Source organism: Apteryx mantelli, chromosome 2 (assembly GCF_036417845.1).
Source record: "Apteryx mantelli isolate bAptMan1 chromosome 2, bAptMan1.hap1, whole genome shotgun sequence".
Lineage (NCBI taxonomy): Eukaryota > Metazoa > Chordata > Aves > Apterygiformes > Apterygidae > Apteryx > Apteryx mantelli.
Window position 1 is genome coordinate 155,328,075 of NC_089979.1, and position 136,599 is coordinate 155,464,673.

Here is a 136,599-nt window from a genome sequence, read left to right on the forward strand (position 1 = left end):
TTCACATGCCCCTTTTTCGGGTTGCGGTAGGAGGGGGCTCACGGATACACATGGTGCTCAGGTGTCCTGCCAGAGGCATTGCACGCTCTGTGGTCAGAGAGCTGGGGAGACGTAGTCTTTGTATGGCTACGCCGTATTTTATTAAACGATTAGTTTTAGCAGGTAAAGCATCTCCAGGCACAAAACTTAACCTAGTCATGGTTGGCCGTAAGTAAGTCTCATGACAGCAGTATCAACAAACACGCCGCTGTCTGGATGGACGCCCCTTGCCTCCTTAGAAATGCAGTCGTGGACCAAAGCAGGTTTGCAATGGCAAGCCTATGCCCCGCCGGCCGGCCGGCAGCCCTAAGGTTTCATCATTTTTCACCCTCGCTGTGTCACACAGAATCTTTTTCTGTCTTTTTTTTTCTAAATAAGATTTCCTGGCAATAAGTGTCCACATTGTGTTTGTCCATGTTGCAGCCTGGAGAGGACGGCGCAGAACATCCTACAAGTAGCTGAGCCACGGGTGGGAGATGGCCATGGGCTGCTCTCCCCCAGGGAAGGATGCCGCAAGAAGGGCTCGGCGCCTTGTTCCCAGCCCCAGCTTTCGCGGGCCGCAGCACAGCACCGCGGCAGCCCGGGCGTGCTGCCGTGTGTGCCCATGCCCGGGAGCTGTGCGAGGGCTTCCCCAGCAATGCCTCGAGCACAGAACTAGTCAGGCAGAAAGAACCGATACAAAATAAAAGCGACTTATGGAAAGCAGCCGCCCCCTGTTTTTTTAAGCTTCCCCAGTTTCTCATTGCGCCTGCAGGGAGGCTCGGCTTGCGCGCAGGGGAATTTTTGGTGATTGATTGACAAGGCCATGATAGCCTGTCAGGGAGGCTCTGTTTTAGTAATAAAATTACTCTGGGAAATGGCAATGAGATAGCTTCCTAGTGAAGAGCTGCTGAACTGAAAGTGCCTTTCAAGCACAGGGATGCCGGTCCCTCCGGATCCCCTTTCCTTCTATTATCGTCGGTAATTCCTCGCAGGGAAGCAGAGAGGCTTCTCGCTGCTCCTGCACTGTGCTTCTCTCCTCTCTCTCCCCTCTCTCCGTCTTTCACCCCCGAAATATCTCAGCAATGCCAGGAGGCTGGTATGCCCCGGGCGGGTAAGAATAGTCTGCAATGGCAGAGATTATGCCTGTTATTTTTTGTCTACTTGCAGTTGTCTGGAGAGAGAAGCCACAAGAGAGGTAAGAGCAGATAAATCGGAGAAGCTAGAACTTTTGCAAGATGACCTATTAAACCCTTAGGAGGATTTGCTCCCACATCCAAAGCAAACAGTCCTGTTCAGGTCATTAAAATAATTCTTCATCAATAATGTTGCAGCTCAGTATCTTATTTCTGTCCCTTACCCTTCCCTTATATTAGTTGTTTTTTCTATTTTTCCTGTCTAGGTCTAATTTACTTTGGAAATGCCAAGACTGTTAAGACATCAGGAGCTGGAAGTGTTGTGAACCCGTTCAAACATGGAGCGCTGGGACTCGCTGGGATTATTGATCATCACACTCAACTATAATGTGACTGTTGTAGGTAAGGAATTTTAAAAATATCCAATTTTTTTTGCTGCTTTGTATCCCAGGGCCACCCTATCTGATAGCTGACTTTCATTTGCTGTTATCAGTCTAACTGAGATCCTTAAATTAAGAAGTAATTAGTCAGGTATGCGATATAAGAATGGTTAATATATTTCTATTCTTATTAAATAGATTCCTACTTATTTGATGGACTTTTTCTGAACTTTATGATAAAAACTTCTGGCAAAATTTTCAAATTTGGCTCTTCTTGACTCCTGAGTTTCTTGTCAGCACTACTGGCTGGTATGGACCATGGTGAAAACACATAGTAATAATGTTTTATTTATATCTCATAAAGTGAACACTAGAATGTATGCAATAGCTTTAGGGATGAATTAAATAGTTTGGAAAAGGAGGACAACCCTTTCTTTACAGGAAGCAGTTCGTTTGTCATTAATTAGCCTTGCTTTTCATTCTTCATTTTTATAAATCAACAAAGTTCACATGCATTTAAAAAAAATGCATTTCTGTTTTTCCTCAGCTAATGGTGGCCTACTTCATTGCTCTTGGAGTTTTTTTCTTTTTTTAATAAGATACTGTTCCTCTTTCATGGGCTACTTTGAGCAAGGTGTGATCCAGAGGAAAAACTCTGAATAGCTTTGGATTAGGGCCCTTCTAGTGAAATCACGGAGAGCTGCTGCAGGCTGAGCTGCGCGCTGCAGGGAGCACCCTGCAAAGTCGCAGCGGGTTCGGGGAAGGGGCTTCCTCTCCCGCGTCTGGTTGAGACCGAGCCATTGGGGAAGGAGATGCGCAGAGGCCTTATCTCTAAAATGTATGTCAGACTAGACTGCTTCCTAAGGAGCCATTGATTTTTCTTCAGCAGCACTCCCTCTTGTACATTGTCTAATTAAAAATTGATGGTGAAATAGCACGGCTTGAGCTTAATTAACTAATGTTCTTCAAACAATTGAAGATCCTTGCAGGGAAAAAGTGCTAACAAAATATGAAACATTATTTACTAAAGATGACTGAATTTGTACAGTTGGTGTTTTCCATCAACCTAGACTATACGTCAGAAAGAGGGCAATAGCAGAGCCTGTATACCAAAATACAAGAATTTGAAAAACACAGTGAAACCACCACTAAAATCCAGGTAATTACAGATAAAATGGAAGAGCCTCAATTTATTTATGGTTAGATAATATATTATTTTGTCAGTAGCAGGAGGTTTTCATCATGGTATCTCAAGTAGTTTATATATCCTTACCTTTTTCCAATTGAATATTTACCACTCCAGAGGGCAGTTTTACTAGTCCAATCCCATAATCTATTAGCCACAATTGGTTTACACGGGGCATTTAATATGCATGTTCAATGCAATAATGGGTATCAAACAAATGTTGCACAAATAGTTGAATATTTAAGATTTACACTAACTATGGAGAAATAGCTTTATGACAAATAGAAGAGATTGTTGTCCAGAACAATACCTGTAAATATCATAGTTCTTACAGAAAAACTATTCTGGGATTTTGATTTTTTAAAAGTCTTGGAACATGTATTGGTGCTATTTCATAGATTGTCTGCCCTAAAAACTTTGCGTACATATCAGACATGCAATCACGATTAATGACTTAGGGTTTTCAGTGCATTTCTCAGCTATTAACTACTTAAAACACACTTCTTCATTTTATTGACTGAGTTTTGCTATTTGTCTCTTTGTGGTTACAACTGGTTCCTTAACCTTTCCTTAAAGTACAGAATTAATCTCATCACTATCTTCTGTTTTATTTTTTGCTTCTTGTTCCTACTTTTTTGGGGGATAGGGGTGTTTTTAAAATATATGAAACTGAAGCAGAAGTTATTAAACTAAATGAAAATTTCAATATTTTTTATTTTTTTACGATGTAACAGTATATTTTCAGGTTTTTCCATCTGCAAACCAGCAAAACTTCCTCCCTTTCTCTGCCCAGGAAAATAAATATTTTAAAATAAATACCTTTGTCAGTTATGTAGCAGTGTGTTACTTTACAAAAAAACTTTTAACAAAAACTTATCCCATTCAAAAATCCTCCAAGAAACCGCACAAAGAACAGTCTCATTCAAAAGATGTGATGCATAGGGTAGCAATGCCTGCTTTTTTTCACTGCTATTGGTTTGCTGGAATAAAGATAAGGCCTGATCCTTCCCACTGAAGTGGATGAGTCTGAGCCTTACCTAAAGCAATTATATGAAAGAATTCAGGGAAAGACAAATATAAATAAGCAATGTATTGAAAAGCCAAGTTTGTAAGGCTTCTCTTGGTGTTGGTTTTAAGGCAGAAAGGAGAAGCTGGTCTGAAAGGAGAGAGACACCAGCAGAGGCAATGTGAAGGAAGGCTGGAGATACCACGATGAGGCAAACAAACAAGCATTAAAGAGAAATGACTGGGGTACACGTGTACAGACACAAATGTACATTTGTAGAACATTTTGCATAAGTTTGCTAATTAACATCTGTTAACTAGCTCATTAGTAAATCCCAGTCTAGACAGAACAGAGATATTTTCTTGGCCATAGCTAATCTTGCGTTGATTTTATGGTTGAATAAGACCAAGAACAAATACTACATCATGGAACAACCTTTTGTATCTACAAGTTTCCTACTGTGCTAATTGATTTATATTAAAATAGGACAAGATTCAGGTGCAGAGACATGAAACAAACAGTGAAGAAGAACTGTAAGTGAAATGGGATTATTCACTCAACCCTTAACTCTTTTTACCAGATTTGGACATGTACAGAGTGTTTTAGTGAGGCTGAGGTTTCGTTTGGCATGGTTTACTGTATGTCAGACTCCTACACTGCCGCATCTAGATGAAAGCTATGGAATGTGTTAGCTAACACATTTTCACACAAACTTCAGTCCCAGTCAAAACAAAGCCAAAGAGGAGCTTTTAGAAGAGGAAAATGATTACAGATGCTGTTTCTCCAAATGTCTTGTCTACAGAGAGTGGCTCCATCACATGCCTCTTGATAGGATGAGTTCTTTCTCAGTGCTCTGACTCTTTTTCTTACCTTTTGTTCTCTTCTAGGAAAGATCTGGCTAATGTTAATAATTCTGCTGAGACTGGCAGTGGTCGTGCTAGCAGGCTATCCACTCTACCAAGATGAGCAGGAACGCTTCATCTGCAACACCCTGCAACCAGGATGCTCCAATGTTTGCTATGACTTGTTCTCTCCCATATCTCACTTTAGGTTCTGGCTCATTCAGACTGTGTCTATCCTGCTGCCTTATGCTGCTTTCAGCATTTACGTTTTGCACAAGGTAGCCATGCGCATTGTAAGAATGCATTGTTCAGTATACGGACACAAAGGCAGTAAGGGTTTACCTAGCCCCAAAGACCAGAAAAAACACTGTGCAAGTGCTGTTGTCAGTAGACTAGACTGTGATACAGACAACCTGAGTGTCCTTAATTTTTCTGAGGCATATACTGTTCATCTTTCTTTTAGGACACTAATTGAGGCTGCCTTTGGAGCTGGGCAGTATTATCTGTTTGGATTTTTTGTTCCCGAGCGCTTTTCCTGCTACCATTCACCTTGTACAAGCATGGTTGATTGCTATATCTCCCGGCCCACTGAGAAATCCATAATGATGATTTTCATCTGGGGAGTCAGTAGCCTGTCCTTCCTGCTCAGCCTTGTTGATCTTGTCTGTGCTCTTCGGAGAATGACAGCAAGGAACCAACAGAAGAAGCTGCTGGCAAACCTCCACGTAGAGGATGCACACATTTTAGATCTGCCTCCTGGACAGCATGGTAGCTCTTCCCTAGCTCAACATCAAGACCACTCAGTACCAAATGACAGCCAGAGCAGTGACGGCTCCTGCTCGCTTCTCTCTGAAGAAGAAGAAGAGTCTGTTCTTCATCCTCAAGTGGTCTCTCAGCAAACTGCCAGCACTAACCTTAACAGCAACAGCAATAAGCCCTGTGTATCGAGAGATCTTACTGCTAATCAAGACAGCATTGAAGAACCTTTGTGTGCCACTGACCAGCAAGGCACTATGTGCAGGCAAGTGAGACCTGGGCTTCAGCAAGGCTTCATTCAAGACACTGCCCTGACTTTGAGACCTCAGATCAAGTCTCACCTTGGAGTTTCCTCTTCTGTAGTTCAGAGCAAACTTTTAGGACATTATGTTTCAGCTGAGCTAAAAAATTCTGATGCACAATCAAATTATAGCAGTACTAGTTGCCTAAGGTCAAAAAAATCAGAATGGGTGTAGAGCACTGAGTCGACACTTCATTGGGATCCTGGCATGATGTGTTGTGGCATCGCTGAGGAGGTCTCGGAGTTCAGCTGGACACCTCAGCTGAGGTTATGCTGCAGAGACGTTACTTTGCTGTGTTTGTCTAACTGAAGAAAGATGAAAAGCAAAACTCTATTGAGGAGGAAACAAAACCTCTGAGAAGAGCTTGAAAAATACTACATTAAGGAAACTGTTCTCTGGAAGCTGTAATGGCTTTATGTTCTTTTGAGTGTGAGTGACTCTTTAAAGCTGTGGACTGCCACTGATTTTTTAACATTTTTTTTCAGGAGTGTGTATATACACTTGTTTGCTCTGACCTAATTTTATTCCAACATTTGAGCTTAAGAAAGGCTTGACTTTTAAACACAGCTGTACATTGTCTCTTTTCAGAAAGTTAATTAATCTCCTCATATTAAACTCTCTAAGCCTCTCCAAAAGCAAATGTTTTGTAACAAAGTGTTAATGTGTAAACAAGGCCTGGAGCTTACTGATCTTTGGGGCTTGAAGACTGTATCTATCTGTACTAGTTAGCAATACCATGGCAGCTCCTCTTCTCTGGCCCAGAGGTCAACTGTTATGGTTTGACCATGTCTGAGCTATTCAACTCTGCTGGCCTCCAAAACAGGGTGGCTGCGTCCAATCTATTTGTTGGGAATGGTCCTGTGCTAGGAGTTACTCAGGAGAGGGCTGGGAGGTAGGGCCGGAGGTGTGCTGGGGCTGCCCGAGCAACGTGACAGTGTAGGGGACCGTGCTCCAGTGCTCAGGCCCCAGCACTACTTACTACTACTTGTACTGGTGGAGATGTGCTACTGATGTGTCTAGAAAGCATCGCATGCCTCTGTCTGAAATAGGCACTCCAGGCTCTCATTTTCAGCAGGGCAGATGATTCATCTGACCTATTTCAGGCATCTCTTAAGCTAGGGTGAGTCACTCTGGATATACCTATTTCTCCCACAGTGTGATCATCTCAGGCCTGGGCTTAGGGAAGGCTGTTTCTACCCCAAGAGGATACAGTAGCAATGTCTATACAAAAACATTCACTTCTTCATTTGATAGACTTCTAATGCTAATCATTCAAAAATGTGTTTAAATGGAGCGAATCACGGCTGATTTTTATTATTGTCATGCCTCGTTCTTTCCTTCTGCTTTAATTCTGCTGCATTTACATAAGCGTGGCCTGGCACCAAGGCACAGCAATGGGTGAGCTGAATTCACTCTTAGCTTCAAGTCAGAGGGGGCTGAAGGCTGCAGATACCTGCAGATCACCAGATGTGGAGGAGCGTGTACTCTGAGGAAATGTACTGGTTATAGTGCCTTATAAAACTGATTATTCAGGGGGGTGCAAGAGCTAGTGTTTGTAGGCACTGCTTGGAGCTGAAGCAGCTCCCACTCCATTTAGACCCATGCAGAGGAGAAACAGGCATAGAGCCAGTCCTGCCCCTATTCTGCCTTATAACAAGTTCCTGTAATGACTTTATGGCTGGCTCCTCTGTGCAGAACATCAAGGGAAAACAGCTTTCACATCCTCCCTTTTCACTCCTATGGATGCACAAGTCTTGAAGATGGGCCAGTGCATAACAGCCATGTATCATTTCTCCCAAATACGAGGTAGGTAATAGCACTTAATTATCCCACATCTTCTGCATCGCCTCAAAAACTGGGAAGCTTAGTAGATGGGCAGAACTGCTATGTGGGACTGGAGGCAGAATTTCTGTCTCCATGTAACGTACTTGGAGATCTTCAGGTATGCTGCAGAGGTTTTTAATTGCTACCTTATAAGTAATATTTTCCTTCTTATTAGCTGTGCTTGTTTCTTTTATCCTGCATGCTTGTTGTATGTTTTGTCATTTCCAGGGTAGGGGCCACATTAATTATTAAACTTATCATAGACAGAGAAACATTAAATATTTAAACTCTTCAGCCTCCAAAGCCTCTTTAATGGAGTCTGTGCTGATCACACATACTGTCACAAAATATTGCAACAATGAAACCTTTTATAATTCACTGTATCTTCTCAGCTGTGAGAAAGAATGCAAGGAACAAATGTGGATTGAGTATATCCTGTGCATCCCTCAAACCGAGATATCTATATGTCTATAAATAGGATAGGATAAATAATACATGCATTGTGGCTGGACACAATTTGCTTATTTGTGTCTCTAGCTAGACAGCTTTTAATGACTCAGGAGTCTCCTTTTAAATCAAGAAGAACCTGCTTGTGTCTGGAATAGATATGGAATTAGTGAACTTCCTCCTTATTCCATTTGTGGTTTATTGTTGGGAGGTTTTGCCCTTTGCTTGTAATGCCATCCCTTTGCTGCAGACCCGGCTGCTCTCTGGGCTGTATCCTCCTCAACTCAGTGTGGGGTCAGTGTATGAGCATATAATGGATTTGTAAAAACTCCTACTAAGAACAGGCTTGTATGGACATTTTGGTAGAGAGGGAATAGAAGTTTATGGCATCAATAACCTACTCCTTAGGGAATGTCTGTGAGTCTCTTTTAACAACTATTTCCAAGTCAGGTATATTAAATTATGAAGACAGGATCTGGGGAACTGGGTGAATCTGCTAGCAAGAGAAGACCAAGGGAAGATGTACAGAAGTGTTTGCACTGTCTGAGCTCTCATGGCTGAGGCAAATGAGAAATGATGGTTGGGAGGGACATGAGCAGCGAGGAGGGGGACACAAGCAAATCTGTTTGAAAGAAGAAACCAAGATGGCAACCACATATAATTTTTCCTGCTATTCGATATCACTGAATGTTAAGATAAGGCACTATGAAGATGCATATTCTGTCCAGATGTCCTAGAAAGAGTGAGTAGAAGAAGTAATAGATTTGGTTTAGGAATGGAGCAGAGAAGTAGCAAGATTTTCTGCTGTTTAAGCAAAGCCCTAGTCTTTTAAATTTCTGAACAAGACCTTGTAATTTCTTCCAAAACATATTTCATACTCAGAAGAATGTTGCAAAAGCTACTTGTTAAGCTTGCCAGTATATCTTTAAATCTTCTCTTAATCCAGTTACTTCAGAAAAAGCATTTCTGAAGATGGGCTGAAAGCACAATACTCATAATGCTGCCCTCCGGAAGCTTAGCTCTTGTGTGCAGGCAAGGCTGCCATAGCTGAGGACGGGGGTTACTCCACCACTCGCACCCTTAGGGAACAACACGTAAGCTGTATTTATTGCTCATCAAGTTTCCTCTGCTACTGAACATGAGACTATGCAGAAATGAATTTGAGCTCCCTAGAAATAAGAGTTGGAGCTGACCAGGAAATCTATGATTCTCCCAGTAGGAAATACAATTTTCTTTGGAAAATTCTAAAATACCTCAAAAAAAATTTTTTTTTTAGTATCTTTAACTGAAACATAGCATTTGCTAAATAAGTATCTAATAGGCAACTGGAACCCAGACCTTGGAATTTCCGTGTTTCTGTGCAGTAAAATCAAGATTCTTTGGGAGCTTCGGCAGTACCAGCATGATTTCAGAAAAAAATAAGTTAAATACTTCTAATTTTTTTTACCCCTAGTTAAAAAAAGATTTTAAAACCTTTTTCTGAACAAAAGGTTTAATTTTTTTGTTTTAATTTGGAATATGTTTTTTAATACTGAAAATGAAGCCAAAGCCCAATTTCAATCTCCTATAATCACTTTCTCCTCTTTCTTCACACTCTCGGTTGGGTCTCTTTGATTTGCTCTCATCAGCATAACAGAAAGCTGTGACTCTCTATTCTCTTGTGAAATACACTGTAGACAGGTGTCTAGGGAATGCATAATTTCCTATTAGCAGCAGTTGTTCTCCATGAATCTCTCAGATCAGGAAAAGTATTAAATCTGAAGTTAGCTATGTATAGAGGTCTTTAGTGTATTTTTTCAAGTTATTAAAATTATCTATCCTTGTGTGATACATCATTATTGCAGTGATTATCTTTCTAGAAGGGATCATTAAGGAGGATATTAATTGTACACTTTTATTTTAATGTCATGATTACAATAAAGAAAAGATAAATTATTACTGCTTGTAATGTTTTAGGATAATAAAAAAAAATGCATCTCCAAAATTATGAAGGTCGAGTAGTTGAAAAGGCTCCTCTTTAACTTCTGTCTTTTGTACTATTTTTAATAGCCTGATATTCAAGCGATAGAGAAGTAATTTTATAATGTAGTGCCCTTACACTGTAATTGAGTTGCTAAAATGTTCTGCAAATTAGATGGTCTCTGTTCAAAGTCATAACATGATCTCTTGGTCTGTGATACATAGAAATGCTGATTCTGGAAAATGAGCTTAGCAATGCAGAAATCTGATCAGAAAGTATGAATTGTATCTTTACATTTAAAATAATCTAGCACCCATGTAGCTAGATTACAATCACAGTCTAGTTCACTAGCCTTTGCCTTTCCTTCGCCCACTCCCACTTCTGTTTCTTCCACTCGGGTCGCTGCAGCTATGATTTAACTATGGAAGGACATGTCTAGTGCTAACTCAAAGGACGGTTTTCTGTTCCTTTGCCATTCACGACATGGAAATATCAAAACATAGAGAGCTACCTCTAATTCAGGTTTTGCAGCTAACACTTTAATTTGGGTACTGGATTAGCTTTGAAACACGTTCACTGATGAACAATTCACTGAACCAAGACGATGGTGGACTCCAAGCTTTTCTTTAAAACCTGAAATTTATATATGGTGCACTCAAGAAAGGTGGGAGATCTGGGGTCAGCAATCAGAAGCAAGTCCTTCCATTTCTTATTTTCCTATGTGTGTATCATTTATTTTGCCTGTGGGACTTTAAGTACCTCACACTAGAGTGTGTTTGGGGATTTTTGTGTTCCTGAACATGTTGCCTTTGGAAAGATGCAGAAGACTTTGACCAATCAGAATGAATTTTTGCATCGTCTTCTGTGATTGCCTACCTTTTCTTAGTACTGGAGATGGGCAGTATTCTTCCTTTTTTAGGAAAGACCAGGGTAAGATGCTGTTAGAGCCCTACTAGGCCTGTTAAGCAATGCCTTCCTTATCCTCCCAGCCTAGACACCCACACCTGCTCATTTCTCTAAAAGTCAGTGTGACTGATTTTTACCTCTAACAGACAATATAAAGACCAATTATAGTTATTCCTGCTATCTGCTTTTTCCTAAGGCTCTGTGGTATCCATGAAGGGCTAGAAGAAATGCTCCAAGGCAGATGGGTGACAGAAATATTAGCTAAAAAATTCCAGCTTTTCTTCTGCTTCAGCAAGCCTCTTTCTAAAACATTTTATTGAAATATAAACATGGAATATCTATAACACAGCTCACTAAATTTGATGCATTGATAGACACCTATTTGCATACATTCAGTGGAGACTTTCACATATGCCTTGACAGGATCTTGACAGGGTCCTGATTTTTAAATGACTGGAGAATACCAAAGAGTTTGCATTTCAGCCACACTCCTGTCCCCCCACAGTCACTCAGAATTGATCCCAAGGAACCTAAAACTATATGAAATTCAAAAGATGACCCTAAATTAGGGAACGATCTAGGCACAGATTTTCTTGTAATGAGGATGGAGATTGTAACAATTATCCACCTCATGTTCTGGAATAATGTGAAACACACAGTTACTTCAACTTAAATCCATGTAAAATTTTTAGTTTACAGCAACAGGGACCATGCACATTTTCAGATAATTGGGAAATTATCCCCAAAATTAAGACAAATTATCTGTGTCTGACAGACATATTTCATGACAGCTGGCCAAAAACACTGACAACCTTTAGAACAACAATGTCATGCTTCCTATTTAGTTAGCACTTTGTATGTTACCAGAAGTCCTTAAAATGATAGCAGGTTGATTTAGATCCAGCAGCTGACATTTCATTACCCCTCAGGACAGTAATTCTCTCACAAAAAAGATCTGATGAAATTATTCAAGCAGTAGTTTTATTTCTCTGTGCAAGATTCCTAAAATATTCCAGTTTGGCTCAAAGCATTTTACCTTTTGAAAAGTTTGGCTAGCATGAACCAAAGATCCTAAGAATTAAAGATATAGGTCTGGATTCAGCAAAGCATTAGACTCTTCACTTCTATTCAAATGCCTGTTGCTATCAGTGGCAATACTTCTTGCAAGGGTGGACCCCAGTTCCCACTCAATGGGTATCAGTTTATATCTTGTACTGTACTGCTTTGGAGACCAAATTCTATCTAAATTTTGCCTTGCTTTTGGAGTGCACTTGCAGTCCTCATAAGAACAGGCTAGTTGGGGCACCAAAGGACAAATCTCAGGACTCCTCAGTCCCTAGAGAGCCACCCACTGCATCCCTGCAGGCAGCCCGCAGGCCCCTGCCAATACAGACTGAACACCTTAAACACAGAGTACTTCTGCTGACTAATGATAAATTAGTATATTAGTTAACACAAATCCTGAGCTACAGGAGTAGGTTGAGAAACTGTTGCAAAACTAAGGCCACCTTGCAAAACAGTGTTTTAGTAGATACATAATATAATTGCATGCACACGGCTGCATCTGCAAAGTTAATGCTAGGTGAAACTTGTCTAGACCAGAGAATCTGCAGGATCTTTCTTGAAATTGGACTATATAAAGAAAATGATGAAGGTGTGGACACCTCAGTCAGCACCTCACAGAAGACCTCACCTACCCTCATGGTGAGGACTGACCTCCCCTGGCTGAGTCTTCCCTGCAGTCTGGCACATGGCCATATAATGAGCACGTAAGTGTTTGCCAGAATCAGAGCGTACAAAGAAAATGCTAGTGAGTGTCAGTTTTTTCCAATTTTGTGTAGTAAAAGAAGTATTAACAAAGCCAGTCTCTTTCTAGTCTGCCCACTTGGATACTAGGTGGGGTCTGCTTGGAGCAGAAGGCTGAGTTTTTCCACTACACCTGGCTGCACCCCACATGGGGCTGCCCAGCTGCTGGTTCATGTTTCAAAAGGCCGCAAGGTACCGTCTGCAGCACCTAACCTCAGCTACCCCAGCTTCTTATGCAAAACCTGTTTACTCTTCACCCTGGGACAAGGTGCTCTGGCTCAGCCCAGAGCCAGAGGTCAGAAACACAAGTCAGGTGAAACTTGGGGCAAGCAATATAAGACACATGTACACCCTATCCACCTCCCAGCCTTGCCAGCCCCCTCCAGCTTCATCACTGGCCAGCCCCTGTCTACCTCATCCATGCAAAGCCTGTTTTCCAGAAGGGATCTTAGCACCTTGCTTTGCTGTGGGCTTCTCAGGACCTTATCCCAACGTCTTCTGAGAAGCTGATGGAGGCAGGAAGCTTGGCATGCTGAATGCTCTCTGTCCATCCAGGAATCACTGCTGCAAGCCAGAAATCAGGCCTGCAGGGTCCTTGCTGCTGGCACTCTGTGACACAACCCTGCCAAAATGACTACAGTAAAACAGGGTGTCCACAGTTTGCTCCAGTTTTCTTCCTCTCCTTCAAAGCGAAGTCTGTAAAGTGCATGTGTGGCCCTGATATACTTGGAGAGAGTGAAATGCTGCAGACTGCCTTGGGAATATATCCAGCTCTGCCAGACCCAGTGTGCTGGCACAGGGTGGATCACTTTGTACAGAAGATTTGTTGGCAGTTGTGAGGATGCAGGCAATTAAGAGTTAGCCAAGACCTACTGCTGCCTATGAATTCTCAGAATCACAGGGACATGTATCTGGCTGCACGAAATAATTGTTTTTTCAGGCATTTGTGCTGTTCTTGTCCTTTCCCTGCTCCTCTCCCACTGCCTCCTACTCTTCTTGCAGAAGCAGAAATGACTGTGTCTTAGCACCCCTTGTGTTTACCAAAGCTCAGGCTGTTATTTTGGAGAAAGAGGCATCTGTTTGTATGCCAGTACCTGGCAATTTGAAGTGAATGCTACCAGGAGGGGTGGTAGTGGTGATGAAATGTGGCTTTGTTCACAGAAAACCGTAAGGAAAAGTAGTTCTGCTTGGAATCATGGGAGTTCTGCCAATCTGGGGGTGAGTTAAATTAGCTTAATTGGCCAGGCTCATATCTGAAAGAAAAAGCTTTGCAAGAACTGTTTTAGACAGTTTATACAAGCTCAAGCATAGGCCAGTAAGCTTGACTGCTGGAAACCATTACTGGCAACAGGGCTGGAAGCACTAGAGATTTTTGCAAGCTCTTTTTATGGGTTTTCCCATTAGACTGTGGGTTCCTTTTGCTGTTACAGCCATGTGAGTTGTCCGAGTGCCTGGGCAGGCAGCTCTTGATTGCTCTGGAGCCTGATCTGAAAGAACAGAGGGAGTTTTGTCCTTCTTTTAAAGATGTAAGTGTTATTGAGTCCAAACACATAGCAGTGCTGTCAGGCTGAAGAAGAGTGGGAAGACTGGGAAGACTTTTCCTTACTTTGACTATCTTCCATAAAATTTTTGTCTGGCTTACTGTCCAGCGCCAAGTTTCCTTAAACCCTAGCACATGCCAGGAGACAGGGCCCCATCTGTCAAACGCCTACTGACGGCCATAAGGAATGGAGAATTTGTAGGTGATTTTCAGAAAATGTGAGTGTTTCCTCTGTTTTAACAGGAGGAAAGCTGTTTTAACCACGGAAACAATAAAGATTTTTGACCTTTTCCGTGAATAGCTGAGGTAGCAATACATGACATACACCTTATCACTTGTCTTGAAACTCTGCGAAATGGCTTTGGTTTCAGCTCAGGCACTCACCACTGGCCTGCTCAGTGTCCCTGGGTGCTTGCCACCTTTGACGATTTGGGAACAGGTCCACAGGTTCCTTCCAGGAGTGTTGGGACCACAGGTATAAATGCTCTTTATCACTTCAGTTTTGGACGTGAATGGAAAAAATCCAGTTTAGTATAGATGTTCAGAAAACTGAGTCTCCTGAGATAGATGCTGACCTCCAAAGTAAGGTGACAGGCAAGTAGGCAGAGGAAGTTTTATAGCCCACAGAGCTTCATCCAAGCCTAGTGCCCAGTCCAGGTTGCTCCCCAGGTTCCTCTGCCCCATGCCATAAGGTGTTGGTGAATAGTGGCTAGGCTCAAGCAGAGCTTTTCTGAGGGGTTGGGGACTGTATCTACACCATGTGCTAGTGCTAGGACAGTTCTCAGATAATGCTTGAAAATGCCAGACCTGGGTATTGGGCTTCCTTTCCTCATAATTCTTTGCCTTTTATCAGTATTTAGCTAGCTCAGTTAATAAACATAGTGAATGTCTCTGTGAACATTAGATTGAATCAGGTTAATATTTTATTTGAACATATTTGCTGCTCTCTAGAGGAACTAATGGAACTTGCATGATTTAAAGTTATATCATTATGCACTTTAAGCTAATCTAACGTCTGGATAAACCAGTATACAGAAAATGAAAAAAAAAGGAAGCAAACCAAAATAAATGACAGCCTCCCTAAAATGTTGCCAGGAAATGAAGCAGCAGCAAAATAAAGCTTAAAGTATAAAATAAAGAACACAGAAGTTAATATACTGCAAAAAGAGGCAGAATATAGTACATGGATATCATCACAGATGAAGGGGGTGCCAAAAGAGGTGATAATAAAATAACCTCCTTTCCGCAAATTATGATGACACCAATCAAAGGCCCTGTCAGGAGTAACTCCTCCCAAACCCTTAGCAGACAATGTGCAGAGTGTTTTTAAGAGGGCCAAACAGGCCAGCACCTGTGGCCAAGAAACTTCTCTATCAAATGATCAAAGCTAGAAATTGTACCAAGAACATGTGTAAAGCCATAATAGACCAAAAAAAAGGTGTAAAATTTGAGGAAGCTGCAACTGAAGAATACAGCACTGAGAAAATACTGAAATCTTGCAACAGTGAAGCAACTGATAGAAAGAATCACCAGACTCTCTGGGAAGGGCTAAACTCAAGATTAAGTAATCTAAATTTAGGTGCCTACCTGTGAGCTCGGTGTCCAAACTAGAGTGGGGGCAACTGTTTCAAACCCCAGCTGGCTCTTGGCTCAGTCACACTCTGCCTGGGAAACTGAATTAAGGCCCACAAGGCTCCTTCAGAGTGAGCTGACTCACCTTGCAGGACCCACTGGCTGCATTACTAAAACTCCATTGACTGCAACAGGAATTTAGCTTACCTGTACAAAACCGTATTTAAACACTTACTTGCATTTAGATGTCTTAATCTTGAGCTGAACCTCAGCCTTCACCTAAACACAGCGCTAACAGAGAAAAAAAAATAGCAAAAATGAATGTATCAAAATATCAAGAATTACTTAAGCACGGCTGGAGATGTTCTGCTGTAAAGGATGTTACCTCTCACCAAATGGGGTATTGTTTCAGCTCAATTAAAGAGACAGAGGAAGCAAAGTCAGGAGAATACTATTGCTATTGACCTGGAATATCATGTGCCAAACATTTCACAGTAGAATTATTTAGGAAAAGAGCAGTGAAAGGAAAAACAAAACCACAGTGATCATACACTTCAGAGATTTCAAAAAGGCATCTTTCAAGCCTCCACTAAAATACCCTGAAAACTTATGAAATGCCACCTCAGTCCCACTTCAATCATTACTTCAAAAGGCAAGATATTTAGAGGTGGACATACTGCATTTTATGAGACATTAAATCAAAGTTTGTTCTACCTAGTGTCTGTGACCACTACTTGGAAATTATGGACAGTAGGACTTTCTTAAAAGCAGTTTCTCTTACCTTTCTCAAAGTCAGAACGTAATATCACTTATTGTAAAATAATATATCCCTTTTCCTTCAAGAAACTGCCCTTATCTATATAATACTAAAAAAAATATTAAAAATCTTCCATAATTTAGGATGAAAGCAATATGGAGCCTATGAAAGTTGAACTACAAACATTATTTACTTTAAAATTCCACAGATTTTTTGCTGTTGGCTTTTGAATCTCACAGAAAATTCACCCCTGAATAATGCTCCCCTGAATAACTCTCTATTAAGTTCTTTTAAGACATGTAGAAATATATACTTTTTTGTTCTCATCAATCCTATTTTCCCAGGAGAAATTATGTTTGAAAGCACTGCATAAATTCACGAGTTAAACCCTAACTCAGAGAAGCACTCTTGTTCAGGAAACATTTAAGCATAGCCTTACTTTAAGCATCTTTTAAAATCTCACTGAAATCAATAGGACTTTGGCATGCACTTAAACAGTCCTTACCACCCTACATGCTTATGATCCACTCTTATTCAAGAAAGCAATCAAGCACAAGTTTCTGAATCAGGATCTAAAGGTATTCTGTGAAAACCATTTCTATTCCAAGCTCTGCTAATAAATTAGGTTTTTTTGTGATTTTGCTTTTTTTTTTTTCATTAAGAATGTATAACGTGAATGTGCCTTGCTTCATTTTAAGCTGCAAAGGCCCATTTTATATACTGCTTGTTAAATCAGATTCTAATGATTCTTTCCTTCATGCAAATCTTTCCTCTCATTCATGGATTGTATTTAAATTCTGCTCAGCTTGCATTCATGATGCCTTGTCAGTGATTTGCATTGCTCTGATGCGGCTGCCCTGGTTGCACCCCTCACTCACTTTGGCTTGAGAACATAGAAGCCATAAATAACTCTTTAGCTGCTAAAAACAACACACACAATTCGCGTACACTAATGAGCTACAGCGTGGCAGCAACGAAGCTCCTTGTGGGTCTCTGTGGTGTCCCGATCTGGCGGTTCCTAGTGCCCTGCTCTATATGCTGGAAAAGCTGGTTTTCCTGATTGTTATAGCCAAAATATCGCTCCCCCAGAGTTTTGCAAAAAAGTAATTTGGACTTACAAATCGGAGCTGTAATTGTGTTTTCCGCCCAGCAGGCTTGGGGGAAACAAAAGCAATGCGGCCACTGCGCTCCGCTGCTCTGGCGTGCTGAGACGGCAGCTCCAGATGGCAGCAGCGCCCAGAAGCACGCGCTGCGCTGAAGCTGCAAGGGCCACAGATCCACGGGAAACAGCCCCCTCCCCTCCAAAAAACTTAGGCTTAATTTTATTCCTATCCTGCCTTTGGACAGAAAGCCAGTCTGTCTTTGCTTTCATAAACCAAAGTGCTACATTCTCTGATTCAAATCAGAACAGATCATTTCAGCCACTGAAAAATGGTGAGGCTATCGATTAACAGATGTTTTGAAACAAATCAGTTCCTACAGCATAAAAATGCTTTTCTTTTTTTAATTTCAGGGGACATACTAAGTGGGTTGTTCAAGTCATTTTACATGTTACTTTTGTTGACATTTTCAAGTAGAAAAAAATAATTGAAACTAACATGTCTTTGTGAAAGATGTTAACTAGGTGTATTTTAGCAAAGAGAAATGTTTGGAGGAAAGAAAATACCAACCAATTCTAGTTACCACATTTAAAATCAGTATGAAAGCATCTAACAAGTCAAATACATCAAGGCAAAAATGAAACGGAAATGTGATGGAAAAAAACCTCTCCTTTTTTTTCTGAAACACATTAAAAAAGTCAGGCAATGTCCAAATGAAATATCCCAACTTTCTGCTCTATAGTAAATTGGGTCTGAATCACAACTTGACCATGCCTTTCTGAGTAAATTTCAATTTTTCTTGGAAAGCAACATTTTGAAAAAGGAATGAGAGCTGCTCTGCGAGCGGGCCCGTGCAACACGTGGGTGCAGCTGAGCTCTGGGGGAGGCCTCAGCGCAGCACGACACCCAGCTCCCTCCCTTTGCAGGTACCCCGGGGTGCACTGCCCTTGGGACACCCACCGACGAGGAGCGAAAGTCAGGAGGCTTTGAGCCATGGACTTTGGCATACAGCATTTCTGCTAGAAAGTAGAAATTGAGAAAGGTGGTGGCTGCAGGCCACTGGGAAAACAGCAAGTGGTGACATGGAAAATAAGGGGAAACCAGTGAGAGGGGGTGACACGAAAGGGGAATGGCCCCTCCGGAACCAGCGGGAAGCCTGGAGCCGAGGACTGTGCGAGCAGCAGCTGGAGAGCGTACGTAAGCGGCCTCCTCTTTTTTTAGACACTGGAGACATGGATTTTCAGCTGAACTTGTCTCTCTAAATGGGACACCTGTGAACTAATCACAAATGCCATCTGAACGACATGAGCCATTCCACCACTTAAATGTTTGGAAAAACTGGGGCCTGGGTAAAGGGCGGATCTGGAGGCAGACATGTTTCTGGGCTTGGGGGCCCGCGCTGAGAGGAAACAGAGCCCGGGGGCTCCGGCCAAGGGGAGTCGCATCGGCGGCACTCTGCGGGCAAGGCTGCGGCCGGACGAAAACGAGCCCCTTTCCCCTCTTCTGTCCTGTGCCAGCGTGCTCGTACCATGGGCGCCTCCCTGTGCCTGCTCTGGCCAGCGGGAGCCAAGAGCTGTTCTCGGGAAGGGCGACCAAGGCTGAAATTCCCGGTTCCCTCCAGCGGAGGGCACTGCTGGATGCTCGGTGAAAGGCGCCGAGCTCCCGCCAGCCCCAAGCCCAGCGCGCGGCCGCCCGCCCCGGCCCGAAACGGGCTGCTTCGGCACTGCGATTTCTATCGGAATTAGTTTATTTGCCACGATTTTTGGCCTGATACAACTATGAAACCGCTGTAAATAGTCTTTTCTGCAATTGTGTTAGAGAATGGGAAGAATGTGTCATTTTTCTCTACATTTTTTTTAAAGATGATGTAACACTAGCCCTTCAGTATACTCAACAGATTGAGTTTGATAAGCCTCAGATGGTGGCCACAGGCTGGTCTGCTTCTTTTCAGTTAACTCCATCAAATCTCATTGTGTTGTTAAGTTTTGCGAGCCTGGTATTATTGCGATTTTTGTCTCCCAACAAGAAATTTGACTATGAATTCACTAGTGAATGTGAAGTATTCTGAGATCATAGATAAGAGACTTGTAGGAGTGAAAAAGTATCATCTCAGCCTTCAAAAAGCTTGATTCAGCGTTTGACCTTAGAAACTACTTTCTGAAATGATTTGACTATCCTTAGCCACCTTAGATTATGGCTCCACATTTTAATACCAGACACTAGTTATTTCTGTAGTACCAAAGCATTTATGATGTGTGATCCTTTCTGCTGAACCAGTGAAATTCAGATACCTGATTACAATAATGATGGGCATTTATAAAAGCCTAAATAAATAGAGCTGTCTGAACATTTGTAATTGAGTTCTCTTGAAAATTGCCTAGAAAATCATGACCATATGCAGACAGTCTGCCCTGTTTAATATTTCTTCCTTGGACCATCTTCTGTAACTCACTTTTCTTATTTTTCTAAGGATCATCCTGTCCCTTTCAGGGTGATCTTTGTTGCCAAACCTCTTTAATTCTAGGCAGAAATTTGCTATCTTTTCAATACCACCCAGTTTTGGTGTGCAGGGCAGAAAGAGAGGGAGCGTGGTCAGGACGGGGAATGGAAAGGGACTGTTTCCCCCTTGCTCCCTGCTGGGAACAGAGGGTTTCTGGGCCAGACGTGGGGCAAGGAGATGTGTGTCCTGCGAAATGCAGGCCGTGTGGCGCCCAAGAGCTGGGGGCGGGAGCAGGGTATGCTCTGGGCACAATGTAGCAGGTGCTTCGGAAACTGGTTTTGATTCCAAAAGCTGGTTTGACTGGGCCACATTGAACTTTCCTCCAGCATGATCTTGAATGTAGGTGAGCTTTCACTACAAGATCGTCTTTCTCTTCTCTTTTTTGAACGTTTGTTCACCATTGCATTTTTTCCCCATGATAGGTGGTTTGTGTATCCCATTAAAAGTTCCGTGTCTTTATTGGTAAGAGGATTAACTTACTATGCAGGCTAGCCTTGGCTTTACAGCTCACACAGTGTTTGCAAAAAAAAGTGTGTTGAACACGGGCACTGGAGTCAGTGACATCTTGCCTGTATTGGAGTTTTGACACTTACTTCAAAGTGGGCCTGGATTTCACCCAAGAACTCTGGTATTCCCTTCTCGGCTGCAGATTCCTTTCCAAATGTGGGCATTCTGCTTTGGCTTTCAGTACTGATTTCCTCTTGTGGAAAACTGTTGTTGATTTTCCTACACGTCAGCTTCAGGTGTCTGGCTAGGCATCTGAACCTGGGCTCTCAAGCTTTGGTGAAGCACGCTGAGGAGAGTGTGAAATTGCTCTCTTGCCTCAGTGTTACTCACCTACATCTGTGGGGCCTTCTTAGGATTGGCCATACACGTTGGAAAAACTCTTTAAGAGGGGAGCACCACAATACTTTAATTTTCAAATACTGTTTAAGAAAGAAAGCAAAAGAAAAACTCCTTGTGTACCAGTCTTAGCCTTCATATGTCTTTTATTGCAGGAACTATAAAAAGTTTCCCAGAATGTCTGGCTACATTCACATTATTTCAAGGTATAAGAATTTCCCAATTCCGCCCCTTCCAAATTCCCTTCCCTCCCATGATAATCATAATTATCAAAGCTTCAGGCATTGCCCAGTGCAAGAGAAACTTGGTCGCAGGACACTTCCATGCAGCTCTAAGGCAAGCAGCACAAGGACCCAGGGGTAGGGTCACTCCTGAGCACCTTTAGCACACCTGGGCTGCTCTGCCTCATTTTAAAAAGCCCACAGGCAGCTGGGCCAGCTCCTTAGGAGGCTGCAGGATTATTCAGTCATTAAAGTGGGAGGAGAATAGTGCATGGGATTTCCTTTTGAAGCAGGAACATGTAAATCAGGAAAGGGTCCCAAAAAGGAGCATTGTAAAGGTAAGCTAGTTGAGAGAAGGAAAAGTTCCAACCTGTGTTTCTCTGCTGGCTTAGTCACTCTCCTGAATGGAGCAATCAGACCTTTCCATCAGCCTAAAGAGGCTGTTAGTTGCCTTGTGTCCAGCTTTCAAGATATTGCTATACAAGGTGCGCTATGGAGCCACGTAAGAGATGGCAGAGATTTCCCCTAGCGCTCTGCTCCGGTGAGCCAGCGTAGCAGGGCTGCCAGGGGTGTGACGCTGCCCCTGCCCATGGCAGGCCCACGCCTGCATGGGGCTGCACCGGCCGCGCTCTGCGGGTCTGTTCCCATCTGCTGTGATTGCTTGCAGTAGTTCTCTGGTAACTTTAAGTAGCATGTAATTCATCCTCAGACCTTGAAAGTTAACATATAACTGCTGCCACCTCATCACTGTGTGTGTGTGGGGGGGTGTCCTTCATAGCACATCTATCTTTAAAGTTTGATAAAGTGCATCATCATAATGTGAAAAAGTAAAGTTCAGTGAAACTATGGATTTGTATTTCTTGTCTACCTAAATGCCTTTTGTTTGTTTGTTTGTTTTTTGTCACAAGTTTAATGTTGATGCACAAAAATCTTTACTTGCAAATTAACTTCTCCAGCAGTTTCCCAAGTTTGGGGTTTCTAGTGATTTGAATTTTGTCTAATCTTTGTTTGTTTAGTTTTTGACTATTGCTCAGTCACTTCCAAGTGCTAAAGCAGGCATCTTGCTAAGATAATTAGTTCTGAGACGGCTTTTCTGATTAAGTTCACCTATGGCACCTCTTAGCTGATTCCAGGATAAGTTAAGCCACAGAACTGCTTCCTATCATTTTACTAAAAATGCTCTTAGCAATCTGTACCAGCGGTCTGCAAGAGACCTATCTAAACAGATTCTCACAGAATAGTTTTGGCTCAGGGTGTGTTTTTTTTTTTTTTTTTTTTTTTGTCTTCCTTGCTAGAATCCATGGAGGGGAAGGAACACAGATTTTATCTCGCGAGTGATTGTGCTTCCGTATGTAGTACTTCCCTAGAAGGAAGAAAACTCCTACCTTAGCGCCACAGACGGCAATGAAAATTGTCACATTGATTTAAATATTGCAATAACTGCATTGTTGGAAACATTTTTTTAACAGTGGAACTTACCTAAAGGAAAACATTAGTCCAGAATAGGCCTGATCAATTTGTACATATGTCAATATTGTAATTCTGGTCAAATGGTATATAAATAAGCACCAAGCATAACCCAGTGAAGCATACTTCACACATGACAAGTTAAAATATTTTTCCTTCCTAAGAGCTGAAGAGATCAGTGTTTTCAATTCCTCCTTTTCATGATCCTGGTAACTTTGTAAAAGTGGAATCTATTAAGTTATGGGAACTTGGAAGGGGACACCAATAATCAAGTCGGTGCTCAATGGAACAAAGTTTTTCCCACAAATAATGATTGATATCTGTGTCATTAGTAGGGTAGCTGCCCATCTCTTACTGTGACTGACAGGTTAATAAGGGACCCGGGGCTATCTTTTCACTGCTAACACACAACCTAACCAGTTGCTTTTAAATTATTGCTAATTTGACAGAGTATAAGCAGAAGGCATAAAAAAAAATCTGGAATAAAGTAATATCTAACGCAGATTTTACTTCTGGTATTCCGAGTAATTCCATTTCAGAAAACAGACTAGAATTTAGTTAATAGATTTTTTTAGGCACAGAGTTTTTAAAGAAAATCTTGTAGTTGTTCTTTGGTTCAATTAGGAGCAAAAGAGAAGGGAGTTTTGTAATGCAATTGTCCTGTAAAGGAAAATGTTTTAAATTGGGGAGATTATGTGAGCAGACCACCTGTAGGGCATTCATAGCTCTTTTCTATAATGCTTCAAGCCATGCCTTGCTGCCTGCAGTCTGGCTAACAATGCAGGGAAAAGCTGTTTAAAAGGCTGTTCTCCCTTTTCCCTCTGGTGTTCACTAACTGTTACAAGTCTTCCTCTTAAAATAAAAAAAAAAGTCCCATGTCCCTTTAATTGAAGAACTTTAAGGCTCCATGGTGGCCAATTGGTCTGCAACAAGAAGAACCAGGCAGCAGGGAAAGAAACTTCAGACTATACATCACGTTTGGTGAAGAGAAAAGATCAAAGTTTTCCCAAACTCAAAAGAAACCAAGTTCCCTACAGATTAACCCTATTCATTTAGCTCCTCTTAAAGGAATGATGTTCTGAGCCACTGGGCAGACAGGTAAAAAGTTCAACAATTGCCAAAGCATTCTTCTGTTAATTCAACAGCCTTCTGCTCAAATAAATTAGCTTAGTCCTGACAGAAGAACAATACCTTTTCTCTTGGAAAAAGGACCATATTTGATATACAAAAGTTAAGTATGAAAGGTTAAGATGTTAGTTTAATCTGTTAAGGAGAGACTGATCTAACAAATTTCAACTCATTGCTCCACTGTAAAACATAAATCTATAAATTTAAAACATTAGCCTTTTACACTTCAACAGTATGCAGCCCTGGAAAGGCAGGTGCTTAGAAAAGCAGACAACGGATAGGAGAAGTGTGTTCATGCTCCTAAACCAACATTCATTTTAAAAAGGATACCTAACAACCCATGTGAGATGACTCTTTTGTACAGGTTCAGTTTAAAGAGACTGTCATGGATTAAAATGCACAGAGCAGAGAACTATGGTAAGGCACCTCCCAGTTTTGGCAACTTTTTCGGAATGACTTGTTGAAGACTTGTTCTCCTTATGTCTACAACTCTCACTACTCTAACATAGCTGGCTATGTATTCTACCTTAGTGACTGGAGCATGAATGTAGTTCATAGTTTATATCTCAGCATTAGAAGCAACTAATGACACAGCAGCTGGAATAATCAGGGCAGGAGGAGGGGAAAACTTGAAAAAGTCAATTATCAAAAGTCATTTTATTGACAAAATAGAATACTCATATTTGCTCTTACAGGGGTAGCCTCTAAACTTTTTTACAAAAAAATTTACATACTGTATAGCTTTGGATATATACATATTTTACACATCTGTACAAAGTAACAAATAATTATATAAATACATCCTTTAATGTAGGAAACCCGTATTTATCTGGGGTGTATAATTAAGACATGTTTTGATTCAGTCTGTATTATAAGGCATTTGCCTGGTCATTAACATCCCGAAAACCTGCAGTCCCAGCACCCTCGCCTCCTGACGGGGGGAGGAAGACCCTCCCTCCCATGAGTAAAGAGCTGCTGTCAGTCCAGAGTGAATCAGAAGCTGCTTTGCCTTGCCCTCTGCAAGGCACGGGTGAGCCTCTACCCTCCTCTGCCAGCAAAATAATAAGCTGGCTCCTTGAAGTACATGCTCCTGCATACGAATGGCGGGGAGGGAGGAGGGGGCCGGAGCCTGGGGCCGCTGCCAGCTGCATTGTTCTATACAAGCTGTGGCTAATAGGGACCATTAGGGGTTCATTAATGGCACCAAACAGTGAGGGGGCATTTTAGGCAGGCCAGTGTCCCTCATTCCCTAACCTTTGGCCTCTTTCCCCCTCCTCACACTTGAGACAGGGGCATCTGCTTGGGGTAGGAGACAGAGCTGGCAGTGCCTGACCTCCACGTTAGGCCGGTGCTGACGTCGCTGTAGAGAGAGCCACCGCCTCCGGCCCCAAGTCCTCCTGCTGCAGCAATTGCAGCCTGCCCACCTGCACCTGCCCCGGTGCCCCCAGCCACAGCGGCACCTTTGCTGGCCCAGCAGCAGCGGGTGCAGAGGGCCCTCCAGGACTCAAGGGTCTTGCCGGACCAGACCCAGATGCCAGAGGTGATGCCCACCACCAGGCACATGAAGTACTTGAGCATGAAGACAGCATAGTCCGGGCGGCGGGCCTGATCAGGCTGCTGGTCACGGAGGCAGGGGCAGTTGTGTGTGGCCTCCCAGCGGGGCCGGTTGTGCTGCTCATAGAAGAGGCAAGCGACCACGCTGGCAGCTGGCACAGTGTAGAGCACCGTAAAGAGGCCCAGGCGGATCATCAGCTTCTCCAGCTTGTGGGTCTTGGTGGGGCCACCCTGCTGCTTGATGACGCTGCGGATGCGGAAGAGCGAGACGAAGCCGGCGAGCAGGAACATGGAGCCGATGGCCAAGTAGATGAGCAGTGGTGCCAGCACAAAGCCCCGCAGGTTCTCCAGGCTCTGGTTGCCCACGTAGCAGATGCCTGCCACCGGGTCCCCATCCACGGAGCTGAGCGCCAGCACGGCGATGGACTTGACGCTGGGGAGCAGCCAGGCGGCCAGGTGGAAATACTGCGCATAGCCGGCAATGGCCTCGTTGCCCCACTTCATGCCGGCAGCCAGGAACCACGTGAGGGAGAGGATGACCCACCAGATGGAGCTGGCCATGCCGAAGAAGTAGACGAGCAGGAAGACCACGGTGCACAGCGCCGGGCCGGTGCTCTCATAGCGCACGTGCTCGGCCACGGCCAGCTCGGGCTGCAGCTCGGCCGCGCCGCCCGCCGCGCCGCGTCCCCCCGCCGCCCCTGCGGCCGCTGCACTGCCACCGGCCCCTGCGGCCCCCGCGCCGGCGCCGCCGGCCCCCGCACCGCCGCTGCATGCCACCTTCTCGTGGCCGGCCACCAGGCGCACGAGGTAGCCGAGGGAGACGAAGAGGTAGCAGGCGGCCAGGAAGATGATGGGCCGCTCGGGGTACTTGAAGCGCTCCATGTCGATGAGGAAGGTGGAGACGGTGGCGAAGGTGGAGAGGAAGCAGAGCACGGACCAGAGGCCGATCCAGAAGGCGGTGAAGGCGCGCTCGTCCGGGCTGAAGTAGGGGTTGTGGCAGGGCAGGGCGCAGTTGGCGATCTGCCCCGTCTTCACGCGGTTGTAGAGCGGGTGCCGCTCGCTGGACACGGACACCATGGGCGCGCGGCACTGGCAGCCCGGCTCGCAGGGCGGCGGCGGGCGCGGCGCGGCGGCGGGCGGCGGCGGCGCGGCGGCGGCCGGGGGCGCCCTGGCGGGGCCGCCGGGCCGGGCGCCGCGCGGCGGCGGCTTGGGCGGCGCCGCCGTGGTGAGGTCGGTGCGGTTGTAGTCCATGCACAGCGTGTCCGGGCTGCCCTGCTCGGGCAGCCGCTCGCAGCGCATCCTGTCGGGCCAGGCGAAGCCGTACTGGCGCATGAGCGGCGCGCAGCCGGCCTTGGCCCGCTCGCACACGCTGCGGCACGGCGGCAGCGGCTTCTTGTAGTCCTCCAGGCAGATGGGGGTGTACATGCTGCAGAGGAAGAAGCGCAGGTCGCTGGAGCACTGGATCTCCACCAGCGGCCAGAACTGGTGCACCTCCAGCCCGGCCTCGTCCTGCGTGTCGTGGTTGAACTGGTTGGGCATGTAGGTGTAGTTGTAGCCGATGCCCTTGCAGAGGGGCACAGTGATCTCCTGGCACGACAGCTCCTTAGCCGAGGAGGAGGAGGCGGCGGCCGAGGCGGCGGCGCAGCCGGCGCGCTGCAGCAGGCACAGGGCGGCGAGCAGCGAGGTGACCTCCAACAGGTAGCTCCACTCCATGCTCGGCGAGTGGCGACGCCGGCAGCCCCGGCGCCCCGCCCGGCCGCGGCTACCCCTGCCGGGGCCGTAGGGCGGGCGGGCGCCCGCTCCGTGCCGGGCTGCCGGGCTGCGCGGGCGGGCAGCGCCTCGCCGCCGCGCCCCGCCGCGGGGTCCGCTCAGGGCAGGCTCCGCAGCCGCCGTCTCATGCTCCCGGCAGGGGCGGCTGAGCGGGGGGCGCCGGCTCCGTGCCCGTCCCCGTGCCGGCGCGGCGAGGGCGCAGCAACTTTCGCCGCGAGCCCCCGCGCGGCGCGGTCAAGATGGCTGAGGCGCGCGGCGGCGGCGCGGCGCCGGACGCCCCCCGCCCCGAGCGGGCAGCGGCGCTGCCGCCGCTGGGGCGGCCCGAGCGCAGCGCAGCGGCTCCCGCCGCCGCCCGAGCGCCCGGCTCTGTGGGCGGCCGCCGGCCGGTCCTGGCTCGCCGCCGCCCGCGGGGCCAACGGGCCGCCGCTCGCCCTAACGCGCCCCCGAGCCGCCTCGGCGCAACTTGTCGCTCCGCGGCCCCGGCAGCGCCAGTCCGGCCGCCGCGCGCTCATGAATATTTATAGAGAGCGCCGCCAGGCCCCGCCCCGGCCGCCCCGGCCGCCTATCGCGCGGGCCCGGGCGGGGAGCGCGAGCCGCCCGCCGCCTCTTTAAGGTGGAGCGGGCGGCGCGGCGGCTGCCGGTGGCGGCTCCGCGCTCCCTTGTCCGCGCCGCGCGGCGCCTCACCGTGAAGCGCCCGCTGTGGGTGTCTGGGTCGCGCCAGGCGGGCGCAGAGCCCTTCGGCTCCAGAGCGTTTCTCTTCCTCGGCGAGCGGTTTTGCTCAAACTGGGCTCATTCGAGTAGCCGCAGCAAGTTTAGCAACAGTCTGAAGTCTCTGGCGAAGTTGTCTTCTCTCACGCTTTTTACAGCGGTGGGATTTTTCTGTGCGTGCAGATCTGAGCGTTGCAAACGCGTCCTTCTCTCGGTGTTTGTTTAGTGCGTTACACCACGGTATCAGGGCTTGGACTGGGCCCTGCAGCGCGAACGGGGCGCAGCGCGGTCCCGCGGCTTGGCGCAGGTCTCGCACGCGTTGGGTTTCCACGTCGGCGCTAGAGCTGCTGCGCGGCTTTTGCGGGCAGCGCGTATCGCGACACACTGCGAGCGCGGTCACGGTATCCGTCACGGCTAGGGCTGCATGACACGGGGGAAGCGTTGGGTGTTAGCGGTGGGATTCCCGAAACTGAGGCGGCGGCAAGTGAAGGTGCACTTGCTGGCCAAGGCAATTTAATAAAAAACATATATGTGTACATATGCTCGCGCACACGTGTTCCTCTGCGTGGCATTGAGGCATCTGATAGCACCGGAGTTTCGTACGGCGCTGCGGGACCCCCCCCGCCGGCAGGTGAGCGCCGGCCCCGCGGAGCCCAGCGCCGCCCGGGGCACGGGGGCTTGCGCGGGTGCGCAGCGCCGCGGCTCGGCGGTGCCGGGTGCGGAGAGGCCGCCGCACGCCGCGGGCAGCAGCGCGGACGCTACGGGGCCGCGGCTGTCGAGGCGGGCCAGGGCCCCCGCGCTGCGCGGCCGCCAGCGCCGCCGCTAACATGGAGGACGTCTTCGTCCTCCGTTAGGCGCCGGGGACGGGGCAACCTCGCCGCCGCTGAGGGGGGCGGGCCCGGCCCGGCGGCGGGACGGCGCGGAGGCGGCGGCGGGGGCGCGGAGTTCTGGCGGCGGCGGGGGCAGCCGTTGGGCCTGAGGGGGCCTGAGGCGCCCCCCCCCGCCGCGGTGCCGGACCACCTTAAGGGGAGCGGCGGCGGGCGGCGGGCTCGGGCGCGCTCGTTAGGCCGTCCCGGGGGGTTGCCTTCCTCTCAGGACGGGGTGTTTGTGTTTTAATTGATGTGCTGTTTCATTTAGCGCTTGTATGGAGTTCACGCTGGGGCTGTAATTACTGTAATCTCGGGAACAAGCCGTTCGGTTCGCCGGGAGGGTGGCAGTGCGGGGGGGGGGGGGCGGTATTTTTAGTGGCGTTAAATTTTGTGATTTGTCAGGTTTCCAGCCGGGAGAGGCGAACCGGGCCCGGACCGCAGCGCGGGTGCGAGGGAGCCGGGGTGTGTGTGTGTGTAAAACCTCCCCCGGGGGAGCCGTGTGGGAGCTGTTAAGTCGGCGTCGGTAGAAAATTAAGCGCATGAGACAAAACACAAAAGCAGCCCCAAGTTTGTTGCCTCTGCTGGCAGGATCCTCTACGCTCCTTCCTCTCTCTTTATTTAAATGAATACATCGATTATCCAGTTAGGAGGAAATGGGTAATAACGAAGCAATAAACACGTTTCCTACGTAATCATTGCAGTCGTTTGCACAACCCTCTTCCCTCGCCCCCACCGCGCACCTGAGAGAAGCTTTTGCCTTGCGAGGTGACCGGTAACGACGCAGAGGGCGCGGCCTGGCCATTGCTTTTTTTTTTTTTGGTCAAAATCGGAACTTTCCGTAAAGCGGCAGATGGTTATTTTAGTGCTAATTTAGGACAGTTAATACTGCAGGGAGGGGTGTTGGGAGTGCGAACAGCGGGCGGCTGCCCGGTGAAGAAGCTGGACCGAACAGTTTGTCGTCTGGTCGAGGTCTCCGTGGCCGACAGGGGTTTAGAAAGTCTCTTTCTAGACCTGGATGTGATGATCCGTTTTAAGAAGTGACTGTTACGCTGTTGGCTGCTTGAAAAGTACCTTATTCAAAAATCTCTGCAAAATGTAAAAATGAGTGAGGCTAGTCAGGAGAGCTGGGTGAGTCTGTAAATTACCACTCTGTCAGGATTCCTGCTGCTTATTACAAAGTACCTTTTTACGCTGAACTTAAGCTCTACGCTACAGAGACAGCAGATGTGAAGTGATGGCTTCCAAAAGCAACACAGATGCTGTAAAATTTCCATTGCAATATTTCAGCGAGGAAGCTCAGGAGACACGCTGAACACTACAGTTTAGAATTACGCTATAAGTCTCCTAGAAAGAAGAGAATACCAAGTTTCTCGGTTGTACGCTTGGCTTTGTTTTTACTGCCATTCATGAGTTCTTGTTTTTTTTGCAGTGTCAAAGAGATGCTGCACAAAGATACTGTATATCATGAAGCTTTTCAGTAATAACAAAATTGGTAATGTGGACATTTATAGCAATATAGTAATGATTACATATCTGAATTCCATAGCAAGACCTCGATAATTTTCGAAATTGTCTTCCAGATATATAAAAAGGACAGCTATAGGGAGGTGCTTTACATTATTTAACTGAAAAGCAGCCTGGATAGCTTAAGGCTGTGGAATCACAGCCCATTCTGTGTTCCTCATACACTGAGACTTCCCTGAAGTCAGTAGAAGTATTGAGATGAAGGAATCAAGGGTCAAGTCTTAAAAATGGTTTGTGTGTTTTTCCAGAAAATACAGCAGCTGCATTTTCTAAAAAGCTGAGCTTTGATATGATAGTATAGATTGCTTTAGAGCGTTTTTGTAGGGGTTTCAAAACAGCTGTCCAGTTATCAAGTCATGTGGAAATATAAAGCCAGGAGATGAACGCAAAAACGTTACAGGTATCACGACCTTTTGCAAACCTGTAGATTTGACACCAAGTAGATAAAACTTTTGCAAGTGTCGGCTGCCACAGATTTTCTGAAATCTTATCAAAAACTTTTGTTTCTAAACTTGTGTTCAAGAATTTAGGGCACTGCTTGAGATACAGTCAATGTTCCCTCTAAAATAAGCGCTTTTTTTTTTTGTGGGCGTGTAAGACTTTGCCCTTGGTATCATATGGATCACACCGAAACAGTTAATGATAACTACAGGGCCTTATAGTACAGGGGGATTAGTAAATTGGCTCTTGATTTCATCTTTGAAAGAAAAATATGCATAAGGACCGCATAAGGTCCAGGATTTTTAAAAAAAAGTCGGATGTTTAGTTTATAAGAGTAAAATAGAATTGCTTTTTGATTCCCACCTACAGTTCACCAGTAAATTTTGGTATGGCATTGCCTGCATTGGATAGGTCAATGAATGGCGTTTTTATAAAAATGTTTGAAAAGAAAAACTCAGTCTGTGGAAATTGTTCAAATAATCTTGTTAGAATGATGCCTTGACTGAAGCCAGTAATTTCATGGATTAAATCCAGAAGGGGCTGTTATAGCTGTCTGGGCTGATCTCCTTCCTATCGCAGGCCACGAAGTTTTATCCAGGGACTGTCTCCACAAATTCTGGCTAGCTACAAGACATAAGAGGTTTTGCATGGGCAAAACACTGAACAACAGCATGAAACTAGAAACTGGGGGACTTTTTGAGGGCAAGGTAAATGGGAACTGGAGGAAAGAATATCTTTGCTGCAAGGTTAGTAGACAGTGTAAGGTGGAGTTGTGGCATCCTACTCTGTTCAGTTTTTCCCCCCAAAGTACCAATTAAAGGTGAACTAAACTCTGTTTTTTCCAGTCCAACCTTTTCTTTCTCATGCCACATGAGGTCCAGAATTGAGCAACGTGATGGGCAGTCCAAATACGGAAAGGAATGCATTGATACACTCTGCAAGTATGCAAAGTGGGAATTATCAGCAAAAATCCAGCACTGAGAATCCTGCAGAAACAGGGATGGGAAAGTACGAACGCTCATACATATCTTATATTTTGATGGATTTTTATTGCCTCAGAGAAAAAATAAATAGCATTGACACATCTTCTGAGGCAGCCTGTTTTTTATTGTGATCCAGGCAAACTTTTTGTAGACAAGAAAAATCATGTTCTGTTTACTAACTTTTCAGGGAGATCACACCTGACTGTGGATGGGCATAGTATCATGATGCTACCGTTGGTCAGTGAGAGGTGAGAAAGCCTGCAGGCAGAAAGAAAATAGGCTGAATCTAGTGCAATTCTAGTGCTACTTCTGGAGTACAGTGAGCAGGTGACAGAGAAGAAGAACCTGCTGAAAGTGTACTTTGCTGTCCCCGTACCATAAAGGAAGATGACAAAAGTGGTTGCTCGGTGCTGTGTTCTGAGGAGTGCTCCAGTAGCGAAGCTGCAGGCTGTGGCCCTGAATGTCGTTAGAGGACTTTCTGCAGAACGTGGGAGCGCATCGTGATCAGACTTCTTCCTGAGGCTGCTTTGGATGTGTAGGCTTAGCTAGAGAAGCAGCAGGAACAGCAGAATCAGCACAGGATGTTGGTGGGAACAGTTGTTTAGCATACATAAAATCAATCTATGTCAAAAGGCTTACCTTTATTCACCCACACTATGCGATCAATGACTGGGCTGTAATGTATTGTCACTTAGTGCAATCGTGTGATGTTTTGTTTGGCTTTAGCAAAGCACAACGGAGGAGGAAGGGATGCAGGAAGATGCGGATTATAAGGATTATGAAAGAAAGTAAGTATTCTTGAGGACAACATTTTTCATTTTAATCTAATATTAATTTTTATTTTGCCAGCTATTTGGCAGACTCTATTTATAATACACCTGTGCTACGGATTGCAATACCTCTGGTCTTTGATGCCAGATTTACTTGAAGAATTAAGGGGGCTCTATAACTTGACCTTAATGGTATATACATTTGGGTTATGTGACAGGAGACAGGATAATAGCACAAGCAGCTCCTACCAATTCTGAGGTTTGATGCTGACAGTGTATATGGAAGAACCGTAAGAGAGAAGCTGGGGAGTACAGGATATGTACTTTCTCATATACTGTAAATCAGATGTGGAGTGGCTCAGTTACTACATTGCAAGGAGCTGATACGAAAGGCTTTGAGCTAAGGGTGCCCCATCCGTTGTAGGCTAGTCTGGGCTATCTGAGTCTATGCAGGGACAGATTAGGCAGCGTAGTCCACTTTGATTTACCAACATTTGCATAAATTATATGGAGACATTAGCTTATGTGTATGCCCTCTCACGTGCTGTAAATGAAATGAAAATTAATGAGGCCATGCACTTAGGAAGAAGTATTTCATGAACACGAACTGAAGGGAAAAAATGACACTGTGTTGAAAGGCATGGATAAGGATAAAACCCAGATAAAATCGGGAAGCAAAACTGTGCGCTACCGATTTGAAGAGGAACTTGTGTTGTTAATCCTTGAACAATACAAAGTTGTTCTTAAATTCTCAAACTACTTTTTGCACCTCAAAAGTCAATAATAGCATAATTCAAAGGAATAGTGTTTTGCATATGTTTGAAGTCCACAGTCTTTAAGTATCACTGTTTCCAATCCCTGCTTTAGATGGAGGATACACAGTAGTAATTTTTAAAATATCAAATGATAAAAATCACACTTAGAAATTCTTACTGAAATTACTCATTGCCCTGAAGTTAAAATTGAAGTAACAAATATATCTTTCATCACTTATTCTGAGTATTTATTCTTTGTGTTTCACTTACTCTAAACAAACTTTTTATCTCTGGGGTTAGATCCTGACTAATCCTTCACTTGCTAATTTTGCTGGGACAACACATAAGTGGCTGGTGATTTCAAATATGAATAGGGACAGCAGGCTTGGGCTTGTATTAATTTTGATGAATACATTGGCCTTGAGAATGACAAGTTGTGTTAGCACTTTTCACTTTATAGCATTAGTCAAAGATGTTAACTCCATGCAGGGAATTAGAGTTAAGCAGTGTTTGGAATTGCTTATATGGAGCGTTTAGGGTGCCTAGTCTCAGCTGTAACTCACCCTTAAAAACCTTCCTCTATTTTTATTTTAGTAAAAAATGGTGTAACTGAAAAACAAAGTATTGAGAGGAACTTTCACTGTAGCAGTAAAATGTCCATCCTTTCCCTTTAGCCCCTCGGTTTTTAATAAGGATATTTATTTGCCAGTTCCTTTGAATTTTCTTAGATCTTGGTTGGTGCTAATGATGCAAGGAACTGTCCTCTGTATGTGTGGTGGGGAGAAAAATGAAAATAGTGGCCCATTGGTTTAAGATTTTTTTTTTTTAGTTCTCTTTTGTTTGTGGACTCACAACAATGTTACAAAAGATGCAGTCTTGATTGATTTTTTTTTTCTTCTTTTATTTATTCATTTATTTTGCATTCACGGTTGCGGGGAGGGAGAGTTGTGGTAGGAAACAGCCCCAGGGGAGGAGGTGGATAATAGAAATGTGGGCCTAATGATCAAGCAGAAGCTTTCGTCCCTGGTAGCATTAGTTGGGTGCTTCACTGCTTTGGTCGGGGCAGGGCCTGTTTCTGGATGAGAGACTTTCAATTGTTCCAGGGGATTTTGGGTTCCCAAGGAAAAGGGTGATGACGGCCATAATGGAATAGCTGTTACTCCTACTATTTATTGCTTTAGCTTTGTCAAATTGATTCTTGCTGGTTAATTCACTGAATTAACCATTCTGAAAGGGGCTAATAGCAAGAAAATGGAGATATTCCACCTACTTTCCCAATTTGGATTTACAGATTTCTGTATTATGTATTTCTTAACTATTAAAAGTAGACATTGTCTGAATTAACGTAGTCTTTCTATCTTTATTGTTCGCTGACCTGGGCTTGTGTATGTGTTACGCTGATTGATCTTTTATTACTTAGGGCTCACTACACTAAGTTATCCCACCTAACAAACACCGATTGTTTTTGTTGGGTTTTAGCTCCTTAGCTTTAGAGCAGTCCAGCTAACAGGGCTATTGTGGAAAACTTGAAAGGTCTTACTGCTGTTACAGTAGTTCTGGTTTGTGTATGTATGGATTCAGATGCTGGATTGGAATTTACAGATTAATGGATAAGACTTTGCTTGACCGCTATGATTTCCTGAAAGAATATTTGATGAAAAATATAAAGTTTTTTTCACTTTTGTCTTACTTTTCCAGGACAGACTTATTTGTTTTGGCAGAACTCAGAGGACTAGAAAACTTTTCAGAAACCTAAAACTTTTTGATTTGAAAAATGTTACTGTAGTCCTCCTCTGACATTATCATTTGGATGCCTGCTGGTCCTGTTCTGCAAAGTTCAGGCTGCCTGCCATCTTTGATACTCTGCCATGATCTTCCCTCTTTGCAGGGAGTACCGGAAGTAGGGAATCCTTCAAAGTGATCAACCGTTGAGGCTGTCCTTTAAATGGTGAGTCTAGTTGATAGAGGAGATCTGCCACGTGAAGCAGGTAAGCCACAAATTTAATGATATGCTACACTAGCACTTCTTAATCAAAATTTTTGTTGACAATCAAAATATTTTGGTTTGTAAGTTTGCCTTTTTGGTGAGAAAAATATATTTGCAGAAGCACAAAGCACATACTTCAGACAAGCCAAAAAAATCTGACCAAAAAGTGTTTAGCTGAAAACCTGATTTCCCATCAAAAAATAGATGCAGTGGAAAATTTTCAAGCAGCCCTTTATTTAACCTCCTTGAATCAAAATTCAGTTTTTGGACTGAGGGAGGCTCTCAGAGGTTTTTTGCTGCCTTTGTTAGGGTGACTTTTTTCACTCATGATATCTGCCTGCTTTTCTAGCTATATTCCACCTTGTTATAATTCTTGCTATTGCAGCATTTTACAATGTTCAGAATGCTAGTTCCCACTGGACTGAACTTTTGCTGGCAATATGTGCAAACTCAGTTTCTTTCAAGGGATGCATCAATCTTGCTTTCTTATTTTATCTGACTTTAGTAAGCAAATGTGAGTAGCTGTGTCCACTGAACAGTGAATATACACAAAGATAACATCACTACAGATGTAATTCTCAGGTCTGTGCCCAAGGTAGCCTTACTCCAGGATGCTGTGGATGCAAAAAGTTTGTGTGGATTTAAGGGGGAATGGAGTAAGTACTTGAGAGACACCCGGTGGGGGAAACTAAGTAGATAAATCACATCAGTCTCAGGAACTCCCCTGAGTCGAATATGGTGGAAGGCTGGAAGGGTATTCAAGGAAAACATTGTATATGATTTCCCTGCTCTTCCGCTCTTCTCTTGGCTCTGTCTTATGGCTGCTTTTGGAAGCAGGATACTGAGCTAAAGAGATTTTTGATTTGAACTGGCATAGCCATTCTTGAGTCAGGAAAAGTAAGTGCAGGCTTTGGTAACTTGAAATTCAGCAATATTTATCAGAAATAAAACTTCATTTTCTAAGAAAGGCATAAGCCAGTCACAAATGATACCAGCACTGAAATGTAGAATTTCATTTAAATAAGTTGTGATTCTAGAGTCTCAAACTTTGTGTTCAATTTTTTGCTTTTGCATTTTTCTTTCATTCTCTTCTGTAGTGATAAGAATTTGCTACAACCACACCTTAAATATAATTATGAGCCTTTTGGGGTGTTCTTCCAAAGCCAGCGAATAGTGGATGAGTGTAGGATGCCTGCAGAGTTCACTCAAATTTGTATTAAGGCAAGAAGAGAAAACACAGCTAATATTGAAATTCAAGGAGGGAAGCTGTTAATATGGCTTGTATTAGTTTTAGGATGTGTTACGTTCTGTCATTAGTTCAGTATTTGAATGTAGACTAGCCAGAATCTATCAGGAACTGGCAACGTGGTGTTTCTTAAGCAAAAGTTAATTGTTATTTTTTATTGTGTGTTTTGCATCTTAGTCTCTTACAGAAATATCTTTACAGATATTTTTAACTTTGTTTTCATGGCAACATAATTTAGATCTCTTCATCACTGCTGAGCATTACTCTGCTTTTTTGCTCTTCATAGCCATTAATGATGAAATCTGCAAATGAGCATATGCTTAGTTTTGTAATCCTTCAGCTAAATATTTCTATATTTTAAATAAACTCTTTTGAAGTGTTATGATTAGCTGAAAGTAGATATATCTAGTTATATCCATGTATACTTAATATTACCTGGCAGTTATACTGACCACAATAGACAGGAGCTCTTTTGTTTCTTTACCTGATAGGGTACACATATTGTCTTTGGATTTACTGCCAACAGAATTTGATTGTCAGTGTATGACCAGTAATTTCCCTTTTCCCTATTACTGTTTTAGAATTATTTTAAATAAATATTTTGCAAGAAAAAATAACAGCTGGACAAAATGTCAAAGGAAGAAATAGCTTGAATATTATTGAAAAAGAAATCCATGATTCTTCTCCTAAAATTGTGGTGGGAAAGAGGGCAGAGAATGGAGAGCACAATACTAAAGTATAAGAGTGAGCTCTCATGGTATCTTTTTACAACTGTTAATCAATAGTGTGGAATACACATATTTTTGGAAGCATAGTGCTATGTAGTGGATTATCTTTACCTAAAGTAATCATTTTATAAGGAGAAATTTGAGTACATTCAAATTTGAGTTGGGAAGAAACAAAATTATTTTCAGGCTTTCCTAAAGATGCAATGAGAAGATATACCTTCCTTTAAAAGTGACTTAAAAATTTGTGAAGTGAAAGAAATAATGTAATCCCATCTCTAGATGACAAAGTATGGCAAGAATAGTACAGCCTCTCTCACATCATTTATATGCCTTAATCTGAATCTTAATGATAGTGTCAAGAAGTGAGAGGCAAGTGGAGTTGCCAAATCTGTCCACTCTTTTGAAACTGGAAGAATTGTGGGAAATAATTAGGTGCAAAATAAACACCTGTTCACAAGTAATTGGACTGAGACTATTAAATTTCTTTCATTTAAGTAGCAGGTAGTAACTACTAAAACTTCAAGGAAAAGAGAAGATTACATCCTGCAAAACTTTCTCATGCAAATAGTCTTTACTAACATAAAGACCAGTGGTCCTGGTTACTTTAAAGTGTCTGCTTGCTTGAGAAAGTTTGTAAAATCGTGCCTTTAAATGAGAAAGGGGACTAGGAAACAACAAACAAAACAATCCAACTTGCAGTGGGAGTTAAATTGCGTGTGGTGCAGGGAGTGGGGATGGACATTACCATTCTTTCAATATTTAATACTATCAAAACTGTTTTTTGACAGGTAGCCCTTTATTGGCAGGAAAGTTGTGAAAGAGTCAATGAAGGAAAATGCCATGTTAAAATAGATATAAAGAATCTCATGCCAAAACCCAAAGAGTTAAGCTATATTTTTCTACAGATTTAGGAAATGATGAAAGTAGATGGAAAAATAAATATTTCTCTGAATATAAAATCCTAATTCCTATTGTAGATTTCAGTCTCTTGTCTGTTGAGTACAGCTTTTGCATTGATCTCCCTGGTGTTTTTGAAACAGTTTCAGTATTTTTCTATGAACTAGAGCTACTAGTTTGTTTTGAGATATAAGGGATAGTTGTTCATTTTATGGGTAGTAAATCTGAATATCGTAATTTCTGCTTTTCAGTCAGCTGATTCTGTACATCCTGTCCTGTCATATAACAGTAACTTTAATATGCTTGGTTTTGTGATTAATAAATGTAGAGTTGATCAAAAATATCTTCTCTAGTATGAAGCACAGACATTGGGTTAAGGGTGTGTTACAAAATAATGTGATAGTAATCTATTTCCTTAAGAGAGTACAAAAGCAGCACCTAAGTTTTAACTAACGTTTATTGACACACCGCATCATTTGGAAGCTCCATCACACTTCCTAGTCTTTTCTGTTTACCACCTCCTGCTTTTATTTACAGTCAGCGTATCTGTTAATTAGCCTCAGGTAGAGCCAGTTCTTCTGAGAAGATCTGTCGCCTTCCTGGTGATGGCCCCTTGAGGTGACCATGTACACACACTCTGTGAGCAAGTTCATCTTTAACTCATTAATTTTATTGAACAGTGCCTGGCTGAGAAATGTTTAACTGCTGGCTTGGTTTCCTGCTCAGCAATTTGTATCTGGAGAATTGTGGGCCTTGACTCCCATTGACTTCAATATCATAAACACATCCCGATGAGCTCTCAGCATCTTATGATTTCCAGTAAGCATCGTAACCACATTTTCTTGTATTTTTTTGCTTTTATGACTGCACCAGAATGCACATAGCTTGTTGGTGGTTTCCAATTAAATGTTCTGTATTACTGAGATTAGTTACCTAGTTTTCATTGCAGTTTTGCAGAAGAAAATTATTCCTCCCCTTCCTCAAATTTCTCTGTAGCATAATGTCTGTATGCAACACTTGGCAAAAAAAAATGTAATGGTCTAAAGCCTGGATCTCACAAGTGGGTTCTCTGTAGGGAGACATACTGTTCTACAGAGTGTCACCATCCTCAGTTAAACTCTGTGATGATGCAAGGCTGTTTAGATCCACGCCTGAATTTGAGTGCTCAAGGTGGTAGTCATAGTGTACTTCTTTCACAGTAGAACTTGCTTATTAAAAAAAAAAAAAGTTGCAGTTGTGTTATACACAGGAGAAATTCAGGAGCATGATTCAGAGCCTCCTGCCCAAGTCTACAGGGTATGCTAGCAGTGTTCTAGGAGGTATGAGCTCGTCTGTGCCTCTCACTGGGGTGTTAGAAATCTTGTTGTTTCAGCATCAATGGTTGTGTTTGTTTCATCTGAAACCTAAGAAAAGAAAGAGCGGGCCACTTACCTGCACATTTAGTTGTAAGTAATGTCTTAATGTCATGACCAAGTTCCTCACTTTTTCAAGGATGATATTTATTCCTTCCAGCTGAGGAACAGCCAAACCCTAAAGACCTTAGCATAGGTTACAGGTGCCTGGAATCCTGCCCAGGGCAAGTGCAGTTATGGGAGCCATAAAGTACACACTGTGATAGCAGAACATTTTCATAATTTGATAAGAGAGATTGTTGTCAGCATTATTGATAAAAATTCACTGTTTTGGTTTAAAAAAACAATACTGGTATAATCCCTGGTGTACATTCAACTTTCATATTGGAAAAATACCTCAAAGTAGTATGAGTTCCTCTCTTCAGTACGGAAATATTTGTGCTGCTCTAAAACATTTTATACTGAAACAGCTGTATCCCTGTGTCAAATTTTTGTGGATAGGCAGACCTTGGTGAAGTAACTTAGCTTTAAAGGAAATAGAGGAAAGACCCTAAGTTCCAGGTGTCCAGGATGCTGTGAAAAGAGACGCAAAAAAAAAAAAAAAAAAAAAGAGAGGGTGAATTTGTGTTACTGATGGCTGTTCGCAACATAACTTTGAGGGATTAGTGATGAAGCAGTATTGTGAAAACGTGAAAAATCACTTTCACTGTGAAATCCATGAAAGATCCAGTTTCTGCCATCTTAAAATATAGGAAACTGATGCTGACTGATCTGTTAATATTTTGTGGGGAATTCAACGCTTTGGGGAAAAGGAATTTTTTTTTTTTCAAAACATGCTTTTTTTATGTATTTTTGGTTTGAGGATGGAGAGAGAGAGAAACTACCTTCCAGAATGCAGTGGCCCTTCATCAGTGTTTTATAATTAATATTTAAGCCATCTTTGTGAAAGAGAAACTTCATTTCCATGTGAAAGGTTAGTATGCTCCCATCTTTAAAATCTCGCCAAGGCAGCAGCAGGAATTTTTGCACAGATTTCCTTGTACAACCTCAATAAATAAATTAAATCTCTTTTTTTTTTTCTGACAAAGGAATACAGTGTCCAAATTCGTTGAATTGTGACTTTATTTTTTCTTAATGTTGAAAGACAGTTATGCAAATTTTAGTAAAAATAGGCATAGTTAAATTTAGCTGTAAATTCCAGTCAGGGATCTCTGCTTTGTTTATTGTCCAAGTCAATATGTCTGTGGAGAAAACCACCCTCCGTGCAAGAATACACAGTCAGCTACTTGAAAAAGTAGAAAGTTTAATTATGAAAGTTTATTCTGGAAAAAAAGGTAAAGTAAGGCAGAGCACTAATTTTTTCGTTACAATTTCAGCTAACAGAAATACTATGTATATGGTTTGTTTTAACACTAACTGTTATAAGACAAAACTCCTAATTTTTCTTCAACCTGACCATCTGTGTAACCACGGTGGTCTGAAAGAAAGTAGAGAGTGTGAATAAATGGTAGATTTCTTTAACTTGCAAGGTAGATTTTTGCACTGTCACTTCTTTAATGAGGTAAATGAAATAAAAGCCCTGGCTGAAGAAAAAAAAGTATGAACACTTGTATTGCTAAGAATATCTTCATTAAATCGTAGTTTACTCTATAAACATATTAGTAGCAAGTTGTCCCAAAGATGGTTATTTCCTATGTTGCTTTCTCATAAGCTATTGTATTTTTGTGGGTGGTGAAAGTAAAGTATCGTCACACTAGGCTTCTGAGTGGAAAGGTTAATTACTACTGGTGAACATATGTTATAAACTATATATGAATGTATTCTGTTTAGAACAGAAAACTGCAGGATTTTAATTACCAGAACAGTGTTCTCATTTCTTCTGTTTTTATAAGTCACTTACATGGAATACATTTTATCTATCTATATAAAAAAATGCTCTCTGAAAAGAAGGCATTTCTCCTGCCTGTCTAGAGTACCCGTAATGCCATAAGCATCTGTGCTCCTCATTGTTCTTCAATACATACATCTCCTTCCTAAGCCTGTTCTACTGTAAAATGAAGAATGTTCTTGAATGGTACTTCTACAATGGATGATAGTAATTTGATTTACTTTAAGGCAAAAAAAAGTAAAAATTGCATTATGGCTCATATTTGAGTGTCATGACTTTCATCTGATGCGTAGACGTACTTTTTTTTTTCTTTGCGTATATGTAGGACTGATCCATGAACTGAGCTTGTAGGTCATACAGTAATACAAATAATACATGATAATTGTGTGTGAAAAAAGGCTGGCAGCTTTACGGAGGAAATAAGAAAGGCCTCTTATTTCTGAACCTGTAGGTAGGTTCAGGAGAAGCAATTGCTTGCAACTTCCCTTTCCCCATACTCTGCATTCTTACAGTATGACTGCTATTCTAGTCCTTTTACTTAGTCTCATTAAATGGTCCTATGTGTAGGACATTAAATGTCTTTATGGTAGGGAGGGAGTTTTGTTCTAAGTCACTGGTGCATCAAGGGTTTCTTGGTAGTATGCTCTGGTTGCCTAATACAGCAAGACAGGCACCACAGAGGCCTGTATACTGATGCCTACAGTGGTGATCTTTGAGCCCGGATCCTAAGAGATGTTTAGGTGACTAATTTCCTGCAGATCTGAATGGGAGTTTAAGTTCCTAAGTAGGATTTAGGATCCTAAATACCTTTCCCACTCTTGGACCTCTCCATGAATAAAGCTTACTTCTCCAATATAGCCCCTTAATTCCCCATACATCCCTGCATTCTTCCATGTGTGTTCCTCTTTGGCTCTTTACTGTTAATTGGCAATTTGAATGCTTAATTATGCCTCTGTTATGGGATATGTTTCTTTCTAATCTTATCCTGTATTTCTTTGGACTGTCTGTTCCTTTTCAGCTCTTTCTACTCTTACACTTTGTGTATCGAATAAAGGCACTAGCACACATAATTCCCAATGCCTAGTAGCTTGTCTCTCACACTGGCATGTATGAGGTATCATACCTTTGGTAGTAATAGAGCTACATACCCTGTAAAGATGCTATAAAAGAAATCATTAAGGCTCAAAATTGATGGGGTTATGACTATTTTTTCCACTCAGTCCAGTTTCTGACCAATGTATGCCCAGTTTCCATGTCAGCTGAATTCTACTTCATTTGACTGACAAAAAGGGTAGTGCTAGGGGTACTTGCCACAAGTAATTAAATACTGCAGAAGTTTTTGTCCTTCTAAAGCTTCTGCCACTGAAATGACTCTGCTGGTTCATCTTCTGAAATTATCAGTAGTAAATTAGGGCATAAAAGAACCTTTCCTATGATCAGACTTTTCTTTTCTTTAGTTTGCTACGCAGATTATCTGTTACTGAGGTGTATTAATCCTTTGTTCCCACACTAAACTTTTAACTTGCATAGTACAATTTTCCTTAAAGTGTAGCAGAAGTGGAAAGGAATAAAAACAGATGTAAACAAGGACTCAAGTGTTAAAAAAAATGCTGTAAAACCTACCATCCTTCAATTACAGTGTTGTTTTTTTCATGTGATCATGAACCAAATTTTGCCCCTCCTCCCCTGGCACTCTGCCTGCCCATCCTTGTGCAAATAATTGCACTGCATTGATTATGCACCAGACCATAGTAGTCGCTGGAAGGAAGGATCCGCTGCCCAGTGTTCTGGTAGATGAAAGTGACCAAAAGAAGGCAAATGGTCTACACGCATTGGCTTCTGCTGCTGCCCAAATGATGAGCTGGACAAGTGTTAGTAGCTGCTCTAGCGGGGATGATGAGGAAAAGAAAAAGCTTCTAGGCTTAGGAGGAGTAGGGAAAGGATGAACAAGAGGAGTGAGAAGGTCCTTTTTTTCCCATGCATCTCAGAGGATCAGGGAGTGGCAGAATGGGAGACCATGAGAAAGCAAATGTGGTAAATTAGGTTAGGAACGGCTGCAGGGTTGGTGATCCCTGAGTGACATTGTTCCTGTGGTGACAGGGCTTCTTCCATTCCTTTGTTCAGCTCTGGGGTTGTTGCTTGGTGCCATATGCTGCTTCTACGAATGCAGTTATGAACCTTGTATTTAAAAGATATCTAGCTCCTCTCAAACCAATATTATTAACTTTCTGCCATATCAGATGCACCTGAGAATTCAATCTATAGAATCTCTTCTTAGAACCATCTGAATCTTTCTGAATGTCAAATATAACCACGTGAAATGTCCAAATATTTAATAAATTTCAAATTATTTTTAGTCTAATCTAAAATTTATTGTACATTTTTACATGGAAATGCTGATGTTTCCCATGTACTGGATTTTTTTGTTGCTTTAATGCAGTGTAAATAAGCATTTTTAGAGATGGAAATGCAAAATAGGAATGGCTTGTTGATGGATATGCTATTTTCACCTGCTCTGTGTCTGTTACTATAGTACCATATTAATGTCAGTGCTTCTGAGAGATTATGCTGGTGGAAAACATGATCACTGGATTTGACCTCCTTGGAAGAAAAGGTTTTTCCAGGTCATGAAAGGCTGCATATTTAGCTCATGACTAGCATAGAACTCTTCTCCTGTTATAACTGAAACACTGACACCTGGTTTACACTTAAAAGTGTTATTGAATAGGACTATCAGTGAGGGATATGAATTTTTTGCTGACATAGCCCTGCCAGCAAAAGCCCTAGTGCAGATGCTGTGTAAGAAGTCCTTTTTTGCCTGTACATTTTACTTTTCTTGAGTGACGGGTTTAAGTTGCATGGGAAGAGGACTTTTGTTAATATAATTTCCATACTAACCTTTCTAGTGCAAATCATCTATAGGTCTCGTCCTGCAGGGACTCATATGCAAGCTTATCACTACATGCACAGATAATATCATAGGCTTTGCTTACATTACTCTGAAGAGTGACCTCTACAGCAGTTCTAAGAACAGTGTACGGTCTCTGTCTCCTATTCATCCTCTGCATGGTTGTCTTACAGTTGCAAATTGCATGAATAACACCTGGCATGAATTTTCAAGTTTATCACTTGTCCTGTTGGTGATTCTAGTCCTCAAAATAGTTTTGGGACACCCTTAGGACACAATACAGGAGTAACCATTGGTTAATTGAAATACCTGTGGAAGGAAAGGAGGCTGGATGCAGATATGACAATGAATGGTAAGGCAGGAAACTCTGCAGAAGGGAAGCTTCTTCCCTGTCTTGTGACATACAGCAAATAAACTACAGTGCGAGAAGTACAAAAGTGAAAGCTTCCTTGGGTGACTCCATCCGAGGAAGAATAAGTGCTCCTAAGCACATGAAGGATCAGGATTGTCCTTTGCTGAACCTACATGCAGCACCATAAACCACAGGTAGTTCTGAAATTGGTAGTGGAACAGCAGAGACCAGATTATAAATAGTGTAAGTGTATAAGGATTCGGTCTTGAAGGCTTTTTCTGGTTTCTTAAGATGCAATACCTGCAGGTCTCTCTAATTATTTTTCTTCTAGATGTTCTCCCTCAGTTGGAAGTGATGATCTAAGGAGTGGGCTCTTAGTGGCTGTCTGCAGGAAGGACTTCCTCTTCTGTTACACGGAGAGATAGATCCTAACTGAAAACTGCCGTTCTCCTCTAGCCTATCTATTTTGGTATTTGTTAAAGTTATTTTATAGTGTATGAAAGTAACATCAGAAATTAAGGTGGGACCAGGTACCAGAATAAATTATTTGCACTAGCAGAATTAATTTCACGTCACTTAAAAAAATTCTGTGCTGCAGGAATTTGGGCTTGTTCTTCTATTTTTGGGACTGAAATACAAATGACTTGAATGAACTAGGTGATGTTTTGTTTGAAACAAAGCTTTTCTTTTTCCTCAAAGGTTTTTTCAAGGGATGCTGAAAGCTTATTTCAAATAATGCTGCCAGAACCAAAGCTGTACATGTAAGCTCTGTGGTCCTGCACAGAGGTTGATGAACCAGCTAAGGTTAATAGAGAAATTGGTATTTTCATTTGAAGTCCTAGAGACTTACCTTGGAAATGCATGAATTTGTAGGCTCGCAGTCTCCTCGGTAGATGAATCCAGTTGAGGACGGCAAGTAGAGAAATAACTATGGGATTGGATGCAATCATAATCATAAAAGGGAGATATTTTGAGATACAGAAATTGCAATTCACTCCCTGCAGTTACTGGTCCATTCACAGGGGCCATTTAACAAAAGACCTCCGAGTTAATGATTGCTGTTCTATGACAGGAATACTGTACTTATTATACACTGAACACAAAGGTCTCTGATCCATATTCGTGCCTTGTTTCCTACTTGGGATTCAGCACTACATGGTGGTAACTGTCTGCTTCATGCAGGAAAGCGTTCTGCTGTGATATCAGCGAGTGATAGTATTAGAAGAACATCCATTTGCCATGCATTTAAACTATTGCTGTGGGTAGGTGCAATTATTGAGCATCCCTGTAGAGTCATACAAAAATGTTGTCTCTGTGCGATGATGTTGGCTCTGGAATGTGGCAGTGCCTGTCTATGACATTCTGAGTTTGGGGTCTACGTGCTGCTAGAAATTGTAGCTGGGAAAATGGTTACTGAGGCACTAAAACATTGTGCTACATTTCAAGCTCTGCTTTAAGTACCAGTGGCTTTGCCAAACTATACATATAATTTAAATTAAATTAATATGAAAAAAATGTGTTGAAGATGAACCAATGGAAGAAGAGAATTTTGTAACAAAGAATATTGACTTTGCATATTAACTTCATTAACTTAATGTTGTTTCTTAGTATTGAAAAATTGTTCATGTGAAAATAATAGCTTTTGAACTACTTACAGGCTAATAGGTAGTGACTGTACTCACTAAGACTTTGAATAGCTGTGACTGTTGATTACACAGATTAAAAGTGAGTGCAGCTTTCAATATGGCTGACTTTCCAAAAGCTGACAATGTTTAGGAGAATGAGCCAGTGTTTTCTGTCCTTCCATTTGACTTTCATGGCCACAGACACTGGGTTCTAATGCATATTCAGTTGTAGGAGTGGAAAATGAAATCCCTCACCTTCCATCCCATAACAAAGACATGTGTGTGATGGCATACAATATGCTTATTTTAAATTGTTTAAAATTGCAGCTATCGTAGCCAAATGTGGGATTGTGTTAGTGGTTATTCCCATACAGTGGGACATGCTCTGTTTAAACAGCTGATTGATTATAGATGTTTGTATTATTAATAGCACTAATTTTTCATGCACTCCATTCCTTATGTTTTTTCTCCTCATATTTGAACTGTCTGGCGTCTCCTTGCATCCACTGTGATTTTTCAGTGAATGCTGGTTCCCAAGTTCCTTGTCTATTCTCTCTTTTTTTTTTTTCTCCAGGGCCTAATTATGAAACAGCTTCAAATAAATACAATTTTTTAACAAAAAACATTCTGCTTCCTGTGAACAATGGGCTGAATTTTTCTCTTTATTCTTGGGGAGTTCTTATTCAGTTGGAGTGCTTTGCAGTTGGCTAGGCCTGAGATTTCTGGGAGCTGTAATTGTGTCTCATTAATTCTTACAGTAATGTAGGGTAACTATAAGGAGCATGCAATTAGTGGTCTGGTCAATGAATAGAGCAGTTAATCAGCAGACAAAGGATGGGGCTCAGGACCTATTAGGCTGAAAGGAAGTGTTACTATTGTCACAGGCAGTAGGAATGCATGCAGACATGCCTTAAAGTTGAACTGTTTAAGGGAACTCTGTATGTCCTTTTGCTAAACCAGTTTTCCTGCCTATTCCGCTACTTCAGAAAGATTCGTTTAAGGTTAACTATTAAAAGTCGGAGACCATATCTGAGCTCTTGATAGGCTGAGCAGGTTGCTTAGTATATTCTGTCACCTTAACAGAGGCAGCCACAGGGTTTATCAAAAAAATAAAAAGGGCCAAAGAGATGTAAGACATCTTTAGCTGTTCCTCTGTCATCAGAAAATGGTCAGTGAATGGAGGAGACCCATAAAGTTTAAATCAGCCATTGTGCCGATTGTCAGTCAGTCATACTCTGCATGTTTGTCTTCATAATGAACCTTGTTTGTTCTGAATGGCTGTGCTTTCAGTGGATGTAAATGTATGCAGATAGTCATAATAGTTTAAAAATGGTAGCTCTTACGTTAACAGCCTTTCCCACTTTTATGAAGCCCCTATCTTTTACTGTATCTCCTAGGGTTTAAAATGCAAAAATTACGCCAACTCTAGACAGTGTTTTGGGGGTTTTTGTTAGCTCCAGATCAGAACTTCCAATTGTTTCTTCTTTCAAAAAACCATGAGCCTCATGAATCCTGTGAAATGTTATGACATATGATGTTTATAAAGAAAAATACTTTATCAATAAAACACTGCCCTTGAGTAACTCTTATTTCTAGTCAGCATTGCTTCAAATAGAAAGTAATTTCTTCTCTTAAGTAAAACAGACACTTGACATAAAAAAACCCAGTAATTAAAATAACTTTTTTTGGGGAAAAAAGGGAATTGAACTTTAACTTGTATCCTGAGCCTAATGTTTTTCTCAAAACTAAAAGTAATTTTTTACTGTCTTCTTTGTATTAACAGGTCTGTAGCTTTATCTCTTCTCATGGTATTCACATCAGCAGCAAGTAACGTTAGAAGAATAAAGCCTCTCAGGCTTTATATTAAGGATTCAATTATTCTATATAATTAGCCCTGATTTGTTAAATATTTGAAACATTTTCTACTCCTAGGTATGGAACAGCATACTGGGGTGATCAGAACCACAAATGACTTGTACCTTTACTCAGAAAATGCTTCTTATCAAATAATAAGGAAGATTAAGCCTAAGTCTGTCTCTCTCTTTTTCTGTTTGGATTTTATTCACATAAGAAATATCAGTTTTGTCTGCGATATCTCATGTATTTCTGTTCCCTTGAAATACAAAGAAGCAATGGATTATGGTATAAATTAGGTAGATTTAATGAAATATATAACTTGTGCCTTGAATATAAAATACTTGAGTGAGGTGTAAGGTATTTTGCTGATGCCGTCATTGTCATCCGTTGGTTTTTCATACTTCTGTACATGGTTTTTAAACATTTAGGGACTGGGGAATCTTGGAAATAACAGTTTTCATATGTCATACATAGGAAGTCTTTCCAAGGTCACATTTCCCTTTACTGTGCCTTCTTTCAAGAAAACAGGACTGACCTACCCTGCAAACTGAGAAAATAGTACTATTTCCACACTCAGAATGTGACTCTTACCTCTCATATACATTCCTTTCCCATTTAATCAGAAAGTGATTTCTTACCTGGTGTCTGACAGTGTCAAAAAAGTTGCCACTCAGTATCACTGATAAACATTACAGGTTTAACAGATACTACCCTTTTTTCCCAGTATTGTTTTTCCTGTTGAAACATAAGTTTGGCCATGTGAGGCTCTTGACCTGGAAAGGGTCTTGAATAATTCCAAAGTCACTGAAATATTAGTTGGGGAGGTGACAGATTAATTGTGGTCTTCCATAAGAACAGGATGTTATGACTGGAATGTGTATTATGATAAAAATGTGTAAGTGCTCCTTAAGATGTAAAGATAGATTAAAGGTCTTTAACCTTCTCTTAAATTAACAGAATATTCATCTTGGTGTCTCTCTGTGCATAGACACACACACACATATATTTTTACTAAGCAATAAGAACTAGTGTAATTCTGATGGTTAGTGTAGGGCGAGGTAGGTTAGACTGCAATTTAAAAACTGTGTTGCTGATTCGAGAATTTCTCTTTTTCTCTTTCCGAATATAGTGTGAATCTTATCTAGTGTACCTGCCATGTTGCACAATTCTTGACTCTGTATGAATCACAAAATGGAAAAAGTTTACAGATGCTGACTAAAAACATAATGTCACCATATGTTAAGTTGCATTAGCTTTAAAGAAAGCCTGCTGCAGATATCCTGTTTCTTCTGGTACAACATGTAATTGACTGTCATAAGAAATATATGGAAGTTACTGTCTAATTTAAGCTAGTTGTCTATGCTTTGTCTATTGTCAGAGCAGAGAGAGTATCACTGGCTATTCATACCATCTGTTTTAAACTTTGTTCGTGAGTATTTCTTTAAGTGGCAGTGCTGACCTTGTTGATGCTGTTGCTGCTTAAGCTGGTACTGTCACGAAATCCCCCTCCCATTATAAAAGAAACCTAGATGACTAGCTAAGAAAATATCTGATTTTAAAAGATGGCTGAAATGCGGTGAGATGAATCCCTTCATAGAGAAATTCATTCCATTAGAACTGTTTCATGTATCATTTGTATAGCATTTCCATCCTGAAGACTCATTTTAGGGTACACAACTGTATGTGCAGAACTAATAAGTCATTTTCTCAGTCAGTGGAGGAATGAATTTGTGGGATGTACAGTAATACTGATAAAAATGGATCATTGAAGTCCTCCTTTTTTTTTTTTTTTTTTTGAATATAAACCTAAATTGGGACTTATTTAAGTCCAAAATGGTGACTATAAGAGTGCCTCCTTAACTGCAGTCCAGCCCTGGAGACACCTAAACTCCATAAGGGACTTTAAAGTTCCATGGTGCCTGGAGTGCCATTACAACACCGGCCCAAACGGCCCCAGTTTTGTCAGAGCTGAGCAGAGCTTGTTGCCCTGCTCCTCCTTAGGCTTGGCTGGGATCCAGAAATCACGGTGTTCTGGGATGAGAGTTACCTGGGAGAGCTGATCTGGTAAATGTTCTCAGAGCACACCCAGTATCTGTGGACAGGTTTATCTCCTCATAAAATGCAGTGATAGCTGCTACCGCTGGGACAAGGATGGTGCAGCTCCCTTTTATATAACCTTCTAGTGGTTAGCCAGTCATCCAAGAAATGTCTGAGTGGGTTTGGATCCATGTTCCCAGTTGCCTGGTGTACTCTAACTCCTAGAGTAGAAGCTAGTCTGAGCTAGCAAAAGAAAATGGTTCTAGCCTTTTAATGGCTTTGCATGTAAAAAAGCTTGTCTGAAATTTGAACCAGAATCAGTTCAGTCACCCAGAAGAGAATACTGAGTATTGGTGTGTGGCATACTGATTGCGGTTTGTCATAGTAAATAAACTGCTGTATACATTATGTGCTGTAACTGTTATATAGCATTTTCTATATACTTCTTCTTTGAAAAGTCAGCCTGACTGTAACAAGAGCATAAGTCAAAATCGCCAGAAGCAAGAAAAGGTAGCCCTTTTGGAGGGCAGTACTGAAAGGACATGTCGTGTGACTTTCGCTCCTCACTTCACTGTAGTCTGTATTAAAGGAGGAGATAAAATGCTTTCTGACCTATCGTTCTGGCAGTTTTTATCTGTAATGATTTTGGGCATCTATATACAACTTAAAGATTGTGGTTGACATCATGATGTTGTTACTATATTGCAAAAATACTTCTGCATATCTGCTTTTGCTACCCAAACCCCTGTTGGAGTGGTAACGGACACTGTACCTAGTGAATATATTTTGAATTGTAGTAAGAATGACTAGCAGAAGTGGGAAGATTTGTTTACTTGCAAATACCTGGGAAAACGAAGAGTGGAAAACATCCACATTGGCAATAGCATGATGACATATATTAACTCACAGAAAGAGAGGAAAAACTTTTTTTTTTTTTTTTAGAGTGTGAAATACTTAACTGAAGGACCAGAGGAAGGTAGAGGAAGTGGATTGACTATAATGGTGCCCCATGCCCTAAAGACAAGTCATGAAATGTATGAAAAGGATTTTGGACAGCGTGAACTTCTCCCAGGAGTAAAGTCCATAGTGACAAGAATTTGCCAAGAGTTGATGCACCTCAGTTTACATCTCTTCACTGTTTGCTATTTCTGCATCAACTTCAAGTTTCTTGTGATCCCCCTGAGTTTCACATAACTTTCTTCCTATCCACATTTATGTCTTACTATCACAATGTAAGAACAGTCATACAGGATCAGACTAAACATCTATCTAGCTGGGTATCCTGTTTCTGACAGCAGCCTGGGGGAGAGTATGAGAAAATGTCAAGCATGTAATGATCCTTTCTTGGTATACTCTCCTACCTTCTACTGAATCATGGCTTTGGGACTTCCTGAGCCAGAGATAATACTAGCATTTTTCTTCCCTCCTCTCAATTCCATTAGTGGTGCAAGCATTTGAGACTTATTTTCCCTTTTCTTCACAACTATTTTCTTACTTTCTTACATGCAGTATCCTATGTAAGTGCTCATTCCTGAGCTGAACTTTAAAGCTACTACATCTTTATCCCTGTTTAAATTCCTCTTGGAGACTCAGTTTTTCCTTGACATCTACCTGGATAAGTCATTTGCTAATTTAGTTCATTTATTTACTCTGTCAGTTAACCACTCATTTATGTGAGAGGAAGGGTGTGGGGGTCTCTAGGGAGGCTGCTGGCTGCGCAAGCTCCAGCAGGATGGCTCCCTTTTAGCTGCTCTGCTAGAGAACAGGGAGGAGTTAAGGCACTCAGTCCAAGACAAAATAGTTGAAAACTAGTAGTTCCAGGAGCCTTTCAACTGCAGAAACCTAGTGTTTCTGCATAAGACAAACTTGTGCAATCAAAGTCACAGTATGACGGGAAATAAGCCACTTGCACTGTTTTTAAATGAAGTGGATAATCAAATGATAAAATCATTTATTTGGCTCCTGGTACCCAACAAGTTGTGGCTGGTTCCTTTCTAAATCAAACCTGGTTTGAAAAGGATAAATGGTGTGACACTGCATGCTACCTCCCTCCCTCTTCTTTGCAGCAGGAAGTAAATGCCTCTGTGGAAGAACTATGGTGTGAGCAAACACAATATTGAGCCAGGAAATATGTGTACAGGAGCATGTGAATACCTGAAGGAAAGTGTACATCTTAAAAAACAAAACAAAACAACCCCTCCAAAACAAACACGCACACGCAGAGCTAACCAGCCAACCAACCCATCGCACACCCTCCCCCATAAACATGTAATGTAAAGGAGTCTAAAATTACTTGGTGTTTTAGCGTACATTGATAAAGTGATATTTAATTACTCTGCCTATGTACAAGACAGTATTGATGTTCATAGAACAAATTCTAGTAATATTATGCTGCTGAGTTGGGGCAGTTCTTTCTAACTTTGGTATTGTCACTTGAACATCTTTATAGGCCAATGTTGGTATCAGCCAGAATAACCTTTGCGGCTGTAAATGTGTAGGTGTCTACACTTCTATATGTGGAAATTTGCCCTTACTGTTAAACAGTTATAATTCTAATAATTCTGACTACTGAAATTCTTATCTTGATATTAGGAAAGAATAAGAAGGGAGAAGGTAATCACTAAGAAGTTCATGTATGGGAGAGAAACAGAAATATTACTGAGTCATTGTGTCATGTAGTTGATGTCTCCAGCTATGACAAAGAGATTGTATTTTTTTTTCCTGTTGTTGCTTTTACGTGCTCATAGGTTAAACTGAAGTGATTAAGCCTCTGGAACACAAGATGCAGTGTATGTGTCAGCTAATTGACTGCTGACCCCTACTTTATAGTCTCTGTGGGAAGGTTCTCTTCTGTTTCAGCATCTTGTCAGCTAATTTGAACGCTCTTAATCCTATTCATATTTTGTGCTGTAGACTAGGCCAAAAATATGTCTTCATAATTCAGTCCAGGCAAATTAGAAGATATTAAAGCCCATGCTGAAAGGGTTTGCCTTCTAGGCAAACTCATGATTGCATCACTCAGATGTTTCACTGTGAAAGCCATGTCTTTCTTCCCCCCTCTCAGTGTCACAGCAAAAATAGTCTGAGATCAGCTGCTCTTCCATCTTTCCATTCCCTTCCAGCTCTCAATACTTTTTGATGGCCTGCAGCTCTCTATGCATCTCCATTTTCAAATCAACCCTCTCCTTTATCACTTCTCAAATTTTAAATCCTGCTATTCTTGTTGCTGTATGGTCTCCCGGTTGCTAGCTATCTCCCAAGTCACTCAAATGTTGCTGTACTTGTTATTGACAAACAGATAAAAGAATCTGCTGAGCAACTTGGCTATAATACATGGGAAAAGGTCTTTATATTACAAGTTATTCCCTGCTTTTGCATTCTGCTAATAAATTCTTGCTTGTTGAGATCAATTTTCAAGGGATTGACCATGGGTTAATTCTACATTTTCTGGATCTGAACAACTTTTGGATGGAATAGGTTTGAGGCCTGTTGTTAGAAACCTAGCAGCAATAGTAATTATTCTCATCTGTTTTCAGGCTTTAATTTTACAGGTTGATATACTTGTGAAAAAAGACTCAGTTATTCTAATTTCTGGGATGGGATTTCTTTCTTATGCCAAGGAAATATTTCCATGCTTCGGAATAGAAAAACTGATAATTGACTGGACAAGATTTAGAGGTAAGAATTTTTCAAATGTAAGAAGTATGTTTTATCCTGCTGGAATGGATTAATATCACATCAATAAAGTAGCTGCTACACTAGTGGCAGGATCTGAGCATGGGAGGACACAAAGTGTCTTTAGGTGTTATTTTATGACAGTTTCTATTTTGGGGGGAAATAAAGCCATACACCTTCTAACTTTTGAATGCCTCTGATTTAAAAATAAAAAAGCTACTACACTCAGATGCAGTACAGTACTCATCTTCTTCTTCCTCTTGTTTTCATTTTGATGTATTTGAATGGAAGTGGGTTTTGAGCTAGAACAGACAAACATAAACAATGCATATATATCAGAACTTCAGGTAGGATTATAGGCTAAAATTAAAATAAAAATTCTAACAACATGCGGCTGTTGTAAGCTGACAGTTGGCATGTTTTTTTTCTGCTGGTCTGCCATTAACATTTTAAAATATTTTTCATAATAATGAGAAAAGTAGTATTGGCCTCCAAATGTTGAATTTTTCCCTCCATTTCTGGTTAGGAAAACTTTCACTGTGTTTCCCCCTGCTATTATTGTTGTTATTATTTGTAGTATAGTAGTGTTTAAAGCCATGGACTGTGACCCCCAGTGCTAAACACTCTACAAAAATACACGAAGGAGATAGTTCTTGCTTTGGAGAACTTACTCTCTGACAGAAGAGACAAAACGAGATAAAGATGGAAATTGCAGTGAAACTCTGTATTCAGCATCATAGTAGATGGAAGCTGAGCATATCATTGGCATTATTGTTGCTGAGGTTTTTGAAGGCCTCAGGGTAAAGGAGAGAGGGTGAAGGTAGGTTTGAAGAAGGATAATGAAGTTGCTTTGTAGTTGTTTTGGGGGTTTCTTGCCTCTGAGGGAGATCGTTGCAGAAAGCACCAACACGGTTACTTAAAAATAGAAACAAGTAGGCATGGGAGGTATCATGGGTGAATTAGGGGCTTTGGATTGTCTCTTGATATGCAAAATAAATATGAGGGTCTGAGGAATGAGCTGCAAATGCAAATAAAGATGAAGACAATTATCTAATGTTTTATGTGGTAGAGAGGGCTGTATGGCAAGTGATAGCCTGACTGAAGTGCTGGAAGGGTATTGGCACAGTGAGTCATGGATGAACTAGTCTCTGAGGCTAAGTTCAGTGCTCTTTGGCAGTGCCTTTCTGTGCTGATGGTCTGGGGAGGTGGGACCGTACCTTGTAGACATCCATATTCTGAATCCACTCCTCCTTCATATTCTTAAGGTGGGGCAGCTTTTGAAATATGACTTTATGTGGCTGCTAATCATCTGATTAACTACAAAACTGTATTTCTGGCATTTCAGTAGCCCAATCTGAGCTGCTCTACCCTGTCCCTGCCATTTTGTCAAGACTGCACAATCTGTATCCATTTGTGGATTAGCTGCTGCTGCTTTGTACAATGTAGAGTTCATGGTGTTGTTAAAGTTGTGGTTTTAGTTGATGTCCTGGAATTGTGCTATGATATTCACGTGCCCATTAATAGATGCTGCTGATGCTCTGAATTATTAAGGGTTTGGTGTTCTGCTGTGCCAAACAAACAAATCGAGTGGGAGAACTATAAAGCAGGACAGACAGTGGATGCTATACTCCAGGTCACATTTTTATGGAAGTTAAGGGAGGCATTTGGCAAGGTGGCATACAGGAACTACTGAAGCTGACCTTAGCTAATGGATTTCTAAGCAAGATTTAAGAGGTTTAAAAACAGTTTTTCTGAAATAGCCAGTGATAAATTGGCCATAAATTGCCTGTCTGCTAAGAATTCATTGCAGCTTCGACATGCATCCCCTTGCCAGATTCCTTGTGCTATAACTCCTTCACTCACCACATATCCTAGTTTTCCAAACCAAGATTTCAGTCCTACACTCCTTGTCTTCCTCACCTTTCTGCATGGATCTTCCCCTCCCTAAGACATACAAGGACTTTGGAGCAAGTGTCTTACAAGTTGAATTAGAATGGTGATAAGGAAAGATTGGGTAATCCAGCTGCTTTGCTCTCCTTTTTACTTCAATTATTATGAATTTTAAATTATACTTAGGCACTGAAATTATGCCTGCATTTTATTGACTATGCAGTTTACCATTGGGCTTATTTGCTATGTTTTTCTAAACTTAATGCCATTGTTATATAGATGTATGAAGGGCTCTGAAAGCAGTTACATAATGCAATTTAGCAGTGCCTGATATATTTTATTAGGATTAAGAGCTTGTAAAATAATATAGTCGTTCTGAGAGCTTCAGGAAATACCTGGCTGAAAAAATAGCAATCGTAACTTGATATGATATTTGTATGTTTGCTTTGAGTTTGCAGAATGTCTTTAAGAGACAAGCTTCCTGCTAGCCAATTTATTTTTTTGACAACAGGGACTGTCTAGAAGTACATTCAGAAGGCAAACACAGTAATTAATTTGTCACTGAAACCTGAGGGGTCCTTTTCCTCATATAGGTGATAATGAAGGTTTTGCATGTAATTAGCAGGAATAATTAGCACATTTCTGGTAACAAATAGACTGAGTGGTTTTCTGCAAATAAATTAATTGTTGTGCTAACACAGGCAATTGTCTCTTTATTGTCTGACAATGCCCCTTGTTTGCACGAAAGCTTATTTCAGACCTTAGCAGCTTTACATAAATAGGAAAGAGAATCTATAAAATTGTACCTCGTCCATCTGCTTTTGAGAAACTTCAAGACCACCAAGGGACTTGTTTGTCAAGACTTGTTAAACAATTTGTAATCTTGAACATGTGTTTCACTATATTAACAAATGAATTGTTCAAATCAACTCAGTGGGTAAGCCAGAAAAACCACACTGATCAATCAAGTGCTGACTCTGGGCATCTAGGAAAATAGATGTCTCTATGAAAAAAATACAGCAATAAAGTCATAGCAAAACTATGTAGAAGCTGAACAATTCCCCGAATTCCACATATAATCACACAGCCAAGTGGAACTGTTTTAATGCTCCTCATAATGCAAAATTACACTGTGATGCCTTTTTTTTCACTACTGTGAAAAGCTGGGCTTCATATATCTGCTACCATATCCTCTGAGCAGCCTTATTTTAGAAAAGGCCTAGTCAACCCATATTCTGTCTTCAGTTGCTCTTTTTGGAAAATCTAATAAACTAGTATTGAGCTAGTCTTTCTAATTCAAGGGTTTCATTTCATCCCTTTCCTCTCCTTTTCCTGGGCTTTTCCTCTTTTCAGAAGCAGCTATCATCCCAACAATAATCTTATATTAGCTGCTGGGTTTTCATAAGTAAGGAAGTTGTTGGTTATGTGAAGTCAGTCTGCAGATAAGTTTAGTACTTTCCATTTGTTTGTGAAGAGGGAGGAAGGTAAGGGAGAAAATACAGTCTGAGGGTGGAATACCACAGGTGTAGGGTTGGTTAAAATTGTAAATTTTTTTTGTGGAAAATACTGGCTCTTCCATTTTTTGTTCTTTCTGGAAGAAGAGGAAAAATTTTTCAATTTCCTCTGGAATGGAAACAATGAGAATGTAGTTGAGGAGTGTGGAATTATATATTTTTGAGAATAACAGAATAACAATTTGTAATTTCATTTCCAAATGAAATATATTCCCACATATTGATGTTTTGTTTTTTATTTTCTGATTATTTCTTAACTTGTCTGTAGTAGCAGTGGCAGTGTGCAGTGCCTTTATGAATCAATGTGAGAATAATAACAGCAGTATAAAAGTTAAAATAAGTCTCAAAACATAATGGCAGCCATTTTTGGAATCTGTTTCTAAAACTGAACATCAGCAGAAGAATTAGTCCTGCATTTTTAAATGAGAAATATTGTTAAATAAATATGATTTCCTGAAAAAAAAATCAGTTTTCTAAATTGACATTTTCTGGTATAAAATATTTCAAAGAAAATTAACCATTCGGACCTACACATCTCCTTTTCCTTCCTTATTGGAGAAATGCTACTCATTCTACCATTTTCATGTTCTTGTTGTGGTTGACAATAAGGTGTCCAGGAACATTTGAAAAAAACAAACAATGTTTTTGCAAGTGTCTCTACCATTGCTAAGCTTAAGGCTTGTCCATACTTGTAGCTGGTTGACTTCAATCCCTTTTTACTAGTGTGGTGTGTGTCAGCCAGCTGACTTTTTTTTGTGAATCCTGTCAAGTGGTATACAGTTTTGTAAGTGTGGAGATGTGTGCTGAGTTAAACAGTCTAGGTATAAAGGTATTCTTCCTTAAAGCACTGTTTGTGCATCTGTCCAGCCTTCCCAGGGATATCCTGCAAAAATCTGTTGGACTTCCTTTACTGTTCACTTGTGTGTCCATCTAATGTTCCCAAGGCCTCATGACCAGATAACCTCTGAGTGTAAATGATGGTGTGGAGGGTGATGTAAGCCCCAGTTACTATGCTGTCAAGCCTTTTATTTTTGCATGAAGTCTCGTTAACAATGTTAATATTAATTAACAGTTAATACGGAACTGGAGAGACAAACAGTTAAGAAAAGTGGGCATAGCCAGTGTGAAGGAGTGGAGAGGGATGCTGAATGGGCTGCCTGAAGACTCAGGCCAGCTTTAGGACCTCTGGAATTGGTTGTAAGGTGTGTGGCTCCTGTGAGGTGTGAAGGCTTCTGTCATTCAAATCTGTATGCCCTTTCTGCCTGCTGGATTTTGAGGCTCCTGCTGCTTTGCTCACCTACTCTGTTATAAATTTTCTGCCCCTTTTTTTCTTCCCTCGAAGTATGCAAGAACGCTTACACTGGTTGTGTGGTGTCCCTCTGCCCATGTGTTCATGGCTCTCTCTCTTTACATACTTTCAAAAAAACCAGCTGACTGAGATGGCGGCACTGCTTGAATTAAATAATAGATGGCTTGAAGGAAAACCAGTTTTATTGTAGCAGCAGAGGAGAAAAGGAAAAGCATTAGATTTATTTTTCTGTCTTACAGTTTCACTAGTGTCCTCAGCTTTGAGCCAACATGAGGTATTATGAGGTAATTTGGCTGAGTCACACTACACAAGACATTTCAAAGAAGAAAGATATTTTATGGTACTTTAAAAATTGTGTTTCTTTTTGGTTACTGCAAAATTTGTGTACTTTGCTGATCATTGACTGCTGGAAAAGAGAACTTAAGCCAAAGGATTATTTATATCATGTAGAGGTAGCAATAATAGTCCCAGTATAGGCCAGCAGAATATTTAGCACAGACTATGATTCACTCCTTGGGCGCCTCTGCAGTTCAGGGTGCCAATGTATAATTTGTTCTGGCTGTCTGAAGCCCCCTTCTTGCAGCAGTCCTTACTGTTAGTGCAGGGTATGTGCAGTAAACCCCAAGACGGGGCCTGTAAGCCCAGCTGTGTAAGTGGAATATATTCAGTTGTGTGATGAGATATGTATTTCTCCAGGGGTCTCGCCATGGGGTGCCCATACGTTGTCATACATTGGCGGTGTGCATGGTGCCAGGGTGAGGCAAAGGCTATAGTGGGTGGCCTTGATGTGTTTGGAGACAACGTGGCCTGTCCCAGCCAGAGGGCTGAGCATCGCGAGACAATGGATTAAGGGACTGTATGATTTGCTCTAGTGACAAATGTTGACAGAAGAAAGATGAAATCTAGCATTAATATTGTTCTCTTTAAACTATTTCTTTTGGTGCCAGCCCTGCCTGCTGAGGTATGCTGTTCATATTTGAATTGCTGACGTCGGTGTTCTGTACACAGAATTTAGTAGAATGAACCAAGTTCAATTTCTCACCTGTAAAAGAAAGCAATCAAGATTTTTGACTTCTGTTGTTTTGGAGAGTCTTGTATGTTACCACAACACAGTGGTGGTGAGATAGGTGTCTTGTCCCTCTACCTGTGTTCTGTAGGTAACAACAATTTAGTTCATTTAGTTCAATTTAGTTCACATTTCTTCCATTTTGCTTTATGAAACCAGGTGCAAAACTGTTATCCAGCACAAATTAAAGTTATCAGTTTCTGGTCCAAGAGTTTCTGGTCCAACATAATCTCCCTGCTTTATCTCCGTTGTTTCCAGGTGGATAACCCACAAAACTGAGCGAATCCTTGGTGTGATAGACAAATGGTAGCAAATTTCTGCGGTGACTTTTCAGTAAGTTATTTGTGCCAGAACCTATTGAAATCACACGCAGGTCTGCTGTGCATGGTAATGAATAACATGGACACAAGAATTTATAATGTTTGCCCCCAGTTGTATTCTAGAAAGTTCTCTAATATGGCTCCAAAATCCCATGTAGAGAGGGCCAACTTTAGTGAACAGATAGTTTAACTTCTCATGCTGGTTTTCTCTGAAGGCTCAGTAGCACAGATAACTTTCAAAGGCTTTCTGGAATTTGCTTTTATCCATTGCTGGTAGCCTGCCTTGCATGGGAGGATTAACTGAGGACACTTACGAGGGCTGGAAGGTTTTCTTTGGCTGTTGTTTAGATTTTTTCCTCTTGATTTAGTTTTAATCTAATCTCTTCTGGGCACCAAGCAGAGCTGAAAAGTGAGTGACTTTTTATCTAAATTGAAGTGATAGCAATTGATCAGGTTTTCATCATCTGTCTTTGCTGTCATTGGAGCTTCCTCTGTGATCTGCAGTTGACTGAGAGAAATGAAAACTTAATTGAATTCTTTAGCTAGCTAGATGTTTATTTATAGATAGGTATGTTGAAGCATGGTGATGTAGGGCCCAATTCTATTCCTTGCCATGAATAGCAAAACTTCTGTTGATTTCATTGAGAGCAGGAACATCTTTGACTTACTTGAAAAAGCAGAATGAAACTTATCTTTGCACTGTGATTTGGAACCAGTCATGTTTACTGACAGTAGAGCAGAGAACTGGGTCATCCTGGTAAGGTTTCAGGTAATGCTCATCACATTTTGTTTTTACTTTTGCTTTTGTTTTCTTCCTGTGTACTTAACATTAATATGGACATCTTATTATATAGGTCTCACACCATTAGAACAACATGACTATGCTTTAAGTGGACAAGCAGCTGAGAGCAGTTCATGGTCTTATCAAATGAAAATTTCTTAAACGACTGTGAGTAATAAAAAGCATGCAACAAATGAACAGCATTTACTAGCAACGCTTCAGTTTTGGTCAGCTGCCAGGAGTATTATTTAGTTTAAACTGGATAACCAGAGACTTTAATTGCAATATGCTGCACGGGCAGTGCAACAAAGTTCTCTGAGGCCTTATTCTAAGTAGATCTATTGTAAGTACCAACCTCTTTTAGTCACTGTGCATTGATTCCACCAACACACAGGGAATACTTTACTCTACCAGTCCAAGTTAAATATTAACATAGTTTGCCTGCTTGCAAGCTCTGTGCTGCTTTTTAATGTAGAAAGTAAGCTCCTTGACCAAGGATTTGATCAAGTGAGGGAGAAAAAACCCCAAATCGCTGAAACAATGCCTTGAACTTTAACTTGTTAGTTTGATTTTCCTTATAATGGAGTAGGGCATCATTTCAAAAAACATTTGTTTTGATTGAATGACTACATTTGCAAGTGTTTTGATATATGAACATTGAAACAGATTTAAGAATGTGTATATAATACTTATTGTGATAAATGCCCTTGAATTCTTCTTGCTAATTCACCATATATTTCCAGAGCTGATCTAAGCATTGAAGTGAACATTGACAGCTTATTTTATTAGAAAACATAGGAGAAAGTTCTAAGAATCAGCAAAGACTAGCGTCTGTCATTCCCCCCATGTTGTGTAGGTGGCTCTTCCTCTGTATTTAAGGGCAGAAAAAATGTTGGCTCAGAGCAACAGCTTTTGATTTTTTTTGGGGGGGGGGGAATGTCTTTACCCATTGCTCCTTGTTTACAATGCTGACTGAAGTTCGCCAATAAAATAATCTGAAACATTTATTCTCTGTCATAGTCTATAAATTAGAAAAAGCAGCTGAGCCTTCATGGGGGCTTTTGAATATTCCAAAGGGGTAAAAAAATATTTTTGTCAACCTTGGAATTTAAATATTCCTAATACTAATGCCCGGTTTCCAGCAATCAAAGTAAACAACTCTAAGTTTTGAGTTAAACTGCAATACATTTCATAGTAGAAAGATAGTTTCTAGGGAGCAGTAGCTTCTTCTGCCCCCTGAGAGTGTTATTAGTTCCAGCTACTCATAAGCTGTACACTGTCATTTAATCTGAATGAGTGTATAGAGTATGAAGTTTGCTGTTGGTGGCACTGTCCTTTTCTAATCTGAGGAGTGCTTACTGCTTTGATGGTAGAAAAGGAAGTCATATGCACTGGGCTAATAAAATGTTATAGATACTTTCACTGTATGTTGAAATCTAAAGATAATGAAAAAGACTTGATTATATCTGTGAACATTCAAAGGGATATATGTGGATTACTCTAATCAATTATCCATACTGTTCAATAAGAAAACAACAAGAATGAATGGCCTTCAACTTCAGCAGGAGGGAGAAAACCTTTAATTTAAGAATAGATCAGAAAGCCTTGCACTCTAGGGGTAAGAAATACAGATAGACAAATTTGTCCTTTCTAATTTTGAATTCATTGTCAGGCTGAGGGTTCAATCACTGAATCTGCTTTTTGTTTGGAGAGGCTATAAAGGGAGGATTGGAGCTGAAAAGAGTAAAGAATGGCCTGCTTTCAGAAATAAAGATATTAGGGGAAGGGCGAGGAGACTCCACAGCAAAAATCTTCCATATGTTCAAAATATTAGGTACCAGCTTAAGGTAGTCTAGCTTTTTCATGGCTGGTAAGAATAGGCTTCCGTTATATTTAAAATGGATCTCAAATTCAAATTAATATTTGACTCCTTGAAAAAGAGGTTGAGATATTTGCCAAATTTCAAAATCTACAAAGTCAACTCAGCCCTCATAGGAGCAATTGTGCAATATCAAAGGCTGCCAAGGGTGTTTTGTAACCAGTATCACTGGGATATGCAAGACTCAGCAAGATACTTATGTGTTAGAGGTAGTGTAGGATTAGTGAAATTATGCTGCAGGAAGCTTGGACTCATAGAGCCTTTGAAATCCTGCAGACTCTGAGATTTTTCCTAACCTAGATGATTCTAGGAACACATTGTAAGAGCTGTTACATAATGGCATCAGCATTAAAAAGAAATTATATTTTTTCAAAACATTTTTACTGATTTAGTTAGCTTTTTATTCTTTCTTGCAAAATAGAGGTTGATTTTTGCCAGCATGAACACATTTTACATAAAATGTCTGGTATCAAAAGTGAAAAAGAGCAGAAAAATTACACACAAATGAATAGATTTTAATTATGTTTAATGCTTAATAATGATCATTGGCTGTTTTCAGGTAGTAGCAACTGTTCATAGCCATTTTTCCCTGAGAAGAATAGATGATCTGGAATTGATTACTGGAGGCCTTTCTTCACCAAAACAGAATCATGCAGTATCACATATGGGATTATCCAGCATTTACTGAGAAACAAACAAATCATCATTTACAAATGCTCCTGTCCCTGAGGTTGCGCCCTTTAGGTAGGAAGCTTCCTCCTGTGAGGAACTCCATGTGTATCAGTGGCTTTTTCTTTCCACAGCCATGACTAGCATCCTTATGAGTCTGGTTGTAGCTCTTGAGCAATGGATGTATAAGGGCAGTTGTCCTTTCCTGAAAACATTGGCTTCAGTAGAGCAGTGTATTATACTAAGCCAATCTAGAATATAGTTGTTCAAGGAGCTTTTAATTTCTGGGAAGGTTAGACAAGTTTCTGAACCTGATCAACTTGTAAAATTGTGAATGTTAAAAACATTTTAGAATCTTAGAATAATTTAGATTAGAAGGGACTTTTGCTGATCATCTAGTCTAAATCCCTGCTCAAAGCAGGGTGAATGTTACAGGTCTTGTGGTGAAAAATGAAAGAACAACTCCCTGTAACACCAAAAAAGTCCATAGCCAGTGTTGGAGAGGAAATATCTGACCAAGCCAACATTCCCGGTGAGTCCCTGAAAGGTGAATTGGCTTTTGTTGATGCAAAATTGAAGAATACTCATCAAACTTACTGAACACCACGTTATCCACTTTGTGCTTACATATGCTAATAACACTTGATTTTGCCACTTATCCCTGGAAAATCGTTATTCTTCTGTTCACTATCTTATCCCTTATTCTTCCAATTTCTTTTAAACCATTTCCCTATGCTTTTCCCTGTTTGTAATCTTTGAGTAGACCACCTGTGAGAATACTCCCAATTTTGTCCTTTTTTCAGAGGTCCCTATATGTTTTGGAAATATCAAGGAAACCTCCTCCCATGCCTGTATGATTTTTTTCTCTTTGAAGTGAGCCTGCTCAGTGACCTGCACATACTTTTGGGTGGGATGGCAGGGATAGGTTGAGTTATATGTGGAGCAACTGCAGTTTCTGCTGAAGTGAGACTTTTGCTTCCCAAATCTATGTGAAGGATAAATGTAATTTTGAGATAATCTCAAGTAATTAAAAACATGAACTCATAAATTTTTTTCTTCCCAATTGCTCGAGACTCTTTTGAGGCTGATATGACCAACAATTTATTTCATGTAACTTGTATATTTTGCAGAAGAACACATGACCGGAGGGTATGTAACTCCTAATGTTAGATGAGCACCTCCAGAGGGCAATTCAACTGACCAAGGCTGATAGTCTGCAACATGGGATTTCATCTTGTTTTATGACCCATTGGCCTAGCAAATCATTTTGATGGGGGGCTTGACTACATATTGAGCTAGTCATGAATAGCCGTTCCAGAATTATTTCTGAATAATTGCATGTGCCAATATATTTATTCCAACTACATCTCCCCACACACTCTGGTTATTCAGGAATAGCTATTACCTTTAAAATTCACATGCCCTCTTAATCCCAGTTGAAGCATAAACAGATTGTCAGAGAGTCAATAATGTTAACATTAATCTTTTCCTGATGTCAGAGTGCTTGCTAATAGTTGTTTTAGGCAAAACACTGTGACCTGGATTTATCACACCTAATTCCAGCACTAGACTGAGATATCATTGCTAAGGATATTGTATTTTGAGCTCTCTTTGCAGTCAGACACATGTGAATAACGCTTCCCCAGAAAGCCAGTCAGCACCTCTAATGTAGAAGTTGTTTTCTGGAGGTGTCAGTGTCTCTTCCTTGAAAACAGAAAGCTCCAGAGATGGTAGGGTGCTTGTTTAAGCACCTCAGGTAAATGACAGTGTTCTGTGGGAGGAATCAGGACTAGGATCAGTAAGTCCTTCATCTGTAGGAGAGGGTGTTCAGATTGATGTATTTATGTAGCCTATAGGACACAATGAAATTGTCCAGGTCTCCTAATGTAGTTTTATTTTCTACAGCTCTTCTTATCATAATTTTCAAGAAATAATTCAGTATGTGGACTGAGTATTGCTGAAGCAGTTATTTCTGTCTTGCTTTTAGTTTCATTTTAGTGTGGACTCCAAAATCCCATGATTTTTCAGTTCCAGTTAAACCTGTAATTAGTAGCATGTTATCTAGAATGGGGAAAGTGAGTGTGTGTAAGGAGAAGGAGTGTACATGTGAAAGAAAGTTGTTATAGATAAAGAAATGCAGAAGAAAGAACCTAAGGCAAAGGCAGGAAAGAGGAAACCCAGAAAATTGATTCATTGGAATAGAAAAGCAAAAGGCAAAGATAGTGTCCTGAAGTTGATGTCAGTTTATATAAATACAGTGGACCATGATTTGTGGTGGCTAAGGAATGACCTCATTAAACTTCTGTTCCTGGTAGGTGGGATGGAAGTTGAGGCGGCAATTTCTTTTGATTACACACCTAAATCTGATAGCATTTGCAAGCTGGAAACCTGATTCAAACAAAATGCTCTAACTTGGCATGGAGAGTGAGTAGTAGTCATCTGTTCTGGGACTGTATTGCTATTTCTACTCTCTCTCTGGAACACTGTAATGGAACGTATCAGTGAACTGTATCTTCTGAGAAAATCTGTTGTCTTTCTGAACCAAATCTTTCTTTGTCTGTGAGGATATACCTCAAGGTAATATCCTGCAAAGACAAAAATAAATAAGGGTATGGCTTCCATCAGCAGCTCCACTCAATTAAAGAACCCAGTCATACATATAATTTAATAACCTTCTGTGTATTTCCATCTTTGAGACTCGGGGAGAGAGGACTTTTGAAAGAGTAGTGTGCATCTTTATTACAGAAACTGTGAGACTGATCTAAATTAGTTATTGACTGGAAACAATCCAGATGATGATGGCCATTTGTTTCTACGCATGAAAACATCTGAGGTGGGTGTGAGCCAGAAGTATGTTGTTAGGAAAGTGAACTTTCCTAGAATGCAAAGTATATTTACATGAACTATTTGTTAAGTAGTTTCAGACAGGCATATTTGCATCTGATGTATCTGACTGGATAATTCACAGAAAGAACGTCCTTAAATTAGCAGACTAAATTCATCAGTGTAAATTTACCCACTGCAATCGAAACTTGTTACACATATTCCCATTCTGTCTCATGTGGAAAAGCTTCCCTGTTGCATTTAACCTCACCGCTGGCCCTCCTTTATTCAGATAGATCTGGTAATACTAGGCACTTTTGGTGAAACTCTGGCCCAGTAGGGAAACTGCTGTGGATTTCCATGAGGATTTCTTTATTCTACAAAAGAAACCTTCTGATAAAAGCAAAATATAAGGTTTGGATTTATGCTAGATAATCTGTGTAAAAACTGTGACCATACCTAATTAAATCACATTCTCCATTACACTGTTTTCCTGTTATTTAACTTGTACTTAACTAAGAAATTATCACTTCTGGGTGCATCATTCTACATATGGAATTTAAAATTCCTATATCACCTTGAGCTTATATTTTAATCAATAAAAATGTAAATATTTCTTTGTATTTGAACCAGTTCCAGACCTCTGATGCTGATGTCAGTAGGTGGAGCTTGTCTTTTAAATTTTTTCTGTAAATTGTTTTTCAAAATATTGAAGAATAGCTATTGATATAAAAACAATTCTTGCTATGTTATGGTGAATAAACACTTTAAATTCTCATCTTCAGCTTTCCAGTTTCATAATTTTCCTGAGGGCAGCTTATATTTAATACTATATGCACTAATCCATCAAGTGAAAAATTGTCAAAGGCTTTCTGAGAGTCCAGATATCTGTGCTGCTATAGTTCATGTCAATGGTTATTTCCCCTAGAACCTTGAAGTCAATAAGACTAGTTTGATGTAATTCAGTTCATAAATCTGTTATGATCTGGTTTTATACATCTTTATGCAATTAATAGATCTTTTATATCTTTAACTTTTCTTCTACTGATTTTTTTAGCCATTTCAAGTGGAGCTGAGGCTGAATTAAAACCGCTGAAGTTGAAGAAATCACCTAGTGATCTCAGTGAGTTCTGGAGAACATTATTTTTTCCACTATTTAGTTTTAAAAGTATTAGCACAGGAATATTAGCAGAATCCATACAGCAATATACTTCGTAACCTTGGTCTAAGCTAACATGTTATATTAAACACAATTTTTTTTGGTAAGATATTTATGTATTTTTTTTATTCTTAGGCTGATATATTCTTGCGGAGTCTAATAGGGTATATTTTTACATATATTAGAAAAACCTGTATGAGCTACAGCAAGACAAATGAGAAAAAAGGTCACTAACAAGCAATGTCATAATTGTTTAAAACTGGAAAGCAATCAGAATCAGAACCAAGAGAGTATACTGAGACAATAGCTGGTACAAAGACACTTCGTAAGGGCCATAGCAGCTGGGGAAGGGCATTCTATAGTAAATACAGATGCCAAATTATAAATTTAGCCAAGCAGAAGGGTACTGGGTTATTGTTGTGTTTGTATAGATGCTTTTTCTTTCCTAAAAATGTTAGATGCGTGAGTGTTTTTTTAAAGTTTTCCATAATCCAGCCATTCGGCAGCTTCAAGAGTCAAGACATCTGCTTTGGAGTTGTACTCATGTTTTGACGAGCCTTAAAGCATCACGGTTTTTGACATAACTGAAATGAAATCTTTGATGCTTGACAGCTGCTGGCTGCATGGAATGCATTTTTTTTTTTAAGTTCCAGTGTGATGTTTACTACACATAATATGAATACACATTGTTTTAAAGAACAGTTTTAATTTCCTTTACCCAGAGCTTTCTGTAGAAATGCTAAATTTATAGGAGTTAGCATCCTTTCAGTGAAGAATGCTGGCAATTTTAACAGCTCTGAGTGTGTCTGTATGGATGTGTGCAAGAGTATGGAGAGGGCATGAAAAGGCAATGGGAAGTTTTGCACATGGTGGCAGAGAGATGCCATCAGATGTAAGGCTGGAGCTGACATTATCGTCTTGGCATCCCTGACCCAGTGCTCACTGCACATCAGAGAGGAGCTGCAGTTGGGAGGCTGTCAGGCTTAATAAAATAAAAGTGAACGTACCACAGAGGCGGTTGCAAATGCTGTTATAGTACTGCTAATGTAAGCTGTAAAGCCAGATGGTGAACTTCTGACTCATATGAGTGAGCAACACAGGAGTCATCCCATTGTCATTGAATCACTGTGGCCAGGGAGACTTAAAAAAATAAAAAAAAAATCATGCAGCATAGGAGCAGACAACTCCTGCTAGCAGTAATGGCTGCTGTGTAGCTCCCCTCTCATCTGCAGACTGATCGCAGACCTGCTTACAACTGCTAGTGTACGTTGGTGTTTTGGTAGCCCTTAGGGCAATTTCTGTGCAACACTTTATTTAGTGGTTATTAAAGATGGCATTTGCCCAGCTGCTGTTCACCAGTGATAATCACTTTTCACTCAGGCTAAAGGGGGAGACCAATGACCTCTGCCTTTGTGTGGTGGAGGTAGTGACACGAGGCCAGTGTCCAAGACAGGGGAAGAACCAAACAGGAGCTAAACCCTATGGCACGAAGAGCTTCCCAGGGCGTGCTTGCCAGTTCAGCTGAGCTGCAGCTGTCTGTGCAGGGGGGACACCAGTGGGCAGAAAGTTAAGTGAATAGAGAAAAGCAGAGGTGGTACTGTGGAATGGAGGGGTGTTTGCAGAGCTTATAGCTACCGTATTTGCTGGGAAGGCACACTTAGATTTTGAAATAACTCTATTCACCTTTGGTATTATTTTTGTTTTTTTCTTTTGTTTATAGTAATTAGGACTTCATGTACATTCTTTGTAAATAAGCAGGGCAAGGCAATAACAAGAAATACCTGATTTATATGATCAGTTCCTCCTCCTAATAGAAGCAAGGGAGCAAGGCCCCAGTTACTGGCAAACTGGCAGCCGAAGGGGAAACAAACTTTCCTTAATTTAATCAAGCCTCGGTACCTATGGCAGATTTTCAAATGTGCCTAGCTCTCATCACTGCTTTTGGGGCCACTGCTGTGAGGTGTTGAAAATTCTGGCCCCGAGCCAGCAGCAGGATGGATTGTGTGAGTGATTTTAAATGTGGAAATAGCCCTGTGACTTCAGTGGGATTATTTATGTGCTTAAATTAAACATGTGCTTAAGTGCTTCACTGGTGCAGAGCCAGAATGCCTGGTACCTTATAGGACTGAGTCCTTGGAAATCTAATTAATACATTTCAGTGCCAAAATGGGGACAAAGTTCTTTTGAAAACCTGTGCACTAGGTTAGGTGTCTATATGTTGAATACTGAGTTTTTCTGAAAATCTAGCCTTTAAATATCAACCCCGGTAATTTGCACTGATAAGCATTTTAGCAGAAACATTCGGTCTGTATTTTTATTCCAATTCTAAATAACTTTTGCACATCCTAAGATGGGTGATTTAATATAAACTAAATAACACATGGGCTACTGTAGATTTTTTTTTTTTGTAGTTTTAGATGCACAAATTAGGGCCATTCCAAACAGTGTAAGGTTTAGCATTTAATTAAATTAAAACCCCACACATTTATGAAAATGAAGTTGCTTTTGATTTTTCCAGAATGTCTCAAAATCAATTTGCAGTAGTAGTCATTGCAATACAGATTACCTCAGCCTTGTTTTCATGCATAGGGCCTTGAATCTGGTACTAAACCGATACTAGCCTTTGCTCTACTTGCGTTTAGGAGACACTGTACTGCTAACTGTGCTATTTTATGGATGTGGCTAAGACTGTATTTATCTATGCAAGGTTTGCTGGTGGTGTTATGCTTACAAATTTCCGTAATTAAGACATACTTTACAGCTGCAAAAAATAACCATTTTGCTAGAGTTAATTTTGACTGTTGAATTCATGAAAAAGGGATTTTTTGGTGGTACAGCTTTGGTTGCACTAGGTTTTTTTTACTGGTCTACCATAATTTTTTCATACTTTTAACAAAGCTATGTCAGTGAAACTTTAGATGTAGGAGAGGTCTGAAATCACGATTATAACTGTAGGTTTTTTGAGGCTTCTGTTTTCTTGCTCACTTCTAAAATAACCAGAATGTTGAGGACAATCTTGGAAGCTGAATATGGGGCTATGTTTAACTTTATTATCCTTACATAGTTATTCAAAATGCAAGCACCATGGAATAACTTTTATGGCAGGTTTATATTAAAAATGGGGAAATCTTAGTATTATGTAGCAAAATCACAATTGCCAGCAAGCAGTTTAAACAGCTCTGGTTCCTTCTATATAAAAATTTATTTTCCAGTAATATGGAAGATGTTTGTGAACATTATTCATCTGTAACCTAGAGTTCCTGGTTTGTGACAATTCAGACTTGTAGAGGAAGTCTCAATGGCTTAGGAATTGCTTTAATGCATCAGAAGCAGTTTAGGCTTGCAATTTTGCCACTAAGTAGTACCATCTTCAATATTCTCTAGAAAGTTTTCCTCCCATAGTGATGAGTCAAATATCCAAAAAGGGAGACGTGATGTTTGAATAAATCTGGAACACTGCACATAGTGTAGCCGAAGATGTTACTACTTGTCAGTCTGAAAAAATTAGAACAAATTCAAAGTTAGCATCCTGGTGGTGGGGGGGTCACTGTAGTAATATTTAACTTCAAAAAGGGAAAACACATAAAAATGAGATAGCTTATTGAAAAGAAATTTAAAAGAGCAGCCAACAGGGTAAAATGATTAAAGACCATACATTAGAGGCTCAGAGTAAAAGTGTACCACCTATCAAAAGCAAATTTAAAAAAAATAATCTTTCCCTAAAACTAGCTTGGCCAGCTGCACAGCAACAAGATATTGCTCGCTGGTGCAATTAAAAATCAGCAGGACAAGATGAATTCTATTCCAGGATTCATAGTTCAATTGCAGGAGTTCTAGAAGAACTCAAATAAGGATTTATTTAAATTATTAACTACAGTGTGGAGTTTATGTTCAAATCAGCCTCTTTATTAAAGAAATGAATAGGGTTAAAATGTATTGCCACTTTTTGAAAAAGCTGCAGATGGCATATAAGGAGCTTCAGACAGTTAGTCTGGCTTTTGTATTGGGTGAAATGTAAGAAATATAATGAAGGATGATAATTCGTAAACACCAGTGATAAAATTGGTTAGAGTCGCATGGATGAGGGCAGACTATGAAGAACTGCAAAAAGACCTTATGAGACTGACTGACTAGATAATAAAATAGTAAATGAAATGCAGCATAAATAAATGGTAAGTGTTGCACCTGGGGAAAAACAATCCTAGCTTCATGTATGAAATAGTAGACTTTGAGTGACCATTACCTTTCAGCAGTGAGAGTTTGGTGTTATGGTAAAAGTCCCATGAAAACATCAGTTTAGTGCTCAGTACAGTTTAGAGAGCAAATATAATATTAGGAATTATTAGGAAAGGAATAGAGAACAAATCAGAAAGCATGGTTATGGCAATATTTGTATTCAGCATTTACCCATGCCTTGAATAGTGCCTGCAGTTCTACTCCTCTTGTTTCATCAGTGATATATTAGAAATTAAAAACATTCAGAGAAGGGCAGTGAGGATAATCAAAGATATGGAACAACTTCTATACTGAGTAAGACATGATGCTTTAGGCTGAGAAGAAATAACTTGGGTGTCTACAAAATCATGGCTGGTATGAAAAGGGTAGATAAAGATCAATTGTTCATTGTTTCTTCCAATACAAGAATAAGGGACCATCAAATGAAACTGGTGGGTTCTTGATTCAGAACAGTTGAAATGAGGTGTTTATTTATGGAAATGGTGAAACTTGTGTGGACTTGTTGAATTTCTTGTCAAAGGGTGTTGTGGATACAAGGTGTTTTCATGAGTTCACAAGGGAATGGGACAATGTGAAAGAGAGATCCTCTGGAGGTTACTAGATAGACAAAACACATCAAGCTCAGGAACACCCTTAAGCTGAAAACAGCTGGAAGCTTGGAGAATATTTAGATGGAAGTATCATATATGGTTACCCTCTTAGTCTTAATGTGGTTATGGTCACTGCTGGGAACAGGATATTGGACTGGGTGGATCTGTAATTTGAACTGCTGTGAGCATTCTCATGTTCTTCTGTATGTGCTTACATGTGTAATAAATACGATGTACTGGGATTTTCTAAAAGCTTTTGAAAAGCTTCCTACTGTTTTAAGATGGAAAGCCTTCTCATGAACTAATAGCTACTCAGAGGTAAAAAACAAGGGATAAGAATAAATTACCAGTTTTCGTAGAGGGATTGTCAGTGTGTCCTCCCATAGAATCTACAGGAGGACCTGCATTGTTCCACATATTTATAAATGATCTAGGAAAAGTCTGTGAGGGACTGCTAAACACAAAGGAGTGGATATAGCTTTTGGGTCAAGAGACACCTGAGCTGCAAGTTGCCAAAAGCTGAAGGGTAGAAGAAACATCACCCCATGCTTGTTTGTTTTTATAGTCTTTCCTTAAGTATCTGTTACTGGCTGGCCACCTTCAGACACTAGGTAGACTTTCAGTCTGACCTTGTTCAGCCAGTCTTATACTCTTATGAGTCAAGTATGCTCTTGCCCATTTTGTTGACTTGTCAGACTGCAGAAATGAAGAAGAAAAAAAAAAAGTCCATTAGTTGCTGCAATTGTTTCAGTCTGGAGTCAGATTATGTAGGAGGTTTAGTACTTTTGTGAATTAGTTTACAGGTTGTTTTTTTCTGGCAGTGATTGCTGAACCCTATCAATTCACTGTTCTGTTATTTCCTCTGTCACTCACAGCTCACAGACTTTGCTATTATTCAGTTTGGTGTCTCTAAATTATACTTCTTTGGAAGGTATTTTCATAGAGTAGTTTTGGGCGTGATTTTCTCTTTTCTTACTTTGATTTCACACATCTCGTATTTCCAAGAATTGATCCTGATTTCTTCCTGAGGAGAGACAAATGGGGATACCTTGAACACATTCATACTTAATTTCTGTCAATATGAATGCCTGAAGAATTCTTTGAAAATATCTCATTCACACATCTTTAAATATTTCCTATCTTGTTATGTTAAAATGGCAATTGAAGGCTTGCCTGATGTTCAGTTCAGCAAACTGTATGTATTTCAAACAGTACAAATATATGCACTACTGATTTTCTATTTAAAAACTCGCCATGAAAATTAAATTTAAAGGCTCTGAGGCCGTGGAGTGGTGCTGAATAAACATCTAACAGTAATAATATGTTCAATACATGAGTGCCACTGTTAACTTAATTCCACTTCAGGATATCAAGAATCACAGACACCTCCTTCCCACTTAATTGCTGTGTTTAATTTGTTTGTTCATGTAACACAATACTTTGGATTATAATAGAGACCAAAAGGTCTCAAACAGTTCATTCCCCAAAACAAACCAAGAAATGCAGAAGAGGCCCAAACATGTTGAATATCCATCATGAAGAGCAGCTAGCTTTTTTACTTTAATAACAATTTGCTGATTTTTAAATTGACTATTATGTGAGGCTTTTTAAATCTTTCTGTAGCGTGAATTCTTTAGTTTGCATGAGGAAAATATCTAATACTGGCAGACTGCTTACTTTGGACAACTTAAAATGACCTGCTTTAAGCATCTTAAATGATATGTTGGCTGAATAATCATGAGATTAATTACTATTCTGAATCATATGCTACTGTGTCTTCCATTTGGTAGCCAGCAGCCAGAGCAGACATGATGTTCATTGGTGACTGGTCTTGTGGTGCACGCATGTGAATCCTTTGAATATTATGAAAGTAAACACTCAAGGCAGGAACTCATCATCTTGAGGCAGTAATTTTAGCAGGTAAGCTATGATAAGCTTGTCTTCTCTGAATACTATTGCAAAACGTCAGGGTACTGAACTGTTGAAATTGAACTTGTCAATATTAAAGACCTCTAGCCTAAAGTTAATGGGGCTAGGCTTTTGCCTTTCTGGTTCCACCTATCCAGGTCAAAACTTCCCATGTATATGAACAGTCTTTTCTTTTTTTTCCCCCTAAACAGAAAAAAGGCTAACTTCATAAAAATAAAATAATAGAACTTAAAATTTCATTGCCTCTGAGGTATCCTTTGCATCTGCAATATCAGTTAGCTAATCCTTAGTCAAAAGATACTTCCTAAAAGGAAACTTTAAATTTAGGCAAAACATAGTTGCCCAGATGGCCAGCATCTTGAAACTGCAAGTTCTGCAGCTTATTTTTCTCCGCTAACTGTATTTCTTTTCTATTCTTTGGTTTGGACTTTCAAGGTTTCTGGTATAACTGGAGAAGACAGTAGATATGATGTATAAGATACTCTTCATCAGCTTCAGAGAGAGGTGTGTGGTTTTAAATCTGAATTCTACTCCACTGCTGCTCTTAAGTGGCAAATGCTCTGTTCCTTAATGGCACAATAATCCTCTTGGTAAGCAGTGATTTCTTGAGAGAATAGTTTTTGTGATGTGTGTCTGTATGTGTGTATTTAACCAACAAGACAGAGCATTTACAATTTAATGAGGGTATATGGATTGTGCTTACAAGTGCTGAGAGTTTTTGCTTTCTATTCTTTGGGAATAATTCACTAAAATTTCCCTTTCCCCCAAGTTTGATACATTGAACACATTCATACCTATTTTTGGTCAATATGAATGCCCGAAGAATTCTTTGAAAATGTCTCATTCACTTTGGCTCTAATGCTTTCTCTGGAATTCATCAAATGCACAGATCATCTGCATTGCCCAGTCACTTGTAAAAATTGAGCTCACTCTCATCTCTTCAATTCAGCAACCTAGAATGATGCAGCATAACTTTGGGAAACAGCAGCATTAAATTAGAGATGCAAGCTACAGACTCTAATATTAAAAATGCGTTCTCCTACTGTGGCCTAATTTGCCTTTTTCTTTTTATGCTGATAATATATCTGAACCCACACTGTGAGCAGTGTGTAATAAGTTTCTAGGCTTTTGGCATCTGTTATGGACAAACTGTGGATTCTTTGTGGCTTCAAAAAGCAAATGAAATGAGAAGATTGATGGAATTCTTGTCTAGATGTGTGACATGAAAATGTGCCTAAACAAATGTAATTTTGCAGCAGGAGCACTCAAATTGTGTTGAAGCTAAAAAACATATCTTGCTTATCACATGAATTAATTAACTGCAGAACATTTCTTTCTTCCGTTGTTACACGAGGTAAAGGGCTGGGAATTTGAATCCTGTAATTCAGCATATGAAACTATTGTCAGAACCTCCAGCTCAGGAAGCCTTTAAACCACAGAAGGCTGGAAGTGTAGCCGGGGAAGGATCACTGTATGCTTGCCTTGCTCTGATGCTTTTCCGTAGGCATCTGCTACTGGCCACTGTCAGGGGCAGGATATCCAACTAGATAGACCTTTGGTCTGACCCAGTATGGCCACTCTTATGTAAGAATACATGTGATCACTGGTGGTTTTGATCTTCAGCCCCTTCCAGGGCTGGATCATGACTAAGGATGAATGAAACTATGACTGGAGTTAATTTTAAAACACTGTTATTCAGGTTTGGATTAATTTCAAGGAATGTTGTACTGTCCAAAAATATGAAAATCTGCTGTATATAAAGTCCTTCTCAGAAGTAAATTATATATGTTCAAATATTCAAAATGGATTTGGAGTTGTAGAGAGGAATTGTGACCTTGTGATTGAGCAACATGAGATACATTGATGGGTGCAATGCTCAACTCTACACCCTTCCAGTGTAGCCTGATATTTCTGTGCCTTAGTTTTACATCGGTAGTCTCTAAATGAACATGTCTTTCTCATTCTCTTTGTCTGTTCATTTAGACAGTATGTTCTTTGTAGCAATATCCCTTAACATGGCTAACATACCTAATACAAGGATTACTAAGTTTGGGGCCTTTAGATACTGCTACACTGCACACAAGAACAGTGTTTTAAGCTGAGATGCTAGGAGCCAGTTTTTCAGAGAGGTTTATGTAATCCACTTGAGATGCACCTTCCCTTTCCAGATCACAGACATATATATTAGGCTGTATTTACATGATGTGTACTTGTAAAAGTGGAAGTTAGATTCAGATCTGCTCTAGCAATGGAAGAAATAATTATTATTTTTTTTTAAATAATATACCCTCTTTCATCAATCACTACCAATAGGAAAGTAGGCTTGGCCCTGGATTATTGTCTTTGTGACTATGTTAGACGAGAGACCTGAATTTGACACTGTTTGTCAGGTCACAGTCAGGGAAAGCTCTGCCACGGGAGAAGGCAAGTGAATTCAGATTTGATTCCAAGAGAACAGAGTCAAGTGCTACCTTAACTGCAGCTACCCACATTGTAGTAAGCAAAAAGTGGAAAAAAGGCGGTGAATACCATTGTGGTTTTTGAGCCAACAGGTAAGCTGTTTTCACTTTCTGGTTCTAAGCTGGGTAGTGTTTGAACAGAAGGAAGATGTGTTCAACAGCTAATGTCAAACAAAGGAACTTTAAACTGTGAGCACACATTTTTATTGGTATTGACCTTTTGGTCGTTTAAAACAATGTTACAACAGTATAATTTCATCTTATGTGGATGACCCAATTGTCCTTTGATTATTGCCTGGAAATACCAGCTATAATTAAAAATATAAAGAATAGCATGTCACAGTTTATTTGCTGTGGGAAGAGCTTCTTATCCCATGCAGTTTGGTACTTCTGGGCTGAGCTAATTGGGTGCAGTTGTCCTTCAAATGCCCTTTGGATAGCATGATCTGAAGTGGAAAATGAACAGGGAGCTAAATCTATTCTACAGTGCATAGACCAAAAAAGGAGAGAATGCTGCAAAGGAAGCAGGAAGCCTGAAAAAATCTTGATTTAATTTCCTTAAATGTTTGTTCTAAAGATACAGCAAGTACCAATATGAAAAAGCTATTAAAATAATCCTGTTTCTCCTCTTTTTCTGGAATTTTGCTGATTACAACTCCTTCCATAGCAGTTTTTTCCTTTGAGTGCTATTGTTCTGTACAGTTGTATGAGCATGTATTTAAAACTAATGCAAAGGGGAAAAGAAAATCCTGCAATCTCAGGAGCACGTATCTGGAGGACAACAGTTTCTGTTGAAATAAAGTTGCTAATGGAATTAGAATCACAGTGACACACTGTGAAAGATTTCTTTTTATTACACCCTTAAGATTTATCAAGGAAATGGTCCAGACTCCTACAATTTTTTTTGTGAATAGTGAGGATTATATATTTTAGTGTGCAAGACTAAAGCAAGTGAGCTTTTAGTGTAGATTTCAGCTATGATGACCTTGTGGAGAAATTCACTGTCCTTTGGGCATATTTTAAAAAATGTTTTATTAATCAAATGCTTGGGGAGCAAGAAATAAACTGAACTAATTCAGATACTTTTAACAAACTTTAAGAGGATAGATTTTGTCTACAACAATGAGCGAATTGAGTTTGCTGAATTGTCTGAACTGCTCCCTTTTGTTGTTCATTTCAGATGCTTATACTTTAAGCTAGTATGATTTAGAAAAGTTATTAAACTTTTTTTTTTTTTTAAGTGAATTTAGTTTTCGGGCAAAATATGAGGCTGAAAACCGAGTCAGCTACTACTGTCATTAATGGCCATCCAGGTGTTACTGCTGTAATGATTTGCCTGGACTCTAGGTAGAAGGGACCTTCTCTAAGGAATACCTTGTTTGGGTAAACTGACTGACCAAAGTATAGAAAAATAAGCTATTTTATTGGGACAGCATAGCTTCCTATATGAGGATTCTGTTATAGAATAAAATTAGTTAGTTTATGAGCAAAATTGTTATTTTACAATATAGACTTTTGTTGTTCCTGGATATTGTGTCTGCACAGGAAGCTATTCAGGAATAGCAATAACAAAACAGGCTGGTCTTATTTTTCATGTGGACAAGATGTTAAGGTCAAAGGGGGTAGTTCATCCCCACTCTGCCTTTATAGTGAGATTTCCTATACGAGTGCCAAGACTGACAGGGTGTCTGTGACAGAGGCAAAAGTCCATTAGGATTTGGAAGAGAATGATTTTCAAACTTCCTCACTGCCTGCAGTTGGGACTGTATTGTTGTTGTTGGGGTGGGGGGGGCTGTTTCTTTTTTTTGTAATAAGAGAGAAGGAAAGTAAGGAAGCCAAGAGTTTAAAAGTTCAGTCATGAGCATTGGTCGTTACTTTGTGTTTCTGAGTTTTTCTAAAAATGAAGCCCATATCTACCTTAAGCATTTTCACTATGATTTAAGGCCATTAAAATTAGATTTCTGTATTAGGTATTGTATAGCTGATTGAGAAATGACGTTGTTGTGTTGTTCAATGCATCTTGGTGTGTTGAAGCCTTCTCTTCTTTTTCTAACTTTCAACAAAAGCTGAAGTTTTGCATGAGATATGAATTCTGAGAAATTTTATTTTTGAAATTTTGAATCATTGTAATCTGAGAATCAAGTGATTTGCTTTGTTAGTATTGAAACATGGTACCTATCAAGTTTTTAATGCAAAGGTATAAAATAAATGATTTGAAGTGAGGAAGTAGAAATAAAATGTTTTTACTACATGCAAATTAAACAAATACAACAGAAATTGTTCACTAGAAACTAGAGCATCTAAAATTTCTTTAAAATGGTTGAAAACTTTAGATTTTGTTAATATTGCTTTTTCCAGAGAAAAGTACTTGATCAAATTTTCTTTGATCTAAAGCATTCTTAAATCAGTATGGTAGATATCTCAAACATGAAGTGAACAGATTAAGTTATCTGCTGTTAGATGCCCCATTTTGAAAACTGGCCAGCCTTTAATATCATTGAGGTTTAAAGACAAAGCAGTAAATAGTCATCATTGGACATTATCTCATGATCCAGCTACCCTGAAAATCAAGCAAAAGAAGTCACTTCTTAAGATTAAAGTACATCAACTGCAGACTATACCAATTCTGAGTGTAACAGGTCTGATTTAAAATTTGAAGTCCAAATTGCTTATACAGGTATGCAGATGTGCAGCTGAATTTTTGTATAGAATATATACAATAGAAATCTAGGGCATTTCTTTGCAGTGTGGTTGTGGGATGGAGGGAGTGAGTTCTAGTCCCTTCAGTCCTGAGGATCCTGAGGAAAGAAGATCTCAGTCTAGCAGATACATGATTTGAATCTTACTGTTGCAATACATAACCACTTCTGTTTTCCTGAGACCTGATATGTGAAACAGCCATCTGACCAATATTTGTGGTTAGCAGGGAAAAAAAAGGTGGAATTTACACATGATATTTTAAAAATAGTGAGAAGAATTGGTACGAGTAATAGTAAACTGTGATGAGGCTGTGGATGGAGAGACTGAGGCTGTGGAAGAAAGAGGAAGAAAGGAAGCTTTCAGAGATTAGATAAGCAGCCATAATTTTCAGGACATACTTGATCCAAACCTCAGAAAACATTATGGTTCATCTATCATTGGATTTTGACCTGTGCTGGAAATTCTTTTAGAAGCAGAAATACTATAATGAATTGGCTAAAACCATACACATTTTCTTTGAAACCTTTTGTCTTTATGCCAATGTAAGCAAGAAAAATGCTTTTACCATAAGCGTTTAGCTTTCCTATAACCCGTGATCTTTGCTTCATTCTTAACACACTTAAGTAGTGGGTTATGTTTTTTTATTGCATTGCTTTATTTTTTACATTTTTATGCAGTTTTTTGTGGGGTTTTCTTGTAATGTGTGTGAGAATATCCCACTGGTCAAATCATTTTCTGCACATCTTTAAGTCTCTCACTTTCAACACTCATAGCATGTAGATGGGCAGCACTGGACATTAAAATGCATGAGGTTGAATTAGACTCTTCAGCCCCCAAATGGGCCCATAGGCAGAAGCATTCCTGAAAGTACTATCATTGAAAATGCTACTAATAAATAATATGTATTTTAGGCTGAAAGCATTTCACATCTAAAGGCACTAGATGTTTGAATTGTAATCATAAATGAACAAGTATCAAAAACAGTAGTGGAATGAAGCCAATAATTTATCAGTTTTTCAAAACACCATTTACAAGAGGCATTTTTGATTTTTCTTTGGTTACACATCCATAGATATTATGCAGGCTGCATACTGAATCATGGCAGAAGGATCTTTGGTGTATGAGGTGGTGGGTTTTGTTTCTTCAAGCTTTTCCTTTGCTGCTGTTTAATCTGGAATTGGTCCTTCTTCCCATTCATTTTAATTGTCTGCTATGAATTTAGAGGTTTTATGTTGGTATACTTGGCATAATTCCATTTTATCCTTCCTTAGCATGCTGGAAATGGGCTCCAGATCAGACATTGTGGAGGACATGCGTTTAGAATCATTCTTTTGAAAATGGGCCTGTCCCCAGAAGCACACATCTGTGTCTTGATATTATTTCACAACTCAGAAGGGTTGTCATAGATGCAATCTTTCAATGTCTAATAACAATGGGTGAACTGGTACAGTGAGAATCTCTCTCTCTAGCTTCACTTTGATAGATGTTTTCCAGCTATATGTGAAGTCCAAAGGTTGAAAACTTTGATTCTGAAGTTTACAGAATCTTTGCCTGATTGCCTTTAACCAGTGTCAAAAGCATTTGGATATTGCAGAAGAAAGAGGGTCCCCCTCTCTCATGAGTTTTTATTTGTGACCTTTGTGGTCAGTTGAAGTGTGTGGCTTCTCTGTTTCTTGGTGACTAGCATCATTTTTCTTCACAAATCAAATACAATGTATCTGAAGACACCTTCTGCCAGACATGCTGGCTTGTGCTTTTCTTGCATTGGATTGATGTTGAAGTACTTTATTTTAGAAGACAATTCTTTAGTCACAGTTTCTCAGTTTTGGTTGTTCCCACTAGCACAGAGAAAACAATGTGTTGTGACACGGAGCTGTATGGCTGTTTTAGCATGATATATTGCAGCCTGTGCATTTTGTTACTGTGGAACAGTTCTATGACATTACCTTTTCCATTTTTGGTTTTAACATCCTAACAGCAATTATATTTTCTCTAGCGTGGTTTAATGTTTTAAATAGAAGGTTTAGGGGCAGGTAAGTTTTCTTGCTTTTCCATATACCTAAGTTGACTCCATAGACTCCTAAGTTGCTCAAGCCTTTTAATCTTACTCTCCCTAATTTTACCCCAAGGCAAATGGGGTTCAACTACACTAAATATACTTCACAGAAATTCTGTGATGCTGAATGATTAGTTTACAGAAGTTTTTGTATTAGCGATACTGTATAATGCAAAGAATTTTCATGAAGAAGACTGATCTTCAGACTCCATGCCATATTCTAGAAACAGAAAATACTCTAAAAGAGGGGAGGAGGATTCAGGTGTGTATGGAATGTATGATCTATCATGTGCCAGCCTCTCAAATTTTAATAAATAATCAACATCTTTGAGAAACAAGTCAATAAACTGTTTTCCTACCATTTCAGGTATGCTTCAGAAGCATGACCTAATTCTACTAATGTACATCCTCCTAAGGCAAGAATCCCACTGCACTTTTCTGCCTGCGAAGTGGGCCTCAAAGGGACAGAAAATGCATCCATGAAGTCTCTTTATTCCTGCTGTGTGACCACATAAAAGTGAAGCAGAATTTGGCTTGTAGTGAGAATTTTCCTTGTAATACTAGAGAACACATCTAAAGAAAACCAAAATTTTCTGCTCAAGTAAATTTTGTTTTGCTGATGAAATCTGCGGTGCTTAAAGTGGAAACCCTCTTTGGTAACTGAACAAAGCCACCAGTATGTTATCTGACTGACAGTCTGGTGTTTGATTAATCAAACTGTTAATTTGATTTTAAATGACTGATGCTCTTTTAGTATTTCTGAACTTAAGTGCCGGTTTATAATTACGGTACTGAATCAAAGGCTATTCCCAACCATTACACAGATTAGTTTGGAAAGATGTGTTTTGATTTTAGTAGTCATAAAAAAACTGGCATTGGTGTTTACTTTAAAGCACAAGTATGTTCAAAGAAACACATAGTTAAAGTGATAAAGCAGTGCCCTCACACTTTTTATCTGAAACAGGAATGCAAGGGTGCAATTTTTAATAAGTTATATAAACAGCACACTTTATCTTCTAAAGAGATAACTAGTTTGGGGGCATTCATAGCAGTTGGGTTGGTAGGCACTTAGCTTTGTGTAATGAACATATATCATGCAAAACTTTTGTGAAACTGCTTGAGGTAGAGGATTAATCCTGCATGGAGCTGTTTGTGTCTTGTAATTTGCTGAGGATTTGCAAATTCCCAGTGAACTTGGAAACTAAGTAATGGCATTCTGTAACATATACGAACTGCATGTGCTGTGGCGTATTTTCAAGTGCTTATATATATAAACCCTTAAAAAAAATACAAATCAGATCTATCAGTTTCCACAGGCACGTATATGCTTTCAAAGCATATATCTATAACTGCAGGAGAGCATCTGTATTTGGAAAAAACACTAATTTCTGCAAAAAACACTCTTGTGAAATAGTATAAATTATGGATAGTCACTAATGTGGTAAATTCAATGTAGTAAGTCTACAAAATATTTTAAAAGTATCAGTCTTTGTATGGAAAGGAAAAAGGTCTGGAGGCATTGTTTTTGCCTATTTTTAAAACCCACATGTGTCAGATAAATTATTTTCCCTAGTTTTTCTCATGAGCTGCTTGAATATCTCTGGGGTATATATTGCTACACTGCAGCTATATCGCAGATAATCTGATTCCTTAACAGTGACATTATTTTTTCCAAGCGTGTTTTTGGGCATTGTAGGTAAGTAGGTGTTTAACAAAATATTCAAAATTTAAAGAAAGTTTTCCATGCCTCTATTTTTGGTTTCCCAGCTGTATACAGTTTTAAGAGGCTTGATTTTTGGAGGAAGGATACTCAGCATTTTCTGGAAATGAATTCCCACAAAGGTGATTCGGGCATCATAAAAGCCAAAATCATTAGTCATTCTTGAAAATCTTGGCTGAAGAACATTAGACAACATAGTCTCTGTTTCTGTAGAGTTTTCTGTTTCTTTTTTCTCACATCATAATTTCATAAATGTATCAGTCACTGCAGTTCTTCCAGAGTACACAGACCTGAATTTTGACTTTAAAACCAAGCTAAACCAGCCTTTTGACATTTCCCTTTTGTTTTTCATATATCATATAGAGCAGGATTAAAAAGGATGAAAATATCTTTGTTTCTTCCTTTGCAAGTAATCTTTTGGGGAAGAAATATTCTTTCAAGGAAAGAACCATGAGGAAAATCTGAAAATTCTAAATCAGCATTCCTAAATGATCTTCACTTTATTGACATATCACTGCTAGCCCATGTAGTTTTTACCTGTTTTATGAAAGAATACTGGACTTGGCCAAGTTCATGAAGCTCCGAATGGGGTTCTGGAAGGTTGCCATTGTGTTGGTATTCTTCATTTGTGGGAAAGTGTATTCTGAGTAGTTATACAAATATTTGCATCTGATATTTTTTGTGTTTCATTGCTCTGTGTCAAAATCACAATCAGATTATTGAAGGTGTGGAGTATGCATTTATCTGAGTTGTGTGTCATGGATGTCCTCAGGACTCGTGTGCCTGTAATGAATACACAGGTGTGGACTGATTCCTGGCTTATGGATGTAGAGGTGGGCTCTATTTTGCTTTTCCACCTGTGTTCAAAACACTGCAGGTTTGAAGTGCCGTGTCACTGTGGTCTGTTCATTTTCTTCCACCGTAGCCTGTTGAAGCTCCTTGCTGTGGATGGCAATGACTTAAAAAAGGGGTGAATTTGAAATTCAGAGAAGCTAGCTGGCTTCTTGTCTGGCTTCTTCCCTTGAAATCCCCACGGGAGCTTGCCAAGAAAACTGAACACAGTCTAAGGCTGTGGAAATGGTTATGGCTCTGTGAAGCCACAGCACCAGGAAGGCGATATTTTTTGTTGGTTGCCAGAAGCCTGCAGGGTCAAGTGGAAGACAGGAGCTTCTGTCTTATGTGTTCCCTGGGTTCATGAGTAGAAATGTTTTCTGAGGATGAAGAAGGAGAAGGAAAATTCTTCTTTTATTGGAAGAACCCTGTAGTCTGGGGCCAGAATTAATTTCAATTAATTGTAATACCCAGCTAAGATTAGGAGCCCTGTTCTATAGTCCATAAGAAGAGGCAGTTTTAGAGAGTGACTCAAGGCACGTAAGATATGAATTGTCCTTTGGAGCTGCCTGTCTCTCACCATTGAGTTGTATGGGGAGCCTTTGTTGATGGGGCTCCTAATTAGGCATCCCAGAGAAATTCCTGAAGTTAATGAGATGAATTTGGATCTCAGAGAAACAAACTTTCTCGATTTACTCTCTGTACATAGTAAAAAAATGATCTAGGAGAATACAGTAGCATTTAAGCTTAACAGAAAGTTGTATTTTTAATTTGGGGAGTTGGTCACTAAAACTTATTTTGGTAAGTGCCTTACCTTTTCGGGGTAAGTAGATCAGTCAAAAGACAGAGCTTATTTTTTCCAGTTGATTTTCATTTGTAACGCCTTTATTAATTTTGAGCACATTTTTACAGTCTGAAGTTAGAATTTTCCATTTATATATCATAGTTGATGAATAAATCATAGTGACTTATTTGATTTAGATGATTCTGTTAAAGAGAAATAGAAGTAATACTGCTATTTACCTTCATTGGCTACTGTAGAGAGCTGAAAACCTGTGGATAAACATTCTTATAACAAGAAGAGCTGATATTTTCTAATTTTCAGCAGCCCAAAATTTGACATTAGGTTTTGGATATACTTCACTCACTCTCTATCTTGTTCTATCTAAAATTAAAATTTAGATTGCAAAGAACTCAATTACTCTTTTTTCTTTTCATTTGCATGTTTTACATGGATCCCTTGATAGGCCTGCACAAGGGCAAGCACAAGATTATTTTCAAACGAGATTATAAAATGTTACAACGTGGCGCAGAGGTCCTGTATAGAAGATTTAATATTCTTAAAAAATGTAACTACCATTATTTTAAAAATTAATCTGGATAACTTGCAGGAAATTCTTGGAGCCTGGAATTCGCATTTGCTTGCAGACAGAACTGTCCACTCTTTTCTCCAGCAGCAACCTCCCAAAGAAATTCCTTCACGAAGAAGACATTTCTGTGGGGAAAAGGAGGAATGTGAACTGGTATATCCAGATAGGTTACTGCTACTAAATTATTAACTGTATATCTAAGCCTCTGGGCTGGCAGTTCCAGCTCTTGTTCTCCTTCAGAGCAGCTTTGGCTTTAAGTATAATAATTGTTAACCATGGCAAGAAAACTGAAAGTGAAGGAAGCTGGAGTTTATATTTAACAAAAACTGTTGCTGCAAACCTCTCTTGTTCTGCTCTCTTGATTTCATTATAAATAAATGTCTGTGAGTTGGTTGCATTATTATGGCTTAATCTTTTTTTTTTCCTGAGAAACTGATTTTATATATTTGTAATTAGGAAATTGATCCTGTATTGTCTATGGATTGAAGTCAGTAGTTATTCACTTCAAGTATTCACGGTTTTAGTATACTGAGGCAGAGTATTTATGAGAAAAAAAGAATGTCTGTATGGATTTACTGCTGTTTACAGGGAGGACTTACTGGTGCTGGATTGCACTGTCTGAATTTCTTTGGATGTCTATACACAACGTTTAATTGTGAAGTTTAGGGAGTTTCAGCTGCTGGATGGGTTCCTAAGCACAGTTTTACCTGTACACCAGTTTTGGCCAGGAGCTTATATTGGTTTTAGTACTATGCATTATTGGCTTAGATTTGCCACATCCTGAGCTTGCCAAAATGGTGATGTTCAGCTCTGGAGTGGTCAGTGCAAAGAAGCTTGGCTGAGCTGAAAGAAATATCCACGTGGCAAGAAGAGGCAAGAAGCAAGTTCCTGACCCACGCTGAGCAGCTTATGGGAGGTCATGGCACAGTATACGTGGTACGGGCAGCGAGCCTGGGTAGCTGGCATGATCAGGGTCTTTGCAGGGATTATTTTTAATGTTTGTTTTTACATCTTTGGTCAATCTGCTAAAGGTCTTCACTTAGAGAAAACTGATACAGAGGCAACACTGGCCAATCGGTCTCTGAAAGTTTCTATGAAAAACTTCCTTTCCTAATCACACCTAGTCATCTGCCCTATGCTTTATGGCTCCTTCGGAGCGGGATAGTCTTTTTGGCCGGCAGTACTTGTTCCCATCTGCTTAGCCTTCACTTTGCTCCCTGTGCAGACTAGATGATTTTTGCTAATGTTTCTCTGACAGTAACATGTTAACTCTGCTTGAGAAATCGTCTCTCCGTTATGTAGTGGCTGTGGACAGAGCGCTTGCTGCCAGGTAGGGTCCCCACCTCTTTATGCTGCTCTTAATTTCCACAGGACAGAGCCATTTTGAGCCAGCTGGTTTCAGCACCCACCATAAAAAGCATGTATTAGATTTAGCACAAAAACATCACACTCATTTGTGTGCCAAAATGTGAATCTATTACTATGTAATATTTATAATCTGATTGTGAGTTGTTCAGGATCACACTGTAACAAAAAATTACCTGAAAGGTCAGTTGTCAGGTCTTCAGGTCTAGGCTGAATACTGTCTGTGCAAAGGGTTCAGGGCTCTCATGTATTCAGTTTATCTCGCACTTCATTCTGCTCACCTACTGTCTTCCAGCAGGTCCTGATTTTTTGAACAATTACCTGAATTGCACGAAGGCTATTTTACAACCATATTTTAATCTGTGGCTCATTCGCAAGTTATTTTGTCTGGTTACTTGCTGTTAATTACTCGAGAACAAACACTATTATTTCTTCTCCCTCACAAAATACCTGAATCCTCTGTCAAGTGGAGGAGGTAAATCAAAGACAGTTCAAAATGTCTGGGCAGGAATACTCAGCATGTGTGGATGTATTTTTCTGAAAAGCATTCACAGAACTTGCAGTCATGTCAACTTGCTTGCAAACAAAAGTGCAAGAATGATTATAAAAGAATTGCAGTCCAGCTAGTATGCATACATTTTTGTCAGGGAACAGCGGTGGCATTGCTGTGGTAGTCTGACTTACATGCCAGTGGGAGGACATGGTGTTGAATGTGCTGATATCTTGCAAAGTCGATTTTATCACTCTGTGACTTCATTGCACTGTGATTTCTTCATATCTCTGAGATCCGTTTGGCTCACTGTAGTAAGTGTTGAGAGAAATCTGAGCAGACTATGTTGCTAATTGTAGTTAGAAAGAAGAAATTAAGCATTTATTAAGTGGAGAGTAGCTGGTCGCTCTACAGTTCAGACCAAGAGTCTTTAATGTTATAGGAGTATTTTCATTGTCTACCATAGAGGCTGCATTTGGATCCTCAGTGAAGGTATGATACTCTTACCACTGCTATCTACAGCCTAATATTTTAAAGCTTTTTTAAAATCTGTCAAGGCAGGAGGGAGAATACTCCACTGAACACAGTTATCCTGAATATATTTTATTAGTAGATTTATAGATTCATGTAAAGGACTATTTTAATTGTCTGTCCTGACCTTATTGAGATGACAAAATTTCACTCAGTAGATTTTTAAGAAAGCCTATTTCTTCTTCTTGGGCAGTGATTTACTGTACAGGACGCATCATAAAATGATATATACATGTATACAAGCAGCTTAAACTTACTTTAGGATGAAAATTTTGTCTTGGTCAAATTGAAGATGTGAATTCCCAGAGGGATTACAGTTACTAAAGGGTACTCCTTACTACAAAAGATTGCTGTAAATAAAAACATATTATTGCAGAAAATTGCTAATATTTCTATTACATACTCTAGAAACAGAATTAGCATGTCTTAATCTATTTTATTTAAAACCCCTCCTTTTTGCTTTGACCCTCATGTTGTGCTTACAGCTCTGATTTGATGAGGAATTAAACATTCATGTTTGCTTCCTGAGTCTTTTCTTAAGCTTGTACAGGACAAAACGAAAGAAAAACAAAGATTGTCTGGAAAACCCAAGGTGATTTAGTTTTATAAATCCTTTCAGGAGATCCTGTGTTTACTAAGTGAACTACATGGGGTTAATTTACTAAAGTGTTCTGAGGGAATTAGCCAAATGAGAAAAGAAACATTACCTAGAGTTGCTGTTCTTTGCCAAGAACAAAAGTAAAACAAATCAGGGGCAGGATGAGTGGATCCGGTTAAATAATAATGGCCCTCCAGCAGGAAGTCTGTCTATCAACTGAAAGGTGAGACAGCAGCAGAATGACAATGCCCCGTGGATCAGCTCTGAGGGTGAAAACAAAAACAACCCCCCCTCCCAAACCCACCCAAACCCCAGACCCTCCAACCCCCCCCCCCCCACCTCTAAGAGAAAATATAAGATGACTGAATTCAAATTCGCATCTTTTAGCTCGAGTATCTGGAAACAAATTTCTTCTCTAAGTTATTCACATGCAGATTTGTTGTTGGTGGTGAAATGCCTCAGGGTGACAGAGCAGAATTTGGCCCTTTCTGATTGCTCAGTGAGGCTAACTGCTACTTTCTCAGTGAAATACCTGCCTTAGAGCTGTACAGCTGCGATGTGCAAGAGTAGCTTTGTCATTTCCTTTTTTCCAGTACAGGAGGTGAGTCCTGCAAAAGCTGGAGACTTTTGCATGAAAATGAAGTATGCAAAGGTAAGTGTCATGCCCTGGTGTGGCCTGAGAACCTGCGGCATTTGCTAGCAGTGACAGCAGTGGTAGAAGTAAGGCTTGACAGAATATATAACAAAATATTAAAATATCCACAAAGTCTTTTCAGTCTTTGATGCTCTATTATTATATTTCAGCTTCTAAATAAGTGGAATGCTCTTAAAGCATGTCCAAATTCCACAGAAATCTGGAAGAGTTGTAAATGCTTATTGTTTCTGAGAGGTCTAGTTATTTAATGTACTTACATATGGATTTAACAGCTGACAGAAGTCTGAAAACTGTGGTCTTCATTTTTTAGGACTTTCAGCATATCATTTTTCAAAATCACTGTACTCTTTTTTTTGTATATGAAGTCCTTTCACACTGCTATTAGGCAATCCCAAATTGCCATTTTTGTGCTTAAAACTTCTTCAGGAAACAAATGTATTCGTTGTTTTGAAGTGATCAGTTCAGTTCTCACTTCCATTTGGTAATTGCTGTGAAGGATTTACTTGCTGTAACATAGTTTATTTTGTCTGGAAACGCCTTTGGTTCTGGACATGGCTGCTAGGCAACAGGCCAGATATGTACTGTCAAACAAATAAAGCAAAAGCCTCATCTGCCGTTTGGAAGCCCAACTTCATTGTTATTGAACAGCTCAACTGCATCATCATATTTGAGAATCAACTTGTTATGTTATGGTTCTAAACTTCGTTTTCTAGCACACAATAATTTAACCATAGGAATCCATTCAATCCTCATATTATCTAGCAAGATTATAACTATATGGGAGTATTTTAATGTTTCAAGTATTATTTATTTTAAATGATTTTTTCCCATCAAAGGGACAAAAGGAAAACTTACCTCATGAGACAGTCTAATTTTCAAAAGTAGTTGCCTTCTCAGTTGCACTGGAACTATGCAGGATTTTTTAATGAGTTCCTGCTAATATTAGAGACGAGACCTTCCCTTTTGTTACCTCTCTTGTTCTGCCCAAAACAGTAATCAGAATATATTTCTTGGAACCAATCTGGAAAAAAAGAAAAAGAAAAAAACAACAAAGAAAGAAAACCCAAATCCCAGAAGGAGCAGTCAGACAGAAATGCTACTGTCAAAGGGAAATTACCATAGAGGCAAGTAGATAATCAATAGTAATCAAGCTGGTGGCTCTAAAATGCAGCAGTTTCCCTCAAGACCTGTATTGTGTTCACCTACAGTGGGTCAGAGGCCAAGGCAGACTGATTGCTGCTGAGGTAAGCTTTTCAGAAAAGTTCAAGGTAACATGACATATTTCCCGTGTATTAATAGCTGGGACCTGTCATCTTCTCCAAGACTGTGGTTGCTAACTGCAGTCTGTATCGTAATGAATATGAGCAAGAAGGTTGCTCCTCCCCATTTCAGTGCATCTGTGTTACTACTCTGGTTAGTTCAGGATCCATGGATGACATCTGTCAGTTATCTATCCACATACAAGTCATATGGAGGCTAAATATGGGGGAGGCCATGAATCATTCTGAAAAGAACTGAGAAGTTCACTGCAGAATGATTTCAATAATGTTTCCAAAACCTGTTGCCAAAAGTAGGCACCTAATACCCATATTTCCCATGCACTGTATATGTCACTGTATGATAAAGATATACGAATATTACACATAAGCTGAAATGAGTGAATTTGGTCTTTTAACCAGGTATGCTGAGTGCTCCTGGCATTGTGGAGGAAATATTTAAGGAATTTGTGGCACCAAAATACAGAGATATTCCAGAACTGTTTTTTGGAGTTGCAGGTTTCAGCATTTGAGGGAGGAATAATAAGCGGGGCCTGAAGAGTAAAATTCGCCAAACTGACTTCACAGATTTTGAAGTAGTCAGTAGCCATATATAGTCCTGCAGTGTATGGGTTGGAATATTAATTTTACAGGCTAATCCATCTGGCCATCTGCTCATCTGAAATTCAAATAGGGCTGTGTATTGCAGGTTAATAACCTATAACAACCAATAGCTATAAATGATCAGCCGAATATGTCATTCTGTATTGCTCTTCCATCACTGAATGAATGCGACATGTCATTTAATACTTCAGGTACTGATTATTCCTGATGGGAGGGGAGGGTGATAAAGCAAGTGATTGAGCCAGTAGTGATGTTTGGCATGCATCTTGTGGATCCACTTTTTTTTTTTTTTTTTTGCTGCGCTCTCCTATGGTCCAATTATTATGAGTTGTGCCAAAGGCTAGAGGAAAGATTGTGTTTAGATCTTCAGATTGGAAGTAACGTGACAAATAATTTCCTCTGAGAATTACTTTCCGGTGGAAAGAATTGGTCTTGACTGGGTAGTCAAGACCAATATTTCAAGCTCTTGACTAGTCTGTGGAAACCATGAATATATGCAGTTTTTTCAAATCTAGTAAAAATTTGATTTGACATGGTTCCAATAACCAAACTGAGGCTTTCTGTGCAGAATTAGGAAATATATATCAAGCTTTTTTATTTGCTCCTTACTTTAGTAGAGTATAAACATTCAGTAAATAGTTAATACTCCCTGAATCAACATCTTTAAATCACTAATTTTTGCCTAATATTTTTAAAATTATGGTTTAGGTATGCCAGATGCAGTGTCTGATCTTTTCATTTAACTTTGAACCTAAAGTCTAATTATCCTGTATAACAAAGGATGCCTTTGCAAAGCATGTAATTTGAGTAGCTGCTGAGGTCTTTGTTATGTCAGTGGTACACTTGAAATGTCCAAAATTTTTGGATTTTACGATTAGACTAGTTTAATCATCTTCTTGATATGGTTATGACATTAGCTATGTGATAAACATAAAATCTTTCACTCTAAGCAATACTTAGATATTATTTCTTTATGTTTTTAGTGTGCAGTAACACAGCAAAGGAGAATTTACAGAAAGAAAATGCGAACTAGAATCTAGTTCTTACACTTTCTGTAGTGATGATGTAGCTGATCATCTTTTGTGCCTTTGGAAATCTTGTGTCAGATACTTAGAGTCAAAGCTTTTTCTTAAAAGAACCCCCCCCCCCCCGACTTTCTACCATTTTGTTGAGTGAAGTTGTTTAAAGTCTGTGTTTCCATTTCCAATTCTGCAAAATACATACAGTGAAAACTATTTCACTGAATTGTTGGAAGAAATACTGAATCAGAACCTGATTTTTCCCTGAACCTAAATATAATTTGCTTTGGGAGTAGTTCTAGTTTTTTCCTATTCTGTTTGAGAAGTCGTGGCAAGATCTGAATCATAATGTTTGGAAGGAAGTTTAAAGTCTTTAGAAAACTGTGTAATTAATTGCTCAAACTCATAGTCTTCCTAATGGGCTTTCTTTGTTGTTGCAGTAAAAAGAGAAGTTATATTGCTTTAGGAAATACATTTTTGTAAATTTTGAAACCACAGCAATTTAGATAACCATAATCTAGGCTAAAATATGTTATGAATTGCTGCATTACAAGGATTCCACGTAAAACCACTTCATACTGTAAGAGGTAATGCCTTTCTGTAGACAAGTAATAATCATGGGAAATCGAATGGAGATGTAGAAGAAATCATATATATGTAAAAGAGGAAGCTGACTATATCATCAAGTTAGGGAGATGATATTTTTATTTTTATTGCTATTAATTAATACTGTCAGAAAAAAAAATTGTTTGTTTCGTTATTGGGTATCAGGGAGGAGTCAGAGAAAAATGTCCATTTCCCTAAGAGCTCTGAATTAATAACTGAGTTTTGTTTGGCACCATCAGATGCCATAGACCAGGGTAACAAAGAAAGCTTTCAGTTTGCCTTACTGTTGAGGCTCACTGAAACCCCGGAGAGTGGGCCTGAAGGAAGAGTTTAGGCAGAGCCTTGGGGGGCAATTAAATAATTTATGTTTCTGCTTGTTTTTCACTGGAAGATGACACAAAGTTTGGAAAAGACACAGTCAAGAATACTTCCTGAAATATTTCCTAAGCAAATATGTCTTCACTATTTCCTACTTCGTTATTACCTGAAAGGAAGATGCAAATGCTGATACATTTAAAACCAATACCAAAATGCGAAGTGCAAACAGAGATTTAATTCTGATGAAGCAAGAATAATAACTGGAGGAAATCATATTTATAATATAATAATGTGGAGTTTTAAAACATCCTCGATAACTTTAATCTTTTCTGAAACTGCGCATGGGAGACTTAAAAATGTTTCACAGTAGATATTGGTAAGAAACTTACTAATCTGATAAACTGAATTTACTGAATGCAGACTATTTTCTTTTTAAATCATACCTGATTTGGCTTCACTTTCCATGATTTTGTTTTTGTTCCAGCTTCTCTACTTTTTAATATGATGAGGATTCATTTCCAATTATATATTAGTTACTTTCCAGGTTTATTGAAGTCTTGGCTTAAGTTTGGACCAAATGAACAATTAATATGTTATTTGGAATGAATCGATAGTGGGTATATCATTGTGTCTGTGTCACAAGGAAAAATAAAAGAACTCTGTTTGCTACTGACTTATTTTCCATTTTTCTGTTGTTGCTCTGTTTATTGCCTATTCTGACAACTCAAAATATTGAACAAACAAAGTAAATAAGCACTATGGAAACCATAGATCATAAAATATTCATATGCTTAGAAAAAAATACATATTTAAGTTTCTTTTGGTCTCTTCAGGATGATTGTTGTTTTACTGTTTTGGTTTCAATAAAAAGAGATAGCATGCACTAAAAAGATAAAATATCCATTTATGTTGGAGGATATCGAGCCAAGTTTTACTATCAGCTATACTACTGTAAATGTGTTGTAACTTCATTGGAGTTATTCTGGGATTATCTTGATAGAAGTAGACAGTGATTAACGAGGAAAACAGTATATACTCTACAAAATTGTGACTAGTGGTATGATCTAACCATGGGTCAAATTTCTCCCTTCATCCTCATATAGGGACTTAAAACCTGACTTACGTAGGTTTTAGGTGCATTTGGTAGAAGTACATGTATTGCACTATGATACAGTGCGATGCCATGGTAGGTCTCTTAAAGAAAGCTTTAATTTAGTGGTTAGGGCACTTTCCTTGAAAACGAGAGATGAACACTTTTTGTCTGAGGAGAACATATTAGTCAAGTCTCCCAGGTTCTGGTTATATGCTTTAGTTGCTTCACTGTTATTTAAGACAAAGGCACTGGCAATTCTTCCATCAGTGTTAAAAAAGAAGCATAAAATATGCTTCTTGCATGAGAGCAATAGATAGTCTATCTCACTGCCCTTGTGGTGGAGAGTCCCAACATTCATGAGCAGCATCCATCTGGGATTTCACAGCAATAGCGTTGGGGAGAGGTGAAATATTTATACTAGTCCCTCAACTCTCCCTCACAAAATAAAGCAGTGAAGTAGAAATTTCATGATCAAAATCTTTATGTCCGTTCTTTGGGTTCCGGGAATAACGCTAGCAGAATGCAGTGGCAGCAATCCTCTTTGTGGGATACTTATTACACACATAGGGCAGAACTCACGATTAGTGAATTTGGCTGCCAAAGACTGTATTTGTATCACAATCATTTACCCAGTAATTCTGTATTTGCTGGGTATGTGTATGAAGGTAATATAGGCAGTAGGGAAACAAAAGATGGAAAAATGCAGTGGTTTTCCAAGGTGCAACAGTGTGGTCATTCGCAATAGTGAGAAAGAGGAGAGAGGGCAAAGGCAGTACAGAAAGCAAGATACTTTGGTAGTAGACCTGGCTGTATTCCAGCTCTAGAGTATCGAAGATTTGTATCTGCAGTGCAGTCAAATATTGGCACAGGAAGATTTACATCAGAGGTACTTGTTTTATTGAACCATCATCACATGTTCTACAAAAGTGTTTCCAGTGTAAAATGCAGATGATCCTAGAACTTCATGTTTTGGGATAGCTAATCAAAATCAGCTGATAAAATGTCAAAAAAGACTAAAAAGAACCACTAAGCTAAACTAAATCAGGGAAGAAGTGGGGAGGTTGGGAAAGAAGTCGGTAAAATGGCAGCTTCGGTACAGACAGGAGAGCTGCATTTGTGGTGATGAGTTGGTGTGAATGTGACAAGAGAATTCAGTTCAGTTGATGTCTTCTCTCCTTCTCCACTGCCCTACTCTACCTTAGGAAAGAAACAGAGTATTTTTAAATATGCAATTGATACCTTTAGCTGCACAGAACTATCCTTCAGCACACACACACACACACGCACAAAAATTAAAATATAATAAATTTCATTAGACTTTGTTGTGTCCAAAGTTGCAATTCCTACGGTAGTCTTAAGTGTTTTTACTGGATGGTTGAACGTGTTCTTCAAGTGTTATATCTGTTTACAAAGTTTAAGAAATCTAATCAGGGAACAGAATGTGTACTGTTTGACTTGTAGAACCAGTCACATAGCCAGAAAAGTGAATTCCAAGAATTAAGTCCATGAGTGCATAGTTATAATTAACAGTTCATGTACATCCAATTGTATTTGCTTTGCTTAGAAGGAGGGAATGCTAAATAACTATGAATGACTCAGGAAGATGATATCTTGCTTGTAAACAGCCTAAATGTGCAAATTGATCCAGTTCCTTGTGATTGGAATTTAACCAGATCTAAGTGTAAGAAACAGATGTTCTCTATTTCTCTATATATTCAAATGCATTATTTTTTTCACAAAAACAGATTTTGTTATTGTTCAGATGTGGCCAGGAAATCCTGAGAAAAGACTGATAACTGATTCTCTCCACTATCTTGTATCTTATATAGAGGCCTTCACTTGTAAATGATAACGTGAGAGCACCACATGCAAAAGTTGTAAACATTTGTAGTTGCTGGGCTTGCCTCACCATGCTTGAGAGATGTCTCTGCTGATCTATACTTTGGGTGTGCATGTGAAAATGAATTCGCAGGGAGTGAGTAAGCCTCTGGGCTCATTTTTTCCCAACACTTTTGTGTAATCGCTAGAGCGTGCCACCTCCTTTAGCTAATATTTGCAGTAACTTTATATGTTAAAACAGGGCTATGCAGTAGCTGTTGGTAGCTTAACCATGTGGCTGCAAAATTAACCTTTGACCTTTCTCAGCCTAATCGGGAAATTGACTGTAGGGGTTATTCCTTAACCCAGGATACGTGGTTAAAGTTAAACATCACTAATAGGAAGTCTAGTAACAGGAAACGTGCAAATGCTAATCCATACAAACATAAACAAACCTTTGGCTTACATACAGTCTTACTGGAATTTTTCTCTTGACTCTGTTTCCTTCAGTAAGTCAGTAAAAAGCACAAGCAGCTTGTTAAAGTCTTTGAAAAACTTCAGACTTCTTGTGGCTACTTCTATTGTGGGTTTATTAGATTTCTACTTAAAGAAGCTTTAAAACTGGGGATAAGATTTTGTGAAGAACCATCTCTGGGCAGATGCACGCAATTCACCTTCACTGTAGTTCTGATTAATGATTGAGGCCACCTTTAAGATTATTCACCAGAAGCCTCCACTTCCTAAAGTTCAAACACAGATTTTTTCATGCAAAGAATTAACTAAGAGCATTTCTTTTTGCATGACTTAAAATTGTATGATTTGGAGAAAAAATAAAGTTTGCAAAAATACCTATTTTCAAAAGATTATTTTGGAGCGTTTTTAGAAATAAAATAAGAAAATCACCCAAATTAATACAATTCCAGTACAGAAAATTATCTGTGAGAATTTGAAACACTTTCATTGTTCTCACTAGTTTTCTGTTACATTTCAATAGGAAAGTAGGCTAGAATAACTTGAAACTACACAGTAACCAGTTAATCACTTTAGATATAAGTGTAGACTTTAGCTTGGAAAACCTTTCTTTGAATTTTACTTTGGTCTTCATACAAAATCCACAAAACCTTCACATTTATATTGAGCTCCGCTGAGTTCAATGGGATATTGTGTATGTCCATTGACACAGATCAGCTTCCAAGATTAGGGCCAAAGTCATTTTTCTGGGAGGAGTTTCCTTGAAGTTAGGAAAAAGATCTCAGGGGAGCAAAACAAAAGTCTAGTGTGAAAAGATTCTCAAAACAGAAAAGGACAAGACACATAACTGTAAAACAGTAGCCTACCATGTCTGTATTTGCTCTCTTAATCTCTCCAAAATGAGTAAATCAATGATATTCACAAAAGTAAGCAAATTTTTTACCATGCATATTAAAACAGGAGGTACGTATGGCATCAGAATAATTTCTTAATGATGTATGTTCACTTTGTGGGTACTTACCAAATTGGCTGACTCAGGAAAATGTATGCGCACAACTCATGGCATTACTTTGCAGATAATCTTGTTCCCAGGAGAACATTTCAAACAAAGTTCTTAAAATGTGCAATTATTAGCTTCAATAAAAATGCTATTGCATGTAAAATGAATATCAGATGATTATCTAAAACATATTTAGTGATTAATAACTGTACAGTAAACTGTAGATTTATCACATTAGTTCAATCTTGTTAAATAAAGTTTTGACAAATTTCAGTTTACCTTGATATGATGTCTCCTCTAGAGCTTCTAAAGGCTCCTCTTTGGGGCACTGTAAAGTTCAACTCCCCTTTCAATGTTCAATCTTCTTTCTATTTTCAGAGCCCTATTTGCGGACTGATACATTGTAGTCATTAACACCACTGTAGTCCAAAAGCTCCTTGCTTACAATACTTGGGCTAACATGAAAAAATGATTTTTATCACAGCCTCATTAAACACATGCTTTACAAAGTGGCAGTGATGAGTGAGGACTATGTAGCCTACAGGAGCCCACTAAAATGTAGTCATCCTTAAAAAAATGTTACTATGTAAGGGTGTGATAGTATTTATGCAAGCAACTTTTAGGGCCTGAATATCTCATTACTGTGGTGCTGTTGGAATCATTCCTGAAGTCAATAAATGTAAAAGTACCTCGGGATTTGATCTTAAGTTCATGGAATTTAATGAAAACCCATAAAAAAAAGAGGTGGAATGAGCCTCTGAGTAGTGTTAAGCCACAATTTTTTCATTTTACTAGCAGAAATAAAGACTTGTATTTTTTATGTTATTCTTTGGCAAGGATCTCATCAGTTCCCTTGAATAACAACTTTTTATAGTGAATTTCAGGCAGACAGTGAATTTAATATTTTTAACTAACTGAACCTTGTGACACTAATCTTTTCCAAAGGAAAAAAATCCTCACTTTTCCTGTGAATCTACTTTTTTTTCCTGTTCAAATATATATTTTTTGCTTTCTGATAAAAACTACTGGAACATTTGAGAAAGAAGTCTGCCTTTATAAGACGTGTTTTGTTAAAACAGAAATTACTATCAACCAGATAGTGCTAGGTGCAATCCTCTTTCACTTCAGTGCCTTAAAGATGGCATTCTAATGAGGAATATAATTTGCCTGAATAAGAGGTTATCTGTAAAATGAAGTGACCCTTGTTCTGTTGGAGTGAACACAGAACCAAGTGACTGTACCTACTGCAGCTGGGTATTGCATGTTTCCCCCAAGGAGGAGAGGTCTGGTACTTCATCCTGAAGACCAACCCTGAGACTGGTAGATGTAGATCTTAGAAAAATGGTGAGGAAGCTGTCCCATGTGTTACACTTGAGACACACTTATCTTCTGAACGGGTGCTGTATTTATTCTCCAGGCTTTGGTAGGCAGTGGATCCAGTACCTGTACAAAGGTAGGCCAGATCAGTAAAGAATGTCACTTGAGCAGCCATTTCTTGACAGGTGTGAAATAAAAGAGTGGCCCAAGCCTTGAGTGGAGATGAAAACCTCAAGCAGAAGAATATGGGACTCGTAGCTGCTGGATTGCTATTCTAGTTTGGCTTACACCAAACTAGACAATGTTAGTGATTATGGATGTTAGTGGTTCATGTTGTGCAGCAGAATTAGTTTGTGGGCTCACATCACCCCTAGCGGGCAGATATCCCCACATCATAAATTTAAATCTCATTTGACTCCAAATGACACCCTTTCTGGTGTTCTTGGACTTAGATCTAGCATTAGATTTTTAGCTGCCCTCCATATTTAAAGACCATTGGTAGAAGCACACCAGTTGCTTATGCAGTATTTTGTATATGGGATATCATTCTCCAGAGTCATCAGTTCACAGCCATCTTTTCATGTAGAAAAGCAATCCATAATCTTGTTTAATTATTAGAGTCTCTGAAAAATTCATATACATCATAAATAATGAAACTGAAGCCCTGGCTTCTACAAAGCTAAAATGCTGTTTTTCCAGTAATTTTTTTGTTGTTACGCTGTATATCTAAATAAGCGATGGGTCCTAAGTGGCCTTGTTCAGCTCAGGAATGTCCCATTGCCAGAATCTGTGACTCACTCCTCTTTCTGTCCCATATGCACACCTGCTTCCTCAACTGTAATAGCTCTTTCACATTCCTAACACTCACAGTAACATCCATGCAGAATTAATGGCAGTTAAGGTCCATTAATTTCAAACTGCAGTTATGATCTGCAGGCTACACAATACATTTTTAAAAGCAGTTTGCGTAGTTGCTTATACAAAGGATGTGATGGATTATTACAGATTTACACATGCTGGATGAACAGCAGCAGCTAGTTTTGTTAACTTTTATAAAGCTAACAAGCTTTATAAATGGATATTTATATCATAGCATTGTGGTAATAGTCAGCAGTAAATCTGTGTGAAATCCCTTTTAGCAAAACCAATGCAACCCAAAGAACCATCTCTTAGTTGTGGTAGCCTAATGAATTCAGAACTGCTTAGACTTACTTTGCATCTCAATAAAAAGACGGCTGGAGAAAAACATCCCTCCCCTCCTTTCCTCCCCCCCCCCCAAAGAAAAAACAAAACAAAACAAACAAACCCAGTCTGCAAAGTCTATCCTAGAAAAGAAATGCTACGGCAAGTTCTGGTCAACACGGTTCTGGCAGCGTAAATCCATTTGAAGCTCCTTGACTATTTTGTCCTGGTGAGAGAGACCTATTAAAAACAGGACTGTCTCAGGAGCTCTAAAACAGATGATGGCTGTGCTCTAATGAACCTTGCCCATTATCAAGCACTCCCTCGTAGCTAAGGGTTTACAGCGCAGGTCTTTGACAGCAGTTTAAGCTATCCCAAAACCCCAAAGTTTGAACCGTGAAATATTTGTAAGTGAAATATTTTAAAGCCAGCGGTTGGGAGTGAAAGCTAAAATTCCCTGCTGGCTTTCATTCTGCCTTACTCTCTGGGATTTTTTTTTTTTTTTTATTAAGAACTGCCAGTAGCTTTAATTTTGGGGCATGGTATTTAATCAACCCAGAATGTTTTGCCACAGCTCACTCCATTTCCGGCCCTTGTGGCTGAAGGCAAAATCTTTGTCTTTAGCTTGTAAGTTTTTGCACTATAATACGTTTCCTTCTCTTCCTGATTATAGTTAAGGCATCTCTAGACTCAGCTGTCACATCCTAAAGAGGCCGACAGCATATGAAGGCAGAAAGTATCCTTTGATGAGAAAATGCAAATCCCAAACAAAACATTTGCAGAACCTCTAATCACCATTTCCATACAATTGAAGAATGATATGGTGTTTGTTACAGAATGACTCTAAGGTAAGGCTGACTCCTTATAAGAAATCCAACAAATATAATATTGTATACACACACTATTTATTTCTGCACCAGAGGCTAAATTTTACCTCACTGAAATTAGCGTCAGAACTTCCCCTGCATTCCATGGAATCAAGTTTTGATCTTTTTGGTCTAAATACTGTTTTGTTAATAGTGTGAGAGATTGTGTATTATAACAGGAACCTACCAGAGGGAAAACATGCCTTTATTGTTAAGACAAAGAATGGAATCAAGTTTGGGTGATTTGTTTTTCTCGGATTTTATTAGTTGGTTCCTTTGCAAGATTAGTGTATGGCTTTTATCAAATTATTTAGGCAAATATTGTCAAAATGAGTTTCTAAATTTGGAAAAAGCTATGTAGTTCCATATCTGATGTTTAGAGATGCTGGTTAACCCCATCTGTCAGTAGTTCTGATGGTAATGAATTTGAAATGCACTTTGAAATGAGGGAACTGGTCTTTCACACCTGGCTAGGCAAAAGTAGATGTAGCCAAAATCACTGACCGTTTTTGAAACTATTGTTCTTATTTTTATTTCTAATTCTTTGAGTTTACTGTAATAATTTTATCTACTTCATTAATTAATATTTGCAGTGCCATTGGATTAAAAAATGTGTATATATATGTGTGTATACACATATATACACACATATGTATACCTATCAGCTTGTTTGTTTGTTTGGTATTTTTATATGCTTCCCTTATTTAATTCAACTTCTACCATGCCACCTACAGGGAAAAATAATTTAATTTAACAGAAGCTGTTTTCACTCTGAGCAAACCTTGATTTAAAGCTGTGGGGGTTGTAATTACATTTAATTACAATGAGTTTGGGTTTTGAAAAAATCTTGTCAGTCAGGTTTGTATTTTGAAAACCCATATCAGTTTATGGTGGGCCTGAAGACTGGTATACCATTGCATTAGTCCCCATTTTATTTCTGCCAGCAGAGTGGGGATAGAAAAATGAATCCAGTACAAGATTCAGCATATAACATTTCTCTATGTTTAATAAAATCTGAGACTTGCAGATACTCAGCAATGAATGACTTTCAGATATACTTCCTTCTCTGATTTGGATTCCCCAGAAGTAAGGAAAATAACAAAGCAAAAAATGCTTTCTTTCCTCTACATTACAGAAATCATACTAGGAGCTAAAACAGAAAAAGCCAAAGGTCTGGTTGGCCGATGGAAGCCAAAGTAAGGTAGCGGATTTATGCCTTCCTTGCAGGATATTTTTGCAGTGCTAGGTGAAGAAGAATTTAGGCATATTGAGAAAAATAACCTATGTGGGTCCTATCTGCATGGCCAGCAGAGGGGTGTGTTGTGTATTCAAAACATGGGATTTATCTGAGTATGCGCAGGTATGTCTGAGCTAATCACTATGCTTTGTTTATCAAGTCAGATGGGTTGAATCACTATAGTCAAAAAAATTGAAGGTGTGATCAGTCTCATCCTAATGTAGATCAACCAAAATAGGTTGTATGAATCATCTTAAAATGCTTATTTTTAGTTCCTTAACTATAAAGCAAGCCTAGGTTAACTAGCTCAGATATAGATATCTGCGCTCAAGGTGATCAAAATTAGATGAGATGAAGTCCACCCAAAATTCACAGCTTAGAAATAGCAGCTGATCCTGGGTTGATAAAGTAGGCTGTAGTACATCTGGTCTGATTCTGCTCAATCTCAGCCTTTCCAGGCCACATGGTTGAGAGATTGGTCAGTACTGAAAAGCCGATTGCCATCTTTGAGATAAAGGCTTAAGATTTTGGGATAAATTTATGTCTAAGTGAATGCCTGCAGGTAAGCAGTGTGCTTATACTTGGACTTAAATATTGGCATAGACCTACCCAAAGGAAGAAAAGGGAAAAGAAACATTATTTCCCTCCAGAGTCTGCCTCCCTTCTGCTCACTCTTGGCCATTGGGCCAAATTTCTCAAAGGCTTTGCAGCCAGTAAAAGGAGACAGTGCTTATTAGAAATTAAGTCTAAGAAAGGAAAGTATATGGGACATAGAGCTGTCCTGAAGAAAAACATCCCAAGAGAAGGATGTTTGATCTGGAAAGCTTTGGTTTTAGGGTTCCAGTGTGGGAAAGTAATTTGGAAAGGGTTAGAGTCATTTTGGATAGGGGGCAGAAAGGGTACCTGCTAAAAGTCACCTCTGTCAAAGAAATGTTGCATCTGTTACCAAGCCAATTATATAAGAAGCTTGTTCTTTAGGTAAAGTGGTTCCACATTACTAACTCCAGAGGGCATGTACTTAGCAAAAGCCAAATACTGAGAACGTTAACAAAGGTTAGGTGTACGTTTTTTATTAGGAACAGAAAAGGTCAGCAGAATCTGTGTGTGTGTGTGGAAAGGATTATTCTGACTTGTATTCTCATAGGCTTTCTGTTGTGCTAGTTCATTCCTTCTGACTTCAGAATTATCTTTTTTTTCTTTCCTTGAATTCCAGACTAACCCTTTAAATTAATCTTCAATCTTGTGCTGTCTCAGAATTGAAACTGGTCCTGCCTTTTTCAAGCTTCTTCCTCTTTCTAGCTTTATTTTCAGAATTTAACTCGGGATTCTCCAATAATTGACTATGAATTCATTTCTTTGACCAAGGTGTATAGCCACACTTTCTGTGGTGTTTTAAACTTGTTATTGCTGCCTTGACTATGCATTATGTAAGGAATTAGATCTCTGGAAAAGAAGCCTGTTCTTGATTTTATCAATATTAAGTCTCAATTACATTGGACTTACTAAACTCAGAGCATAGCTAGTATTTATCTTTTGACAAGAGATTTCCATCTGTCACCATATACATTTACCTCAAGGATGTATAGTCAGTGTTTTCAGTGAGCTGGTCCCTCCAAGGAGCAGGCATGGAAAGTTGCTTCTTAGCTTTGCTGTAGTCAAGCTATAGCAATTTCTTCAGTCTCCTGTATCTTTTCTACAAAAAATGTATAGTCTGTTCCCTCTTTGGTTCTCTTCCAGTGTCTACTGCACTGTTAAGATCAGAAGTTGGTGGGTCTCTAGTCACCTCTGATGTAGATGACTTTCTTGTGATTTGTTTTTCACAAAGTATCACTGCTGGCTCCTTTGAAGACTCTGTTAAAGCTGTGCAGAGTTCCCCATCCACACTTTTGTGATAGGATATTTCATAAGGTGAATAGAACATTCACCAGGCATTTGGGGATTTCCCAGTGCAACTCCCTCAGGTACTTTTCTGATCATCTGTTCTCTGAATCCTTTGCCAAAGGTGCTCTTCTGTGTTTCTTCATGACTCCACACCGCTGATCCGTTTTGACTTCCTGCTATCAAGCATTGTGCTGTTCCAGTAGTGCCTCATTCAGTTCTCTGATTCTCCCCATTAATCTTCCTTTCCCTGGTCTATAGGTAGGGGAGAGGAATTACAAAATTATTTATATTGGTATTTATAAATCTTATCCTCTCCTCCTCTAATTTGGGGTCTAACTGAAGCAGGCAACTTCTGATTTAAATGGGGATTAAGTTAAAATTAGGGTTCTACAACCTAACTGGGTTTTTCATAGTTTGAAGTTGACTAGAAGGAATTAGATTTTAATTCCTTCAGTGGTGGAGGGGTTCATTGGATGATAAATGCTAATATACTTAAGGTTACAGGGAACAGGTTAAAGTCAAGCCAGTGCTTGTGCTAAAATTGAAAGTTACCATATCAGTACTTTCTATTTTCAGAGTAAAACTTGACAAGTCTCCTGAAATACCTAGTTCAAATAGGTAGCTTGCTACTGACTGGTAAGCAATTGTTTCCAAAGCTGGTGGAAGCAGTTTTCATTCTTCCTGCCCTCCTAGTGATTGAATTTGTTTCTTTCTGTTTTTCTTTCAGAGAACTTAACTGCACTGTTTTTTCAAAAATAAGCACATCAAATGTCACTATATTAGCATAATCATAAAAATGTCAAGCATTCAGTGCATTTGCAATATGTCACAGTTCACTACAGAACATATTTTTTCATATGATTAACATTAGTCTCTGAAGCATGCCTTTGAATGGGCAACTCCTGAAAAGGTGACAAGTGGTTGCTGCAAATTATTCCCATTAGAATAGTTTGTCCCTAAAGCAGGATAGTGTTGGCCCTTAAAAGCAGTAGATCCTAAAGGGATACACAGATATAAAAGGTTATTTTAAAAGAGGATACGTTCTTGATTCTGCAGCTGGTATATTCTGTGCAACTCCATGTTGTGTCTGGCTGACCCCATTGATTTCCACGTACAAGAACTTGGAAGCTTGGACCACAAATTTTGGTGCCTGTCATAATCCTGATTCTCCCATTTTTGTCATGAGTAGTAGCACTTTTTTATATAGGTGGTCATGGACTAATGCTGTATACTTAAGGTGACTAGACAAGTTAAAAAGCATTGGGTGTGTATTAAAAAATGACTGGTTTTTGTTCTTTGTATCTGTAGATAATTTCTGTCCAAAGGACCTTTATTTCTCCTGGCTGTTACAGAGCCACTTAATTCAATACAATGAAATACTTCCAAATTTGGAGGTGGAATCTTAGCTTCTCATCAGTACAGCAGTTTGCTTCCCAACATCCTGTTTTGGATCCTGTCCAGAGCTCTTCCGCTTGATTCATGAAAGCTGATCTTCATTAAGCTCATGAGTGTAGCGATAAGAGAGACTGTTACCTTAACAGATTTCTTGACTTTGTTTTTTCTGTGCGTGAAAGGACAATCAGTGCATCAGAGCATAGACACAGTCTGCGGTGTTCTGCTCTGGCCAAGGGGGAGGTAAGCAAGCCTAGGTGGCTGATCCTTGTGGCCTCTGAGCCTCTGACTGTAAGTTCTGCCAAGGAGTATCCTGGAGTATCACAGGAGAGCTCTGTCTCGCTTCATTTAGATGTGCCTTTTGCACATTTGCACTTGTGGAAATACAGTGGAATATAAACAGGGCACACAGCTGGGAAATGTGCTGGGAAGCAGGTAGCTTTCTCCCTGTAAATGCTGTGTTTATAGAAAGTGATAGACTTGTAAGCCCCTCCATTTATGCTAAAGACAGAGGCTTTGCAAATAGCCTTTCCTTTCTGTCCTTCTAATGCATCCTTAGTCCTTTCCATTTCAGAAATAGAAATTAAATCTCCCTGCCTGTTGGTTCATTGTCCTGTCTTACTGGACAGCTGAAACAGTGACAGCTGATGCCAGTGTCATGGTAATGTGGCATTGATGGATGCTCACTGGTTATGGACTGCAACAGTTTACTTCACTTAAGCTGTCAAAGTGCCTTCAGGTAGTAATGATCACTGATTGTCACTGGATAAGAACTGACAACTGATAGCTGAGTCTGCATCCTGTGACTAGTCTTCTGACCCATTCAGTCCCTGGAGGTTATTTCTGACTTGCCTTTTCCTTCTCCTGTTTTCTGCAACTAACTATTTGAGCCCTACAGCATGTTTGGCTTTCATTGAGAGAGGTCACATGCAGCTGCATGCACCTTTCCAAGGGCAGAAGGGGGAAGATAATGAAGGCTGAACTCCGAGAACTGACAGCAAATACTGGAGAGAAATGCACAAATACACAGCAGTGCAGCGAAGAGGACGGTGTTTGGCTTGTTCATACTCCTTCAACTCTCCTTATATTCTTCTCTGCCCTATGACAAGTTTGATTTCCTCCCCTGTTATTTCTGAACACCTCCACCCTTTTCTAGTCTGCTGGGTATCACTTCGTATTCCCTGAAGTGATGATGGAATTATGTCAGAGATATCAAAGGAAATGACTTTGGCAGCAGTGAGCAGCGATAATAAAACAGTTGCAAGTCAGATTTTGTAATCCATCTGCTGTACATCCAGGCCTGAAGGATGGATTCAAATATATATGTGAATATTTCAGAAAGCATTCCACATAACTGTGCCATAGAAACAACCTCCTTCAAAATCCCAAGCACTGAACTGTTTGTAACTGCCTGTGTAATATGTACTTTTCTGATCATTAAATTCTGCTCTGTGCTCTGAAACAACAGAGTCATTTTCAACAAGTAAGAACAGGTCCTGCCCTTACCTCAGGGGCATGAAGAGCTAGCAGCAGAGAAGCAGGTTTCCCTTGTAGCAATAAGGCCAATGGAAATAAGCAGAATTCAGGTATTGAAAAGCATACACAAAAAATCATTTCTTGCATGTTAAAAAAACAGGCAGCTTTCTAAAATATTTGCAGGTGTCTTTATTTTATTCTGTCTCTAAAGATAAAAATGATGGCAGATTTTTCTGAAGTCTCCCTTTAAAATGGATTTTGAAGACGGTTTCCAGGTAATGTGCGTTTTCTATTCAGCAAGTCATCTTATACCATGTAAGCTTCCTACCCTGCTCCCACTGAAGGCAATGTAAGATTTGACATTGGCACTGTGAAGAGAGGAGCAAAATATTTCATTCATAGTATGCACTCAGACCTGACGGTGGGGCCTGCGCTGCCAGCACTGTGCTCTGGCCTCGTGCGGCCATGCCCCTGTGGGAAGTGGTCCCCAGGCTGCCTCTGCAGGCAGGAAAGGAGGAAAAAAGGGGGCTCAGAATGTACGGGCATTTACTTGAGGGACAGCAGCTGCTCCTCTGTTCTGCTCTGTTCTCTGATGAGGCAGCGTAGCTCATGAGTTGCTCTTCCTTATTCCTGCTCCTGTGCCCTGGAATCACAAAGGATGCGTGTGTTGCATTGCCAGCTAGATAGTCAGATGTTTTGGCTGGATTTGTAGCCTTACCCATTACAACCTAGATATGCCCAACCCACACCCTGATCTATTAGCTAAAATGGAGGTTATCGCACCTGTATCTGCAGATGATTCATACTGCTGCCTTCTTTCTTCCCTGTGGGAGACTATTGGATTTTATTCTTTACTTCATGCACACTGTGTACCCTCAGAAGGTGCGAATATCTTTGCATTATGGCCTCATATGAAGTCAGATGCTTTTGCATGTCAAGAATAAAGAGGAAATGTATAAACAGAATGGGAAGCATGGTAAGATGTCAAGGAAAGGAAAACAAAAGTGTGTGATCTGGAACGTTACATCTCTTTGGGGATGACTTCACTGAGATACAGATTGAAGGGAGAGGCTTTTTTGCTATTACTTCTCAGAACCAAAAGATAAAAAATTGCTTTGCTGGAGGCTGGTTCTTCCTGTCGCCCATTCGTATACAGATGATTTGTCCCAGTGCACAGAGGCATACCCCTCAACGTTGAAGTCAATAGGCATTTTCCTTGTGTCTCTGATAATTGGTGTCACTTTGGAGTGGTTTTACTCCTCCACTTATGAAAATCTCATCTTGTATTTTTTTCTTGATGGGTAATACCTCCATGGAGAGTGACATTTCACTAGGCCTGCTACCCAGGATGTGTCCCCTTCTGAACTCAGGGAGAAAACTACATATGGGAAAGGCATATGAAACCAGTACCTAGGGGGAAATAAGTAATGAAGACAGTTGAGTAGAGAAGGACACATCAGAAATAACAATTTAACAAAGCAGGTGTCTGGGAACAAGAAATAGGATCTGGGGAGGAGGGTGAACTCCTGACTAAGAACAATCATCATTATACTGGATCCTCGACTTGTTGCACTCTGGGCTGCTCCTTCCTCCCTGGCATCTTTCCAGGGCAGATGGTGCAGCTCAGGCTGCGTGGCCTGAGGCAGAGTATTGCAGTAGCATGCTGCTAGCTGGCTTTGCAAAAATTACTGCTCTTTTTTTTCTTTTTTTTCTTTTTTTTTTTTTTTTTCATAGTGTAAGATAGGGTCTAACTCTGGACTTATGTTTTCCCTTGGCTGATTCTGGTGAACATTTGGGCTGGAATAATGGCAATGGACTGTATCTTTCCTTGTCTTTGGATGTTGGTCTGACAGTGGGTCAGTGTTATCAATGATTCTCAGAGCAGTAAGGATTACCTGCCTGTCATATCCTCCTTTTCCCCTTTATGCCCCTCCCAGAAAATGAACCAACCAGACAGATCGTCCAAACAGAGAATTACAAGAAAAATGTTATTCTGTTTCTCTCTCTCTCTCTCTCTTCTTTTTTTTTTAACCCAGTTAGGCTTTCTTTTGTTAGTTAACTTGCTGGAGCCTGTGCAAATCTGGATTCTGCTTGATCCAGTGGAATACTATGGAGGACAGGCAGAACAGCAGTTTTCTAGTGGTGTTAGCATTTTCTTCTGTCTCAAGCAGGCTTAATCGGTATTTCAGTGAGTCTGGTACTCCCACAAGTAATGTTTTGAAGCACCATCAGTTAATGGAGCATCCTGGAGACCACTGGTAGTAGCTCTAATTCAATAGGTGATGGTTGCACATTTCTAAAGTAGGGAAGAGGGTTCTGGGACCCTTTTCCTAATGCTGTTTTTTTCCCATATTTAAATTTTTCATAGTTCTGTTATATTTACATGTCAGTCCGAGGCCTCCACATCTTTTCTAAAGTTGTTTTTACTTAGGTCTTAAGTAGAGGGTCTAATTTTAGATGTAATTATGCTGTTTTCTCCTACAAAACTACTAAACAGACAAAAAAGACATTTCTTCAGGATATTATTCTAATTGGATTCCGCCTCTTTTCTCCAGAATAATTTTAGGAGTATTAAAATGATGTCACTGAATTTGAACAGTAGCAAAGCTGAGCCCCCAACAGAGAAATATGCAGTCTTTCTCAAGACGTGTTGAGACATCCCCTTGCAGCTGTGATGGGCTATCAGCACAACACCTCCACCCTTTCACCAGAGGCAACCTCTTAGAGGAAACTTTGTCTTTAGACTTTAGTTGTCTATCATCTATGCTCAACTAGTGTCAAAAGACCCAGGAGCTTTCTGCCTATCTGCTAGGAACATTGATCCACTCACCACAACTAAGTACAAGATGTGAAATCTTTCCTTCTCTTGTGCTCGCTCTCTCTCTCTCTCTCTCTCTCTTAAAGAAATAGCTGTCAGTATTTCAGAAACTATGAACAGCAGATCTTTGTGTACTTTAATCTGTAAATAAACATTTCTTCTTTTGAACTTTATTAAAATTGGATGTGTTTTCACTGTAAAACACTCCAGCAGCCCTACCATTTAGACATATATGGTGATGAATATTGCAATTGATTTTTGTCTGTAGGAATACTAGTGGTCTAGAAATACTGAATTTATGCCAAAAAAGTAAATAAGAGTCAAACAACAAGATATATTGCTTATAACAGCAATTTTAGAGCAAGATATTAAGATCTGTTCCTGTTGCTTAAACAGGCTGGGCCAAATGCACCTTTGTTGTTATGACCTGGCTTGCAGGGAAGTTGTAGAGAGGTGTGTTTGGTTTGCCTTTTGCAAGATTATATCCGACTTTCTTTGGTAATACCTGTTGATGTATCACATTCAAATCTCCAGCTTTTCCTTTTATGACTTTGACCTGAAGAAAGGAATTCCTGCTTTTAAATGCTCATCAGTCAGTGGTGCATAGTTAAGTTGATAAAAAAGCTGAGGCTAAGCCAGTGTTAGTGTAGCCAACTGTAACACTACTGACAATACTCGTCAGCAGATGATTTTAATTAGAGCAGCATAATGAGATCAGTAGATTAAGATTAAGCAAATGACTAAACTAAAGAGTGATCCTGATGACAAACATCCTGATGAGAGTAAGGATGAAGTTTTGCCACTGATGTTTGAATAGCATGTGGGAAAGGAGAGACGATTGTAATCACATGAGAAATCACTTAATGTTGGTGCTCAGGAATGCTGTGTTGATCCACCTGATGCCAGGAAGGCTTGCAAGTGCTGTGTAAACTCCCTGCATAGCCCTGCATGTCAGTAATGCCACTCCCTCGGCACTGGCGAAGATTGTTTTTGTACTTGCCTTATGTGCCATTCAAGAAACTAGTACTGGGGAGGGTGGTGAAAGGTTAAATTGAAGAGGCAGCAAGTACTTGTTTAGGGAAAGGGATAGAAGAAGGGCAGGTGGACTGGGATCTGTTTAAGTTTGTGGCTATAATTAAGAACCTGTAGAGGGAAAAACGGGTGGAGAAAGAGGCAGAGAAACTTGCAGTATTTTTTTAAAAAAGAAATAAGAATGGAGAGGCAAAAGGAAAAGATTAATCTGTTTTAAGCTGACAGCTGTGTTTGAGAATGGAAATGCCTGGATTAAATAACCCACCACTGCATTTTTTCTTCTCTTTCTCTCTCTACATAGCTTCTTTGTCCTGATTTTTGATGAAGTATTCTGGCCCCTGTTTTATTTCCCCCTGCCTCCACGTGGTCTTCCTGAGACCTGCTGGCAGAGAGAGGGTTTCACAGCCTGCAGTGTTAATTCTGAGAAGTGTGAAGGAAGCTGAACTGTGCTGGATGATGTGACTCACCTTGGAGAAGTTGGTGTTTTCCAGCTGAGTGAATGTGGAAAGTTTCAGCCTTGCTGGTCCAGATGTTTTAATGGACATCGCTGCAGAGGGGAACCCTTGTTTGCACGTCCTGCTCAGCAATGAATAGGAGACTAACAAGTTACATAGTAGCATAAATGTTTAATGATTTGTGATAAAAAAAAAATTAGATGGTGAGCAAAATACTAAGTTAATTGACTATGGAGTCCTAAATTCCCCCCAAAGTAGTATTCCAGCCAAATATGGCTGAAATATCAGCTGTCATCTGATGAATATTTTAAAGAAGATTCTATTATATACCTAGGAGTTCATTCGCTTCAGTAATGAGGACAGTTACCTCTAGGGAAAGGAAGCTATATTATGCTTGCCACTTAACCAGGGGCTGGTTTGACAGGCATCAGCTCAGAATATGTGTGTATATATAGGGAATCACAGCTGCTTGTCTCTATCTCACCAAGCAGGCAATGTTGTGCTGTACAATACTTTGGATTTCTATCTATGGATCTGTGCATGGCACTGAGTAGGATTCAGACTTTTTATTCCTGAGCCTGATTGTTGAGGTGGAATCCATCACCTACTAAATATTAAATCAGCAGTTTTTTTAAAGAGCAACACAGTCTCTGCTGACTTGAACATCCTTATGTGGCCCAGAGGAAAAGAGAAACAAAGACAAGATGAGAAAACTATCATCCTTTGCATTCTTCTTAATGATTTCTCTAAAGTTTTCAAACTGCTGAAGACAAAAAGTGAGACAGAACTTTCACATGCGTAAGAAATGACCCAGGTGAAAAAAAGCGTAAATTCTAAAAACAGCAGTGAAACTGCTAGAGTAGAATTCTTTGTTGGAAAGAATGGAGAAAATGCATCAGCTGTTTCTTTAAAACTATTTTGTTTAATTGTTTTCTACCAAACATGGTTAGAAATTACTACGAATGTGTCTATTCAAAATTATTTGAAGAGTTCTGTGCAAACATGTTTTATGATAGATTTTGCACTGAGTATTGTTACTGGTACATGGTGTCTGCAAATACTGAAGTTTTGAGATATCTGCCCAACTTATATGGTATTGTCCATCTTTTCAGACTGAATGGAATTGGATATAGTTACTTCTTGTTTTTTTAAAAATTAATGACTGTACCCCATAGGCAACAACACCCAAAGGCAGCAATCTGGGGAGTTTCTGAATGAGCATTTCTAATATCCCGGTAGGTTCCTACAGGAGTACTCCTCATGCACCACTGCACAAATAAAAACTCATATCTCTGTCACCCCCAAAGACTCTGCACAAAAATCACTTTTATGAAGAAGGCCAGTCAGCCTCACCTCAGTCCTTGGGAATATGATGGCGCCACTAATCCTGGGTACTATTTCCAGACATGTGAAGGACAGGAAGGTGACTGGGAGTAGTCATCATGGATTTATGAAGGGCAAACCATGCTTAACCAACCTGATAGCCTTCTGTGATGAGATGAGTGGTTTGGTGGATGAGGAGAGAGCAGTGAATTTAGTAAGGCTTTTGACACTGTCTTCCATAACACTCTTGTAGACAAGCTGATGAAATACAGGCTAGATAAGTAGTCAGTGAGGTGGACTGAAAGCAGGCTGAACTGCCATGCTCAGGTTTGTGATCAGCAGCACGAAGTCTAGCTGGAGACCAGTCACTAGTGGAGTACTCCAGGGTTGATACTGGGGCCAGTACTGTTTAATATCTTCATTAATGTCCTGGATAATAGGACCGAGTGCACCCTCAGCAGGTTTGCAGACCATACAAAACTGAGGTGTGCTGCTATTCAGAGGGATCTTGACAGCCTGGAGGAATGGGCAGTGAGGAACCTCACCAAGTTCAACGATGGGAAGTGCAAAGTCCTGCACCTGGGGAGGAGTAACCCTATGCACCAGTACAGGCTGGGGACTGACCAGCTGGAGAGCAGCTTTGCAGAGGAAGGACCTGGAGGTCCTCTTGGACACAAGTTGAACATGAGCCAGCAAAGCATCCCTGTGGCAAAGCAGGCCAACAGTATCCTGAGCTGCATTAGGTAGACCGTTGCCAGCAGGTCGAGTGAGGTGATCCTTCCCCTCTACTCAGCACTGGTGAGGCCACATCAGGAGTGCTGTGACAAATCCTGGGCTCCCCAGTACAAGGAAGACATGGACATACTGTAGTGAGTCCAGCAAAGAGCCACAAAGATGATTAATGACTGGAGTATCAACAGATACAGAGACAGGTTGAGATAGCTGGGACTCTTCAGCCTGGAGAAGAGAAAAGGCTCAGGGGGGTCTTATTGATGCCAGATTCATCTCAGTGGTGCCCAGTGACAAGGCACATCCCATTTCATCCTGTGGTAGAAGAATTCCAGTGCTTTGGTTAATTTTGGATAATTCTCTGAGTTTAGCCAGAGAAATTATCTAGCTTTCAGAATACCAGTGATTTGTTCTGATGCCCTTTATTAGGTAAACTGACCACTCAAAGGCAAGAAGGAGACAAAATTAAGTTCATGCTTAATTTAAGGGGACTTGTTAAGTTGACACCTTTGCATAATTCACATATATTTTTTTAAGAGCATTACATACGTGTCAGTTTGTATGAGTCACAGAGTTGCCAGCATGAATGCTGTGTAAAAAATGTGAAAATCTCGACTACTTTGGAGGGGGGTTGTGCAGGGATGTTAAGAAAAAGAAAAAAAAAATCTAATATGAGAACGAGGATGGAGTAAGTGAGACTAGGTTTTAAAAGGGTGTCTGGGCTTTAGTGCTCCCAGTCTATACACCAGAATCTTTAGGAGCTGTAGGGTTTTGTCCCCTATATAACTCCTCATATGCACTGGGTGTTTTAATCACTGGCTGTTTGCAGTTATTCATTTGCAGTTTGAGATAAGGGTTAAATAATCTTAAACTGACCAGAGAATTCATGGAAGGGATAAAACAGTGTAATCTTTGCTGCTCTGGCAGAGATCATGCAAAGCAGAGTGTGATTGATATGGCTAGGGGGTCAAAGGATTCAGAAGCATGTGGTGGCAAAAGCAATATACAGATGATGTAGAGGAAGGCAAAAGCACTTTGGTGCTGAGAGCAGAGTTGCACTTCCTGTCTTAAAGTGCTGGGTAGCCCAGCTGTACGGCTGTCATATTTAGCCTCAGGTGTGAACATATTCCAGTGCAAGGTAATGAAGAGAGTAGGTATTATGTAGAGTTCTTTGTGATCCCACCTGTTCATTCATTGCCTGCATCATTGTATATTTTGTGGATAAAAAAGAGAATATTTAAATAAAATAGTGCTTTTGTTTCAATGAAATTTTGTCTTTCTGGATTTTTTTTTTTAATTTTTTGTCTTGCCTGATGTGATATCCTGATATGTTAGGAATGTAAGACCTTAACAGAAGGATAAATCAAGCCTTGGGAAGTTTGGGAAAGTTGAATGCGGTTATTTCCTTTCACTTTAAAGAGAGCATTGGCTTATCTCTTCAGATTGGGATCAAAAATAGATGAACATTTCCAGCATGGATTAGTGAACAGCATTCAGCACAGAAACTATTAATTCCTTCCATAACATTCCTTAATTCCTATTCCATGATAAGTAACATTCCTTATATTTGTGCTCTGCAATCACTTGAATAGACAGGGCTAGGGAGTACTAACATCTTATGGGCTATTGTTTCATGGGTATTGTCTGCGTAGCCACATTCTTGGGAAGTCATTTATTTGAGAAGTAGACACAGCATCATGTAACTCAGAAGTCTGTTAGCACTGTGGTAGTGGTGAATTAGGAGAATGGAAATTTGGACTGGTAAACAAATATTTGAACAAAACAAATAATGTAATCCCACAAATCAGTAAAAATTACAGTGCATGTTAATTGGTTAATTTTAAAAAAAGGCTAAATGCACTGAGATTGAAAATTGGTGGTAACATTGCAAATGCCAGCCCAAAGAACTCCCCTTTCAGCTTTTCAAAAAATTATTCCATCCTGTCCTCTTCCACCAGATTCCTTAGTACTTTGGCACATCTTAGATTTGGTTCACTACAAAGAAGTAAGGGAATAATTTCTACTTGGGAAAAAGCAGCCAGAAACAGGATCCAGGCCTGAAAGTAATCACTTATCTTTAGGTAAGGTTCAGCAACATGACAGCTGCTTCCAGTGGCCAAAATGGAAATGTGGAACTTCTCCAAAGAATCCCGGCCTCGAGCTGCTGTTGGTGACACCATTTGAGGAGCTCGCATATGCATGCTTTATGTGGGCATACCTAGGCATGCTGCCTCACACTAACAATTAGTTTGAGTCTATTTACTTATGCTGCAATGGGCAAGAATGAGTGACCGTAAATAATTGTATCTAATCTCTAAAAGATCCTGTGGAAGGAAACAAGCAAATGGTAGGAACATGCTGCTACCAGTCATAATGAAGATTTCTTGAAACAATGGGAGATCTGGGGAAGTGAGTCATTGGCATGGCAGTCTGCACATGAGAACGTTGAAAGAAGGATGGTTGAGCATTAACTTGTAAGCTTTTCTCCCACAAAGGGCTCAGCATGAACCCTGCACTGCCAGGGTCTTGCTTAGGAACCATATGACTGACATACTGTCTGCCTGAGGTTTGTAGAAAGCTTATTTAATTGCCATGTGTACCTATCCCACTTTTTGTTCTTAACTGCCTGCTCATTTTTCTTTCCAACTCACTGTCATAACCACAGATTTTAACCAAGAGCAGCTAGAATGACAGAATCCTATAAAAGGGGTTCATGGTTGGAAGTAGAACACTACATGCTGAGCGTTGCCTGCCAGCGTTTTACTTGGATTTTAAGTGTGTGGGGGAAAGTAAGAGTCCTCATCTTTGTTTTTAATTAATGCAGACACCATTTTCATTCTGAAGTGTCACATACTGAAAATCAAAGGAGCCTTGTATAAATAATAAGAAAAAATCTCTCGATTAGTAATGGAAAACATTTTCAAACAAGATCTACAGCATTACGGTAGGGCTGGCACTTCCTCAAGGTGAAATTCGCTCAAAATCATAACATAAATTATTGATTTGTCCAAGTCTGTTCTCCACAGGAGATTTACAATCTCATTTTCATAGTTGTCTTAAGGAGGGCGGGGCAAGAGATTCTTGTCTAGGTCAGAATGAAAGCATCTTATTTTTACAAAATAATAATAATGAAGATCTGTTTTAGCTAAAGTGAGCTGCCATGCTATGAAATCATAGGGCTGACTACTCTGACATTTGTATACTGGCAGGAATAACTGCATTTAAGCAAGCAGATTTACAGCTGTGCAAATGTAATCAGAGTCATGTTAATATCACAGCTTAGACAGATACAAAAGAAAGATAATTGTGAACAATAAGCTGGCAGTAAGATGTCTGGCCTTCTCTGAATATTCTCTGAATATTCACTGAATATTTTTGCTGATAAAAATTTGCTTCAACAAAACAAAACCCCACAAAGAAAGAAGAAGGGAAAGTATGAGGCTTGTGGTAAATTAGAAGGCAGTAAGATTAAAAACTGTCCCTTTTGTGTTACCAACTTGGTTGTAACACAGCAGTATATGGGTCTAGTAGATAAAAAACCAGGGAAATTGAATGAAAGGATAAGTAAGGTAGCGTGGTGTATTGGTGACAGCTAAGAGCTCTTGGAGAGCTTGCTATGAGTGGCGACACTTCCCTGGATCCGTTAAGGGGCCTGGCTGCTAAGGGACCACCAAGAGTGAAAACCAGAATGAGAGGAGTCAGCTATGAACCACCTGAGGCAGGAGAAGGGGGTAACTGCGTGCACAGCAGGAGAAGGAGGCAGAAGGCGATGAGCAGAGTTGTACTAACCAAGGTGGCAGTGGTGGTCGTGCAGTGCTGTCCCACTTTCTAGGGTGAGGAGAAGCAACAGACTGCAGATGTTTCCCATCTCTGTAAAAACACATTTGCATAATGGAGAGGGTTAAAATTTATTTTTAAGAGCAATTTAGGAAGGATCAGTTAAGGAAAAAACAAAACAAAACAAGGATTAGTGCTGTATGTCAAAGAAAAAGAAGGTATACATGTCTCCAAAGGACTCACAAATTGAAGCTAGTATTTGTTGATCAGAGTCCTAAAAGACAAAATCACAGCAAAGCATTTGGTTGGCATCTACTGTGATAGTAACAAAAGACCAGGTGTTCTGTACCTCAAAAGTACCTTTCTGGATGGAAAATGCATTGTGTTATCATGGCAGACTTTAGTCTGAGCAATGTGCTGGAAATATTGTACTGTAAGAATAAAATGTCTTTGGATTTTCAAAAAACTTTAATCATGATTTCTCAACCTAAAAGATGTTGAAGCCAAACAGGATGAATCTTCTATTAGACCTAACCCTAAGAGATAAAGAGGGATGGTGATTGGTTAAGTTCATGTGATTGTGACAGCTGCGTTATTGTATAAAGAAAGAATGAAGTTTTAATACTGTATTAGATATGTATTAAATGAGTAGAAGTATATACACTGTGGCACACAATTGTGCATATCCTTCATGTGTAAAAAGTGCCACTAATCAGCTAATATAGAAAATAACTGTAAGAGATATAAGAAAACCTATTAGATGCCCCAAAAGCCATTTTTACAGTTCAGTAAGAAGACTATGTCTCTTAAATAAAAAACAAAAGCATGGTGTGGAGGGGCATGAAAGCAAGTATACAGCTTTAAATACAGCATAATATATACTAAAGGAGAAGTTGATAGCAATGAATACAAATTAGATGTTTGAAGTTACAGAAAATTGAGAACGGAAGCAGAAATCAGAAAAGGAAAAAAATCATTGACTGGTAGACTTAAGGAATGCAAGAAAGTGTTTTCATTTAATAATAAAAAGAATCCTAAAAACAAATTTGGTCTGTTATTAGGTGAGATGGTATCAATGACAGAAAAGTGGCAGAAGAGAGAAAAAAAAGTATTTGTTCCATACTGGTGAAAACAGAGGCTAATGAATTTGTATCATGTGGCAATAAAAAAATACTTTCCATTTCCTTAGCAATTTAGGAGATGGTAAGGCAGGGTAGTTACTAAGTTTAGCTTTTATAAACTCATGACTCCACATACTTACATCTGAGGTTTTGGAAAGACCTAGCTAAGGAACTTTTTTAATCACTAAAAATGTTTACAAATATGTCTTTCTCTGCTGGGAAAGTTTCAAAGGACTGCAAGATTTAAAATATTTTAAAATGATATTTAAGTACCATTTCTCAGTATTTGAAAATCTAGGTTACTTAATGCCTGGCTTCAATCCCAGGTGACTTGTTAGAGTGCATCAATTAACAAATAAACAGAGATAATAATATAATTGATGCAATCAGCATGGATTGGAAGCAAGGAAATCCTCTCAAACTGAGTAGACTTTCATTTTTAACAAGATTACAATTTTGATCGATAATGTTCTAAAATGAATGTTACTTAGTACCCTCTGACATTTTGATTAAGAAAACAGAAAGGTACACCATTATTGCAGTTGAATAGTAGGTTTCAAATTACAACTGTAAGTGAAGAATCATTCCGTCCTGCAGGGATTAATTCCTGCCTTCCTGCCCCATCCTACTTACCTTTTTTAATGCATACTGAAAGAAAAAATTAAATGATCACTAATAAAGTTTGCAGATAGCTCAAAGACTGGGAAAATGGCAAGTAAGGAAGAAAAACAATACAAATGGATCTCAAAAAGTTGGAGACAAACAATTATATCTCAGAACAAAGAATAGGAGCCAAAGGCACTAGATGAGAGCCTGTCCCAGCAACAATCACTGTGAAGACAAATAAGGGGGCTTCTGGCTCATTATAAGCCGCATATTAACTCCTAGGATAATTTTTTGGCAAGCAGGACTAACAGGATCTTTATGTAAGCAGGGGAGTAGACCCTATAACTGGCATTTGCATGATCACTCTAGGAATATTATGTCCAGTCGTGTTCACAGTTCAGTGAGGCTATTGTCAAAGTGGAGAGGTTTTAGAAAAAAGATACAAATAAGAAAAAGCAAAAAATGCTTAAAGAATTGAAAACCTCACTTTCTAACCCAAGAAGAGTAATCTAGAGTTCCTGTCTCCATACGCTGCTCAGTGCTAGGGCCGCTTGTGTGCCAATTATTCCATCTCTGGTTTAGGGTAATTAGGGGAGTATTCAATGCAGCAAAGCACCTAAAATCATTGCATTTGAAAATCCAAAACATGGGGAGACAAAGGAAAAAGGATTTTGTTTTAACTTCAGTTAGAGAAAATAAAATCACATGGCAAGTTCAGAATCCTACTTTGGCTTTAGTATGATCACTAAGTCTCTCCTCATGGCACTCCCTTACCATTAAAGAATTCCTTGCTGACTTGTTACTTTGCTGGCAGAATAATCTAAGTCAGTATTGCAGGTGCAATAAGTATAATTAGCAAATACTACTTTTCTCTGTCACATACAGATATTGAGGGAACAAATATATTGCAGAGGGCAATATTGTATCCTCTTCAGGATACAGTGTTTGTCAGGCACCTGAAATACAGCCTTAATTTTTTGGCACTCTTTGGACAAGTATGATGCCCTTGTAATAAGGGTACTTGAACAGATCCTTGCAGATCTGGCTTTAGTTCTTGGCTTTGCCCCAGACTTCTGGTGTGCTTTTTGGACAAGTCATTTTGGATATGTCTGCAGCATGCAATACAGGGTAGGGCAGGCACCCCAGAACCAGGTTCTGGAGTGAGAAGAAGAATAGCTATGCAGGAACACTATCTATCTCCCTAGGCCCTGTTGTAATTTGAGGCAGGTAATTACTACAGGTGATAAGAATTAGCTGAATACTCACTTGTGAATTACAGCTTAAATGCTAAGAGGGAGCCATGTCAAACAATAGTACCCTCAGCAAATACCTGCATTGGGCCTGCGAGCCTCAGTGCAAAGGCACCCTACCCTGTTTGGGCTAACTGTTCTGCCCAGCACGCAGGCAGCTCCTGGCCTGAGGGGCACTGAATGTGCCTTGATGTTATTCCAGAAGTGATGTTGCAGGCATACCTGTCTATTTCTGAATGACTTCTGCGTGCCGATCAAATTTTTGCTCTTAAGAGCTGCACATGCACCTTTTAAGCCCAGTTGCGTTCTTTATGTGAAGTAGCTCTCTGGGTCCATCACAACTCACATGTTGTGACAGACCCAAATTACAAATGAAATTTCACCAAGAATGTGGCTGGGGGTGTAAGAAAAGATTCACCTTGTCCTTCAGATTAGGCTCAAAAGAACAATCAGCTTATAGCTCACTAATAAAAAAGCCTCCCTTTCTTGTAAAATAAGTTTAAAAAAAAAAAGTCAGTAAAATAAGCAGATCTGTTTCAGGTGTACAGGAAATGAATATGATGAGGAAGGAGGAGCTGTTTATACCAGGTCATTTTTCTGACTGTGACTACCCAATAAACCCTCCCCAAATACTGTCTATATATCCTCTGTGGAAGAGAAAGGCTCTTATTCACGACTGTGAGTGATTCCTACCTACCAGGCTGCAGTTTTGCCAGAGGACTGGTAATTGTCGTACAGCAAGTAGTTCAAACCAGGAATCCCCTTGGGCTGGTGGGTGTGTCTAGTGTGGAGGTCTTTCCTTTTCTTCCCATCCCAAGCAAGCCCCTTGGGTTCTGGCACAGCTTTTGTTCTAGTCTTGTTTATGTTAGTGTAAATCAGGAGTAACTCAGCTCCCAGCCATGCAGCTCATGTAATCGAGATCAGGCTCCAGCATGTGGTGTTCAACCACTCTAATTGTTTTAAAGGAGCTACAAATGGGTATTCATCCAGCTAAGATTTGCATTGATCCTCTGGTTTTGTAGTTTTCCTATACACTGTTTCATCAGATGTTCTTCCATTTTCTACTCTTAATAATAAATACATCTTACTTAAAATAAGACAGCTTTCATTGAAGGTTCTGAGATGCTTTTTATAAACTTCAGTTAACTAAGCTTTGTAACATTCCTGTAACAGTGAGCTTCAGCTAATCAGTATTATTGTAGAATTGCTGCTTCCCATCAAATATAGTTCCTGGACCAGAAGAAAAAAACCTAAATCAAAAAAACATGTTAATACAAGAATAAGTATGTAGTAATTAATTTCAAATGCCTTTAGAATATAGAGTAAGATGCCTTATCATGGTTACGAGAAACTTTTTTGGGAAAAGAAAAACAAACAAGCAAATATATTTCCTTGATATGGAACATACAGAAAAAAATTCAGATAAGAAGCAGGCTTTCTGAGCAGATTGCAGTGGGATTCAAAACTCAAGACTGTGTAGTTACAGTCCAGTTGTAGAGTTACTGCATTTTAAAATTCTCCCTGAGGGAATTTTCTAAGCTATTTAGGAACCTACCAGAAAATCATGGGCTTAGTTTCCTAATGAGCATTGTGAATCTGTGTCTAAAGCATACAACAACTCAGCCGCAAAGTTTACAGCACTTCTGAATTTCCTGCCTTCTTATCAGGCACCTTTTCTACTGACAGCAGTGCCTCTTCGCATGCCATATACTCTTGTGCTCAGTCTGTAGGGTGCTGTGAAGGGTTCATTTTTCACAGAAATAGCTGTGTCTTCCAGAGACAATTCCCAGTTTTGAGCAGAGACTCTTGCTTGCAGCGTGAGAGTCCCTAGGCATGAAGTATGGTGCAGGTGAATCTGTCTAGGGATCCTGGCCCAGTGAAACAAATGAGATCATGAGATGAGCCCAAAACAGTGTCCAAGTACATTGAAATGAAAATAACTCAATTTTCATATACAAAAATTGATCTTTCAGACATGTAGTTTTTGATAAAAACTTTTTTTTTTCTGATGGGAAGCAGATACAGTTCAATATATTCTTTTCAATATGTTATTTTTTGCTGTGAACTAAGTTTTATGATGTAAAAGTTTAGAGAGAAACATTTTTGGGAATTTCTAATTGCTAGTCAACATGTACCACTAACATGATCTCTGCTGTAGCAACAAGGAGACCCTGGGACCAAGCTCTTAATTATTGATTCCTGCCAGCTCAGCTGCGGGTCCTTGGACCTTATTAAATGCTCTGCAGCTTGTGTTCATACTCTTATTCCCTTGAGCTAGAGCTCAACTGTGTAACTTCTTTCACTGCATGTGGTTTCTTAATAAAATTTGCTGAACTTTAAGGTTCAAGGTTGGCTCATCTCTGAGATTACGTCTTCTCAGCTTTCAGCACAGTCTTTCGTGTTGTACTTAGCTTGATTTGCTCTGCTTAGGTCTTTCTGAACAATTGGTTTGCATGTTGCTGTTGCTAACCCCGGTGGTAGCCTTGTGACGACCTTTCTCCAGCCCTGATTATTTATGTGTATCCTGCAGTTCACTGGGGAAGTGTGTGCTGGCTTCCAAACAAAGATTACTGTCTATTATATATGACCTAAAAATACTACTCTGAACATGTGTAGGAGGTAAGAGCATGATTTTTTTTCCTGGAGTTTATTAACATCCTGTTGTATTTGTTTCAAAATCTACAAAATGGGTGTTTTTAGCAGTTTATTGTTCAAAAGTGGTTGTAATTATAACAACTGACAAACTGGTGCAAACCATGATTGATTACATTCATGGGTAATATAAAGCAGTTTAAATTATAACCTTTATATATTGCCATCTTCACTGGAAACCTAGAGTCAAAATGGGAAACGTCTGAGCTTTGGTGGTGACCTACATAGGCTGTAGAATGGTAGAGAGAGAAAAAAAAAAAAGAGGTACAGGTGTTGAAAATGTCCGGTTGTCCAAAAGCAAATAGAATAAAGTGTTCCAAACCCATTTGTTCATTTAAAGAAAAATGACTGACAGATTACTAAATATACCTCTTTGCACCATCTCTTTGCTTTCATTTTTAGCCAGATTTCCTAAGAAGATAAGGCTTATATAATCTTCCTCTGTGTGTACATGTGTGCTTCTATCTTGGTGTACTCCTGCAATACTGTCTGAACTGGTAGCCAATTTCAGCTGAGTTTAGTAATGAAATAGAAATGTCAAAACCAAATAATTTTCTACAAGTTTTGTGAAAGTAGGCAGGAAGAGGTAGAGGAAAGGGACAGACTGTGGTACTGTCTTAGCACACTAATCTCATTTTTCATGGAACATGAGAAAAATCAAAGACAGAAAATTTGTGAATGTTTCCATCATGCAGAAAACCAGCTGATGCTAATGCCTCCTCCAACATACAGCATCAGTCACAGCTGACTGTGATGCCCAGATCCACCAGGCTGCATTAGTTTGGGGGATCACAGAACTACTTCTTTTATCTTTTGGCCAATAAAGAACCAGTTCCACAAATACACAGTTTGGTGTTGAGTAATCAGTCATCTATATGTTCTTTCTCTTTTCTTTAAAAATGAAAGCAAAATCCTGAGATCAACAACAATGACATTTGATTGTGTGTTACTGGAGCATATGATATGGGAAGGATGAAAAAACCTTGTGTGTCAGTGCCTGTCCTCCTGCAGCTTGCAGAAGGCAGAGTTTTCCTCGTTCCTCTGCAAGCTGATGTGCATCACTGATGTTTGGTGCTGACAGGCAGCAGCCGAGGGGTGGTGGGAGGCTATACTCAGAGAAAGGATGACATGTTTGGAAATACAAATACATCTCACTGCTCTTGCTCCTTCATGGATTGTCATCTGCTCCTGTTAATTCTTGCAGAGTTTTCAAACTCACCTAATCCTGCCCCCCCCCCCCCCAGATATTCAGAGTGCTGTTATGAAGTTCCTGTTACCATATGCTACAAATTTTTATGCACCGCACCCATTCTCATGAGTATCTGAGCACCTGGTCTGATACAATATCCAAAAATACAAAGCAAAACAATGCAGAAAGGGGTAGCAGGAATGAAAGGAATGAAAGAGGACATGTGAAATCCCTAAAAATGGCAAGTGAGTGTTCTCCCAGACTGGCTGTGCTGAAAGGGAGTGGATGAAATAGTAGCAGGGTGGAAAAGTGAACTGAGATGAGAGTCTAAAGCTGGTTGCACAGGAAGGATGGAGAGAGGTGAGGGAGAGTTAGAGGTCAGTCAGGCAATGTGAGGGAAAGAACAACTTCCAGCTGCAGAGAATTGCAGGGAGGAGACCAAAGGGAAGCAATTCTCACAGACAGTAAACACTTATGCTATTATAGTAACTCAAATGAATAAATATTTATATTATAAAGCTGTCCAAAGGACTTGGGCCTAACTGGGCTGCACTCGGAGTAAATAGGAGGACAGTCTCATTCTAGCTTGCCAGTGAAATTCAGTGAATTCATTGAACAACGCTTGTGATTGCAGAGCAAGTTCCAAGAACACAGGTTGCTTCTGGGCAAACTGCTTCACTGTCCTGTCTCTCCTCTTCTCCCTGGAGGATGATAGACTTTTCTGGGCTCTACACAAACTCAGATTAGCAATGTTCAGTGCTGTTCAGACACTGCAGCAGAGAGGTGTGGAAGCGCACTAGATCAGCTGACTCTCCAGAAAGTGTTGCTGCATGCTGCTGCTGCTCCTGGTCTTGTGAGGATTGACATGACACAGGGAGCACACTCCATTTCTATCGTTTTGAGATGGCTGTGGCCTTAAGCGTGAGGCTGGGTTAAAACATGTAGCAAATTGTAGAATCATAGAATAATTTAAGTTGGAAGAGACCTCTGGAGGTCATCTAGTCCGATTCAAAGCAAACATAACTTCAGATTTAAATCAGGTTGGTCAGGACTTTGTCTAGTCAAGTTTTGATAATCTCCCAAGATGGAGATTCCATAACCTCCCTGGGCAACCTTTACCAGTGCTTTATCATGCTGTCTGAATTTTTCTCCTATTATGTCCAGTTACAGCTTGTCTTGCTGTAACTTGTGACTGTTGCCTCTTGCTGAGCACCTCTGAGAAGAGTTTGGCTCTACTTTTGCTATAACCTCTCTTTATGTAGCTTCAGACTGCAATTAGGTTCCTCCTTGCCCTTTCTCCAGGCTGAACAAACACGTTCCCTTGGCCTCTCCTCATATGTTATTTGCTTCAGCCCATAGCTGGAAGGCCTTTCTCTGGACTCTATGTTGAAAATATAACATATCTCTTCTACTGCTAAGCCCCAAACTGTACCCAGTACTCCAGAGGCAGCCTCACAAGTGCTGAGCAGGAGCAACCATTTCCCTTGTCTTGCTGGCTGCACTCCTGCTAGTGCCACCCTGTATGCCATTACCCTGCACCCCAGCATGGCCACGCGCATGTCCGGCTTGTCCTCCAGGATCCCCAGCCTCTCCTGCAGGGCTGCAGTCAGTCCCCAGCCTGTGCTGCTTCATGGGGCTGTTGCATCCCCATTTGCCCAGACTTGGCACTTGTCTTGGCTGAACTACATGAATTTCCTACTGGCCCATCCCTCCAGCTCGCTGAAGCCTCTCTGCATGGCAAGGCTGCTCCCGGGCATACCAGCTCTTCCTCTCAGGTTGGTGGTGTTTGTAAGGCTGCTGAGGTTGCTCTCCATTCCTTCGTGCCAGCTTACTGATGAAGATAATAAACAGTATCAGCCCCTGTACTGACTCCTCAGGAGAACCACTCATCACTAGCTCCCCTTAGGCTTTGAACCGTTGTCCACTACCCTTGAGCTGGACAATCTAGCCAATTTTTCATCTACAGTGTTGTAGGTTACCCACTTGCTAGAGTGTGTCGTGTTAATCTTTTGGGAAAGCCCTACAGCCATCTGAGAAAGAGAGAGGCCTGGAATGTCAAATATTTTAGCTAAAGTTTTCCTCCATCATAATGGAAAATTCCTGTAGAGGTGACTTAGGGATCAGATTAATAAAATCTCACCAAAATTACTTTAATAGCTTAAGATAAAAAAATAGTGTCCTTAAGAAAAGTCTCGTAAGAAAAGACTGGTAATCTTAGTTTTTTCATGAGTATGTTTCTGTCTTTTAATCTGAAGAATGCTTCAAAATAACCCGAGGGACAGTTTACATTTAACAAGAAATTTCCTGGTTTTTATTATATGCAGTAACTTACTTATGCATATTTATTTTTTAAATGGAGGGAAATTAACAAAGCACAAAGTTTATTTTCATTCCTTTTGTCCCTTTGCCCCTTGAAATATCAAACTACCAAAAGCTGTTGCCTTTCTGCAGCCCCTGGGGTGCAGAGGCCATCAAACTGTTCATACTCTGAAAGACTACCAAATTCACTTCATTTAAAATTCAGCACACTGTTTTCCCTCTCAGACAAAGGGAGCAGTTGGATGGAGTGGTCAACGTGTAATTTAGTTTCTGTCTATCTGTGCAAAATTAATGTTTCATAGCCACAGAAGAGGCTGAGGGCTTGGAGGGCCCTTGTCCAAGTGCAGCACAGGAGAGGGAAGTGCATCCTGGTTCTGTCTGCTGTGAAATATACCTTGGCCTTCCTTTTCCAGCATTTGTCTCTCTTATACATGCAAAAATAAATGAGATAAGAATGATACTTATTTATGGAGTTGTAATGCGCTCCATTTCTTTAGCTGCAGGAATGCACAGTTTATCAGAAATGAAGGGTGTATTAGAGTCTCTTCAAATTTTCCCTCAGAAATTTTCCATTGGCAATAACTAAGTTTTTGGCTAATTTTTTTTTTAATGAGATAAACAGGTGAATTTCAGCAGCCATATAACAGAGAAATTTCTAACAGAAAAGTTCTGCAAAGGCTCAAGGCAAATCAACTTACCTAGCCAGGTAATGGCTTGAGGAGTGGGCTGTTGGCATGCTGCACAGAAATGGTTAGCAGTGACAGCCTGGGTTATCAACTGATGTCTGGCATCTTGCAAATCCTCTCACATGAATAGTTTTGCTAATCTCAAGATTTCCACTAACTTCAGGAAAAAGTAGGAGAATGACGCCAACATGCATTAGGATTTGCAGTTAGCAGTGCAAACCCATGGTAAATTTTGTGTTGAACCAAGTTCTGTTTTCAAATGTACTTTGCAGGCTGATTAAGCCAATAACATTCTCATCTCGTTATTGTTAATTAGCCCACGGATGTGAAATCATTATGCATATCTGGTCTCCCCCTCACCAGACATCCCCCTGTTCTTGTGTAAAGTTCAGTGCAAGTTCATCCATCACTGAGCAATCAGAAGACTGTCAGGAGCTACTGGCTGCAAAATCTGGGAGTTCTTAGAATTTCATCTGAAACACAAAAAGCTATATTTGAAAAACTGCTGGAAAGGGAAATGGAAAGAGATGTATTCCACAGAATAATTAGTCCTTGTTTTGCACTAGATTTTTATTAACTTTTCCTTAATGATATGGACTGTTTCTCTTCTGTTCACTTGTCCAGCTTTCAGTGAAGGTTATGAATGAGGACAATTGCTGTAAATGAAATCTGGAAAACATATACAAATACACACAGGAAGAAAAAATAGTCTTGATATTGTTAATCTCAGAAAAATTAATCTAACAGAAGTGTATTTTAAATTATAGTGCTTTTGAATGTAGAGGATTTATTTAAATTAGTTTCCAAGGCCAATTTTGATAGTTTTAAAAAATAAGCATTTTGTTTATGTGAAAGCTCAAGAAAGCCTTCTGTCCATTTGAATGTACGTTAAAAATTCCTGTACATGGGACCTCACTGAACTCTTTATTCTGTGGCTTTTCTGTTGTTGACTTTGCCTTTTTTCTGGTAACGTCAGGCTTACTTGTCCAATTTTAGCTGTCTGAGTGAGGCACTCATCATTATCCATTGATTGAATGAGGTCTCGTTGTGTGCGCTGACTGATTGATTGTTTACTCTCAATAAACAAAGACTTGGACTCAAGGTCTTTGAAACATTTCTTGCTCTGCTAGTCCACTTGTATTCATAGAAGGCCAACTGTCCCTCTTTTATATTCATTTATTTAAATAAATAATTTTATTCACAGACAGAATCACTACCTTAGCACAGAGAACAAAGAGAGAGCAGCCAGAGGAAGTTTTATGTTTTTATACACCTTTCTTTTCAAGCTATAATAGTTTTCTGGGTACTTCTTTAATCTGATGTCACAGCATAAGATATTGCATTAATGAACTCCATTTATTCTGGAATAGGAAAAAGTGAAATCCTGGTAATGCTAGAAGAGGAGTAGCACTGAAAACCATTGTAGCTCCACGCAAGGGCGGGGGGAGCCCATACTTGTGTTGTTGATATCAGCAAGGGGTGACCCTCAGCTCACAGCTTTGGTTGGGATTAATATCGAATGTGAATATATACCCTTTGCAGGTGATTTAGTTAATAGTCCTTTGCATATTCTTCCTCCTTCATTGACATAACTAATTAACATAAGCAGTTTTTAAAATATACTAATATTACAGTGTCAGAACGACAGTTCAGTCTGATTTGCTGTTACTAAGAAAGTCCTATTGCTTTAAAATTTTTCTAGTTAATCTTACCATTTAATATCTTGAATATGCTATAGGTAACAGCTGAGTAAACTTTCAGTGTTTAATTCAATGGAAATATATAATCTGGTAGTGCAAATCTGCTATCATTTTGCTACGAGGGGGAAAGAGCATCTCTTGAAGGTTGCTGACATTTTGCAAAGTTTTGGTGACCTCATGGTGCTGTAGAGACAAAATACAACACAACCGTCTCTGCCTTCTCCTATATGCACTGTTCACTTCTACAATGCTCCAATGTGAGGAGGAAAATTCCTTAGAAAGGCAGAAGTCAGCAAAACTACTCCAAATAAAATTCGCGATGTCACTTTAAAGGGGAACTTTGTATCTCTTGTACATGTGCAGCTGACAAATTTTATGGCAATTCTATAGTAAAAGCCAACCATATAAAAAAAGTGTGTATCCTGATCTATTTGAATAAGGGCCTCCACCCATTCCCGTTTACTACCTTTATTGGAATTGGATTGGGGTGGAGAGGGAGAAATGGTGTTTTATTAGCACTGTTTTTTTCCCCTGTGTGGGCATAAGAATAGTTTTATTGTTTACCAAACTATCAAGGTCAGTTCATGCCTGTAATGCTATGTACACAAAAATACACATGAAAGTTCCCTAGTACTCCTTAATTCTTTTACCGCATAAAGGTGAATAGCCAAAGTTTATTCTTTTATTTACATTAGTTAAATCATTTATTCTTTTGAAATACTGCATTAGAAACATCACTTTGTCATTTTTCAGGTTCTGCATGTCATTAGTATTTGGAGGAAAATCTGTATCTTGAATAGTTTATTGAATACAGTAGGTTGGAGTCTTCTCCCACTTATATAAAGGTAGATCACACACAGTGAGACCCTGAACTTAACATCTATCCAGAATGGGTGTAAATTTGAGAGAAGAGTCAAGTTCCATCTCCCCTGTATGAAAGTAAGGACTGATACAGAAGATGCTAATTTAGCAGGAACGTTTAATCATGGCTTCCTGTAACTGGGCCACTATCTGAAACACATAATTACAGATGAGCAATTGCAGATAACAGTGCACTGGAGAACTGGGGACATTCTGATAGGAACGAACCCCCTAACTCTTTAATTTTAAGAAATGAACAGTAATCCTTACGTAATCCTATTTCATTTTAAAGTCCTTCCCCATCGCTGTTAAATCATATTTTGATCAGTATAAAAAGGTTCTGACTGATCGATGACACTCCACTCCTACTGCCCATAAATCTGGAGACGGCATTTATTGTTCCATTCCTGTCAGAAGTTTCCTGAGTTTTCTACATGGGTCTGTTTGCCTTTCTGCATTCTTATGCCCTGTCCATACCCAGCAGATTTGACCTTCAGTAATTCTCAGCATCTGGCAAATAGGTAATTCAAGTTTATGTGAGTGGTATATTAGGCTCTATCCCCTTCCATGCTTCTTATTTATTAATATTTAAACAATGCATACTATCTGCCTATGACCCTCATTCCATCTTTTTTTTTCTTTGTCAGAGACTCTGCTCCTTTTGAATAATCATTCTCACTGAATAATCACTTTGCCTCTAGAGACAGGCCCTACTAATCTCATTTCCATTTAGTCTTTGCATCCTATGTGTTCTTATACCACACAGCATCCTGCCTTCCAGATCCACATTAACCAATATAACTAGCATCTGCTGCATCTGGATTCATTTTCTCCCAAGTGGGATAAGTAAGTGCAATAAAGAGTTTCGGAATTCTTTTTTTGGGAGTGTATGAGCATTGCACACATATACACATATGTTGCTAACTATTTGCATGAGAAGACAAGGTAGACAAAGGTGGTCAGGCTTGCGAGAGTTTTATCTTGCAGTCTTGCATTAGCCCTCAAACTTTGTCCTTATGTTAGAAGTCCCAATGTGCCAGGTGAGTGACTGTTTTGACCATAATCTTCATCCAGAAGTTTTAATCGACCTTCTAGATATTAGCCATCAGTTGCCTTGAACATAAGATTTTCTATTTTTATCTTAATTCAGTATTCCCTGGAATGCTATCCGAGAATGTGGGAAAATCTGATGTATGTGTGGCATTTCTTGTTACACAGTGCAAAGTGTAGTGCGAGGTTTTTAGCTTCTGTGAAAATTCCTAATGCCAAAGGATAATATTGGCACATAAACTTGAGGACAGTTCGTAATTGGTCAGGATTAAATGGTCTCCTTATCTTGAAGTTGTTAAATTAGAGCTTAATGACACTGAGGAATTCAGGGCATAGCCATTCAGCAGTGGAACAGGTCTTATTACAGTTTAAGGAGAGTGCACTAGGGCTAAAATCTCTTCAGGGTGCCTTGTTTCTTTTTACCACCACAGTCTTCTTCAGGTTCACCTTCATCCAGCTGTTCTTCATGTATGATTTACTGATAGAGGGAGAATTCAGATAAGTGGGAACTGGACATTAACTGGGAAGGAAATGGGCCATCTATATCAGTCTTTAATGAATTGAAATAAAACCAGTTTAGAACCCAGACATTCGTATGAATAGTTCCTAGGTTTATGATTTCAGTTACAAGCAGTGAAGTTAATTAACAGGTGTATCATTCTTCATGAGACACTGTGAAAATGCTACCAGACTTTAAGGGTTAATGAGTCTGAATAGGTGTGAGAGATTAGATGTAGCTGAGAAAAGCATGTGGGTAGAAGAAAATACTCACTTTTATTATATTCAGTCTTTCCTTGAGAGATAAGAGAAGAAATCACCTTCCCCAGGAGAGGGGTTTAAAAATATGTTTTTTTGCAGTATAATTTATTCTTCTCATAATTAGTAGTCCTTGGATGATTACATGAGAAGGAGGCCAGTTGCACCAGCTGATTAACTGAGTACCTATATATCAGACAACTGATTTAGGCATCCTCCACTCTTTACAGTGTCATGGAAGGTTAAAGACCAGCCTTTCTGGCCTAGGGTAAATGCTAACTGGCATCATGTTCTTCCTGGAAGGTCTTGGCCCCAGTCACAACAGAAGGCTGTGTTTTTGTAATCTGCAGTTGTGGCTGTCTTTACTTGGTAAGTCATAGCATTCTCCAGGCAACCTTCTTTCTGTCCTGTAAGGCTTTGTTTACTTGGGAGATATTAAAACAGACTTTAGTATTCTGCCAGTAGCTATAAAAGGTGTATTTTCTCAGCCTAGGGAAAAAAAATATACACGGTAAGCTTGAGCACTTAGAAACAATTCCAACCTAATTTGGAATCATTACGGTGCCCAGAACTGGGGTAGTGGCATCATCAAGCACAAAAAGAGATATGAATTAAAGGAAATAAATATTTAACATGAGGAAAACAAAATAATAGGGGAGAAAAAAAGAGGGGGGGAGGAAACAAAAAGGAAGTCTGCTTTTTAAAGTGTGGAAAAGAACAGCTCAAATGTAATCAAGAGTTTTTTGTGCTATGTCTCTAGATTTGCTGGGAAAAGAGAAATGTGATATAAAAAAAACTTTTCAAATTGATAAGAATTTTGCTTACACTGACAAGGTCTGCAAGACTCAGTTGAACGGTCTCTCTTTGACCTCACAAAGCCCTTGATATGATCATACACAAGTAAGTTTGGCAACTGGTGCCAGACTGACCAGACCCAGCCCAGGTGTAAGTGAGCACATAGTTTTGCAATTAAGCACATAGAATTACAATCATATCTCTGAACCTTAACTGCCGGATAGAAAATAAACACTTCTAGTTATGCGATCTCCCCCACTGCCAGGAGAATACAAATCAAGAAGATCCATGATAAGGCCCTGCTTTTAATGAGAAAAGATTGTATTTCTCCTCAAATCCCTCTGATTCTTTGGCTTGATTTGAGGGAGAAGGGCAAGTTAAGTAAACCGAGCTTCAGAAGTATGAAAATTAAAAGGTCTCAAAGCTTTTTCAAACCCTGATCCTAACAGAGGTCCTAGGACAATAAGATGCGAAACTCCTCATTTGGCTTGCCAGGGTGGGCTGGGACTGCTCAGTCCTTTTCATGCTCTGTGAAGTGGTGAGGACCTGCTAACACTGGGAATTTCAGGAAGAGTTACTAAGGTTCAGTCTCTTGCAGAATTTCCCTCGGAGAGGCCAGACTTGGACATCAAGTCAGGACTGTGCACTTCTGTCCTGTTAATGAGACATGAGGCTATATATTTTTCAAAATGCTGTATACATTTCAAAATTAATTTCTCCAGTACTCCTCTGAGGAAGTACTTATTATTATCCCAGACAGCTAAAGCACAGGAAAGATCACATTAATGAAGTAGTGTAAAGAAGAAAGCCATAATCTGTACGTAAGTATTCTTGTGAAAGATCCTCTCCTTCAACTCGACTGAAGTGCCAGCACTTAATAAGTTTTTATCCACTTTGGTTGCCATTTTCAAACCTCCAATACTGGTAGACCTTTTTTTTTTTTTTTTTAACCTTTGTGAAAGACAATGAGATTGTCTTAAAAAGCTAAAGGCTTAAAATAAATATATTGCTTCTGAGGGTGACCTTTTGCTTTTAGGAGGTAGTGAGGGGAAAGTCACCTATTCCTAATTTGTATGTAATTATTTTCTGCTGGAAATTCAGCTCTAACCAACCATGCAATGTGCATGCCACAAGACTTCATTTACCCAGTCCAGCGCCCTGAGAGACCCGACTCATTCCTCATTCACCCACATGCCATATAATCCTTCTGCCTGGGCCTCCCTGGGCTCTTCTGCTTGGAGCTGCCTGTTAGGACGGCAGAACGTCCTGCCAGGAGTCCCGGTGCTCTGGCCATTGCTAGTCAGTGTGATAACAATAGTTTTTTAGCTCCCCTTTGGCCTGCCGGGGAGTGGTTGAAGAGCGCATGCTGCCTGCCCAAATGGTAAGGGAACGGCAGAGGCATCTGCCCTACGTTAGCAGAGCTGGGAGCAGTAGTGGAGGAAGGAGATGTGAGGGGCAGGTAGCTGCTCAGCAAGGATTTGTCCTGGCTCAGCACACAGAAGTGAAGTATGATGAAAGATTAATAACAAAAGGAACAAAATAGCGTATGCTTTTTTGCCTACATATGTCCTTATGGAGGCTGTTAATACTATAGTTGCTGAGAGTTTTTATCAGATCCCTGGTAAGCAGGATATAATAGAAATATCTTTCTAAATACACATTTATCAATAGGTAATGTTATGGGCTTGTTATAGCTGTGGCCTTTGAGAAAACTTCTGCCTGCTAATAATGTGGCTGCAATTCAAATAAGGGCATTAATGTCAAATTCTTAAATGATAACTATAATACTGCACAGAGGGCCTGAGTTTCAAATGTAGAAGAATGTAGTTGTTGTGCTTACAAAAATGAATACTGAAATGTGCTCTCTTGCAGGCAGTACCTTGCTTTAAGCATTACTTTCAAGGAATAATTTCTAGTTTTAATCATAGATTAATTCGCCTCTTTGCAGTCCTTGCATGCACATATCTATATATAGGAATAACTCAAGCCTACCTCTTAAAGCTTGACATGCATTTTTTTTTCAATAAAATCTGAAGTCCACTGTATTTAGAATATGGCAAAAAAATGGTAAAAACCTTGTCTGCTGAAGATGCAACAGCCAGCTCTTCCATATAAATCATATATGCACATAATTTTACAAGGCAGACACCTGTTTGGGTATGTGCTTCCTGGTGAATTCTCTGTGCCTTTTTGTTTGCTTGCTGGAGATTCTGTGAACCTTCTTATGGACCAGCAGTGCTTTCCCTGCAGGTGCCTCTGAGATGTACAATATTCCCAGCTACTCCCTTTCAGTGGCTGTCAGCAGGCAGCTGACCAGAGAACCTTTATTTAGCAAATGTGAACAACCGGGCAACTTTTGTTTGCTTCAATTTACTGACAGCAATAACAGTGTTTCTCTCCCACTGAATAGATGTAGCCTGAAGCTCCCTGACATTAATAAATGACTAGATCAACCTCTCTCAACCCCATATTTTTTTTAGCTGCAAGTGTGAAGTTTAGAAAGTGAGGCATGAGTATACTTGCTGCAATTTGCTTTAAAAGTTGGAGAATAGCAGGGGAGAAGAGAAACCCTTCCTCTGTAAACTTGTGTAAAAGTTAAGAGTTAAAATGCTGTGAAAGACTGACTCATTAGCCAAATATTAATGTATTACACTTTCTCTTTTGGAAGGAAAGCATTAGCAATCCAGCTGTTCATTTGTATTTAAGATGTTTGTGAGATTAAACTGTAATGAAATATTTAAACTGAAAACAACGATAAGCAGTAAAACTTCTTTCAGTGAGAGAATGGAAATTGGGAGCAAAAGTCACTGAAAGGAGCTGTGATGGAAAAAAGACCTTTTTTTTCAAAACGGGTGGAGGCAATTTTATTTCAGAGAATGAACTAACAAATTGTGATGCTCTGGGAGCAGGAATAGGATTCTGGCTGGTGCTGTGCTGAGCCTAACTCAGACTGCTGGCTCTTTTTGGAAGGCTCTGCCTTGATGAGTTTAGGAAATTTATCTTTCCCCCTTTTTTAGCCTCTATGGGCTAAAGCGGTTAAATATCGAGGCTGGGAAAAGAGCAAATTCATATTTGTAGAATTTATTTATAATGACTTTAGCATTTTGTTATTCATTTGGAAAATACTGTTTTCTTACCAGTTTCTTGCCTGATGTATCTTACTTTTCTTCTTCAGTCCTTCCAGATTTCCCTTGGTTAGATGTACAATATCCCTTTCTATGCAAGGTAAAGGTGTACCCAACAGCTGTGAGATATGTTTGGCTTTTTGGTTTAGAGGAGCCTATGAAAACTTTGTCTTTTTTCTACATTTTCCTCCTACAGTCCCTCTGGAATTCAAATGAATAAGAACTCAAGGGGAAATGGGGCAGGCAGGGAGGCAGGCCAAGTTTAACTCCAGTTTGACAAGACATGCAAATCTCTGTAGGATACCAACTGCCTTGAAAAATTTGCAGTATCCATGGGACCTTTGGACAAACTTTCAGTGCCTTTATGGGTCAAAATGAAACTTGACACCAGGCAACAGCAATGTTTCGTTGCAAGAGTTTGGGATAGGAACTGAACCTACGGTTCTTGGGGTTTTGTCTGGGACACCAATCTTGTTAATAAATTCTGTACCTTTGCTTTTTCTAGAATATACTGCCATTGCAGTGGGCTATATGTTGGACTTCACCTTAAATCAACTTGAAACAACTTATGTGGAATATGGATGCTCCTATGAGAACAGTTGCCTGGTGTGCAGGGTGTGCAGCCTCTCTATACGCTGTATGAGCTGCCTATTGCTTCCTGGGTGGAGTTGGAGGCGTTGGTGTAGATTTAAGTCTCTGAATAGTTTAAACCTATTTTCTCAAGAAACTGCATCTTTTCTTGCCATCATATCAGAACTACAAACACTGGGGCATGTAATCAGGCATCTTTTTGATCCTTAGGAGGAAGGATGCCCCCTTTCAGCACATCCCCTTGGGAGCTTCTCATCTTTGACACTGAACCTCCCTTCGTTCCCTTGACACAGAGCAAGCCCATCTTTGGACCAAATAGCAACCTCCACCTCCCAGTTGGGATTTGGGAAGTCCCTGACTGACTGACATGTGTGAGGAAATATAGGTGCTGTTTAACTATCATTTCATTTCATTCATAAGTCTGGGAGTGCAGGAGCCCTGAAGTCAGCTCTTATGGTTATGCAGTGTTTAGCTTATATCAAAAGAAAGATTAAGATTGGAGCAGGACAGACATAAAGAAGCTCTACTGAAAACAAATTACTAAAATATTTCAGAATCATGAATGAAGTTAGCCTCAGTCTTATAAGAAAGACATGTATTTGTCTTTTTTGTCAGTGTGGGGAACTTTAAGGCCAGCGTTTTTGGCAGTGAGGGTTGGTTGCTTTAGTATTTTAGCACCCAATGGAGACATCTTGATTATAGCTTAGTATGCGCTAGGTTGGGTAATTACAAACCAATGCACATCAATACTTGCTTTTGAAACTTTTGCCTAGTCATGCAAAAATCTTGAGAGAGATTTAGAATCAGAATACAGATTTCATAGATCCAAAGTCAGTGCCTAGAACAAGTTTATTGCTGTTAAATCTCAATTGCATGTATGTATACATTACAAGAACGGACTTTCATCGGACATTTTTCATTTGCATGTAATATGTATGTATAAGCCATTGAAATTTGCTATTGAATAGGCCTGGTGGAGAGGAAGAAGTCCAACTGTAACGATTTTCCAAATTTTACTATAAATAATTCATCTATTTAAGCTGAAATTTCAAGATTGCATTGGTTGTGGTTGTGCTTTTAAGCTGCGTTCAGTGTGAGTAGAAGTAAACTCTTCCCTTCTATGTTGATTTTCATTCTGTGATACTTTTGCTTCAAATAATGCACTCTTATTGTTTACAAATATAAGTATTGTTTTTTTCTAGTGAGCGAATTTATCACACCCTGATTATATACGTTTGAAAACAGGCTTGCTAGCATTTTCCCTTCATATGAAGAGGGTTAATTATGAACTAGACTACGGATCTCAAATACATCGGCAAGCTAAGTAGCTGGTGACTGGTGCAATCAGTTAACTGCAAGGAAATGAAACAGGACTTATTTACATTTAGAGTGATGCCTGAGTTCTTAATCACCTCAAAGCATTTAAAAATTAACTTTACTACCAACAGCTCAAGAGGCATAATGAACCCCAGGAGGGAGTTTTCTTCTCTTTCATTTTCATTGAAACCGTCTATTCATTTACATCAGACTACACTCACTTCAGTCTGTTTCCCCGCTAAAACCTCAAAAGTTTCCTTATTTCATTTTCTTAAATAACTTGTGGTTCATTTGGTATGCTTCATCATAAATTAGTATTACAACTGTG

The 136,599-nt window shown here is 39.8% G+C and overlaps 2 protein-coding genes and 1 long non-coding RNA gene across 4 annotated transcripts; 2 read left to right on the top strand and 1 right to left on the bottom strand.

The window, feature by feature from the left end:
* The first annotated feature begins 1,492 nt into the window (after window positions 1-1,492).
* Window positions 1,493-5,809, top strand: GJD4 (gap junction protein delta 4). Its single transcript, XM_013949267.2, has 2 exons — window positions 1,493-1,556; window positions 4,614-5,809. The coding sequence occupies exons 1-2, from the start codon at window positions 1,493-1,495 to the stop codon at window positions 5,798-5,800; spliced, it is 1,251 nt and encodes a 416-aa protein (XP_013804721.2). The 3' UTR covers window positions 5,801-5,809.
* An 18,526-nt stretch (window positions 5,810-24,335) lies between these two features.
* On the bottom strand, window positions 24,336-27,279 carry FZD8 (frizzled class receptor 8). The gene has a single exon (XM_013949240.2). The coding sequence runs from the start codon at window positions 26,962-26,964 to the stop codon at window positions 24,973-24,975; it is 1,992 nt and encodes a 663-aa protein (XP_013804694.2). The 5' UTR covers window positions 26,965-27,279; the 3' UTR covers window positions 24,336-24,972.
* Window positions 27,280-32,284: 5,005 nt separating this feature from the next.
* LOC106489978 (uncharacterized) lies at window positions 32,285-73,722 on the top strand. 2 transcript variants are annotated; one of them, XR_010883612.1, is made up of 4 exons: window positions 32,285-32,334; window positions 34,960-35,019; window positions 66,932-66,997; window positions 73,650-73,722. It is a non-coding gene; the product is annotated as an uncharacterized lncRNA (long non-coding RNA). The 2 variants fall into 2 exon arrangements; XR_001293508.1 differs by lacking the exons at window positions 32,285-32,334; window positions 34,960-35,019 and adding an exon at window positions 65,770-65,884.
* The last annotated feature ends 62,877 nt before the right edge of the window (window positions 73,723-136,599 follow it).

Bases quoted from the DNA above. Each gene is read 5' to 3' on its own strand.
- GJD4 (XM_013949267.2), top strand. From the start codon at position 1,493: ATGGAGCGCTGGGACTCGCTGGGATTATTGATCATCACACTCAACTAT. The intron at 1,557-4,613 runs GTAAGGAATTTT...GTTCTCTTCTAG, and splicing joins CTATAATGTGACTGTTGTAG to GAAAGATCTGGCTAATGTTA.
- FZD8 (XM_013949240.2), bottom strand. From the start codon at position 26,964: ATGGAGTGGAGCTACCTGTTGGAGGTCACCTCGCTGCTCGCCGCCCTG.